Genomic DNA, 144,179 nt, shown 5'->3' with positions numbered 1-144,179 from the left:
TAATGGCAGTCTATGGTATAGGTTGCTAGGGTGCCCAAAATGGTTGCTATGGTAACCTTACACCCCATTGTGGGGGACGTCCTGACAGAGTCTAGCACCCTCTTCAAATTTAGTAACCCACATGTTTCTATGAAATCCTGGCTCGGACCTATGACCCGTCAAAATTTTTGCAATGGTAAGTCTATGGGATTTTGCCCCATTGACTTTTCATTGGGGCACTTTTGGGCACCTCTTACACCCCAGGGGTACAACTTACACCCCATTGTGATCCATGTTCTTACAGAGCCTACCACCCTCTTCAAATGTTGTAACCCACATGTTTCTACAAAATCCTCGAGCGGAGCTATGACTCGTCAAAGTTGGGCGCAATGTTAAGTCAATGGGATTTTTTGGGTGGTTTTTCGCCCCCCTTTCGGAAATCCTGCACCCGATCGCTTATAAAAGTCATAGCACACCTCTCCTCAATAAGCCGGTCGATTTGAGCCCTAATTTATGGGTCTACGACAAAGCGTGCGGGACGAGTTACGCGCCGAAAAAGTGTCCAGAAAAAGAAGAATAATAATAATAACTAGATAGGTACATTTCCTGAAGAAAATGTGAAGTGGTGCTTGCCGTGGCAAATTTCGGGGGACAATATATGATTATACTCCAAGCCAAAAGTAAAACAATTCAACCCACATGTCTCTACGATATTCTGATGCGAAGATATAAGGCTTTGTTTATTCGGTTGCTAGGGTAATGTATTTGGTTGCTAGGGAGAAAATTGGCATCCACTAGTGATTACACTCCGAGTCACGAGTCAAACAGTCAAACCCCCGTGTCTCTACGATGTTCTGATGCGGAGATATAAGGCTTTGTTTACTCTGTTGCTAGGGTACTGTATTTGGTTGCTAGGGAAAAAATTGGCATCCACTAGTGATTACACTCCGAGATACGAGTCAAACGGTCCAACCCCCGTGTCTCTGCGATGTTCTGATGTGGAGATAAAAGGCTTTGTTTACTCTGTTGCTAGGGTAATGTATTTGGTTGCTAGGGAGAAAATTGGCATCCACTAGTGATTACACTCCGAGTCAAGAGTCAAACGGTCCAAACCCCGTGTCTCTACGATGTTCTGATGCGGAGATAAAAGGGTTTGTTTACTCTGTTGCTAGGGTACTGTATTTGGTTGCTAGGGAAAAAAATGGCATCCACTAGTGATTACCCTCCGAGTCACGAGTCAAACGGTCCAAACCCTGTGTCTCTACGATGTTCTGATGCGGAGATATAAGGCTTTGTTTACTCTGTTGCTAGGGTACTGTATTTGGTTGCTAGGGAAAAAAATGGCATCCACTAGTGATTACCCTCCGAGTCACGAGTCAAACGGTCCAAACCCCGTGTCTCTACGATGTTCTGATGCGGAGATATAAGGCTTTGTTTACTCTGTTGCTAGGGTACTGTATTTGGTTGCTAGGGAAAAAATTTCATCCACTAGTGATTACCCTCCGAGTCATGAGTCAAACGGTCCAACCCCCGTGTCTCTACGATGTTCTGATGCGGAGATATAAGGCTTTGTTTACTCTGTTGCTAGGGTACTGTATTTGGTTGCTAGGGAAAAAAATGGCATCCACTAGTGATTACCCTCCGAGTCACGAGTCAAACGGTCCAAACCCCATGTCTCTACGATGTTCTGATGCGGAGATATAAGGCTTTGTTTACTCTGTTGCTAGGGTACTGTATTTGGTTGCTAGGGAAAAAAATGGCATCCACTAGTGATTACCCTCCGAGTCATGAGTCAAACGGTCCAACCCCCATGTCTCTACGATGTTCTGATGTGGAGATATAAGGCTTTGTTTACTCTGTTGCTAGGGTACTGTATTTGGTTGCTAGGGGCGTGGCTTGGGAGTGGCCAATGATGTGCCCAGTGATTACACTCCGAGTCACAAGTAAAACGGTCCAACCCCCGTGTCTCTACGATGTTCTGATGCAGAGATATAAGGCTTTGTTTACTCTGTTGCTAGGGTACTGTATTTGGTTGCTAGGGGCGTGGCTTGGGAGTGGCAAATTATGTGCCCAGTGATTACACTCCGAGTCACAAGTAAAACGGTCCAACCCCCGTGTCTCTACGATGTTCTGATGCGGAGATATAAGGCTTTGTTTACTCTGTTGCTAGGGTACTGTATTTGGTTGCTAGGGGCGTGGCTTGGGAGTGGCCAATGATGTGCCCAGTGATTACACTCCAAGTCACAAGTAAAACGGTCCAAACCCCTTGTCTCTACGATGTTCTGATGCGGAGATATAAGGCTTTGTTTATTCGGTTGCTAGGGTGCTCAAATTTGGTTGCTAGGGGCGTGGCTTGGGAGTGGCCAATGATGTGCCCAATTGTTACACCCCTAGTCACAAGTAAAACGGTCCAACCCCCGTGTCTCTACGATGTTCTGATGCCGAGATATAACTGTTTGTATTTTATGTTGCTAGGGTGCTCAAAAGTGGTTGCTAGGGGCGTGGCTTAGTAAGTCTTTAAGGATCCTGAGAGACTGATTGGATGCCTGAGTAAAATGAGCCCACCCCCATGTCTCTATGACACTGTGGTGCAAAGATATCCATCCGGGCATTTTATAATGGCAGTCTATGGTATAGGTTGCTAGGGTGCCCAAAATGGTTGCTATGGTAACCTTACACCCCATTGTGGGGGACGTCCTGACAGAGTCTAGCAGCCTCTTCAAATTTAGTAACCCATATGTTTCTATGAAATCCTGGCTCGGACCTATGACCCCTCAAAATTTTTGCAATGGTAAGTCTATGGGATTTTGCCCCATTGACTTTTCATTGGGGCATTTTTGGGCACCTCTTACACCCCAGGGGTACAACTTACACCCCATTGTGATCCATGTTCTTACAGAGCCTACCACCCTCTTCAAATGTTGTAACCCACATGTTTCTACAAAATCCTCGAGCGGAGCTATGACTCGTCAAAGTTGGGCGCAATGTTAAGTCAATGGGATTTTTCGGGTGGTTTTTCGCCCCCCTTTCGGAAATCCTGCACCCGATCGCTTATAAAAGTCATAGCACACCTCTCCTCAATAAGCCGGTCGATTTGAGCCCTAATTTATGGGTCTACGACAAAGCGTGCGGGACGAGTTACGCGCCGAAAAAGTGTCCAGAAAAAGAATAATAATAATAATAATAATAATAATAAGTATGCAAGATAGTAATAGTGATGCTTTGCATAAATGCAAGCACCACTAATAATATCTTTGAGGAATAGTAATAGTGATGCTTTGCATAAATGCAAGCACCACTAATAACTAGATAGGTACATTTCCTGAAGAAAATGTGAGTGGTGCTTGCCGTGGCAAGTTTCGGGGACAATTTATGATTATACTCCAAGCCAAAGGTAAAATGGTCCAACCCCCATGTCTCTACGATGTTCTGATGCGAAGATATAAGGCTTTGTTTATTCCGTTGCTAGGGTGTTCATATTTGGTTGCTAGGGGCGTGGCTTAACACCTCTTGGCATTAACTAGTGATTACCCTTCGAGTCACGAGTAAAACGGTCCAACCCCCGTGTCTCTACGATGTTCTGATGCAGAGATATAAGGCTTTGTTTATTCCGTTGCTAGGGTGCTCAAATTTGGTTGCTAGGGGCGTGGCTTGGGAGTGGCCAATGATTTGGCCAGTGATTACACCCCGAGTCACAAGTAATACGGTCCAACCCCCGTGTCTCTACGATGTTCTGATGTGGAGATATAAGGCTTTGTTTATTCCGTTGCTAGGTGTTCATATTTGGTTGCTAGGGGCGTGGCTTAACACCTCTTGGCTTCCACTAGTGATTACCCTTCGAGTCACGAGTAAAACGGTCCAACCCCCGTGTCTCTACGATGTTCTGATGCGACGTTATAAGGCTTTGTTTATTTGGTTGCTAGGGTGTTCATATTTGGTTGCTAGGGGCGTGGCTTAACACCTCTTTGCATTAACTAGTGATTACCCTTCGAGTCACGAGTAAAACGGTCCAACCCCCGTGTCTCTACGATGTTCTGATGCAGAGATATAAGGCTTTGTTTATTCCGTTGCTAGGGTGCTCAAATTTGGTTGCTAGGGGCGTGGCTTGGGAGTGGCCAATGATTTGGCCAGTGATTACACCCCGAGTCACAAGTAATACGGTCCAACCCCCGTGTCTTTACGATGTTCTGATGTGGAGATATAAGGCTTTGTTTATTCCGTTGCTAGGTGTTCATATTTGGTTGCTAGGGGCGTGGCTTAACACCTCTTGGCTTCCACTAGTGATTACCCTACGAGTCACGAGTAAAACGGTCCAACCCCCGTGTCTCTACGATGTTCTGATGCGACGTTAAAAGGCTTTGTTTATTCGGTTGCTAGGGTGTTCATATTTGGTTGCTAGGGGCGTGGCTTAACACCTCTTGGCATTAACTAGTGATTACCCTTCGAGTCACGAGTAAAACGGTCCAACCCCCGTGTCTCTACGATGTTCTGATGCAGAGATATAAGGCTATGTTTATTCCGTTGCTAGGGTGCTCAAATTTGGTTGCTAGGGGCGTGGCTTGGGAGTTGCCAATGATGTGCCCAATTGTTACACCCCTAGTCACAAGTAAACCGGTCCAACCCCCGTGTCTCTACGATGTTCTGATGCCGAGATATAACTGTTTGACCTTTATGTTGCTAGGGTGCTCAAAAGTGGTTGCTAGGGGCGTGGCTTAGTTTGTCTTTAAGGATCCTAAGATACTGATTGGATACCTAAGTAAAATGAGCCCACCCCCATGTCTCTATGACACTGTGCTGCAAAGATATCCACCTGGGCATTTTATAATGGCAGTCTATGGGAGATGTTGCTAGGGTGCCCAAAACGGTTGCTAGGGTAACCTTACACCCCATTGTGGGGGACGTCCTGACAGAGTCTAGCACCCTCTTCAATTTTAGTAACCCACATGTTTCTATGAAATCCTCACTTGGACCTGTGACCTGTCAATTTTTTTTGGCAATGTTAGTCTATGGGATTTTCGCCCCATTGACTTTCCATTAGGGCACTTTTGGGCACCTCTTACACCCCAGGGGTACAACTTACACCCCAATGTGATCCATGTTCTTACAGAGCCTACCACCCTCTTCAAATGCTGTAACCCACATTTTTCTACAAAATCCTAGAGTGGAGCTATGACCTGCCAAAGTTCGACGCAATGTAAAGTCAATGGGACGTTTTCGGGAGGTTTTTCGCGCCCCTTTCGGAAATCCTGCACCCGATCGCTTATAAAAGTCATAGCACACCTCTCCTCAATAATCCGGTCGATTTGAGCCCTCTTTCATGGCACTACGCCAAACCGTGCGAGACGAGTTACGCGCCGAAAAAGTGTCCAGAAAAAGAAGAATAATAATAACTAGATAGGTACATTTCCTGAAGAAAATGTGAAGTGGTGCTTGCCGTGGCAAATTTCGGGGGACAATATATGATTATACTCCAAGCCAAAAGTAAAACAATTCAACCCACATGTCTCTACGATATTCTGATGCGAAGATATAAGGCTTTGTTTATTCGGTTGCTAGGGTAATGTATTTGGTTGCTAGGGAGAAAATTGGCATCCACTAGTGATTACACTCCGAGTCACGAGTCAAACGGTCAAACCCCCGTGTCTCTACGATGTTCTGATGCGGAGATATAAGGCTTTGTTTACTCTGTTGCTAGGGTACTGTATTTGGTTGCTAGGGAAAAAATTGGCATCCACTAGTGATTACACTCCGAGATACGAGTCAAACGGTCCAACCCCCGTGTCTCTGCGATGTTCTGATGTGGAGATAAAAGGCTTTGTTTACTCTGTTGCTAGGGTAATGTATTTGGTTGCTAGGGAGAAAATTGGCATCCACTAGTGATTACACTCCGAGTCAAGAGTCAAACGGTCCAAACCCCGTGTCTCTACGATGTTCTGATGCGGAGATAAAAGGGTTTGTTTACTCTGTTGCTAGGGTACTGTATTTGGTTGCTAGGGAAAAAAATGGCATCCACTAGTGATTACCCTCCGAGTCACGAGTCAAACGGTCCAAACCCTGTGTCTCTACGATGTTCTGATGCGGAGATATAAGGCTTTGTTTACTCTGTTGCTAGGGTACTGTATTTGGTTGCTAGGGAAAAAAATGGCATCCACTAGTGATTACCCTCCGAGTCACGAGTCAAACGGTCCAAACCCCGTGTCTCTACGATGTTCTGATGCGGAGATATAAGGCTTTGTTTACTCTGTTGCTAGGGTACTGTATTTGGTTGCTAGGGAAAAAATTTCATCCACTAGTGATTACCCTCCGAGTCATGAGTCAAACGGTCCAACCCCCGTGTCTCTACGATGTTCTGATGCGGAGATATAAGGCTTTGTTTACTCTGTTGCTAGGGTACTGTATTTGGTTGCTAGGGAAAAAAATGGCATCCACTAGTGATTACCCTCCGAGTCACGAGTCAAACGGTCCAAACCCCATGTCTCTACGATGTTCTGATGCGGAGATATAAGGCTTTGTTTACTCTGTTGCTAGGGTACTGTATTTGGTTGCTAGGGGAAAAAATGGCATCCACTAGTGATTACCCTCCGAGTCATGAGTCAAACGGTCCAACCCCCATGTCTCTACGATGTTCTGATGTGGAGATATAAGGCTTTGTTTACTCTGTTGCTAGGGTACTGTATTTGGTTGCTAGGGGCGTGGCTTGGGAGTGGCCAATGATGTGCCCAGTGATTACACTCCGAGTCACAAGTAAAACGGTCCAACCCCCGTGTCTCTACGATGTTCTGATGCAGAGATATAAGGCTTTGTTTACTCTGTTGCTAGGGTACTGTATTTGGTTGCTAGGGGCGTGGCTTGGGAGTGGCAAATTATGTGCCCAGTGATTACACTCCGAGTCACAAGTAAAACGGTCCAACCCCCGTGTCTCTACGATGTTCTGATGCGGAGATATAAGGCTTTGTTTACTCTGTTGCTAGGGTACTGTATTTGGTTGCTAGGGGCGTGGCTTGGGAGTGGCCAATGATGTGCCCAGTGATTACACTCCAAGTCACAAGTAAAACGGTCCAAACCCCTTGTCTCTACGATGTTCTGATGCGGAGATATAAGGCTTTGTTTATTCGGTTGCTAGGGTGCTCAAATTTGGTTGCTAGGGGCGTGGCTTGGGAGTGGCCAATGATGTGCCCAATTGTTACACCCCTAGTCACAAGTAAAACGGTCCAACCCCCGTGTCTCTACGATGTTCTGATGCCGAGATATAACTGTTTGTATTTTATGTTGCTAGGGTGCTCAAAAGTGGTTGCTAGGGGCGTGGCTTAGTAAGTCTTTAAGGATCCTGAGAGACTGATTGGATGCCTGAGTAAAATGAGCCCACCCCCATGTCTCTATGACACTGTGGTGCAAAGATATCCATCCGGGCATTTTATAATGGCAGTCTATGGTATAGGTTGCTAGGGTGCCCAAAATGGTTGCTATGGTAACCTTACACCCCATTGTGGGGGACGTCCTGACAGAGTCTAGCAGCCTCTTCAAATTTAGTAACCCATATGTTTCTATGAAATCCTGGCTCGGACCTATGACCCCTCAAAATTTTTGCAATGGTAAGTCTATGGGATTTTGCCCCATTGACTTTTCATTGGGGCATTTTTGGGCACCTCTTACACCCCAGGGGTACAACTTACACCCCATTGTGATCCATGTTCTTACAGAGCCTACCACCCTCTTCAAATGTTGTAACCCACATGTTTCTACAAAATCCTCGAGCGGAGCTATGACTCGTCAAAGTTGGGCGCAATGTTAAGTCAATGGGATTTTTCGGGTGGTTTTTCGCCCCCCTTTCGGAAATCCTGCACCCGATCGCTTATAAAAGTCATAGCACACCTCTCCTCAATAAGCCGGTCGATTTGAGCCCTAATTTATGGGTCTACGACAAAGCGTGCGGGACGAGTTACGCGCCGAAAAAGTGTCCAGAAAAAGAAGAATAATAATAATAATAACTAGATATTAAAGTTTGAAGACAAACTTTATGTTGGCTTGAAAAAGCGTAGCCTGAACGTTTAAAACAGATTGACAGAAGTTTAGTTTAGTAGGCTATCTGGCAGTTAGTATGTTTAAGTATGAAGTTAACATGATTAGCATGAAGCTAGCATGAAGCTAACATGATTAGCATGAAGCTAGCATGATGCTAGCATGATTAGCATGAAGCTAGCATGATGCTAGCATGATTAGCATGAAGCTAACATGATGCTAGCATGATTAGCATGAAGCTAGCATGATGCTAGCATGAAGCTAGCATGATTAGCATGAAGCTAGCATGAAGCTAGCATGATGCTAGCATGATTAGCATGAAGCTAGCATGATGCTAGCATGATTAGCATGTAGCTAGCATGATGTTAACATGATTAGCATGTAGCTAAGCATGATGCTAGCATGATTAGCATGAAGCTAGCATGATTAGCATGTAGCTAGCATGATGCTAGCATGATTAGCATGTAGCTAGCATGATGCTAGCATGATTAGCATGAAGCTGGCATGATGCTAGCATGATTAGCATGAAGCTAGCATGATGCTAGCATGATTAGCATGAAGCTAGCATGAAGCTAACATGATGCTAGCATGATTAGCATGAAGCTAGCATGTTGCTAGCATGATTAGCATGAAGCTAGCATGATGCTAGCATGATTAGCATGAAGCTAGCATGAAGCTAGCATGATGCTAGCATGATTAGCATGAATCTAGCATGATGCTAGCATGATTAGCATGAAGCTAGCATGATGCTAGCATGATTAGCATGTAGCTAGCATGAAGCTATCATGAAGCTAGCATGATGCTAGCATGATTAGCATGAAGCTAGCATGATGCTAGCATGATTAGCATGAAGCTAGCATGATTAGCATGAAGCTAGCATGATGCTAGCATGATTAGCATGAAGCTAGCATGATGTTAGCATGATTAGCATGTAGCTAGCATGAAGCTAGCATGATGCTAGCATGATTAGCATGAAGCTAGCATGATTAGCATGAAGCTAGCATGATGCTAGCATGATTAGCATGTAGCTAGCATGATGCTAGCATGATTAGCATGAAGCTAGCATGATGCTAGCATGATTACCATGTAGCTAGCATGATTAGCATGAAGCTAGCATGATGCTAGCATGATTAGCATGTAGCTAGCATGATGCTAGCATGATTAGCATGTAGCTAGCATGATGCTAGCATGATTAGCATGAAGCTAGCATGATGCTAGCATGATTAGCATGTAGCTAGCATGATTAGCATGAAGCTAGCATGATGCTAGCATGATTAGCATGAAGCTAGCATGATGCTAGCATGAATAGCATGAAGCTAGCATAAAGCTAGCATGATTAGCATGAAACTAGCATGATTCTAGTATGATTAGCATGAAACTAGCATGATTCTAGCATGATTAGCATGAAGCTAGCATGATGCTAGCATGATTAGCATGAAGCTAGCATGAAACTAGCAAGATTAACATGAAGCTAGCATGAAGCTAGCACGAGGCTTGCATGATTAACATGAAGTTAGCATGAGAATAGCATGATTAGCATGAAGCTAGCATGATTTAACGTGAAGCTGGCATGATTAGCATGATGCTAGCATGATTAGCATTAAGCTAGCACTATTTAGCGTGCAGCTAACAAGATTTAACATGAAGTTAGCATGATTTAGCATGAAGTTAGCAAGATTTATTATGAAATTAGCATAAAGCTAGCATGAAACTAGCATGAAGCTAGTATGACTTAGCATGGAGCTAGCATGAAGCTAACATGACCCAAAGACCCAACCCCCATGTCTCTATGATGTTCAGATCCAGAGATATAAGGCTTTGTTTATTATGTTGCTAGGGTGCTCAAATTGGTTGCTAGGGGCGTGGTTTAATACCTCAGTAGGAATCCTAAGAGACTGATTGGATGCCTGAGTAAAATGAGCCCACCCCTATGTCTCTATGACACTCTGGTGTAAAGATATCCATCTGGGCTTTTTATAATGGTAGTCTATGGGAGATGTTGCTAGGGTACCCAAAATTGTTGCTAGGGGCGTGGCTAAATAGCTTTGGGGCGATCCTAAGAGACTGATTGGATGACTGAGTAAAATGAGCCCACCCCCATGTCTCTACGACACTCTAAAGTAAAGATATTCCATCTGGGACGCTTTTATTCCCTTATATGGGCATGTTTCCTGCCCCATTATAAGTCAATGGGAAATTTTGGGGGCCTCTTACACCCCAGTGGTATAGCTTACACCCCATTGTGATGTATGTTCTTACAGAGCCTGTCAGCCACCTTAAATGTGGTAAGCCACAAGTTTCTACAAGTTTCTCACTCACAGCTATGACCCGTCAAAGTTTGTCTCAATGTTAAGTCAATGGAAATTTTGGGGTGTTCGAGACCCCCTTTTAGGAATTCGGATGGTCCCATCAGTTAGAAAAGATATAGCACACTAAGTCAGACCAGTCTGAAGGTCTGTGGAAAATTTGGTGCATGTAGCTTGAAAGCCCTAGGACGAGTTAGTTGCCGAAATTTTGGGGGGAGAAAAAGAATAATAATAATAATAAGTTTAATAGCAATAACAATATATTGGCTTTTTCAAAGCCAACATAATAATAATAAGTATGCAAGATAGTAATAGTGATGCTTTGCATAAATGCAAGCACCACTAATAATATCTTTGAGGAATAGTAATAGTGATGCTTTGCATAAATGCAAGCACCACTAATAAGTATGCAAGATAGTAATAGTGATGCTTTGCATAAATGCAAGCACCACTAACTAGATAGGTACATTTCCTGAAGAAAATGTGAGTGGTGCTTGCCGTGGCAAAATTCTGGGGAACGTATATGATTATACTCCAAGCCAAAAGTAAAACAATCCAACTCCCGTGTCTCTACGATGTTCTGATGCGGAGATATAAGGCTGTGTTTATCCGGTTGCTAGGGTACTGTATTTGGTTGCTAGGGAAAAATTTCCATCCACTAGTGATTACATGCCGAGTCACAAGTAAAATGGTCCAACCCCTGTGTCTCTACGATGTTCTGCTGCGGAGATGTAAGGCTTTGTTTACACTGTTGCTAGGGTACTGTATTTGGTTGCTAGGGGGGAAATTGGCATCCCATAGTGATTACACTCCGAGTCACGAGTCAAACGGTCCAACCCCCATGTCTCTACGATGTTCTGATGTGGAGATATAAGGCTTTGTTTACTCTGTTGCTAGGGTACTGTATTTGGTTGCTAGGGAAAAAATTGGCATTCCATAATGATTACACTCCGAGTCACTAGTCAAACGGTCCAACCCCCGTGTCTCTACGATGTTCTGATGTGGAGATATAAGGCTTTGTTTACTCTGTTGCTAGGGTACTGTATTTGGTTGCTAGGGAAAAAATTGGCATCCCATAATGATTTCACTCCGAGTCACTAGTCAAACGGTCCAACCCCCGTGTCTCTACGATCTTCTGATGCGGAGATATAAAGCTTTGTTTACTCTGTTGCTAGGGTACTGTATTTGGTTGCTAGGGAAAAAAATGGCATCCCATAGTGATTACAAGCCGAGTCACGAGTCAAACGGTCCAACCCCCGTGTCTCTACGATGTTCTGATGCGGAGATATAAGGCTTTGTTTACTCTGTTGCTAGGGTACTGTATTTGGTTGCTAGGGAAAAAATTGGCATCCCATAATAATTACACTCCGAGTCACGAGTCAAACGGTCCAACCCCCGTGTCTCTACGATGTTCTGATGCGGAGATATAAGGCTTTGTTTACTCTGTTGCTAGGGTACTGTATTTGGTTGCTAGGTAAAAAATTGGCATCCCATAATAATTACACTCCGAGTCACGAGTCAAACGGTCCAACCCCCGTGTCTCCACGATGTTCTGATGCTGAGATATAAGGCTTTGTTTACTCTGTTGCTAGGGTACTGTATTTGGTTGCTAGGGAAAAAATTTGCATCCCATAATGATTACACGCCGAGTCACTAGTCAAACGGTCCAACCCCCGTGTCTCTACGATGTTCTGATGCTGAGATATAAGGCTTTGTTTACTCTGTTGCTAGGGTACTGTATTTGGTTGCTAGGGAAAAAATTGGCATCCCATAATGATTACACTCCGAGTCACGAGTCAAACGGTCCAACCCCCGTGTCTCTACGATGTTCTGGTGCGGAGATATAAGGCTTTGTTTACTCTGTTGCTAGGGTACCTTATTTGGGTGCTAGGGAAAAAATTGGCATCCCATAATGATTACACTCCGAGTCAGGAGTCAAACGGTCCAACCCCCATGTCTCTACGATGTTCTGATGCGGAGATATAAGGCTTTGTTTACTCTGTTGCTAGGGTACAGTATTTGGTTGCTAGGGAAAAAATTGGCATCCCATAATGATTACACTCCGAGTCACTAGTCAAACGGTCCAACCCCCGTGTCTCTATGATGTTCTGATGCAGAGATATAACTGTTTGAATTTTATGTTGCTAGGGTGCTCAAAAGTGGTTGCTAGGGGCGTGGCTTAAAAGCTTTGGGAATATCCTGATAGACTGATTGGATGTCTGAGTAAAATGAGCCCACCCCCTTGTCTTTACGACATTGTAAAGCAAAGATATCCCATCTGGAACTTTTTTATTCCCTTATATGGGCATGTTTCCTGCCCCATTATAAGTCAATGGGAAAATTCGGGTGCCTCTTACACCCCAGGGGTACAACTTACACCCCATTGTGATCCATGTTCTTACAGAGTCTACCACCCTCTTCAAATAATGTAACGCACATGTTTTTACAAAATCCTCGCCTGTACCTATGACCCGTCAACGTTTTTGCAATGTTAAGTCTATGGGATTTTCCCCCATTGACTTTTCATTGGGGCACTTTTGGGCGCCTCTTACACCCCAGGGGTACAACTTACACCCCAATGTGATGTATGTTCTTACAGAGTCTACCACCCTCTTCAAATGTTGTAACTCACATGTTTCTACAAAATCCTCGAGCGGAGCTATGACTCGTCAAAGTTGGGCGCAATGTTAAGTCAATGGGATTTTTCGGGTGGTTTTTCGCCCCCCTTTCGGAAATCCTGCACCCGATCGCTTATAAAAGTCATAGCACACCTCTCCTCAATAAGCCGGTCGATTTGAGCCCTCTTTCATGGGTCTACGACAAACCGTGCGGGACGAGTTAGGTGCCGAAAAAACGTGCAGATGTAAGAATAAAATATAATAATATCCCTGAGGAATAGTAATAGTGATGCCTTGCATAAATGCAAGCACCACTAACTAGATAGGTACATTTCCTGAAGTAAATGTGAAGTGGTGCTTGCCGTGGCAAATTTCTGGGGATCATGTATGTTTATACTCCAAGCCAAAAGTAAAACAATCCAACTCCCGTGTCTCTACAATGTTCTGATGCGGAGATATAAGGCTGTGTTTATCCGGTTGCTAGGGTACTGTATTTTGTTGCTAGGGATAAAATTTGCACCTACTAGTGATTACACTCCGAGTCACAAGTCAAACGGTCCAACCCCCGTGTCTCTACCATGTTCTGATGCGTAGATATAAGTCTTTGTTTACTCTGTTGCTAGGGTACTGTATGTGGTTGCTAGGGGGAAAATTGGCATCCACTGGTAATTACACTCCAAGTCACAAGTTAAACGGTCCAACCCTCATGTCTTTACGATGTTCTGATGCGGAGATATAACGCTTTGTTTACTCTGTTGCTAGGGTACTGTATTTGGTTGCTAGGGGAAAAATGGCATCCACTGGTGATTACATGCTGAGTCACGAGTAAAATGGTCCAACCCCCGTGTCTCTACGATGTTCTAAGGCAGAGATATAAGGCTTTGTTTACTCTGTTGCTAGGGTAATGTATTTGGTTGCTAGGGGGAAAATTGGCATCCACTGGTGATTACACTCCAAGTCACAAGTCAAACGGTCCAACCCCCGTGTCTCTACGATGTTCTGATGCGGAGATATAAGGCTTTGTTTACTCTGTTGCTAGGGTACTGTATATGGTTGCTAGGGAAAAATTGGCATCCACTAGTGATTACACTTCGAGTCACAAGTCAAACGGTCCAACTCCCGTGTCTCTACGATGTTCTGATGCGGAGATATAAGGCTTTGTTTACTCTGTTGCTAGGGTACTGTATATTGTTGCTAGGGAAAAAATTGGCATCCACTAGTGATTACACTTCGAGTCACAAGTCAAACGGTCCAACCCCCATGTCTCTAAGATGTTCTGATGCGGAGATAAAAAGGTTAGTTTATTCTGTTGCTAGGGTGTTCATATTTGGTTGCTAGGGGCGTGGCCTGGGAGTGGCCAATGATGTGGCTAGTTATTACACTCCGAGTCACAAGTAAAATGGTCCAACTCCCGTGTCTCTACGATGTTCTGATGCAAAGATATAAGGCTTTGTTTATTCTGTTGCTAGGGTGCTCAAATTTGGTTGCTAGGGGCGTGGCTTCGGAGGGACCAATGATGTACTAGTTATTACACTCCGAGTCACAAGTAAAATGGTCCAACCCCCGTGTCTCTACGATGTTCTGATGCGGAGATATAACTGTTTGAATTTTATGTTGCTAGGGTGCTCAAAAGTGGTTGCTAGGGGCGTGGCTTAATAACTCTGAGATGATCCTGAGAGACTGATTGGATGCCCGAGTAAAATGAGCCCACCCACTTATCTCTACGACACTGTAAAGCAAAGATATCCCATCTGGAACAATTTTATTCCCTTATATGGGCATGTTTCCTGCCCCATTATAAGTCAATGGGAAATTTTGGGTGCCTTTTACACCCCAGAGGTAAAACTCACACCCCAATGTAATGTATGTTCTTACAGAGCCTACCACCCTCTTCAAATGTTATAACCCACATGTTTCAACAAAATCCTCGAGCGGTGCTATGACCCGTCAAACTTCGGCCCAATGTTAAGTCAATGGGATTTTTCGGGTGGTTTTTCGCCCCCTTTTCGGAAATCCTGCCCCCGATCTCTTATAAAAGTCATAGCACACCTCTCCTCAATAAACCGGTCAATTTGAGCCCTCTTTCGTGTATCTACGACAAAACGTGCGGGACGAGTTACGCGCCGAAAAAGTGTGCAGACATAAGAATAAGATATAATAAGTATGAGCAATAATAATAGTGATGCCTTGCATAAATGCAAGCACCACTAATAATAATAATAAGTATGCAAGATAGTAATAGTGATGCTTTGCATAAATGCAAGCACCACTAATAAGTATGCAAGATAGTAATAGTGATGCTTTGCATAAATGCAAGCACCACTAATTATAAATAATAAGTATGAGCAATAGTAATAGTGATGCCTTGCATAAATGCAAGCACCACTAATAATAAGTTTAATAGCAATAACAGTATGTTGGCTTTTTCAAGCCAACATAATAATAATAAGTATGCAAGATAGTAATAGTGATGCTTTGCATAAATGCAAGCACCACTAATAATAATATCCCTGAGCAATAGTAATAGTGATGCTTTGCATAAATGCAAGCACCACTAATAATAAGTATGCAAGATAGTAATAGTGATGCTTTGCATAAATGCAAGCACCACTAATAATAAGTATGCAAGATAGTAATAGTGATGCTTTGCATAAATGCAAGCACCACTAACTAGATAGGTACATTTCCTGAAGAAAATGTGAAGTGGTGCTTGCCGTGGCAAATTTCGGGGGACAATATATGATTATACTCCAAGCCAAAAGTAAAACAATTCAACCCACATGTCTCTACGATATTCTGATGCGAAGATATAAGGCTTTGTTTATTCGGTTGCTAGGGTACTGTATTTGGTTGCTAGGAAGAAAATTGGCATCCACTAGTGATTACACTCCGAGTCACGAGTCAAACGGTCAAACCCCCGTGTCTCTACGATGTTCTGATGCGGAGATATAAGGCTTTGTTTACTCTGTTGCTAGGGTACTGTATTTGGTTGCTAGGGAAAAAATTGGCATCCACTAGTGATTACACTCCGAGATACGAGTCAAACGGTCCAACCCCCGTGTCTCTGCGATGTTCTGATGTGGAGATAAAAGGCTTTGTTTACTCTGTTGCTAGGGTAATGTATTTGGTTGCTAGGGAGAAAATTGGCATCCACTAGTGATTACACTCCGAGTCACGAGTCAAACGATCCAAACCTCGTGTCTCTACGATGTTCTGATGCAGAGATATAAGGGTTTGTTTACTCTGTTGCTAGGGTACTGTATTTGGTTGCTAGGGAAAAAATGGCATCCACTAGTGATTACCCTCCGAGTCATGAGTCAAGCGGTCCAACCCCCGTGTCTTTACGATGTTCTGATGCGGAGATATAAGGCTTTGTTAACTCTGTTGCTAGGGTACTGTATTTGGTTGCTAGGGAAAAAATTGGCATCCACTAGTGATTACACTCCGAGATACGAGTCAAACGGTCCAACCCCCGTGCCTCTGCGATGTTCTGATGTGGAGATAAAAGGCTTTGTTTACTCTGTTGCTAGGGTACTGTATTTGGTTGCTAGGGGGAAAATTGGCATCCACTAGTGATAACCCTCCGAGTCACGAGTCAAACGGTCCAACCCCCGTGTCTCTACGATGTTCTGATGCGGAGATATAAGGCTTTGTTTACTCTGTTGCTAGGGTACTGTATTTGGTTGCTAGGGAAAATATTGGCATCCACTAGTGATTACATGCCGAGTCACGAGTAAAACGGTCCAACCCCTGTGTCTCTACGATGTTCTGATGCGGAGATATAAGGCTTTGTTTACACTGTTGCTAGGGTACTGTATTTGGTTGTTAGGGAAAAAAATGGCATCCACTAGTGATTACACGCCGAGTCACGAGTCAAACGGTCCAACCCCCGTGTCTCTACGATGTTCTGATGCGGAGATATAAGGCTTTGTTTACACTGTTGCTAGGGTACTGTATTTGGTTGCTAGGGAAAAATTTGGCATCCCATAGTGATTCCACTCTGAGTCACGAGTCAAACGGTCCAACCCCCGTGTCTCTACGACAGGGGTGTCAAACTCAAGGCCCGCGGGCCAAATCCGGCCCGCCCCCTCATTTCATCTGGCCCGCGAGAGTTTACAAATTATGTTAATTATGTGGCCCGCGAGAGTTTACAGATTATTTTATTGTTATTATAAGTTTTATTTTTGCAGGTTATTTCCTATATAGATTTTTTTTAGCAGCCACCAAAACTAATTTTTGCCCCGCCAAAGTCTTTTTGTAATGTAATTATAGTGATTATGTTGATGATTGCATGAGAGAGAATGAGCAGTGCCCCGCACGCGCGCACTACCAGAATGGGCGTGTCTGAATGCGAACGCTGCAGCGTCCGGAGCTCGCATTTCCAGGCTGCATACGTCATCAAGACTGTCTTGTTTCAGAATATTAACAATTATAAAGTTAAATATTATTCTTTGTTTATAGTAAATAGTTGTAATATGCGTATGACTTGCGAATGTAATGGTCAGTTAACTTAAATAAACCAGGCTTGATGACGCTGCCTATGCGACCTCCGCATATGGAAACGGACAGGATCTGCTCGTTTTTTCTCTCCCTCTCTCGCGCCCGCTCACGCGCATCCAGCGAAAAAATGTTTTCCGACTCGTGTACAGAAATGTTTCGCGATGTCCAGCTGGGATTAGTTTACAACGCGTCTATTTCCGCCGAACTAATGACCCATCTGACTCATTAATAAACGATTGAATCTATTGATCTGTAGCCTACAACAATGAACTCATGAGACGTCAGTCAAACAGTCAGACACTCAAAGCCAGGTAAAAAAAATCACAGCTTTTTTGTAAAGAGGGCAAGAAATGACAAGCGAGGGTAGATGTGTTTTAATAAATGCCTAATTTTGTGGTGGAGATGGTAAAACTCTTTAATAGTATCTAAAATGCCTCTCATTTTCTGACCTGCACAATGAAGGATAACATAACATTTTGAGTGTACTGTACTCACATACAACATGTGTTTTTGTCACCACAATTATTTTTAAAATAATCTGTAGAATAGTTGTACTCTATACACTTTGTCATTATTTGCCTGGGCTTCTACTTTCAAAGCTAGGTATTAATTGAGTTATTAACAAAACCAATAGTAAGCAAATGCAGAGAAAATTATGCAATATACAGTAATAAAAGAGTTGATACATTCATACAGTCATTCAAATACAACCGGCCCTTTGAGATTAACCGTAATGCTGATGTGGCCCGGGATGAAATTGAGTTTGACACCACTGCTCTACGATGTTCCGATGCGGAGATATAATGCTTTGTTTATTCCGTTGCTAGGGTACTGTATTTGGTTGCTAGGGAAAAATTTGGCATCCCATAGTGATTCCACTCTGAGTCATGAGTCAAACGGTCCAACCCCCGTGTCTCTACGATGTTCTGATGCGGAGATATAAGGCTTTGTTTATTCGGTTGCTAGGGTGCTCTTATTTGGTTGCTAGGGGCGGGGCTTGGGAGTGGCCAATGATGTGACCAGTTGTTACACTCCGACTCACAAGTAAAACGGTCCAACCCCCGTGTCTCTACGATGTTCTGATGCCGAGGTATAACTGTTTGAATTTTATGTTGCTAGGGTGCTTAAAAGTGGTTGCTAGGGGCGTGGCTTAATAGCTCTGGGACTATCCTGATAAATTGATTGGATGTCTGAGTAAAATGAGCCCACCTCCATGTCTCTATGACATTGTAAAGCGAAGATATCCCGTCTGGGCATTTTATAATGGCAGTCTATGGGAGATGTTGCTAGGGTGCTCAAAAGTGGTTGCTAGGGGCGTGGCTTAATAGCTCTGAAATGATCCTGAGAGACTGATTGGATGCCCGAGTAAAATGAGCCCACCCACTTATCTCTATGACACTGTAAAGCAAAGATATCCCATCTGGAACGGTTTTATTCCCTTATATGGGCGTGTTCCCTGCCCCATTATAAGTCAATGGGAAATTTCGGGGGCCTCTTACACCCCAGGGATACAACTTACACCCCATTGTGATGTATGTTCTTACAGAGCCTACCACCCTCTTCAAATGTTATTACCCACATGTTTCTACAAAATCCTTGAGCAGAGCTATGACCCGTCAAAGTTGGGCCCAATGTTAAGTCAATGGGATTTTTCGGGTGGTTTTTCGCCCCCCTTTCGGAAATCCTGCACCCGATCCCTTATAAAAGTCATAGCAGACGTGTCCTCAATAAGCCGGTCATTTTGAGCCCTGTTTCATTGGTCTACGACAAACCGTGTGGGACCAGTTACGCGCCGAAAAAGTGTCCAGATATAAGAATGAATAAATAAAGATATAAATAATAAGTATGAGCAATAGTAATAGTGATGCCTTGCATAAATGCAAGCACCACTAATAAGTATGAGCAATAATAATAGTGATGCCTTGCATAAATGCAAGCACCACTAATAAGTATGAGCAATAATAATAGTGATGCCTTGCATAAATGCAAGCACCACTAATAATAATAAGTATGCAAGATAGTAATAGTGATGCTTTGCATAAATGCAAGCACCACTAATAATAACTAGATAGTAAAGTTTGAAGACAAACTTTATGTTGGCTTGAGAAAGCGTAGCCTGAACGTTTAAAACGGTTTGACATAAGTTTAGTTTAGTAGGCTATCGGGCTGTTAGTATATTTAAGTGTGAAGGTAGCATGATTTAACATGAAGCTAGCATGATGTTAGCATGATTAACATGAAGCTAGCTTGATGCTAGCATGATTAGCATGAAGTTAGCATGATGTTAGCATGATTAGCATGAAGCTAGCATGATGCTAGCATGATTAGCATGAAGTTAGCATGATGTTAGCATGATTAGCATGAAGCTAGCATGATGTTAGCATGATTAGCATGAAGCTAGCTTGATGCTAGCATGATTAGCATGAAGCTAGCTTGATGTTAGCATGATTAGCATGAAGCTAGCATGATGCTAGCATGATTAGCATGAAGCTAGCATGATTAGCATGAAGCTAGCATGAAGTTAGCAGGATTAGCATGAAGCTAGCATGATTAGCATGAAGCTAGCATGATGCTAGCATGATTAGCATGAAGCTAGCATGATGCTAGCATGATTAGCATGAAGCTAGCATGATGCTAGCATGATTAGCACGAAGCTAGCATGATACTAGCATGATTAACACGAAGCTAGCATGATTCTAGCATGATTAGCATGAAGCTAGCATGATGTTAGCATGAAGCTAGCATGATGTTAGCATGATTAGCATGAAGCTAGCATGAGGCTAGCATAATTAGCATGAAGTAAGCATAGGTTAGCATGATTAACATGAAGCTAACATGATTTAACGTGAAGTTAACATGATTATCCTGATGCTAGCATGATTAGCATGATGCTAGCATGATTAGCATGAAGCTAGCACTATTTAGTGTGCAGCTAACAAGATTTAACATGAAGTTAGCATGATTTAGCATGAAGTTAGCAAGATTTATCATGAAATTAGCATAAAGCTAGCATGAAACTAGCATGAAGCTAGTATGACATAGCATGGAGCTAGCATGACGCTAACATGACCCAAAGACCCAACCCCCATGTCTCTATGATGTTCAGATCCAGAGATATAAGGCTTTGTTTATTATGTTGCTAGGGTGTTCATATTTTGTTGCTAGGGGCGTGGCTTAATACCTCAATAAGAATCCTAAGAGACTGATTGGATGCCTGAGTAAAATAAGCCCACCCCTATGTCTCTATGACACTCTGGTGCAAAGATATGCATCTGGGCTTTTTACAATGGTAGTCTATGGGAGATGTTGCTAGGGTACCCAAAATTGTTGCTAGGGGCGTGGCTTAATAGCTCTGTGGTGATCCTAAGAGACTGATTGGTTGCCTGAGTAAAATGAGCCCAACCCCATTTCTCTGCGACACTCTAAAGTGAAGATATTCCATCTGGGACGTTTTTATTCCCTTTTATGGGCATGTTTCCTGCCCCATTATAAGTCAATGGGAAATTTTGGGGGCCTCTTACACCCCAGGGGTACAGCTTACACCCCATTGTGAGGTATGTTCTTACACAGCCTGTCAGCCTCCTTAAATATGATAAGCCACAAGTTTCTACAAGTTTCTCACTCACAGCTATGACCCGTCAAAGTTTGTCTCCATGTTAAGTCAATGGAAATTTTGGGGTGTTCGAGCCCCCCGTTTAGGAATTTGGAAGGTCCCATCAGTTAGAAAAGATATAGCACACTAAGTCAGACCAGTCTGAAGGTCTGTGGAAAATTTGGTGCATGTAGCTTGAAAGCCCTAGGACGAGTTAGTGTTTATAATTTGGGGTAGAATAATAAGATATAAGTTTAATAGCAATAACAATATATTGGCTTTTTCAAAGCCAACATAATAAGTTTAAGTGCAACAACAGTATGTTGGCTTTCTCAAGCCAACATAATAAGTTTAAGTGCAACAACGGTATGTTGGCTTTCTCAAGCCAACATAATAAAAAGCCCAGTAAGAACAGTACAGCGCATTTTCAATGCACTGTAATAAAAAGCCCAGTAAGAACAGTACAGCGCATTTTCAATGCACTGTAATAAACTGTGGCCCTGATGTACTGTCACTAACCTGAATGTCACCTCCTCCTGTCCTGTCAGCATCCTTGTCCCACCTCTTTACCTGAAGCAAACACAGCAGATGATTAACAGAAAATAATTTCACAGTATTCCATATTCAAAATATTTGTATTTTTACCATTTTCCTTTGTATATAAACAATGCAATTCGGGTAACTAAATTAATGTTAGGCTATGGTCAGCTCTTACTCACTTAATCAATGAAACCACTGTCCAGCCCTCTGTATTTATCAGCTTTCACTGAAATCACAGAGCAATCTTTTGATATATAAACACAAAGATGCAAACATGGGCCAAAAATATTTAATTTACCTTAATGTGTCTATTGGAATAACACCCCACCATCCTTCTCTTGTCCCACTCCAGAGTCTTCATGTCTTGATGAACAGAGACCTGATACACTTTCACAAAAAAAATTAAACATTACAGAAATACATTTTAAATATATATATATTTTAAATAAATGTTCTTCTAACATCAGGAAGACCAGATAACCAAGTTCGATAACTTCATTATAATATGATCACAGTAATTCTTAACCTTATAGAAAACAGCTAATTTAATATCAATTTATGTCACACGGACAATATAACGCATTACATTACTCCTAAATCACGTAAACGTTTGCATCCCCTTATACGTTTGTTAGACATTTAAACAAAAACTTTTTAAAAAATTTTATGATTGAAAAAGTTTAAATATTTAAGTTCAGGTACTTACTAATTATCTTTCATCCTGCTGCCTTTGAAATCCGTGTCCGTTATGATTGATTGACGCTGTGTAACTGCTTCTCCTGGCGGTAAACCCGCCTATTGGTTCATTTGATTGGTCGCCGCTCGGCTTGCGTTAACAGGAAAGCTCGTCTTCTGTTATGTGATTGGCCAGTGGCACTCGCCTTTTTTGATTGGCCATCTTTTTTTGGTCAATCATTTTTGACAAGGTGTTCGACGTAATGCTGCTTTGGAGGAACTGACAAACGGATGACGTTAAAATACCGCGAGAGCGATTTGAAATCAGACTCCTGCCCATGATCATTGAGTCGCTCTCGCAGTACTTTGATGTCATCCGCGTGTAGGTTCTTGTTGCACTGCATAAATAAACTGCGCATCCTTAACGTAACGCAAAGGTTAACTGGCACAATGATTTGATCTTTTTTAACACTTCGGCAGGCAAAAGCACAGTGAAACATATTGTGTATTTCTAACATCTGATTGTACACAATGATGTAAAACTCAGTCATTGAAGTCAGAAATCTTCAGCAGGAATAAACTCCTGCTACAATGAAAATCGCGCAAAAGCAAGTTTAAATCCAATCGATCCATGGCATGCTTCTCAATGCAACGTTATCAAAAAAATTAAATTCAGAAAAAAATATTCTGGAAGTTCAGGGTCATTTGAACAAAATAATCTTGACCCATGATCTGAAGGCATGTTTATGTTAAAATGTAGACAAACATGTCCAAATATATTAGCTTCTTTTAATACAAAAGTACCAATTCTTTGCAATACATGTAAATGTAATGGATGCTATAAACACATATTGGCAGATACTGTTTGCACCTCAGTATTTTCCTTTACATTAACAGGATGCAAAAAGAAAATAAAATGTGTAAATTATCATATTTATGATTAAACACGCTTTGGAAAACACTTGAATTTTTCTCTTTTATGTACTAAAGACAAAACCCAGTGCTAGAATAGCATTAGGATTAAACAAAAGTATAAATTAATTATATTCAGCATTAAGATTAAATAAAGGAACTTAATATGAGTAAACGAAAAAAATAATAAATTCATGAGACCCTAGACTGCTGGTTAGATGAACCAAAAGCGAATTATATCTCATTTTTGACACTCAGACACACCAGAGCCAGCGGAAATATCAGAGGAGTGGCCGAGAAATGGGCGCCCTCCGTGGGATACATGAGCGCTGTCCCCTGCTGGTCAAACTTGGAACTCAAATCGACATCGTCTGAGCAGACTTTTAATTAAGCGCTATCTTTACTAACTGACCTTAGATATGAAGTTAACACAACAATATTCTCGACTAAACTAGACTTAAAACTAAATTTAGTTTTACAGAAACTAATATTGAGAAGCAGTTATTAGGCTATACGTCTATTGAATCGGCTTGTAAGCTCGCTCGAGCGTAGGGTCACGTGATTTTCCGTGATGGAACAGTACAAAGACCGTTTCTCAATGCAGCCTCCGGAGGTCGCATATGCAGGCTGCATACGTCATCAAGCCTGGTTTGTTTAAGTTAACTGAGCATTACATTCGTAAGTCATAAGCATATTACAACAATTTACGATTAACTTAAAATAATAGTCAACTTTAGAATTCTTAATATTCTGAATTAAGTCTTTATGACGTATGCATCCTACAAATGCGACCTCCGTACAAGAGAGCTGACTGACACGCATCCATATCTACGCATGTGCAATGCTTTTCGACTTTCCCGCCCATATAGTCATCTTTATGGATTTGTCTGCACACAATGGAATATGTTCCAAGGTAAAGTATTACTTTATCAACTTGTGATTTACTTGTTAACTTGTATATTATCATAAACAACTTATATTTACTTTATATTAAACCGTTTGTGTGAACATTTATTTGCTGGAGCATTTGCACTGCACATTTCACTATTAAAGAGGAGTATGAATATTTCTTATTTAACAAAAAATATCAACGTTAAGTAAATATCTTTTAACATAAAAACACGAAGTATAGATAAATTGTAGCATACGTGTAAGTTGATATTAAGTTAACTGTCTGTGTTTCTACCTCAGGTAAACTCAGCAGGCTTTCTAAGTTACTTCAGATGCTGGCGATAAGTCTTGAGGTCTGAACAATTTTACAGGTAAAACTGAGTTACATTTTAAAATATGCTTTAACTTTTAGTGAATTACAAGACTGCCATGGTAATGTTTATTTTGACCCTCAAATTCATAGGACACCACCATCGCTAAAAGCAAAGCGGCTCAATTCTTTATTGGAGGACAGCAGAGATGTAAGGTAACATGTTCGTTTTCATTGTGCTAAATGTAATAATTTGGTAAAACAATGAGCAAGTTTTATCTATTGTCAAGTTTAAAAGTGCAAGACAGACAGTGAGTGGGTCGGCCTGATTTGAATCTTTATACTCTGATGTATTTGTGTTTTTATGTGTCATTTTTATTTCTGGTAAAAGCGAAGTTTGTTTACCTTTCACAGGTTGCACAGTAAGGGCAAGAACGCAGTACAAAGACACAAGAAAGTATGTAAAACTAAAAAAAAAACATTTATTTTTAAAACCGAGCTGACTTAAACCACTATAATTTATGACACTTGCATTACATGTGAACAGCCCCTACGCTCAGAGGTGGAAAAAGTAATAAAATATTGTACTCAAGTAAAAGTAAAGTTACATTTATAATATTTTACTCAAGTAAAAGTAAAGTTACTGGTCTAAAAATCTACTCAAGTAAAAAGTAAATCATTTTAACTTTACTCAGAGTAAAAGTTACTTTTTTTTAAAAAGCGGGGAGAGGTGGAGGATTCTAGTATAGTTCAAAAACGACAAGGGTATATAAATCTCAAACTAGTTGTTTTTAATTGTAGAAACATCTTTACAATTAAAGTGCAATAGCAAAAAGTTATTAAAATAAAAAGCTTTTCTTAAACTAAGAAACATTTATGGAATTGTTTAATGATTTTTACATGTGAGTTATGCACTTTTGAAGGTGGATAGCAGCTGGTAAATACAATCACTATAGTAAGGTTGTAATGAATGTATTGCTGGTAACAATACATTATTTTATTAAACTATATATAGTTTAAATGAGCTTATAATGAGATGAGTGCCATGGCTATATATTTTTGACACGTTTGTCTTCTAGCTTTCCTGACCTGGGTACCTTTTGTCAGACCTTTATTCTTCTTTCTCTCTCTCTCCCTCTCTCTCTCTCTCTCTCTGCAATGTCTAATGACCTGCGCATTCTCGCGGACGTTCTGAAGTTGTGTTTGACTTGACGCGAAGCTACTAGACCTCGGAAGATAATGCGCATGGTATTAAAAACGCGTCGTGCAAATGAGCGGTAAAAAACCCGGTCGTTTCGTACTCAAGAGCATGAATCCTACCTTTCATATGAATGAAACACTCACTTCGCGTCTGTGGAAAGTGGTCGCTTAAATATGGCCAGGGGTTTCTTTCATAAGATTTGAACTGAGGCGGGTCTGCATTAGCGCGCGCCTGTCTCGTCCGTCTCCATGGTTGTTTTTGCGCGTTCCCCCGCCCATCAATCATCCGTTGCGCGTCTTTATCACCTTGCTTTTTTAAAATATTTTTTTACTCAGTAACGAATATGATTTAAAATGTAGCGAAGTACAATACTTTAAACAAAACATACTTAAGTAAAAGTAAAAGTACAGATTTTAAAAACTACTCAAAAAAGTAAAAGTACACAAAAAAACTACTCAATTACAGTAACGTGAGTAAATGTAATTTGTTACTTTCCACCTCTGCCTACGCTAATAGGATTCTGTTTCTCTCTCCCTGTCTCGTCCTCGACACTGAAGACAATGAGACAAACAGACCCAGTTCCTGCTGCTGTGAAGGTCATCACACCACTGATCTACTGACCGTCCTTCTACGAGATGCCCAGCCAATGTCTGACCAGCAACCACCGGCGAAACCAGTTTAATTCACTTACCCATTCACATACCCGATAGTATTTATATATATAAATATATATGTATCTCTCTCAAGTGTTTTTCCCTGGACTAGCCAGGAGGGTTTTTCTCCTAGGGGTTTTTTCATCCCCTGGAGAGTCCACCACCTTTGGCTTAACCTACTACTTTACTGTATATGTTACATTATTACTATGCTCGCTTTTCTATGCTTTTTTTTACATTTATTAATGTAAAGCTGCTTTGAAACAATTGGCAATTGTCAAAAGCGCTATATAAATAAAATTGAATTCAATATTTAATGTTATATTTAATTAGACTGAGTGTATATTTACAAACCATAGTGACATTGAGATGATTTCATGGATTACTGGATGTTGAATTGTTGTATTATTTATGTAAAATTTTATTGCAGTGGATACTGAATATTAAGAAATATTTTATTAAATTGTATGTTGATTTTATGTATTTTTCGAGTAAAGTGTATAATTGAAGTGTAAACTGAAGATTTAAAAGGAATATTTTATTGAATTGTATGTTTCCCACATGTTTATTGCTGAATTGTTGCAGATTTAATAAATTCAATTTGATGTTTGTAGTCACTGTTTATTTTTTGTATTTATTTTGAAAAATATATAGTATACAACTTTTAGTTTTTATCTGCATTGGGATTTTAACATGAAAATGATTTACACCATGGAGTGTTGAACGTTTACACTACTGAGTGTTTGTTAATCAACACAAAGAGTGTTAAAAATTGACACTTTAACAGTGTTTGTTTAAGCAACACTTTGGTAAGTGTTGACTGAACACTATCAAAGATGGACCTGTCTGTTCACCCGGGCAGTGTTAATTTTAACACCCATGGTGTTAAATCTTCCATCATATTTTTGCTGTGTGGTTAGAACCAGAGTATGTGAGCGGAGTGGAGTGGAAAGAATTTGCGCTCCGCGCTCAAAGCATTTCATAATTACTCCGCTCAAGCTCCGCTCTGGGTATACAAATTTCCACTCCTCGCTCACTCCCCGCGCCGTCCTTCCTTAAGTATCGCTCCGTTTTCGCTCTACGGCAAATTTTTATTTTTTAAAAAAAAACAACAACGAATATGCAGTACTAAGAGAAGAACATCATATACTTTATTGGAATTTGAAACAGTAGCTAATATTAGCCGAAATTAGGCTATTATTTAGCTCACTTTTAAACAAAGCAAAACAAAAAATGTGTTGAAATTAAATAAATTATTAAATGAAAAACCTCATATAAAATAAATAATCAAACGAAAAACATTACATTAAATCAAAGAAAGAAATCACAAACTGAAATATTAATTTAAACAAATAGCCAAACGAAAAAAATATAGGGCTACTGCCTTTACTTTATGCCAACTTTTATACAGATGTGGCCTTTAAAAATGCGCGTCTCTGAGAGCAGAATGCCGCGGAGACTTCCGAAATTCTGCGAGATCCCGCAGAAGGGGGGTCGGTGGGGGACGCAGGAAATATAAAAACCTGTAGAGGGCAGGCGTGTTTCATGTAGGCCATACTGACGACAATGTGTGTGCTCGACTTCATGCTGAGCGTATATTGTATGATATTGAAGTAACATGACACGGATTATCGATGTATAGGCGATAGACTTTGATGTCTTACAAATGCATGCTTTTTGGCAAACATTTTGTTGGCGAAGTTTTCTTTTGCCAGTTACATAAACAGTCACATATTCTTCATAAAAATCCGACTCAAACGCGAATCATTTGTCTTATTTTTTCCGTGTACTTACAGTAGAAGAGACGTGATGTATGATAATCGAGTCTTATAACAAAATAATTCGCGAAGACCTTTTAAGAGACCGAGCGCATTTACGCAATATCATTAACTAGTTTATCTAATTTTACATTTAGTTCATTTTTGCATCTGAACGTTTTAATAACTTTAACATGTTGCGCTTTTCTCCATTACTGAACAGTAGGCTACTTTTTATATTATCATGTTTCCCTTTACATGGTATGAAACACGATAAAAAGTATGCAATGGTGTTTAATACATTTCACTGAGAATTTGTATAATAGCCTATGTTATACTTTTGTACTAAGGAAATAAAATCATATTGTGAGTGTAAATATTCATAAATTCGGGGAGATTTTTTGAGGTGTTTGTCATCGGCAAAATGCGCAGTTTCTTTGTTGCTAATTAAAAACCGTTGGCTATGTGATTGTTTAAAATTGACATTTTTTCTACTTATTATTAATTTATTTTTTGCCTACATTTACTCAAATAATATCAATGTGAAAATATAATTAAATCATACTTCAAGTTAGGCGTAAAACTTACACATTTTTGATGTCAAATAGAAATAATAATAATTTGAAATATGCAATTATTACAGTTTTAAAAACTTAAATATATTACTCTGACCTTTTTAAATATATTGACTAAAATAATCTGTAAATGTAATACTTATATACATCAAATAATATATGTACATTTTACACAAAATATCTGTTCTATTTTTAGTAATTTATTTTCCAACTAAACAAATCGCATAACTGCATTAAGAGATTTTATTAAGTTACTTTAATCATTTATTTTAGAGATATTTACAAAGCCACTGAATAATTTTTAACAGTGTGTACATTATGACCTTACGGTAGACTATTATTAAATGCATATAAATAAAAATATGTCAAACTAAATAAAAAAGATATCATACAGGGACTGTATGTAAGCATACGTTTTCTTGTTCGGTGCACGTGGGTTTAAACGCCGTTTTTCTAAAGAAGAATTTTAAAACTTTATTGGTGGTAGTTGAGAAGAATTCCTTTTTCCATTTTTAAATAATTTTGAGCGCAATATAAATATATCATATTGTTATTCTTATTATATAAGAATACGCAATTTGTACAACATTTTTAACATATAGAAAATATACGTTAAGCATGTTGTGTGTATTTCTTAATTACAAGCTTTTGATGAAATTGCACCAAAACTAAACGTGCATAAAAACATAAAAAAGTCATTTAAATAAGCGAAAAATCTTTTTTATGAGCTCAAAATTTTGAATATAATGTGCTATTGCTGAAAATTGCCCATCTCTAAAGGAGAATATTCATCTTTAAAGTTCAAGAAACAAAAAAGTACTGATAAGCATTCTCAAATATATATATATATATATATATATATATATATATATATATATATATATATATATATTCTGCAAGCACTCATTTATCCATAATGATGTAATTTATTTTTTAATAACATATTGTCGCTGTCGGGCAAAGATACTCTCTGGACACCAAGACCATGTCTATGGGTTCAAGAATAACAAAATATTGGCCATTTGAAACTCGAAAGTCATCACTTTATTTTGTCCCATTGTTTTCCATTTTGCGGGTGATAAAATGTTTTTACACTGCACATCGTCTGAGGAAATCCGAAGTTGCGTCGAGGGGAACCAAGCTGACAGCCGTGCAAACAGATGTGCAAATGAGCGTTCTGGACTGGTACGCTAACAGTACGTTCTGGGCGCAGGGAGAGATGGTGGTACGCTCAAGAGCTATATTTGGAAGTGGCGGTACTGAGTACTGGCGCCTACCGGCCCACATTAAAGCACTGGCGGTAGCAAAGGTAGACGGCCCTTTGAAAAGCAAAAGAAAGCTGATAAAAATGAGAAACCTACACTGAAATAAATTGGAGTAGGATTTAGGCTACTTAACAAAATCTAAAAATTTTTCACTCAGAAAATGCTAGTAAATATAAACAAAATTATCAGCAGCTTTAACTTTATTACTTTTTCAATTTTAATTCACTCTTTGTTTCAGCGATGTTTATAAATATACTATATTTCTGCATTTTGATTACAAACTGTTCTACACCGAAAAGAAACTAATGTAATCTTCCTGATTTAATCACGTAAAACACAAGTCTAAACACAAGCACCACTTTTCTGAATGATGATAATCACAAACATCCCAGAGTTTGTAAACCAATTGTTTGTAAAACATATTTAATGCTAACTTTACTTAAAAATTCAGAAAATATTTTTACAGTGTATAAATAAAAAGACATGAAGGAAGTTAATTCCAAAATGTAATTAATTGTACATGGTTTAGCTGCTTGTTTTAGCAGCTACCAGTGACACAGAGTCAAGAAATTAAAAACCACCCACCCCCAGGTCTGCCAATTCTTTGCCAACCCCCAATGCTAATCGATCACCTCATCATCAGTGAATCAAAAGAAAACAGGTTAATCCAGTTTTCACCAGCGTGTTGGGTTTTAATTTCAACCCTTGCAGTTTCTTTGTTAAAATGCAATTTAAGCAAATAGGCCTAATACATACGCTGTATATTATTTTAAATGAATGTTTATAACTTATAAAATTAAGTGGATATCAGGTAACTTAATTTGACATATGTTGATATAACCTAGGCTCTCAAGTCCCACCATGAGACACACGCATTTCTGTCAGTTCACACGCTCACACACCAAACCTTGGAAGCTATTTATCACGCTGAGAAGTAAAATAGAACTTTTCCTGCTATACAATTAATAAAGGAGGTGCTGGTATACAGAGCATTTCTGTCGAGTTTAGCAGTACATTTTTTAGGTGTGGTCAACTTTACGCAGCGCCAAAAGAACCGACAAGCAGATGACATCAGAGTACCGCGAGAAATAAAGCGGAGGAGGTTGGTTTTAAATCGCTCTCGCGGTACTCTGATGTCATCCACTCATGTTTGAGTCTGTATCAGATGAAAATACAGATTTTGAGGAGCAACTTATTGTTTGGAGATTGTTAATGGACGTTTCTGAGTGGTATGTTTGTTTTTTCAGTGTGGACCTGCAAAACGCCAAATGCATAAAAATTAATTAATATTGTAATGTCTTAGCATGATATGTTCTCTAAAATGTTTAAAAATGAACAAATCAGTTGTGCGAAACTACACAGAATTTTTTTTTTTATGAAACATATTCAATGGTTACAGTGCCTCATGGTGGGGTTGAACCCCTGGTTCAGTTTACCCCATCTGGTTCACTTTGCCCCACAGCCACCGTTCTGGGAAACTGCCTAGCTTAGTAATTCAGGCTAATCTTTAGCTAAATAATTCACATGGTTTTATACATTAGCCTATCACCAATATTTATGGTATGAATATTTAGACCTGGATAAATCTACTTTAACATAACAGCCTTTATACCTGGTATATATAAATTTTACTTTGATAGGATAAAAACTGTTTTTTTTTTTAAATCATACTTTAATCATAACTCTTTTTATTTGTCCTTCTCTTTAACATAGCCAAATATAAATTATGGTTGCTACCTGTATTTGTGGTCACACGGCTACAAATCTGTATGGTTGCCTAGATAAAGGGGGTGGGTCAACTTACCCACTGGCTCACTTTGCCCCACTCTCCCCTACTTGGTATTGAGAAACGGGCATTGTTTATCGAAGCCGGAGCGCGAGCTACAAACTACAGAGCGAGTGCGCGGGTGCACAATGGTGAAAGAGCAACACACGATGTAAATAACTAAACCAGTGCTCGCAGTACAGACACTTTATATTTTAGCGTACTGTGTACCTTCACTTTCTTTTGCGTGCCACCACTTCTCATGTTGCTGGTACTTTGCCTTAAAGAGTCAAATGGCGTTTCTATGTGGCGCTGCGCAGACAGTTCGGCAACGAAGACATCAAAGTACCGCGAGAGCAAGTCGAAATGTTACAAATGGTCCGACTTTACCTTTGCTCTCGCGGTACTCTGATGTCATACGCCGACCAGTCAGCGCCGCACCATTTAAAGTCGAACACACAAAGCGTCAAGGCAGGGCCGCTGGAAGTCATTTTGAACAGGGGGTGCTGTGAATTCTTTTAACCAAAAAACCTATGAGCCTATAGGCCTATTTAAAATACAATAATAAAAATAAATACATTGAGATTTACAACTTTATTGTCATATACACTTCAGGGCACACAGCCAGGGTCTGAAACACACAGACATCATCAGTTCTCAGATGAATATGCGCTATTAATCAGAAGCAAAAATACTTATACCAGGGGGAATTACTTTCGTTACAATTTACATACAACATATAATATTATAACAACATATAATATTAATTAAACTTCACAATTTTCAATGTCCATGCGGACGAACATATTTTACTTTCGTTTTTAAGTTAGGATCACACGTCGATTAACAGATGTAAAATATTCTCACATTAACATACCTAGTATATTTTTATATAGATCTTTTTTTTACTAAATAGTACTATTACTGTCTTTTTTAAACTTATTAATAATTCATAATTTGAACAAAAATAATGATGGGTTTAGTTCTGATATTGTATACTTTTATAAAGAAATACATGGTGTATAATTACATTTTTAGAATAGGCTTTATATAAGGTTTGTACTGTAAAAATACTTTATTTGTTACAAACAAAAGATAAAGAATTTACAAACGTGTGGAGAGCCATTTCAGCAGCACTTGGACAGCAAAATGTTTTTTTTTTAAAGCATTACTTAAAAATTTTTCTCATCTCACCATATCTACGTGTGCAGAGTCATTATATACAATAAATCCGTTGGGTAGCATTTAAAAAAAAACATTTAAAAGTAGATCCATTTGTTTAAAGCAAAGCATTTATTTACTTAGCTACAGATGAAGCAGCTCTTTAAGCCTTCTAACGTCTCATAATTGGTCATCATTTATGTCCAAGAGACTCAATAATAATCTGTTACATTTTAATCCTTTTTTCATATTAAAAAGCGTTTTTGTGCTGCTGCGCATCCATGTATGTAATAAACAAACCCGCGTTGTCATTCCGTTAATACGCATATTATCAACACGCTCTTTACTCGAGCAGAAAAAACTCGCGTCGCGCATTGCGCCGGTTGTATAATAGAGATTCCAAAGTCTCTCATGAGCTAGGGGACGAATGTCCAGGGAGTTCAGTATTTCTGTGTGGGCATGCATCAGGGAAAGGTGTGTGAGTCTTTTCTGGGTCATGGTGCTGCGTACCAATGTCCAAAGAAAGTGCGCTCGGATGAGGCCACGGATAGGCACAGACAGTAATACAAATTAAAATCCAAAATACACGTAATAACCTACGTGTGTCAAAAATTATTTCCTAAAATATTCATAAGTAATATATCAATTTTGCAAAATATTTTTACTTAAAAAAATATATATTTCTCGCCTTCCCGCGACCATGCGTCAAGGTCTGGAGGAAAAGGATACCTGCCCGGATCCCACGCACGCATCTGCAGTTATATACATTTTACAAAACCAGTATTCATTAGATTTTAAGAACTTTTTTGCCACTTTTAAAACTGTAAAACTAAATAAAAAAGATATAATATGCCGAATGAGCATGTAAGCATATGTTTTCTTGTTCGCTCCACGCAATACGGGTTTAAACGCGGTTTTTTTCTAAAGAATAATGTTTAAACTTTATTGGTGGTGGTTGAAAATAATTTATATTGCAGAATAATTTTATATTCTTAATATAAAAGAATACTAATATATTTTTACAACATTTTTAACTTTAAAACATACCTATAAAGATGCTTTGTACAATAGCTTTGCTTCTGACAACAATTTTCTGTAATAAATCAGTAAATCAATCACAAAATGTGTTGAAAGTGGCGAAGAAAATGCTTGTCAATTCAAACAAAGGTGTATAAAACCGCTTTAATTAACAATAACTAAACTGTGCTCTTTTGCATACCTCTACTTTTCTCATGTCTTTCTTTCAACCCAAATCTTGCCACTTTTAGAAATAATTTGTTTGCATTTTTTGTATACTGCACACTTTATTTGCATCAACTATACCCATTTTCTACGTTTTTCTTTCAATAAAAATAAACATATTTATTATTGTCTTAACTTAAAACTTTGTTTCTTAATTTATAAATTAGATTTTATATAAATAAGTTTTAAAAGTGTTGACTGCGAACGTCTGAGATAAGATATCTGGAAGGACCTATAATATACGCCTATAATATATGTACATTTTAAATTAAAATGTCTGTTCTATTTCTAGCCATTTATTTTGTTTTGACCAACTAAAAAATACATAAGTGACATTAAGAGATTTTATAAAGTTACTTTAATCCATTATTTTAGTAGTATATTTACAAAGCCACTGAATATTTTTACTGTTATGAATAACGGCTGAAAGGATTAAAAAAAATCATAACACTGACTGCCTATATGCGCAAGAAAGGTATTATTAAAGTTTTAAATATGTAAAACTAAATAAAGATATCATATGCCCACTGTACAGTATGTAAGCATAGGCCCATGTTTTCTTGTTCGCTCTGCGTGGGTTTAAACGCCGTTTTTCTAAAGAATATTTTTTAAACTTTATTGGTGGTGGTTGAGAAGAATTCCTCTTTCCATATGTAAAGCAATTTAGCGCAATATACATGTCATATTATTGTTCTTAATATATTAAGAACAATAATACTTATATATTTTTACAACATTTATAACTTTAAAACATGTATTTTTATACCACATGAATCTCTTTAAAATATTAATACTTTTAGAAAAACTGACATAATTATTAATATTATGAACAAACAATGAAACGGTGTCAAAATTCGACAACACAAATAATTAAGATATTCATTGTAAATAGAGTTAATTGTATTAGGCTCACACTAAATTCTTTGTTGCACTTAGTATAAATGCCCATTGCACGTACAGTCATCTTAATATATGTATGCGCTGTTATGCTGGCAAGAAGGGGTTGACGTCACTTTGCTGTTTTAATAGAAATGTTAAATATTCAGCAATGCCCTTATTAACTTCTGGAAACAACCGCAATGACAACGCATATAAAAATTTAGTTTTTTATGCGCCACCTGGTGGATTTTCTGTGAAGCGAAACACATTAAGGGAAAAGGGAAAGTAGCCCCCCCGAAAACACTTGCAGAATTCTGCGTGACTCCGCGAGACGATTTGGCGAATGCCGCGGGAGAAAACGCGCGTTTTTAAAGGCCACATCTGTAGGCTATTAATTACAGAACTATTCTGAACAAAACAAATGCTGGCTGGTTGAACATATTTTTTATTTTATACGCAGTTATTAACTGAAGAACATCACATACTGAAATAGCTAATATTAGCCCAAATTAAGCTATTATTAAGCTCACTTTTAAACAAAGCAAAACAAAAATGTGTTGAAATTAAATAAATGATTAAATGAAAAACCTCATATAAAATAAATTATCAAACGAAAAACATTACATTAAATAAAAGAAATAAATCACAAACTAAAATATTAATTTAGACAAATAGCCAAACGAAAAAATATAGATAGTCTACTGCCTTCACTTTAAGCCAACTTTTATATTAATACTAGAACTATTCTGAATCTGAACAAAACAAATGCTGGCTGGTTGAACACATTTTTTATTAAAGCTATATCTCCAATGCTGCATTCACTTTAGGAAAAACGAGCTTTTGCCGAGTCGCCGGTGCCAAGCACTTGCGCTGAATTTCTATCCGCTTTGCCCTGAGAGTGTGCACGCAATTTATATCTCTTCAATCACTTCCATGCAATTGTTCTATATTTCCCGAAGTGTGTATGCACTCAGACTGCGTCCTCTTGTGCATTCGCAAATCCATCAGCTCTCGCGCGCTGTCTGGAAGGTGCGCTGATCGCGGGCGCGTCTCAACAAACAGTCTCTGTGCGTTGCGCTTGGTGCAGAGTGCTCATGGGAGTTGTAGTTTCCCAGTGTCGCGTATATAAATGTTTGTGAAAGTACTACAACAATACAAATGCAAACGAATGCAAAATATGTTAAGAAACATTTTAAGTCCCCCTCCGTTTTTTTTCACAGTGGTTTGGTCCGGAGTCTGACGAGTCCTGACTCGTAATTGAGCGATAGTGGAGCGTTTTCGTAGCGAGAGAAAATCACAACGCTCCGACATAAAAAAAACGCTCCTCGCTCCTGGCAAAATTACGCCACTCCACTCCTCGCTCCGCTCCCACTCCGCACCGCTCACATACTCTGGTTAGAACCGGATTGCTGGTGGAGATGGTCGTTTAACGGCAAACAGTAAAACAATGACTCTGTCTTAGAACCTAACGAAAATTTACCTTAAAGCATGGGCGTAGATTTAGGGTGGGACGCTAGGGACATGTCCCTAGCAATATTCAGGGAAGACTGAATTGTCCCTAGCAATAATTTCGACCAAAAATTAATCTGTATTTATACATAACCACTAATGTCCGTCTTATTCTTGTGTTTTATATTTTTTACTTTACTTTTTTAATTATATATTTTTTCAGGAATCATTTAAATGAGATTAAAAATCTTTTGCAATCCCGTTCTGTAAAAATGACGCTCTATGTGGTACACAAACGGTTAACAGCTTTCGTTCTCTGCAATGCCCGCCTCCGTAACTCACATCGCTAATATGATTGGCTTTGCATTTCTTTAGTCCCGCCTCTCTACTCACATTGCTAATATGATTGGATTAGCATTTCTTGAGTCCCGCCGCTTTAAATTACATCACTTATGGACTTGTCTTTACTCGCTACGTGTGATAGGATGGTTTCACTTTGTACAACGCGCCAAAGTTCACTCAACAAGACGCGCGTGATTATTCGGGCTACAGGTAAGTGAGGAAGAAAGTATTATTATACCCACTGTAACTGTTTCATGCACAAAATACGGAACAAGTTGTGTCACATAATGATTCAAGGACAGTGTTTTCAACAATACACGACAATCCCATGTTAACCTGAGGAGTTGCAAACTTTTGTCAACCTTTTATAAATGGGGTAGCAAGGTTATTTAGGGGGTCCCTAATCCATGAAAGAAAATAACCCCAACATGGTAAAAACAGGAAACAGCATGATATACATACCAACTTCAACATTGGGATTTTTTTGGCAAAATTACATTAAGAATTAAATATTAATTGCATATTCTTCATTGTTATAAAGTAAATATGGATTCATATATGTTACAATGTGATTTTCTTTTTTTTGACAAAGACTTAAACACAGGGGCGTCATGCACCAATTTTTTTTAAGGGGGCACAGTGTCAACAGCTCACAGAAATTTGTGCATACACAGACATCAAACGAAATATTATAGAGCTTTCAGTCTTTTCCATGGCACTTACATTTCTAACAATCTGAAAACCCCTGCTTTCATGCAAAAACCTCCAAAATAAAAGTGATGACTACTTTCATATCATATACTATTCAATCGGAATAATGACACATTTGCATCATATTCACATCTGAAACGGCATGTTTTATTTAAGTCTTAATGGCTTGTTTAATTGTGTCATTAATGCATTTTGCACAACAACTACATTATCATATAAAATTAATGTAATTTTAAATCCATAAAGTATATAAACAACGAAAATGACATAAGCTATAGCCACGTGATTGATTTTAATGTTCAATAATGATTTTAAAAAATATGTTTAGATAAAATTATTAGAGGAACGGATTTTTGCATTAAATTTTACCTCATGTGAGCATGTGAGATTCCGCGCCCGCGTGAACTTTGGCGAACTTTGGCGTTGTGCCAAGAAGATGAATCTCTGCTAATATAACGTTGAGACGGTCACATTTAAAACCAGACATTTTCTACACAGAGAAGGTTAACTGCACATTACCGTACTGGGGTTTGGAAATGTTGTGAGCGTTTCTAACACGTTTTAATTCCTCAGATAGCCAAATGCAGCAGCAAGCCAGCAACTTCAGAGCGCTCGTGAGCGCGCCCAGACACTGATGACGTCTGCGACTGCGCTCTGACTGCAGCGCCAGCTGCCGCCAGAATAAAAGTAATGTAACATGATCAAAACACTATCAAAACGGCGAAAATCTCCGAAAAGTGACAAGGATGCAGCACAGAATGTATAATATTGTGCATATTAACAGATTAAAAGTCAAATAACAGATTAATGGACGCTTATTTGATTTTGAGGTTGGATGAAAAATCCATTGGCTCAAAAAAACCAAGGGGGCAGGTGCCCCCTCAGTTTGAATGGGCATGACGCCTCTGCTTAAACAGTTACTGTTTATTAGGCTCTAGGACATAACGAATTGTTATTGTTTATTATAGTACATTCAATTTGGGATGGCACCGGGGGTGGCGAGTCAGATGTCACTGAGTAAAGTGCATACTGAGTTGTCTGTCTGTTTATGTCAAGTAAACGGTGATAAATAAAATGGTCGCATTGCAAAAACTGTTTATGTCCCCACCAATGCCAGAATCAAACCTACGCCCTTGCCTTAAAGCAACAACAACAACAAAACTGGTTTACTACAGATTTTCTGAAACCATAGTTAAGCCTTAATGTAGTAAAATGGTTATTCTTGTTAAATGATAATCCATTATTGCATTATTGTGAAAGAACAGAATTTTACCAGAACAGATAATGGTTCTTCTTCTTCACAAAACATGTCAAACTAAGAAGGTATATGTCGAAGTTCAGTCTGTCTACCTTTTTTCACTCCGTGCTGTTTTCTGTATTTTAAAAATTATAAAAAAAAGATTTGAACAATGTTTTCAACGTAAAAATACATACACTACATATGTAACAGTCAGGGTTTATTTGAACTGTGATGGTCAAAAAAAAAACCTAGGGTAATACAAACCGTAATCAATCTGCCAAAAATATTTATTATGTTTATTATATTTATTGCCATATGAGATGTTTATTGCCGTTGAATACTCTCGTCTATAATATGGAAATAATATATACATAGTAGGAAATATAATGGAGTATATCGCAAAGTTACACTGCTAATTTTTATTTATGATATATGTGGAGATAAATAAACTTTTGCTAATCTGCTGATTTGGTCCATTCATGTCCTGACCACCAGGCTAGAGATTTTAAACATCATTAATCCACACTTACTAGTCTATCAAATAATATCTAAAGTATATTGTTTTGTGAAAAAAAAGGATGATCTGTTATATTGTTTTTGCACTTTTCCGCAGGAAGTGTCAATCACACGATCATTTTATAGGCAAAAGCAGCGGTCAGCAGCTGCAGCGAACTGCAAACAGAGTGTGAAAGCACAACGCGGCTGCTTGACAAATCTAACCGCATACATACTGCAATAAACAGGTGCTTTTACATCAAAGGCCAACAGGATATGCCATTTGGTGAGGGGTCGCTCACTGATCCCCGTATGTTTGTAAATCCTAGACATGGTTGGATCTGCCGAACTGGTTGAGCACTTTTATATTTTTTATATACTGTATTGAGCAGAGAGGCTGCACAGTTCGACCAGCGGGAATCGGCCGCACATCAGGTGGCCAGATTGTGTTGCTAACTCGCAATGTATAACCAAAGATCTTCTTTATACTCTTTGGTATAACTATTATCAGACCGGCGCTCGCAGCCTCAAAACACTGCCGGTTCACCGGGAAAAGTCCCGACTCTCCCGATTGCCACTCCGCTACTGTCTGTAGGCTGCTTGAATGCAAAGGCACGAAAGGCAGCCACAGGACAGTGCGAGGTGAACTAGTGACCAAACAGTTGTCAGCGTCTGATAATGGCCACAATTCGGTGAGAGGACCAAACAATGCTGTAGTTCTGTCACCTACAGACACGTAATAATCTCCATAAACACTAATATTTCTCTGTTTATGCTTCACTTAATCGGTCAGCGAATATAACACTCTCAATCAGCCCTGCTGCCGCCATGTTTCCAACGTGAGAGGCAAGGCAGTGGAAGTTGTTGGCCCGCCTTGACACAGTGATTCACGGGGCGGGGGGGTGGTCAACTCGGAATGCATTTTCAATTGAATTCGTTGCTCTCTATGTAAATGAAAATGCAATCCCAAGTTTCCCACCCGTAAATGTAAATGCATTCAGGGAAAATTACATTTAAATGATCATTTTGCTACAGTTTTTGCTTGACCATGTAAAGCACATCTAATCAATCCAGCTAATACATTTCCAATTTAATTTTGCTACATCCGTTGCGCTCTATGTAAATGAAAATGCAATCCCAAGTTTCCCACCTGTAAATGTATATGCATTTAGGGAGAATTACATTTAAATTATAATTTTGCTACAGTTTTTGCTTGACCATGTGAAACACATTATATCAGTTCGGGTAATACATTTCCATTTTAATTTTGCAACTTCTAAAGCATTAAAATATGTATTTAAAACAGGGCTGTAGAAAATGTAAAATGTAAATTAAAGTATTACATTTTTATTTTGCACCAAGCATTGCACATACAAGCATGGAAAATGTAAACTTAAATACAGAAATGCATTGCCATTTTACATATTACATTCTAAATTGAATTATGCTACCCATATGCTTCCATACAATTCAGCCGATTCATTCGAATTCTGATTCATTCAATAACACCACATGTTGTTTGAGGATGCATTGGCCGTTGTTATGATATTGTCAAATATGTTAATATCTGGAAATAACATATTCTTCCAAAACAAAGTCACTGCAACCAATCTCACCAAATATAGCACATACAAAATGTGGTGTATAAATAAAACCTCTCATAAAACGTTCACAACACAGTTCTAGACTTTTTATTACTATTTGGAGCATTGAGATCTCCAGACCAGTGGTTTTCAATCTTGTCCTAGGGGACCCACTGCTCTGCAAATGTATGGCTGAATCCGAAACCGCATACTGCCATACTATATAGTAGGCAAAAAGCAGTAGGTGAACGAATAGAATGTCCGAAACCTCAGTATACGTAAAAGGGTAGGCAAGAATTAGCGGGATTTTGGACTATTTCTCGCGAGATTCAGAGGCACGTGTACTTAAGTATTGTCCGAAACCGCCTACTTACTGAAAATGTAGTAGGGGAAACAGCACGTGAACAGAGTAGTACATCCGAATCCTCAGTATCCATAAATTCAGTAGGCGAGAAATCCCCGGATGCCCTACTGAGTCCGCCCCGGTTCTGAAGCGTGCATCGGATGGACACTTCTATCCCAGCTTTCCCATGATGCCACGGGAAAGCAAAGCAATCGACTGGAGACCAACCAATCGGGTGATTTTGATACGTTACACAGGACTGTTCCTCAGCACCCTGACTTCTGTTGGACTTTAAGGCGTCCATTGCATTTTCATAATTTAGAGGAAAGGCACAAAATACAAATATCTAAGTTCAAATATTTATTGTTTAGATATGAAAAAGTTTTACAGCGCGCTGGGTCGTCTCAAGCGGCGAACGCACAGCATTTGGGAAAACATTTATTTATAGAGTATGTGATGTCATCCTTCTTCTTAGAATCTCCACCCACAAAGGCTGCTTTTCCTCAAGAATCTGACTCCATCACCACACCCAGTTTCAGCCTGTAGGCGAAGATGGACACACACAGACAAAGAAAAAACAAACTGTTCTCCGCTCATCCCTGAGGGCCATGCAGTCCGTCACTTTCTCCCCAGTACTCCTCCACTTCACATATGATTGACTTCACATAGCACATTATAATGCTTTCTTAAAAACAAATCATTAATAAAACATTCATTTATTCATAAAAAACATAAGCTGTAAGATGAAAGTGATTATTATGTAAAACACATTTCAATATCATGACATCATTTCATTATTCGTAAAATTGGTTATATGAATAAGGCACACATTAACTTCTTTAGATAGATAAACACATATTAAATCTTTTACTGCAATACTACTTCTAAGCAAACACTTTAATCATTATTAAAAACCATCAGTTAGGGAAGAAAACACACACACACACACACACACACACACACACACACACACACACACACACACACAAAGAACAAGCACAGGAGAATCTGTTCTTCAAGGTTGAGCTGCCATGCCCCCATTAGGTTATTCTGTATGCAACCTTTATTTCATTGGTTAATACACATTTATCAGACAACATCTTATATTTATTACATCAATTATTCAATAATTAATACTGATTAAGTAAGAAATACATTGCATATTTTATCCTGTAAATATTAAAACATTGGTTAATAACATGGATGTCTGTTTGTTTTTCTCCCTCAGGCCTCTTTTATCTTGATCATTTCCAGACGTACATTCTTAGGCTAGCTAATCCTCTTTGCAGCTTGTACACAGCACACAAGCTGGTAACTTTTCCACTTTCAAACACAAACACCTCATTTTTACATAATAGCTCAGTGCATATATGAAACACACAGTGTTTGTAGAATAAAATGATTAATTAAAGAAATATAAAATGGAACAAGATTAATTTCCACAATTCCCTCTCTTGACCTCTGAAAGAGATCACACATTCTCTTCGTCCTCCTCATCCAGGTTCTGTAGGCCTAATAGGGGCATGCTATATGGGGGTGGATTATTCTCTTTTCTCTCTATTGCAGACACTATCAGTCTGTTACACAGGGATCTAAGACAGTGAATACAGCAACATCCACAGGTCACCAGGATGGCCACAAATACACCAATGGACGCTACTATAGGTTACTATTGCCCTCCACAGTCTATCATATTGCATAAATCAAAGGTGTATGATATCTTTGAATTTTTATGTAATTTAATTCAATTCCCCCATATCTCTTTAAACACTGATCTTGCGATGTTGTTTTGGACCTTTTGTCACTTTTCAGATTACCTCCATTGTTTATGCCAAATATTATGGTGACTATAATTGCAGTTATAACTCCTAGGGCCCACAGAACCTTCCAATTTCCATATAGCTTCATCTCTGTGGAAAAAATACACTTATGCCTTTTGGCTAATACTCAAATAACAATCGTAAATTCAAAAAGGAAAAGAAAAATGAAATATGAAATTAATACTGTAGAATTGTATAAGAAACGTAAGAAATTCAAAGGTCAAAATTCAAAGGTCAATATGGTATATAGTTACCCAGGTTATAATGAATATATGGTAATTGTGATATTCAGGTCTCTAAACACTTCTGTCAGGATTTCCAGCACTTTGTGGAAATCCAATTTATCCAGGCCACACCCCAGCCGGGGAGTGGATACACTTGTTATGTTTTCTTTCTCACACCACTCTCTCATACATCTGAGGCTGGAGGTAAAATTCTTATATGTTGGTAAATCAGTACAATTTTGTTTTATTATTAAATGAAAAATCAATCTGCCGTCGTCCTCATGGGTAACTGCACATTCACCTGTGTGTTTGTTTTGACTTACAACCTTTTGTGTACCGTACTTCGCTTTGAACTGTACGGCTATACCTGCTCCGTAGGCACAATCTGTGCTCACACAGTGTGCTAGGGGTTCTGTTACTGGGCTGGAAAAAATGTCACCTTTTTTATGCACAATTTTACAGTGTGTTTGTTGACTTTGTTGTTGGTGTTGTGTGAGTGTTACCACTGATGTGTTACCACTGATGTTTCACTTCCTGTTTGTCCTCTCTGTATTCCAGCTGATTCACTTTCACTTTCAACACTCTCCCTCTCTTGGACCTGAGTCCTCAGGTCCACACCTGTGTCTGTTAAAAACCCAATCATCATTTGTAACAGCTGGGTCGTTCTCACAATTTCGTTGTGTGGTAGCCTGGCAGGAAAAATGTTTAATCAGATCAGTTAGTTTGTAGAAATAAACATCATTAGTTAGTGGCAGGATTGGATCCTACACCAAGGCGTTCCGTGGGCCTGGAAACTGTCGAACTGTAAGTAATTCAAAGGTTGTGAAACCAGAAATCCTGTTAAGAGAAGAGCGAATAGACATTAATGCAATTGGTAATGCCTCAAGCCATGTTATTTCTGTCTGTGCACAGATTGTGTCAAGTCAAGTTTTAATGTCAAAGTCAGGTTCACTATTTCAGCTTTGCTCTAACATTGGGGTGATAAGCAGCCCCGAAACTATATTTCAATTCCAGTGCTTGTTTGTCAATTTTGTCAGATCTAACTTTGTCTTGGGAAACCATGGTTTGGGATATAAGTGGTTTATTAGGCAGTTGACAACAGCCACTTCATTAGGTACCTTCACAGCCTGTAGTATGCGTCAGGCTTCGCTAGCATTTATTATAGGCCGGCCTTTCCTGGTTTCAAACCCACCTATCTGCCATATGGCAGTTCCATATATACTGCACCAATCACATATGCAGAGTCACTATAAACAATCACCCTCTCTTGACCAGCGTAGTGCAAGGCTTTAATCACAGCTATCATTTCTGCTCTCTGTGCTGACTGTTTACCTTCCAACCTGCCACTCACTCCTGTTACAAAAGCACCCTCAACTTGCTCCACCGCGGCAAAGCCTGCCTTTAGCGTACCATCTGATGATTTAAAACAACAGTAATCCGTAAATAGGTTAATGGTTGGTGTGGGAGTTGGCAATGGTGCTGTAAACAAAGTATGTCTGATTCAATTGGCCCCTTGTTTGTTTTGTGGTTTTATTTTTCTGAATACAATCATGTGGCATCGCCTCTGTGATCAGGTCAGTCACGTTTACACCCTTATGGACATAATTTTATGTTTGGCTGGCCAGAGTTTTGGTAAGCTTTCTCTAGGACACCATAATATATATTGGTAAATACTTTGTTATGTTTTGTTTGCCGAAGTTTATAGGGCCCAAAAATGACAACATGTCTCTCACAGTTTATGGTCATGGGTCAGACATAAGGCTTTGTCTCTGCCATTCATTTGTGCCCCGTCCATCCGGGAGCACATTACAAGATTGACAGGTCATCGTAATTTCTAGGTCCCTATCAACCATTAACTGGTGCGTTGGAGGAATACAGAAATTCATGTGAAACAGACTGATTAGCAATTGTGGTTGGTAAATGTTTTGTTAATGGCCACTTTTCAATTTCACCAGAGAAACCCATCACACCCACTGTTTTATTACTTAGATCTTTTAGCTGTATGGTGCCTTTAGTAACAGTGGAATATGTAGCTCCAGTGTCCACCAGAGCTTTTAGTGGTGTGTTATACACCACTATGTCCATGAGAGGCTCAGCCATTCCTCTCATGGTGGTTCCCTGTGTGCCTCGTCATTCCTCCGCACCACTACCCTGGCCCCATGTTGGGTGCACAGGCGCCATCCAATCAGGCAGTGATGGGTTGTGTGACGCTGATGGTCCCCTGCCAAAACCACCATTTCCACGTCCGCCACCTCCTCTGTTGGGGCCCCATCCCCTTGCATTTGGTGCGTTAAATGGATGTCTTACACCAGAATAATGAGGCTGTGGGCCGCTACTAGGGCATATTCGCGCCCAATGACCTTCCTGTCCACACAGAAAACATGTATTACCTCCAATGCCTCCATATCCCCCTCTGCCTCTTGGGCCTCACCTATTCTGTTTGTTATATCCCTCCCATGGGTTCCCTCTATAGGTTGGGCTTATGTATTGATCTATCGGATGATTAGGTTATTGGGTGATATCTGGGACATTAGTTGTCATAGGCACTGGTGTTGGTTGGGCCTGCTTGGGCATTTTTTTTTTTTTAAAGTTCTTTATTTCATCAAATTCAACATCTAGTTCACCACTGTGTACTGTTAACACCGGCTGTTGCTTTGAGATTGAGACAGACTTTTCCTCATAAGGAGGAGTTGTTTGCAGTGAGGGGTATAGTGACTTCACTTGAGGAGGAGCCATGGGAGGAGCTGTGGGCGTCACACTTGAGTCTGGCTGACTGTTTCCTTGTTCAACTTCCTTTTGCTTTGCAGCTGCACCACTGTCAACTTCCCCTTTTATATTTGATTCAATAGCCTGCATGGCAGCAGCAACCAGAGCCAATCTCGTCCAAATTCTCAACTCTTTCTCTAAGCTTGTCACATTTGGCACTTTACCAAACCACTTTTTCCTTCTTCTTTTATAATCTTAATTTTGTTTACCAGTCTATGTTCCATGGCAAAAACAATAGGCGTGAGAGGAACTCTCTTTTTCTCCTCTGCCTCCCAACAGTTTTCTTCTCTCAATGTGTTCCACGCTAATGCAACCTCTTTTTGTCTTTTCTTAACATCTTTAGGATCAGTTTGGGCCATCATTAATTTAATTATTTTTTGCCATTGCACATACATTGGTGGACACCCATATTCATCACACACTTTCTGAAATTCAGCCATGATCTATCTCAATTCCAACCCGCAATACAAACACAATACAACTTTCACAGAAATGTCACGAAAATAACAGCAATATATCAACAATTCAATCCACATTAAGACGTCACTTCTCTTTTCCAGTATTGGTGGACCTTTCATCCACGGGCCTTTCACCCCCTACGGCTACAACCGAGTCGGTATTTTATAATACCTAATGTATTAAAGGACTCCTCAACCTTTTTAATTAATTCTGTTAACTGTTGGACTTTAATCGTCCTGCATGTTCTTAATGAGGAGATCAGACACGTAACTCAAATCAAATTATTTTTAATAAGTATCTCAAATGAAATATTACAGAGCTCTGGGTCAAAACTGTCCCTGTCTTTACACAACACCAATGCAGAAACAAATCCCCCGAGGAGCGGTTGATCTGATCTGCCTCTCCCTCTGACCCAAAAAATATATATGTGCAGTTGGGTGGGGGCCTGTTCGATGGAAAGTTTTACTTCTTTCTTAAAGGTTCACCAGACCCGTTCGATGGAAAGTTGTACTTCTGTTTTAGAAGTTCATCCTGCTATAAATAACTATGACCGTTATTTCACCCTGTCGCCCCGACATCCTGTTTTTCTCCCCAGGTGTTTCTGCAAAGCAAAAGTTAAAAAACACACATACATACATACCGCAAAAACTCCAAGCCTGCTAAATTTGCACATGACATTTAAAAGTCAACTATCAAAACCCATATACAATGGAATCATATCTCTAAGCCTGCTACACTATTCTAACTTTAGTACTATATGCTAAAGGTTAATACTCAAAGCTATTCTTAAAATCTTTATGATTAAAGACAATGCAATCATTAATAATGCAATAATAAAATCATGATTATTCAAAGCAAGGTTAATATTCATATTTCAAGGATATGCGGATGTGGGGATGTTCTAATTTTCCTTCATAACTTACACCGCCATTAACAGTATTCGTGGACCTTTCATCCACGGGCCTTCCACCCCCTACGGCTACAACCGAGTCGGTATTTTATAATACCTAATGTATTAACCTCTTGAAAAGCACCCCCATTCTGGCCCGAAACCATGAAAATACCTACTTTCACTAAAAGGGCTGTTTTTACTAAACCATTTATAGTATAAGCATAACTGTGGTATCATTAGATAGAAGACACTTTGAGCTTCGTTTTCCATGTTTCAAAATTATTTTAAGATTAAAAAAAAAAAAGTTAGAGAGGCTGAAGTACATTGTAATAAATTTTTTTTTGCATAACATCTTTTTTAAAACTAAAAATCTTAATGATAAATATATGTGTGAAACCTATAAATGCAATGAGGCCAAAGCCACAAGTCTAAAGAAGTTATATTTCACGTTTGAAGTCAATAGACCCAGAAATGAGGTTCTTGCAAGAGTTTTTGTAAGACTAGTGCCTTTTCTAAGTGCCAGTCAGCCACAAAATAAAAGTCTTTTGTTTACATGCATACACGTTCGTTCTTTTTATTGTTTATCCTTATATAAGCGTATAAAATGCCGTATCCACACCAGGAAATAAAGCTTCACACAAAGATCGTTGAATTCGTGTTCTAATTGGCTACACGTTCTGTCTATCTATATTTTCCATGAAGTCATTGGAGGAACGCGCGAGTCAGATGACGTCACGATATTAGACAGCGCTGTTTGGATATTATGTATTATACTCCCGCCTACTTGTACAATCAAGTTTGAGCGCTGGTTTTGAACGCGAGTGTGCTCTCATATACAAGTGTTACGATGTAAATAATCCTCAGATTGTATATTATAATCTATTACAAGACGTGCATGTGAAATCTGATGTAAACAATGGAAAATTTATCCATATTTCACGGATTATACGCATTTGTTGACAAAAATGGTCATTGGATGTACTTTGTTGGAGAGTTTTTATGGGTTATTCACACATCTGAAACAGACTGGATTCGATTCGCGTTCCTTATACCAGCACAAAGGTAAGGAGTCAGTTTATATTATGCATGTTGTTATCTGGACTTCTGTAATAAAATACTATATTTATGATACTAGAGCAATTTAATCTCAAAACGGACACCATACACTGATGCTAAACCCTTAGACCTTTTATATGATGTATAGTAGTGTTATTATTATTGTTGTTTGTACACAGTAGGCTATATATATATTGTTAGCAGCATTAAAAAAAACTGACGTCCTTCCGTCCGCGAGCTAGTGCGCGTCGAGAGGTTAAAGGACTCCTCAAACTTTTTTAATTAATAACAAAATTCAATGATTTCAAAAAGTTTTTCACTCTGATCAATTCTTATTATTTAAATAATTAATTTCAGTTCGGAGCTCCTTATCAACACAAGTAATTTGGTATATTCAAATAGCAGAATTCGATAAAACAGGTTTCTGCTTACCTTATTTTAATAGAGCGCTCTTTTTGTGTTGAAATTGAGCCCTCCCTTACTCTGGTTTCTTCAATGTGAAACCCTCCTTCCTCTCACTCTCTCCTTTCCCTCCACAAAACGTCGGCGGTCACCAATTGTTGGACTTTAAGGCGTCCATTGCATGTTCATAATTTAGAGGAAAGGCACAAAATACAAATATCTAAGTTCAAATATTTATTGATCAGATATGAAAAAGTTTTACAGCGCACTGGGTCGTCTCAAGCGGCGAACGCACAGCATTTGGGAAAACATTTATTTATAGAGTATGTGACGTCGTCCTTCTTCTTAGAATCTCCACCCACAAAGGCTGCTTTTCCTCGTGAATCTGACTCCATCACCACACCCAGTTTCAGCCTGTAGGCGAAGATGGACACACAAAGACAAAGAAAAAACAAACTGTTCTCCGCTCATCCCTGAGGGCCATGCAGTCCGTCACTTTCTCCCCAGTACTCCTCCACTTCACATATGATTGACTTCACATAGCATATTATAATGCTTTCTTAAAAACAAATCATTAATAAAACATTCATTTATTCATAAAAAACATAAGCTGTAAGATGAAAGTGATTTATGTAAAACACATTTCAATATCATGACATCATTTCATTATTCGTAAAATTGGTTATATGAATAAGGCACACATTAACTTCTTTAGATAGATAAACACATATTAAATCTTTTACTGCAATACTACTTCTAAGCAAACACTTTAATCATTATTAAAAACCATCAGTTAGGGAAGAAACACACACACACACACACACACACACACAAAGAACAAGCACAGGAGATTCTGTTCTTCAAGGTTGAGCTGCCATGCCCCCATTAGGTTATTCTGTATGCAACCTTTATTTCATTGGTTAATACACATTTATCAGACAACATCTTATATTTATTACATCAATTATTCAATAATTAATACTGATTAAGTAAGAAATACATTGCATATTTTATCCTGTAAATATTAAAACATTGGTTTATAACATGGATGTCTGTTTGTTTTTCTCCCTCAGGCCTCTTTTATCTTGATCATTTCCAGACGTACATTCCTAGGCTAGCTAATCCTCTTTGCAGCTTGTACACAGCTCACAAGCTGGTAACTTTTCCACTTTCAAACACAAACACCTCATTTTTACATAATAGCTCAGTGCATATATGAAACACACAGTGTTTGTAGAATAAAATGATTAATTAAAGAAATATAAAATGGAACAAAATTAATTTCCACACTTCACGCACAGACCCAGAATATACCACAAAGTGCTCAGCTGATTCATGAAAATAAAGCTGTAGAATTGTCACAGCTGTGTTGAGCTGACAGTAAATATGTGATGATTTGTTAGAAAAATACATTTGAATAAAGTTTGGTTTCATATGGGATTCACTTCAATACGTTTTCATTTATTGTGATGGTTTTATTCATTCATTTTTTATTCATGTTTCCTGTCATTTTAAGTAAATACAAGAGATTGCTTCACTAAAATGTATATAATCACATTGCCTGCATTGTCTAGTTTGTATTCAAGCACAGCTGTCATCTGACAATAGATATTAAATTACAATCTGCTTGTTTTACTTATTTTGTCCCCTACAAAATAATGTGTAATATATCTGTAACACTGTTACAGATTAAGTTACTGATGCAATCAGGTGTTAGTGCACCTGTCCCTCATACACACACATACGTTTTCATGTCTGTTATTAGGTTTGTTCGAGTTTATGCACCGCTGTAAGAACCAACAGCTGGATGACATCAAAGTACCGGGAGAGCGATTCCAGAAATCATACGGAGTTGTCTGATTTCGAGTTGCTCTCGCGGTATTGTGATGTCAATCTCCTGTCGGTTCTTGTGGTTCCGCATGAACTCGAACAAGTCTACTACGTCATATGTCACATGATAACGTCAACATGGCGAATGCTGTACATACTTTTTTTTTTTTTTTGGCCCGCCACCACCCCCCCTCTTCGGAGGACAACTTTTTTTTTTTTTAAAGTAAATTATTTTACAGTACAGAAAATAGAAATACTTATTTACAGTGCACATAAGGGGAGGGGGATTAAGCACCACGTAAAAGTGTAACACATAACATACATAAAACAAAATAACAGACAGATTACAAAAGGACAATACAGTTGCAGTGAGAACTTATTTTTGCTGGTTGAATAGAATGATCTTGAGGTTCACGTTCATTAGTTTACAGTTAGAGTATTTAAGCGGAAATGGGTTTAAAAAGGGTTGGGAAAACATGTTATGCATGAGTTTAAATAGTGTGTGCCTATAGAGATAAAATAAATGAACTTACATAATAGAAGAGGGAGATGTGTGACTGGTATTGTACACAGCTTGTAGCTATATTTTTGTGTTAAGAAATGATAGAAATGGGGACCAGATGTCTTCAAAGGCTGATGTCTGCTTCCATCTGTGTGCATTGTATTTCTCTATTGAAATGTGTTCAGAAATTAAATTTATCCAATGATTGATGTTGCAAGATTTCTTTGATTTCCAGTTTTGGAGAACTACTTTCTTACCGACAGCTAGAGAGACGAGCAACGGATTCCTGTATTTTTGGGGGATATGGATTTTAGAAATGTCGCCAATGAGACAGGGTGTTGGAGATAATGGGATTCTGTGACTCAGGATGGTGGATAATGTCTCAGTGACTCCCAGATAGCACACGTACGTCGCGGAGATGTCTGCGCGATGTCTTCTTTTTCGTCTGGAAGACGTATTATATAGAGCGTTTGCTCATCTGGAAGGCGTCGCCGAGATGTCCGACCCAGCTGTTTGCAAGACACCCAGCAGATCTTTACAAGATGTATGTTATTCAGAACGATGGCGAGCCGCCGTTTCCCAGATCTTTACAAGATGTTAGAACAGCAAGCCGCTCTTTCACAGATCTTTAGAAGAGCTTTAAAAGATGCCGAGCCACTCTTTTCCAGATGTTTAGAAGAGCTTTAAAAGATGCCGAGCCGCTCTTTCCCAGATCTTTAGAAGAGCTTAGAAAGACGGTAAGCCGCTCTTTCCCAGATGTTTGTAAGATTAAAAGATCCCTCATTAACAAATTGAATTGCCCTAAACTACAGCAAATTATTTCTACACACATCTACACATGCATGCTGTGTCGTCGATATTAAGTAATTAAAACACAATTTTCAATTGATCTTAAAACAGGCAGTTGTTGATTTTATAAAACACATTTATTCAAATTAAACAATGAAAACTTTCATAAATTTTTCCTTAAAGATGCATTTTACACGACAGTATGCGAAAACAACAACATATAAACATAACATATTTAAAATAATCAAAACCTTTCCGCGTCTGCTTTATTAATCTCCATTCTAAAATAAAACATTACAAAAAATTACCAGGAAATAATCGTGAAAGGCTGTTCTTTCTTCATAGCGTTAATTAGGATCTAGAAGATAAAATTACCCGAAAGTGTTGTCATTGTTAAATAAATTACGAATGTGCGTCTTTGCGTCAAGGTCATGATTCTACATAACAACATCCGCTTGACCTCGCAATGCCAAGAAGAAGAAAGGCGTGGAACATTTGCTTAAGGTATGTAGTAATAATGCATTTAAATAATAAACTGTTTGCTGTCGGATCATTTAAATAATACCTCGAAATTGGGTTGATAACAGTTATTCATGCTTTAATATTGATCTTTCGCCCACCTGTCTGACGTTAATTTATTTTGATCGTTCATGTAACTGAGTCTTGTGTAAGATTCTAGAAAGATATAGTGGCTTACTTTTTTAAAACGATCAGTATTATGGTTGATATTTGTATTACACTTGTTAATATTTGTTTTTGCCCCCATTTTTCATTTCATGAATATTTTCTATGTCCCCAAAAGGCCTATTTCTCTCAAATGTTATTCACAAATCAGTCTAAATCTGTGTTAGGGTTGCGTTTATAATTGTGGTTAGTGTGTGTGAAAACCCAGCCAAAGTCTTTTTTGTGATGTACTGTTTTCTACATAAAATCATCCTAAACAATGAAAAGAACATTTTGTAAAAATATCTTATCTTTAATATTGGCTGAGTAAGATTCTTTGTATAAACCCTCAGTCTGTTAATTTTGTCTCCAGCCTGTCAAGAAATTCAGCAGATGTTTGAGCAAAAAGTCATCATCCTCTTCGTCACTCTTCATCCGTATTTGGGGTAACAAGCAACTGCTTCCCACAAGAGACTGGACCGCTGAAGTCAGGTGGTTAGTCTTTATTTGCATTCATCCTAGTACCGTCAAGACTGCTATTGCAGCTGCAAAAAGGCAAAGATAAATGAATTAGGAGTGTAGCTTTTAAAATGCTTTTACTATTAAATGCATTATTTTGATTTATTTAAACTTAAGAATCAAATAGGTGTGTAGTTTAGGTAAAATTCTTATAACTGCATTTGTCTGTTTTACAACAGATAAACAGTAACCAAGTATAAATTTACTGTTTTTTTTATGTTGGATGGATCATCAGACCTGCACCTTCCTTGAACATGTTGGTAAGGTAACACTTCATGCGAGTTAATGATGATGCTTTTTTATAAGAACTTTTTATAAATAAATATTATTATTGTTTTTATTTAGGTATCTTACTCTGTATTTGTTCACGGTGGTCACCCCAGGGTCTCAGGACTCAAATTGAGTGCTCTACGGATTAAACAGAAAATGCAGTATAAACAAGTTTTATGTTGTCTTGAACATGTTGGTAAGGTAACACTTCATGCGAGTTAATGATGATGCTTTTTAATAAGAACTTTTTATAAATAAATATTATTATTGTTTTTATTTAGGTATCTTACTCTGTATTTGTTCACGGTGGTCACCCCAGGGTCTCAGGACTCAAATTGAGTGCTCTATGGATTAAACAGAAAATGCAGTATAAACAAGTGTTATGTTGTCTTGAACATGTTGGTAAGGTAACACTTCATGCGAGTTAATGATGATGCTTTTTCATGAGAACTTTTTATAAATAAATATTTTTATTGTTTTTTTAGGTAACTTACTCTGTATTTGTTCACGGTGGTCACCCCAGGGTCTCAGGACTCAAAACGAGTGCTCTATGGATTGAATATAAAATTTAGTATAAACAAGTGTTATGTTTTTAAATGCCACTAATAATGTGTTTCTGTTTTCTTTCTCATTATGCTAACAAACACTCTTTTACCCCTCATGTTAGGTAGATCAACACTCCAACCATCTGCATTAGGGACTGAATAAAGGATGCCCTCTGTAGCTGGGAATGTTAGATCAGGTAATTTGCATTTGATATATTTTTAAAGACACACACACTAATGCTGCTTTTACACCGCCAGCGACTAGCAACACAATCTCGTTCATTCCAATGAAAGCTTTGCCCCATTAAGCAACATGAGCAACTGTGACCATTGACAACAGGAAGTGGGCATGTCCAGCTATGCCACAACTTTGAGTAAAGTTCAACTTAATGAAGGACTTTTGGGAGCAACTACCAATGAGAGTGAAGCAGTGAAGTTCATGTCATCCGTCTTTTGTCATTTACTGAGAGGATTGTTACTCATTTGTTTATAGTATTTACTAGTGTCAGGGTATTACATATTGTGTTATGTGTTACAACATCCACCCGCTAGGGGGCCTCAGAGAGTCATGGAGGGCAGAGTAAATCCAGCTGAGTAAGAGGGTGTTTTCAGACTGAGCACATGTACAGTGTTGTGTTATTTCTGTGTTCTACATGTAACGATAGAACACGCTGGAAGCAGATGCAGGAAAATAACACAGGTTTATTTATAAAATGTAGACAAACACAAGGATTAAAGCAAACACAATGTCCAGATGATGGTAATGGTGCACGAAGGACTACGGTGGTAAAGCGGGTGATGGTGGTTGTGGTGGTCGTTGGTGGTGTAGGTCTGAAGTGGAAAATAATCCTGAATGGAGACCGGAACATCCAACACGAAGACGACACGAAACAAACCACACGCGCTGTACAAACAATCCAAAGACACGGAGGCCAAACAAAGAGTGAGGATCTGACGAGGAACAGAGGGCAGAGTGAGTTTATATGGAGAGTCTGTAATGATGAGCAGCTGGAGTGAGACAATCAACACAGGTGAAGGGAATCGGGATAACGAGCACATGACATCACAGGTGAGTAAACACCATACACGAGACACAGAGAGAGCAGTGTATTTACCCACCGTGACAGTACCCCCTCCCCTAGGACGTAACCTGACGTTCCTAGCCTGCTGTACCTGTTGATGGTAATCATCAATAAGGGAGTGATCCAGTATGTCCCGAGCAGGCACCCAACTTCTCTCCTCCGGACCGTAACCTTCCCAGTCCACCAAGTACTGAAATCCGCGTCCCCTCCGCCTAGAGTCCAGAATACGATTCACCGAATAGGTGGGTTCCCCTGCTACGAGACGAGGCGGGGGGGGAACCGGGACTGGCGCGTTAAGTCGTGAACGAAAAACTGGTTTAATCTTAGAAATGTGAAACGCAGGATGAATTCTCCTGTACGCAGGAGGGAGGTTAAGGCGAACTGTTACCGGGTTAATAATCTTGGCAACAGCGAATGGGCCAATAAATTTGGGAGCAAGTTTGTTCGAGACGGAACGCATCGGAATGTTCTGAGTAGAAAGCCACACTTTTTGACCGACGACGTATACGGGAGGCTTAGACCGGTGGCGATCGGCTTTAGCCTTGGTGCGCGCCCCCACCCGGAGTAGAGCCTCACGAGCTCTAGTCCAGGTGCGGTGACACCTCTGGACATAGGCGTGAGCGGAGGGAACCGCAATCTCGGATTCCATACTGGGAAAATTAGGTGGCTGGTAACCTAGACTACATTCAAACGGAGATAGGCCCGTAGATGACACTGGCAACGAATTGTGTGCGTACTCCACCATAGAGAGATGTTGGCTCCAGGACGAAGGATTCTTGGAGGCCAAACATCGTAACACTCTTTCAACATCTTGGTTGGCTCGCTCGGTCTGACCATTGCTCTGGGGATGAAACCCGGAGGACAGACTAACAGTCGCTCCTAACAACTTACAAAATTCTCTCCAAAATTTTGACACAAATTGGGGACCCCTGTCGGAGACCACGTCTGTCGGAAGGCCATGTAACCGGAAGACGTGGTCTACGACAGTAACCGCTGTCTCCTTGGCTGATGGTAATTTGGGCAAGGGGATGAAATGAGTCGCCTTCGAGAATCGGTCCACTACGGTTAAAATCACCGTATTCCCCTGGGAGGGTGGGAGGGCGGTAATAAAATCTAGCGCAATGTGGGACCAGGGTCTCGAAGGGACTGGCAGCGGTAAAAGTAACCCGTCAGGAGGGCGATTGGAAGTCTTACCAGTGGCGCAGACCGAGCAAGCCAAAACAAAATCGTGAATGTCACGAGCCATCCCTGGCCACCAGAATCGTTGTTTGACTAAGAACTTAGTGCGACTCACCCCTGGATGACAAGCTACCTTGGAACAATGACCCCACTGGATTACGTTGGACCGTAACTCCTCCGGCACAAATAAGCGGTTCGGTGGGCAACGAGACGGGGGCGTTACCCCGTCTAAGGCTGTCAAAACCTTCGATTCGACCTCCCATGTGAGCGCGGAGATGAATAGAGTCTCCGGTAAAATACGCTCGGGAGTAGAAGTGCGATCGGAACGCTCAAAAAGTCGAGACAAAGCATCGGGTTTGATGTTTTTGGAACCCGGACGGTATGAAAGAGTAAAATCGAAACGTCCGAAAAATAAAGCCCACCGAGCCTGCCTGGAGTTAAGTCTTTTGGCAGTTTTAATGTATTCGAGGTTCTTGTGGTCGGTCCAAACGATAAAAGGTACACCCGAACCTTCTAACCAGTGGCGCCATTCCTCCAAAGCCAGTTTGACTGCCAATAACTCTCTGTTACCAATGTCATAATTACTTTCCGCCGGAGATAACCGATGAGACAAAAACGCGCAGGGATGAACCTTTCCGTCTGAGGGTGTGCGCTGGGAAAGCACTGCTCCTACCCCCACCTCTGATGCATCGACCTCCACTATGAACTGACGTGTGCGATCAGGGGACACGAGAATGGGAGCTGAAACAAAGCAGCTCTTGATTTTGGCAAACGCAGCCTCGGCTGCGTCTGACCACCTGAACGCAGTACTAGGGGAGGTCAAGGCAGTCAGAGGAGCGGCTAGTTGGCTGAAATTGCGAATGAAACGCCTATAGAAATTGGCGAACCCCAGAAATCTCTGCAGGGTCTTGCGAGAATCTGCGGATGGCCAATTCACCACAGCCTTAACCTTATCAGGATCCATGCGGACACCCTCAGTCGAAATGATGTGCCCTAGAAAAGAAACAGACTGTGCATGAAAAACGCATTTCTCCGCCTTGACAAAAAGCCCATTCTCTAGCAACCGCAGAAGCACTCGTCGTACGTGTTGCACATGTTCCTGGAGAGACGACGAAAAAATCAATATGTCATCCAGGTAGACATATATGAACTGATCTATCATGTCTCGCAACACGTCATTAGCGAGTGCTTGGAAGACCGCTGGCGAGTTCGTCAATCCGAAAGGCATGACACAGTACTCAAAATGGCCACGAGGGGTGTTAAAAGCAGTCTTCCATTCATCCCCCTCCCTGATGCGGACCAAATGATAAGCATTACGTAAGTCCAATTTAGTGAAGACGGACGCTCCTTGCAACCTCTCGAAAGCTGAAGACATTAACGGCAAAGGATACGTATTCTTTACCGTAATTTTGTTCAACCCTCGGTAATCAATACAAGGTCGCAAGGATCCATCCTTCTTCCCCACAAAAAAGAACCCCGCCCCCGCTGGAGAAGAGGAAGGACGAATGAACCCCGTTGCTAGAGAATCAGAAATATATTTCTCCATGGCCTTCATCTCAGGAACAGATAAAGAGTATAACTTGCCTTTAGGTGGAAAAGTACCGGGAAGTAACTCTATAGCACAGTCATAGGGACGGTGAGGAGGTAGAGAATCAGCCCGCGACTTACTGAACACCTCCTTCAGGTCATGGTACTCTGCGGGCACGTTAGATAAATCCACTGCTTCCCCCTGAAACACAGACTCAGAAACAGTTAGACACGCAGACAATAGACAAGACTTGTGACACCCCTCACTCCAGCTGATAACAGTCCCAAGACGCCAGTCGATCTTCGGATTATGTTGATGAAGCCAGGTGTGTCCGAGAACAATGGGTGAGAGAGGGGAGTCAGTGACGTAGAAAGAAATGTTCTCATGGTGATTGCCCGATGTGATGAGGGAGACCGGTTCCGTGATGTGGGTGATGGTAGGAAGCTTGTGTCCATTAAGTGCAAACGGTGCAATCTGGTGAGTAAGCTGAGTGAGTGGTATCTGAAGCTTACGTGCAGTGGCGTGATCGATGAAACTCCCCTCAGCTCCTGAATCCAAAAGTGCGTGACAGTCGTGAGAATGAGTGCCCCACCGTAGTTTCACCGGGAGAAGCGTAGATGTTGATGAGGTCTTCATGGAGGAGATCCCGCCCGATAGTAGCCTCGGATTTACTATCGGGCTTGGTCTTTTACCGGGCACTGATGGATCTGATGCCCGGCTTTACCGCAGTATAAGCACAGTCCAAGGGACCTCCGCCGGAGCTTCTCCTCCCGGGAAAGCCGAGCTCGACCCACCTGCATGGGCTCGAGATCGTTGAAGGGGCTGACCGCACCGCTCTGGCTGGTTTGGAGAAGATCCAGTCTTACGGGTAACGGCGTGGTAGCTTTCCGGCGTGCTGCTTGGCAGAGTCGGGCGTCGACCCTGATGGCCAGGTCGATGAGAGCATTCAGGGACGTGGGTAAGTCCACCACATGGATCTCTTGCTGGATGCGGTCAGTCAGCCCATGCAGGAAATGGTCCCACTGCGCTTCTTCGTTCCACCTACACTCCGCCGCCAGGGTGCGAAACTCGATCGCGTAATCCGACACAGTCTTATCCTCCTGACGGAGCTCTGAGAGGCGTCTCGCGGCTTCCTTCCCGGCGACGGAGCGATCAAAAACCCTCTTCATCTCGTCAGATAGGGCGGAGAACGAAGAACAGCAGTTGTCACGGTTCTCCCACACCGCCGTCCCCCAGAGGGCAGCCTCCCCAGTCAGGAGAGAGAGCACGAACGCCACCTTGGTTTGCTCGCTGGAAAAGGTTCTGGGTTGTAAAGCAAAGTGGAGAGAGCAGTGAGACAAAAATGTGCGGCAAAAACTCGGCTCACCCGCGTATTTATCCGGAATGGGAAGTCTGGGCTCCGACTGGGAGGCGCCCTCTGGTGAAGAAGATGTAGCTTGGGGTGTGGGAGGCGCAGTGGGAGGTAGTTGTTGTTGTTGTTGTTGTTGTAGGGTCAGCTCGGACACCTTCGTCACCATTACTTGGACTGCTCGACCCATCTCCTCTATAACCTTATCCTGACGGTCCATCCTCTGAACCGCCCGCTGGAGAAACTCCTCGAGAGGAGATGGGGAGTGATTTCCCGCTGCTTCCATTTCTGGTCAGATCCTTCTGTAACGATAGAACACGCTGGAAGCAGATGCAGGAAAATAACACAGGTTTATTTATAAAATGTAGACAAACACAAGGATTAAAGCAAACACAATGTCCAGATGATGGTAATGGTGCACGAAGGACTACGGTGGTAAAGCGGGTGATGGTGGTTGTGGTGGTCGTTGGTGGTGTAGGTCTGAAGTGGAAAATAATCCTGAATGGAGACCGGAACATCCAACACGAAGACGACACGAAACAAACCACACGCGCTGTACAAACAATCCAAAGACACGGAGGCCAAACAAAGAGTGAGGATCTGACGAGGAACAGAGGGCAGAGTGAGTTTATATGGAGAGTCTGTAATGATGAGCAGCTGGAGTGAGACAATCAACACAGGTGAAGGGAATCGGGATAACGAGCACATGACATCACAGGTGAGTAAACACCATACACGAGACACAGAGAGAGCAGTGTATTTACCCACCGTGACACTACAAGCCTCAATAAATACACCGAACTGGTTAATGCCTCCGCGTGAATAGACGCAAGACATGGTGTCAGAAGTAAACAGATAAGAAAGGAAAGATGGCAAAGTTTAATCCGCCTGAAAACTTCAGCTTTGATCGTCCAGAAGAATGGCCAGCGTGGCGACAGAGATTCTCACGCTACAGGACCGCTACAAAATTGAGTAAAGAGGATAAAGAGGTTCAGATAAGTACTCTAATATATGCTATGGGCATTGAAGCGGAGAATATTTTAAAATCGTTTACATTTGCGGCGGGAGAAAGTGCTGAGGATTACGAGACTGTTCTTGGAAAGTTTGATGAATATTTTACACCAAAAAGAAATATCATACACGAACAGGCTTGTTTCCACCAAAGAGTACAAAAGCCGGGGGAAAATGCCGAGTGCTACATCAGAGCGCTATATGAGCTTAGTGAGTACTGCGAATTTGGTGCAACCCGAAACGAACACATAAGAGACAGACTCGTAGTTGGAATCAAGGATAAAGCATTGTCTAGAAAAATGCAGCTAATGACAGCACTTACCCTGGAAACAGCGGTGCAGATGACACGGCAGGCCGAGGATGTTGCAAAGCAAATCAGCCAGCAGGAGGGTGAGTCAATGAGCAGCGTGCACGAAGTGACTTCCAGACAGTCAACAAAGGCAGCAAATAGGCCCTGGACGAGAGAGAAATACAAAAGAGGTAGTGAGAACAGAAAAGAAGATACAGAGTGTGGCCGTTGTGGTAAAACAGGGCACAAAGATATTAGAAAATGTCCAGCAGCAAGCTCAGAATGCAGAAAGTGCAAAAGAAAAGGACAATGGGAAAGAATGTGTAAATCAAAAACTGTGAGACAAGTGACAGCAAAAGATGAGAGCGATGAGAGCTTTTACCTGTGCGCAGTAAGTAACAAAAATGAAACTGCAGAAGCTAAATGGACTGTGTTGCTTAAGATAGGCGATACACAGGTTAGTTTTAAAATAGACACTGGGGCTGATGTTAATGTAATAAATACAGATACATTTAAACAGCTTCAGCCAAGCATTCAGCTCCAGTGCTCAAACATAATACTAGATAGCCCAGGGGGACCACTGAAGTGCAAAGGACAGTTTACATCAAAAGCTGAACACAAAGGCAGAAAGTTTGACATTACGGTGTACGTGATCGCAGGAGATACTGTCGGTAACCTTCTGAGTAGAGAAACTGCTGCTGAAATGAATCTAGTTAAAAGAATAAAGCAAATAAGCACAGTTTTTGAGGGAGGCAGCACTATGAAAACCGAGCCTGTGAAAATTCACGTGAAAGAAGGGGCAGAGCCATATGCAATACACACTGCAAGTAGGGTGCCATTACCCCTAATGCCTAAAGTTAAAGCAGAACTAAAGAGGATGGAGGAACAAGGTGTAGTGGAGAGAGTCACACAGCCTACAGACTGGTGTGCACCCATGGTTCCAGTTATGAAACCCAACGGGGCGGTAAGAATTTGCGTTGGACTGAACAAACTGAATGACAACATAAAAAGAGAGAGATACATTCTTCCCACAACAGAAGAAATTCTAGCTAAATTAGCAGGAGCAAGCGTCTTTACGTCCTTAGATGCAGCGTCTGGATTTTGGGAGATTCCATTAAGTAATGAAAGCAGCCTGTTGACTACATTCATCACCCCTATGGGGCGCTACTGTTTTAAAAGACTCCCGTTTGGAATTAGCATAGCTCCAGAAATCTTTCAAAGAAAAATAAGTGAGCTCCTGGGAGACCTAAATGGAGTGGCTGTGTATATGGACGACGTTATTGTGTATGGGAAGGATGAAACAGAGCATGACAAACATCTAAAAGAAGTGTTGAAAAGAATGGAAAGTGTGGATCTCAAACTTAATAAGGAAAAATGTGTGTTCAGGAAAGCAGAGTTGAGTTTTCTGGGGCACATAGTGGATGCACAGGGTGTCAGGGCGGACCCTGAAAAGGTACGTGCAATAAGAGACTTGCAAGAGCCTAAAAATGTAAATGAACTGAGGAGAGCGTTAGGCCTTATAAACTATATGGGCAAATACATTCCAAACCTGGCAACGGAAGGGGGTCCCTTGTATGAACTTCTCAAGAAAAGTAGTGCATGGACATGGGATCAAGCACAGAAAAGCGCATTCAGCAACCTCAAGAACGCACTCATTAAAGCTCCAGTTCTAGCACACTATGATCCTGGAAAAGAAACAGTGGTATCAGCAGATGCTAGCAGTTATGGGGTCGGCGGCGTGTTACTGCAAAAGGACAATAACGACTGGAAACCAGTTGCATATTGTTCGAGAAGACTCACAAGTTCAGAAACGAGGTATGCCCAAATTGAGAAGGAATGCCTTGCGGGTGTTTGGGCGTGCGAAAAGTTCTACAAATACCTAGTAGGTAAGGACACATTCAAACTGATCACTGATCATAAGCCGCTAATACCACTAATCAATAGTAAAGACTTGGACACAGTACCTGTGAGATGTCAAAGGCTTTTGATGAGACTCATGAGGTTTAATGTAAAAGCAAAGTATGCACCTGGCAAAACCTTGGTCATTGCGGACGCACTATCACGCAGTCCATTAAATGTCACAGAGGACTTCTTGACAGCCGACGTGAATTGTCATGTGAATGCAGTCATCGGAGGTTTGCCGGTATCACAGCGGAAGCTGACAGAAATAAAAACACAGAGACACAAAAGGATGAACAGTTACTGATTGTGGAGATTTGTTAAAGGAGGATGGCCAGAATATACAAAAGGCATCCCTAACAGCATACAATGTTTTTACAAATGGAAAGACTTCTTATCAGTGAGTGATGGACTGTTAGTGCTTGGGAATCGCATAGTCATCCCTAAAGTAATGAGACATGAGGTTCTTAATAAAATTCACGAGGGACACCAAGGACTATCGAAGTGTAGGGCAAGGGCCAAAGAGACTGTGTGGTGGCCTGGGATTTCTGAAGATCTCAGGAAAAGGATAGAAACGTGCAAATTCTGCATTGAGAATAAACGTACACAACACAAAGAACCACTACAGCCTACACCACTGCCAGAAAGGCCATGGCAGCGAATAGCCATAGACTTATGTATGCATCAAGGAAAACAATACCTGGTGGTGTCTGATTATTATTCACGTTATTTAGAAATCCTTCTGTTACATACCACAACATCAGAACACGTTGTACAGAAACTTAAAGCTTTGTTTGCGAGGTTTGGCATATCCGAACAAATCGTAAGTGACAATGGACCACAGTTCATCAGTGAAGTTTGGAGAAACTTTTGTGTTTTGTATGACATCCAGCACATTACATCGAGTCCACACAATCCACAAGGAAACGGACATGCGGAACGGGCTGTACAGACAGCAAAGCGCATACTAAAGCAGGATGATCCGCTATTAGCACTAATGACTTTTCGAGCTACCCCTGCCACATCTACAGGTGTTAGCCCAGCAGAATTGCTAATGGGAAGAAAAATCCGCACAACTCTACCTACTCCACAGAAAAACCTAAAACCAAAGTGGCCAAACAACAGAAAGGTAAAAGAGAATGACAAAATTGCAAAAGAAAAACAAGCATTCTATTTTAACAGAAGACACGGCGTGAAGGACTTGTTTTGAATCCTGGAGATTCTGTGATGTTAAAGATGATGAATCTAAATGGAAAGGACTAGCAACAGTTGTGGGAGAAAGCACCACTCCGAGATCTTACGTGGTCTTTAATGAGAAAGAGGGAGTGAAAAGGAGAAACCGCAGGCATATTCAATTATTGCCTAAAGATGTTGCAGAAAAGACTACAACAATGTCAATTTCAGAACAACCAGAACAGAAAGAGCCTTACCATATAGACTCAGAGTTACCTGTAGAAACTGTGGAAACAAAAACTTTTGTCACTAGGTCAGGCAGGGTAAGCAAACCTGCTGTTCGTCTTGACTTGTAATAAAGTCAAAAGGGTTTAACAAATGTTCTTAATGGACAATGTTGCCATGTGTTGAATGTTTAATTTTGCAAAGTGAGTTATAATATAACTATGCTAAGACATGTCTGAGTTTTGATGTGTAGCTACAAACAGTATCAGCTACTGTTATGGTAATGTAATTTATGGTTTAAAACAAACAAGTTCTGAGTTGGTTATAAACAACTATGGTGTTGTAAAGTAAAAGAATGTGACTTATGTTAGGTTCATATTGTTTACAGAAATGTGTCCCTGAAGTATTTGACTAAAAGGGGGAGGTGTCAGGGTATTACATATTGTGTTATGTGTTACAACATCCACCCGCTAGGGGGCCTCAGAGAGTCATGGAGGGCAGAGTAAATCCAGCTGAGTAAGAGGGTGTTTTCAGACTGAGCACATGTACAGTGTTGTGTTATTTCTGTGTTCTACAAGCCTCAATAAATACACCGAACTGGTTAATGCCTCCGCGTGAATAGACGCAAGACAACTAGGACAACCAGAATTGGGAACGCCTTCTAATAAATGCAGCATAAGGCCTTAACTGTCTGTGGCAAATATTTTTAGCACCCAAAATAAATAGGGGTGCTGCTTTTAAAGGAAAACACCACAGTTTTTCAATATTTTACTATGTTCTTACCTCAACTTAGATCAATTAATACATCCTTATCTTTCATCAATGCATGCACTTAATATTTGTACAGCACGTCGTGAATGTGTTAGCATTTAGCCTAGCCCCATTCATTCCTCGGCGCGCAGTAACATCATCACTCCTGACTACCTCCCCTCTTTTGAGTTTGAGCGAGAGGTGGAGTAATCAGGAGTGATGATGTTACTGCGCGCCGAGGTCGAAGTGCTGCAAACTTAGTGCTCTTTTGCCATACAATATAGTTCTCATTTTCATCCGCTTAAAAAATATTTTTATTTTGTGCCACCATACTTACTCGTGTAACTACTCATGTAACAGTCTTTAAATAGGGAAAACATGAAAGGGTTGGGTGGCTTCTAAATTCATCCCTGTTTGGATCCTAAGGAATGAATGGGGCTAGGCTAAATGCTAACACATTCACAATGCACTGTACAAAGATTAAGTGCACGCATTGAAAAAAGATAGGGATGTATTAATTAGTCTAAGGTAAAAACATAGTAACATTTTGGAAAGCGGTGGTGTTTTCCATTTAAAGGGATAGTTCACCCAAAAATGAAAATAATGTAATTAATGACACACCCTCATGTTGTTCCAAACTTGTAAGACCTCCGTTCATCTTTGGAACACAGTTTAAGATGTTTTAGATTTAGTCCGAGAGCTTTCTGACCCTCCAAAAAATGTATGTGCTGTATACTGTCTCATTTCCAGAAAGTTAATTAAAACATCATCAAAGTAGTCCATGTGACATCAGTGGGTCAGTTAGAATTAGTTGAAGCATCATAAATACATTTTGGTCCAAAAATAATGATTTGTTCAGCATTGTCTTCTCTTCCGGGACTGTTGCGAATGCGCGTGCACAATGGCGCTGCTGACGTACGACGCTGCTGACGTGTTATCCTCAGACATGTTTGGTCATTGTTTTGTTTACAGCGTCTCTCTCAGACTGTAAACGGAAAAAAAAGCTTGGGTGCACCAGATAACAAGCCAGCAGCATCGTACGGAAGCAGTGTCATGCACACGGTTCACAACAGACCCGGAAGACAATGCCGAATAAAGTCGTAATTTTTGGACCTAAATGTATTTTTGCCGTTTCAACAAATTCTAACTGACCCACTGATGTCACAAGAACTATTTTGATGATGTTTTTATTACCTTTCTGGACATGAACAGTATACCGTACATACATTTTTAATGGAGGGTCAGCAAGCTCTCGGACTACATCTAAAATATCTAAATGGTTACTAAAATTGAGGTCAGATTTTTGAAAACGTGGTCATCCAAAGTTCTCGGTACAGAAAATCTGTTTTGTATGGATCAGAGTTAGACATGGTCATGTAATATATAACAATGTAATTGCAGGTGTTATGTTGTTTTTGAAAATGCTCTGAAAATGAAAAAAGCTTTGTTTATCCACTATGCTATTAAATGCTCTTTTACCTTGCATGTTAGGCGGATCAACATTCCATCCATCTGCATTAGGATCTACCTTAGAGACACTCACTGGAGCTGTAAATGGGAAGCAGGTAAGTTGCACAACAGGTTTCTTGTAGCATTCTTAGACTAGCAATTTTTATGTGAGAACTTTAACATGATAGAAATTGTTAAACTACAAATATGGTCTTTATTGTCTGAGAGAAATTCTTACTCAAGAATCTGCATATTGCTGTAGATATGCAGAGTACTTATCTCGAAACAGTCGTAAAAGATTAATGTTTTTGTTTTGTAGGTCACTTACTTTGCATTCGTCCTTGGTGGTCACCCCAGGGTCTCTAGAGTGAAAATTACTCAATCTATGGATTAAACAGAAAATGTAGTTGTATGAAGTGGTATGTTGTCTTTAAATGCCATTAAAAATGTGTTTCTGTTTTCTGTCTCATATTAAGAAATACTCTTTAACCTGCCCACTGGAGCTGGGAATGGTTAGCTGCATTTTTTACATTTACAAATAAACAAACAGAGTTAGATAAGTCCATACATACCATTCTCATCTCCGTGTGTGCTGTAACTCTGTCTGACGCAGCCCCTGCTAGCTAAGCTTAGAACAAAAGACTGGTAGTGAATTTATACAAATCACAACACATAAATTGGAAAATGTCCACGTTACTTTGTCACTTATTGGAAGCAGTATGCTAGCTGGAGCCATTCACTTCCAGTCTTTGTGCTAAGCTAAGCTAGCGGGGGCTGCATCAGACAGAGTTACAGCACGCACAGGGATGAGAAAGGTATGTATGGACTTATCTAACTCTGGGGGATACAGTGAATAAGCTAAATTCCCAAAATGTGGGCGTGTTCCTTTAAGGATTTAGGGGTATTTTGAAGTTAAATGAAGCCGTTTTACTTTTTAAACTGTCTCTTTTATACGGACTTACTGAATTTCTTTTTGCAGCAATTTGGGACATTCTTTCAGTTGTCTGCAACTTTGTGAAAAAGGCTGGAAACTTGAATGCAGGTACTGTTTCATTCTTTTGTTTTTTTACAGCTATGAAAAATAATGTGTTATTAATTGTACTGTCTATTAATTAATTATTTTATACAGTTTAACTGATTCTGCTTACCCGACTCATGCAGTATTCTGGCCTGGTGTTTGGTCTGTGCTGTCTTTGGCTCTTGCATCTCCATCATCCTGACCCTCTTCAGCAGCCTGTCCATGTATTTATTTGGAGGCCACCATGAGCACCCATCTGCATAATATGACTTTGTTACTCAGATGTCCATGCGCTCCTACAAATTCTACATTTTTTGTAAAGCTGCAACAAGTTTAAACCCTATAATTATTAACGTTTGATTTTGAACTATGTAATTCAAATACATGAATAAGTAACAAAAGCAGAAATCTATTAAGATATTACCTTTTTGTTGCTTGTTTACTGATCTATCAATCCTTTTGCATTTTCATAATTGTTCATCATAACTTGGTATACAGTGGATGTGTGGCTGCAGATAACTTTCTGAAGTCAATTTAAAAAGACAAAAGTTAATAAATGCTGAATTGGTTAAATATACATTATTGTATTTTCACCATTTTGATGTTTAGGCATTTCATAACTTGAGGGTTAATTCACGTTAAGTGATGTTTCAAATAAAAGATTAATTTATTAATGACAGCTAATCATTTTATAAAGATTTTTATTACAATATTTATTTATATAATATCAATTTAATACATTTAATTCGTTACACCTACATCACTAAGTGCAAGGGAGTGCAGCCAACAAATACATTCAGGTGTGTTCGACTTAACACCGAGATGCGCAGACAGCACGTGGTATGACATCAAAGTACCGCGAGAGTTTGGGAAAGCCCCGGAAAAGGTTTGAACTCGCGGTACTTGATGTCACGATCGGTTTGCGTGTAGATCAGCATGAAGTCGAACAAATCTGAAAGATGTGTGGGCTGCCTGCACTCAACGTTGCGATAATTCAGTAGAGTGTAACCTCAATCGGTTTTTGCAGCTTCTGGGTGTCGTGTCGAACGATCGCAGAACGATTTTTTGCTCTTTTCCAACTCGATTTTTAACTCCCTAAACTAGTAGGATGTTCCAACGGGTGAAGCAACAGTGCTGACGGCAGAGTTTCAGTATCAATGTAAGTTAACCATTTTAACAGAAAATATGTTGTTATGCAGGCATGTAAGTTAGTCGATCTACAGAATGATCGTCGTATATTAATGTTCTATACGCGATTAAAAGCGTATTAACGTTTATCAATGCACTGCTATTCAGGCCGCTGCAAATTCCCGAAGCCACGTTGTAACGTTAACTTCACATGTTACGCACTGGTGGGGATAAACCAGCCATTTTAATAGAGTTATTAAATGTCTCAAACCTTTCCCGCCTTTTAACGTTGCGTTAAAATGGCCCTTATACGGATAACGTTACTGTCAGTCAGACCTTTTCCTAGAAACCACTCAAAACCGTTAACGTTGTTCTATTGGAGTGGTTTGATAATTGTATTTATTAATTGTTTCAGTTATATTAGTTATATCTGTTCTTTAATTCGTATTTCTAACAATTAAACCCCAGGAATGACAAGCTATACTTACCAAGATTTTGACGATCAAACTGACAGAAAAACTAACTTAAAGCCGACTATTAAGCCAAAAAACATACTATTACAAAGTGAAGAGGAACGTAATGTGTACAAAATTTATTATTTTCAGGTTATTAATAATGTTATTTGCGACAAAAAAGTTGAGGGTACTCGAGCAAATAACGGTCTTCTGGTAAATATTGTGGTCACGTGATGGCCTCGCGACATATAAGTCGTTTCTGGTCGTTTCTTAAACGCACAGCTGCGTCCTTTTAAAATTATTTTTAATATTTTTTTTAAATAATAAGAAATACAAAGGGGGACATTATACATACATAAAATAAAAATAAATAAGGCTGTGTCCTTTTTTTTTTTTTTTTTTTAAATAAGGCTCCGTCCTAGAAGGCTGCATGTCTCGGCTGCCACGTCATCAAGCATCGTCGAAGGACATCTCAATCTGCTTGTTTTCTATTTTGTTGTTTTAATTTAATTACAAAATGTTTAACTGTCCATGTTGTAAAGACAGTTGATACATGACTTTTATTCACTGTACTACATTATTGGATTTTTTTGGTGATGCATTGCTTATTTTCAACTTCTCTCTTTAAAGTTTTCATGCCATGATCACTGGGGCGGAATCATTATGACGTTGCCTTGGACATCAAACTAAACCATTGTAAGGTTTTGTCTTGTGTTTATCTTGTATTCTGTGTATTTTTGTATTTTGGACTTTTATTTTGACATCCTGTTCTGTTCTGGCTTTTATTTTGATATACATCCTGCCATGTTTCACTTCACACTTCCTGTTTGTTCTTGTATATAAGTCACATCCCGTTCACCTGCTCCTGGCTGATTATTACATCGCCACATCCTGTTTGTATCTGCCTGTTTTCTGAATCTGTTTTCTGTATCTGTTTTATCTGTTACCTGGATCTGCCTGTATTTTTGACCTGTGCCTGTTTTTGGATATCTTGCCTGTTTGCCGCCTGCCCTGTTATATTTTGCCTGTCTTTGGATTACGATTACTGGATTTACCTTTGGATTTGTTTGCTGGCCCTTATTGGGATTTTACAATAAACACCTTTTGCACATGGATTCACGTTTTCATCGCTTTCATTAAAGCAACCCGTTACAGAATAATCAGCCATAACCCGGAATCCAGCGAAGGTCAGTAACTTCCCACCAGCAACATGAAACCTGTTTTTGCACTACTTGCACTCCGCCAAAACCACCGTGCCATCGAGGATTACGTGAGTGACTTTCTGGAATTGTCTAATCGAGTGCATTATGATGAGGACGCTTTGAAACCGATTTTTTATAATGCCTTAGATGAATGGTTGCGCTTGTGTATGCCACGTGATATGTCTGTCTGGTCACTGGAGCAATATATTGACTTTGCGTTGCTGTTGTGTGGTTCCCCCTTCACTGTGGGTGTTGCGGATACACCTTCAGAGGCTATTCCCAACACGCCACGCCATGTCCTGCCTGTTATGCCCACACCTGTACCAGTTATGCCTGTTCTGTCCACGCCTGTTCACAAAATGGCCGCCACCCTGCCTGTTCCCAAGATGGCCGCCATCATGCCTGTCCCTAAAATGGCCGCCACCCTGCCTGTTCCCAAAATGGCCACCATCCTGCCTGTCTCTGCACCTGCACCTGTCTTCAAGAAAACCACCACCATCCTGCCTGTCCCGAAAACTGCCACCATCTTGCCTGTTTCTGCACCTGTTCTCGAGAGAGCTACCATCATTCCTGCACCTGTATTTCAGAGGGCCATCGTCACCACCACACCTGCACTCATGAGGGCTACTACCCACCCAGCACCTGACGTCCAGATGGCCACCCTGCCTGAACCGACGACCACAGAGGTATGTCTCATGGACTCTGTTATTTCTGAATTTGCCATAGCCCTGTGGTGCGTCTGGTCTGCCTGCTGCTCGTTTGTCCCCTGTATTTCTCAAGGCCCTGAACTCGAACCCCTGGACTCATTTGATCTGCTTGATTCATCCGACCCATCTGATTCATCCGATCCATCTGATTCATCCGGCTCATCTGATTCATTCGATTCATCCGACTACTCTGATTTCATCGACTCCTATGATTCATCTGATCTGCCCGTCTCATCTGATCTGCCCGTCTCATCTGATCTGCCCGACTCATCTGATCTGCCCGACTCATCTGATCTGCCCGACTCATCTGATCTGCCCGACTCATCTGATCTGCCCGACTCATCTGATTCGTCTGTCCCGTCTGGTTCGTCTGGCTTACCTGGCTCACCTGTCCCGTCTGATTCACTTGGCTCACCTGGCTCGTCTGATTCGTCGGCTCCACCATCTGGAATATCGTCACCCTGGTCTGTGGAAGCTCTTCCAAGTTTTTTTTGGGGGGGGTAGTACCCGGACACAGGAGGGAGGCAGAGGACACCGAGGCGGAGGCCGAAGTGTACTCTGATCCTCCCTTTCCTTGTGATCTGGGTCTATTCCTACCCCATGACCCAGGTCCCAGCCTGCCCCATGACCCAGGTCCCAGCCTGCCCCATGACCCAGGTCCCAGCCTGCCCCATGACCCAGGTCCCAGCCTGCCCCATGACCCAGGTCCCAGCCTGCCCCATGACCCAGGTCCCAGCCTGCCCCATGACCCGGGCCCACGCTGCCCCATGATCCGGGACCATGCTGGCCCCACGACCCTGGACCATCCTGGCCTCATGACCCAGGACCTCCTCTGAACTGCCCTGCCTTGCCAAGAGGTCCTGGCCCGCCCGCCCACCCTCTATTTGGACTTTGTTATTTGTATGTTGGGCTCCGGGAGTCGCCCTTTAGAGGGGGGATTCTGTAAGGTTTTGTCTTGTGTTTATCTTGTATTCTGTGTATTTTTGTATTTTGGACTTTTATTTTGACATCCTGTTCTGTTCTGGCTTTTATTTTGATATACATCCTGCCATGTTTCACTTCACACTTCCTGTTTGTTCTTGTATATAAGTCACATCCCGTTCACCTGCTCCTGGCTGATTATTACATCGCCACATCCTGTTTGTATCTGCCTGTTTTCTGAATCTGTTTTCTGTATCTGTTTTATCTGTTACCTGGATCTGCCTGTATTTTTGACCTGTGCCTGTTTTTGGATATCTTGCCTGTTTGCCGCCTGCCCTGTTATATTTTGCCTGTCTTTGGATTACGATTACTGGATTTACCTTTGGATTTGTTTGCTGGCCCTTATTGGGATTTTACAATAAACACCTTTTGCACATGGATTCACGTTTTCATCGCTTTCATTAAAGCAACCCGTTACAACCATCTCATTCTGGCTTTTTTCTAACATCGAAATCTCAGAAGGCCAGGACTAAGATGGACGCAGCCTCCACATGCAACCTTGCATTTGAGGAACACCCATAGAACGGTCAACTTACCCCATACTCTAACCTGAATGCAGGGATCATAAAACTTTATCTTTTACCTTAATTGTTAGATGGGTGTTGATACCAAACTTTTTTGTCTCGTCTACCCAGGAGAAAGTCATGGGTTCTGCTGCTGAGGTTGTCATAAAGCATGCTTTTTCCATTTGTTGCATTGGGCAATATTATCAAAAGATTCTGAAAGAAATAAGATAATTTTCAAAGCATTAACATGAATATGAAAGCATTAAGTCATTAATGACCATCTTTTATTATTGTTTATTTATAGTGTAGTGGAGGACTTTTATTATGCTTTTATTTTCATATTATTATGTTTTATTTTTCATCCTATTTTTCATTTTTTAATAACAATCTGAAGCTCACAAATTGTGATTCATATGGAGATCATGTTTTTCTGCTAACGTACAGAATTATGCTCTTTCTGTCTTTTCAGCAAGTACAATAGTGATGGGCAATCCGGCTCTTTTCATAGATTCGGCTCTTCTGGCTCGGCTCCCTTAGAAGAGCCGGCTCTTACGGCTCCAGCTCTTTATTAATTTTTAGTATCTGGGAGACTTCTTTTTAAAGCCAAATGTAGCAATTGTGAATGGTTTGTGTATTGGTATGCAATTTTTGTATCAATTGTTTTTATAAAAGCTGTATTTTTATGATTTTTTTCGTCAAAAAATACATAGTTATAATTAACATTATAATAAAACTTTAATTAAACAATTTAACAATGAACACAGAACCACAGCAAACCAAATAAATAGTCAAAATTAGTCTTTAGTGCAGGTTAGCATATATAAATATTAAATGCCTCAGCTTGCCTCAACTTTCTTCTTCTTTTTGGTAAATGCCTTAACTTCCTCCCAAGTCCCAACGCGCTTACATTATACTGGCCTGTTACTGTACCACTTCACTGGCTTTTTGCAGCATATATCCCCCATTATTCTTTCACATAACAGTATAATCCTAGTCTGTCTTCACATTTGATTGGATGCATTTTGTGCCACATACAAATAGGTCCCGCCCCTGCCTGCGGCTGAAGATTCGGCTCTCGTTGACGGGAGTCGGCTCTTTTTGTTCACTACAAAGAATCGGCTCTTAGAGCCGGCTCGTTCGCGAACGACCCATCACTAAAGTACAATGTCCAAGGAAGGACTTAAACATCATGTACCAGCATGTACTGTCCTTTATGATTATGTTTAACGGTTTTTGCTCTTAATCACTGACAACTGAAGGCTATCTTCTAAATGACGTAGAAACGGATGATTGTACGTGTTTCAGCATCTTACTATAAATGTGTCTTCAACCTTGTGATCGGGGCTCTTAGGTTTTTAAACTTCTAGCACCATGGGGGTGAGAGCCTATTCTGCAGAATATATAAAATTCAGACAAAGAAAATTCTGTCGACAGTGTGTCTGTGTGATCCTTGACTTTGACTCTTAGTGAGTATTATTTGATGCGGCTAAAATTCCACGACAATAATGGCGACGAGGATGCGGATTCCACAGCTGTAGACTCCAGGTTTGGGAGAGACTGACTGATCACCCCTGAGACAAGAGGTCTCGGGCTCCGTACCCCAGGCCCAAGGGAAGGGAGAGTCTCAACCAGTTCTGAAGTCAAGGCTGACGGAATCTGGAAAAGAACCGTTGTGGTGGCATCTGAATAGATAATATGGTAAGCGTTATTTCGTTCGTGACCATGGGTCAGGGTAATTCGAAAGGGAGTACAAAGTCAATGGATCTGGAAAATGGCGTGTATGCTCGAGTGATCAAATCAAAGGGCACGGGGGCGTTGGAAAGCGTAAAATCTGGGAGAAAAGGTATGATTTTTCTCCTAAAGGAACACTGAGTGTAAAAGCACTCATTTTATTAAGGGAAAAATCATTGCGGATGGCAGAGAAATGAGAGCACAGAGTAAGATAAAGACCAAGGACGAACTGACTCAGACTAAGTCAGAGCTAAACATTAAGCAAATGTTTTTCCTACATCAGATTCATTACATGATGAACCTAACTTTCTTTTTTTTTCCCTCCTCCCTATGCACCTGCACGTACCCCACCTGGGGTACATTTCCAATTCACAAGGGTACCGCTTCTGGACGATGACCTCCAACCCCCTCCACAACGTCGCCCTCCACCACCACCTGCTCAACAAATCGCACAGATACAACAACCAGCTCAACAAGCCACACAGATACAACAGCCAGCACGACAAGCACCACTTTCTGCACCCCCGCCACCGCCGATGCAAGAACTGCCACGTGGACCAGAATCAGAGATCATCCACATCCTTGACAGCACTTTTGAAGAGGACAAAGATGATGTTCAGATAAAGACGGAACGGGAGGCAAGGCCTAAGGAAACAGCAGAGAAGCCGTTCACCAGAGAAACAGCTATCTTAAGCTTTTGCCAAGATAGGAGAATGGGCACAGCCACAACATAACAACGCAATTTCTCTTCGCAAGGACAACGCTCCCGAGAGAACGGGCAGCAGAGAGAATGAGAGAAGAGGAGAGGAGATCCGAAAGAAAATGTTTGCTGGTATTGCGGACAGAAAGGACATTTGAAAAACCAATGTTTCCATTTCCTGAAAACTAAAGGGACACCGGAATCCCAAGGGAGCGCGGGAAACCTGCTGTGTGTAAAGAAAGGGGCGACTGAAGCCAGGAGGGGGAAGGGGAGCATCGTACGGAGGCGGGTAAGTCCAATCTTGTTTTTTCTGCGGTTCAAATGCCATATTATCTGCTTGCTAATTCTGTTTTTTTCTAATGTGTGTGAAAGGGAAAGAAACACTCTATGGAATGAAGAACTTGCTTTGCTTGATGTTGAACGAGAGGCATACTCTAAACTGCCTCTCGAAGAAATAATGGTTGAGGGACAGGCTCTGTTGTTTATGGTGGACTCTGGCACGACTAACTCTGTCATACGCAAAGATGAATTCCCATTTGTCACCTTGAGTGGGCAGTTTAACTCATCTATGAGTGCTACGGGGCATATAGTGAGGGAAGAATTTACTGCTCCACTCTGTTGTATGCATGACGGTAACAAGTTTATGCATATGTTCCTTTTATCTGACGCGTGTCCGGTAAACCTCATGGGGAGGGATTTGATGTGTAAAATTAATGCTAGCATCTTATGTAACAACCAAGGCCTGAATATTTCTTGTTGGGATCCCAGAATGTCATCTATGTGTATGTCTCTGTCTGTATATGTGTATGAATGGGCCTTTCTGAATGAAGAGTTGCATGCTGAAGGGAAGATAAGATTGCCACAAGCCAGCGAGGTCATTCCAGCTGAAAACATGCATTGCACAAGCTCATGTTGTTGACATAACACAAAGAGAGTGGCAAGAGAGATGGTTTTCTGTAAAGACAGAGGGTTTTGACTTTAACCCATATATGCTGGAATGACTCATGGTGTGTGGCACTCGTTCAAATTGACAGAAAAGCAAGAACAAATTTTTGATGTTGAAAATTCGTTACCCCATGTTTCCATTGCAAAAAATACCAGTCAGCCATGGGAAAAAGCAGGTGAATTTGCAAAGGCCTGTAGCGAGGCTGTTGATTGGGAAATGTTGTCAGAGAACGTGCAGTTCTCAGAGCAGATAACAGCACACAGGAGAAGTTGTGTTTCTTTTTTTCATTGCTGAGAGAGAGAGAGTTATAATACAGAAAGCTGTTTCTGCAGATTCGAATTTACAAAACATTTGGCCAGCACACATGACGTGTGCTAGTATTGATTTACCGCAAAAAGTTCTTGACAATGTACCTGATTACCTGTGGGCTAAAGACAAGTATGATGTGGGCTTGATTAAAGGGTGTGAACCAGTAACTATCACCCCAAAGAGTGATTATAGACCATGTAAACCCCAATATCCTCTGAAAAGGGAGGCGCTTGAGGGGATAAGGCCAGTATTTTAGGCATTATTGGGATAATTATTCCCTGCCCACACTCACCTGTGAGAACACCCATTTTTCCTGTACAAAAGGTCAGGGATGCAGGTCAGCCCACAGAGTGGAGGTTTGTTCAAGATCTCCAAGCAGGAAATGCTGTGGTACAAGCAAGAGCACCTCACGTGCCAAACCCTTACACAATTCTCTCACAGATACCAGCTGATGGCCAGTGGTTTTCAGTGTAGTGGATATTTCAAGTGCATTTTTCAGAGTTCCTGTCCATTCTGATAGCCAGTTTTGGTTTGATTTAACATTTAAGGGGTATAGCGAGAGCTGCACTATTTACAAACTCTGCATTGCATTGTTCATTACAGAAACTTGTGTTGGATGATGATGTTGCTTTATTGCAGTACGTGGATGACCTCTTGGTGCCAGCACCGACTCAGCAATCGTACACAGACAACACCATACGGCTGCTTACTCATCTAGCTAAGGAAGGTCATAAGGTCAACCCCAAAAAGGTACAGTGCTCTGTCCAGAAAGTAACCTTTCTAGGACACGAAATTACACCTATGGGTAAGTCTCTCTCTCCAAAGAGAATAGAGGCAATAGCTAACATACCAAAACCCATTACAAAGAAACAGGTGATGTCATTCTTGGGTATGACATCTTATTGCAGGACTTTTATTGCTAACTATTCTGAGATGCAACAACCATTGCATGATATGATTTATGAGAAACCTTTGGCACCATCAGAGAAGGTAGAATGGACAGAGAAGGCTGAAAAGGCATTTGTGGAACTAAAACAGACACTACAGCAGGCACCCACTTTAGGTTTGCCAGACCCGAAAAAAAGCCTTTTGTTCAAACTGTGGATGAAGGAAATGGCTGTATGACATCTGTTTTGTTACAAGAACATGGTGACAAGTTGAGACCAGTTGCATATTTTTCAGGACGCCTTGATGCGGTGGCCAGGGGCCTACCAGGATGTCTCAGGGCTTGAACAGCGCACATCTCACTTGTCTGCAGCAAGATGGCTGCGTTATTCCTGTGCATTGTTTCAGATGTCTAATGTCACAGTTGAAAGATGTACAGTGCTAAACCCGGCGACATTGTTACCTACACCTGGTGAAGGTACACCACATTGTTGTTTGTCTGCCCTACGGGAAGTATGCACACCAAGGCCTGACCTTGCTGACACACCCATACCTAAATGCACCCTCACATATTATGTGGATGGGTCCTCTTCCAGAGACGACAGAGGTATAAACAGGGTGGGGTGGGCGGTCGTGTCTGACTTTGAAGTAGTGAAATCCGGATGCTTACCACCTCATAAATCTGCGCAAGTGGCTGAACTGCATGCACTAACACAAGCTTGTATTTTAGCTACTAACCAGTCTGTAACGATCTACACAGACTCTGCCTACGCTTTTGGGGTCTGCCAAGATTTTGGGGCACTGTGGAAACACAGGAACTTTTTAAGGGCGGATGGAAAACTTATCCGCAATGGGGACGAGGTAGCCGCTCTTTTAGAAGCAATTTTACTCCCTTCTCAGATAGCTGTGTGCAAATGCAAGGCACACACCAAGGAACAGGACGTGGTATCCAGAGGCAATGCACGCGCGGACGCGGCTGCAAAAGAAGCATCTCTCATTTCTACTAACATAGACTTTTCTCTCACACAGATTTCCCAGGAAAAGGAAGCTGAAACACCACAGGAGTCACTAATAAGCATGCAAACATTTTCTCTCCCAACAGAAATAGCTCTATGGAAATCGTGTGGAGCTACCAAAACTCCTGAAGAAATTTTAATGGGTCCAAATCAAAAACCCTGCTTCCCTAAACACTTTTATTCCCATTTTGCTAGGTTGACACATGGCTTAGACCACGTGTCCAAAGGAGGAATGCTGACAGCCATGGCACAAAATTGTTTCACAAAGGGTTTTTCTCCTGTAGCACAGAGACATTGTGAAAACTGTCATATATGTCTAGGTAATAATGTTGCAAGAGGGGTAAAAACCGCACCTGTGGGGCATCCCATTCCTGAGGGACCATTCACACATGTAATGATGGATTGCATTGAATTGACACCAGCAGAAGGTAAACGTTACTGTTTGGTGATGACAGACATATTTTCGAAGTGGACTGAAGCCACGCCCACCAAACAAGCAGACAGTGCTGGGGTGACAAAAATGTTGTTGAAAGACATTATTCCTAGATGGGGAATCCCAAACAAAATTTCCAGTGATTTTGGAGCACACTTCACTGCTCAGGTGGTGAAAGATGTGGGTAAATTTTTGCAAATCAATTTGACCAATCACTGCGCCTACCACCCACAAAGTAGAGGTGCAGTGGAAAAAGAGAATGGCACCATCAAGGCAAAACTAAGCAAAATGTGTGAAGAAACAAAATTGAATTGGGTTCAGTGCTTACCATTGGTACTCATGTACATGAGAATGAGGGTCAGAGAGTATTTTTTTAAATACTTTTTGGAAGACCTCCACATATGGGGTGGGAACCACACAGGGTGACAGGTGATACCCTTCGAAATGAAAATGACATGTTGCAGTATTGTATTTCTATGCCTTCTATCCTTCAAAATATCTCAAAACAGGTTAAAGCAGCACTACCACGTCCAGTAGAAGAACCATTACACAACATCAAACCAGGGGATTACGTGGTGGTAAAGAACCTCAGGAGGAAATCCTGGAAAGCCAGACGGTGGGAGGGGCCATTTCAGGTTCTGCTGACGACTCACACCGCTGTGAAGGTCGCGGAGTGTGCCACCTGGGTGCACGTTGCCCATTGCCGGAGGGTTGGTCCTGGACTGCAAGGTGTAAACCAAAGGGAGGACGGCTAGTCGACTGCTACGGACCACTTTTTCGTATTGGTGGGAACCACAGATACCTGTATACTGCAAGTTTATACGAAGAACGACACGAGAGAACTGCAACAGCTCACAAAGTATTGGAGGACGACTCCAGTATTCTGGGTTTGGTTTGGACACACGCACACGACATCTTGAATGTGGGTAATCGACACGACGCTTGCAGCTTAATAACTGTAATTACAACACCAGCTTTGAGACCCCACATTAATTTAGACACTAAGATAATTTCATTCGAACAAGAAAGCAGGATAGCTTGGCACGACTGCACCGTGTGGTCCTACCAAACCCGAACCTACAAAGGAAATTAATCAACAAGGGCTCACGACCCCAACTCTAACTGTGCTCAGGGCTCACGACCCCAACTCTAACTGTGCTCCGGGCTCACGACCCCAACTCTAACTGTGCTCAATCCGGAATCATCAAGGGCTCACGACCCCAACTCTAACTGTGCTCAATTTCTTCAAGAAAACGAACTATTTTTCTTCTTTCAAAAATGAGATTCATGATCATACTATGTGTGTGTGCATTTTTACTTTTGCAACTGCACAGAACTATATGTACACTATGGTTAAGGGTAATAACCAGAGCTACGCAACGATGACAGTAAATGAAGTTATGAATAAATCATAAAAAGGGAGGAGTGTAGTGGAGGACTTTTATTATGCTTTTATTTTCATATTATTATGTTTTATTTTTCATCCTATTTTTCATTTTTTAATAACAATCTGAAGCTCACAAATTGTGATTCATATGGAGATCATGTTTTTCTGCTAACGTACAGAATTATGCTCTTTCTGTCTTTTCAGCAAGTACAATGTCCAAGGAAGGACTTAAACATCATGTACCAGCATGTACTGTCCTTTATGATTATGTTTAACGGTTTTTGCTCTTAATCACTGACAACTGAAGGCTATCTTCTAAATGACGTAGAAACGGATGATTGTACGTGTTTCAGCATCTTACTATAAATGTGTCTTCAACCTTGTGATCGGGGCTCTTAGGTTTTTAAACTTCTAGCACCATGGGGGTGAGAGCCTATTCTGCAGAATATATAAAATTCAGACAAAGAAAATTCTGTCGACAGTGTGTCTGTGTGATCCTTGACTTTGACTCTTAGTGAGTATTATTTGATGCGGCTAAAATTCCACGACAATAGTGTCTTATATTCTGCTTACCTGACTCATGCAGAATTCTGGCTTGATGTTTGGTCCACCTGTTAGCTGGCTCTGGTGCTTGGTAGTCTTCTCAAACCTCTGAATCAAGGCCGCCATGAGATGCCTTCTGAAGACCATCATTAAGCTTCAGATCCAGTTGTCTTAACTATGAGGTAAATCTTTTTTAACTGCAACATTGAGCGTTATGTGCGCTGTTTAGGCGCACTGAGCACCTTGAATTTTTGCCCTCTACTGCAACATGCATTTTTGAAGGAGCGCTAAGAGCGGAAAACCAACGTCATTTGTGTCTTTCCATTGTCCAATTGAATATGGGGAGAGGCGGGCCTTTCGTTGTAGGGACCGATGTTTACAGTTAGTTGAAACAACCGTACTTCAGTCACTTACTGTCTCCTGTGTGTTTATGCACCTCTCACCTTCGATCAAAGTCAGTGCAAGCGTCCTCTTTTTAAAGTTTCTGCTTATTTGACAGTTAACAGCAAAAGAGCGCTCACTTTGTCTATCCATGTCACGGTAGGATAAGTCCATCGTGACTTTCTGTGTTGTGTTGTCGTATGACTGGAGTATGCGTGTGTGTGTCTGATCACTAATGATCTGAGTGAGTGCAGGTGCGCGTGATTGCTTTGCTCCAGCTGGTGGTAGTTACTGAGACGGCATATATACTCACTCATTCTCTCTTCTCACTGCCAGATGATTACGCTACATGTCTCGCTTGTGTTCTCGTGTTCGTGTGTTCCTGTGGTCTCGTCTTCGTGTGAAGGTCTGCCTGTTTGTGTATCCGGTTTCATCCGTTCACCTGACTTCACCCACGAGCACCAGGATTCGTCACCGCAGCCTTTGTCTGTCCCACCATATCATCTGTATCATCTGTGTCATTTTCTTAATAAACTGTGTTTCATTTATTCCTGCATTTACTTCCTGCTTTTCATATACAGTCATCACAATCCAGACCTCAAGGTTAGAGTTCGCACAGATTCAGATAGTTGTTTTTGTTCATTTTCTAAGTATTTTCTTGATATTTTAGTCCTAATTGATTATGACAGATTTGTTACAGCCTTATCTGTCAAAATGACAGGTAATAAGAAAGTTTAATTCAACCTCTGGTTGTAAAGCAGATTTTGAACCAGTCTTCTTCAATTGTGTCACTAGCCTACCACAATCCCTGTGCACCAGCTATGGAAAGTGCAGACCAAACTTCTACCTCCACCTGTGAGTCTCTTCCCACATTTAGTAAAGTAATGAATGCGGTTTTACAAATGAAAGTTTTTTTTAGGGTACATTATTTTAATTACCAAATGATTTCTCGGATGAATTGGATAAAAAGACAATATTTTATTTTTCATTTATGAAAACTGCTTGTTGCTGCATGAACTCAAGCACATTTATTTCAAACACATCATCGCAACGTCATTGCTATAAACCAATGCAGCTATTTTGGATAAAAGATAATGCACATCAGGTCACACAAATCAAACACGAAGAGTTGTCATACACAGTGTGTACAGCCAGTCATTCAAATTGGATATACACAAAAATCAGATTTAAAGGGTCCATGGCATGAAAATCTGACTTTTTCCATGTTTAAGTGCTATGATTGGGTCCCCAGTGCTTCTATCAACCTAGAAATTTTTAAAAACATCAACCCAATAACTTAGTTTTGGTAAACCATTCTCTACAAGCACATGAAAAAATAGGTCGTTGAAATTTGGCTCTCCTTATGATGTCATAAGGAGCTCTTATTATAATAATACCACCCCTTAATCTGCACTATCAAACCACAACACTGCCATTTAGTGCAGAGAAGAGCACAATTGAGTTTTAATTGCAACAAACCACCATCATTGTGATCAGTGTTTGAATTTCATCAGCTCATTTTGCATTTTAAAGGACACACCCAAAACGGCACATTTTTGAACACACCTATAAAGTGGCAATTTTAACATGCTATAATAAATTATTTATATGGTATTTTGAGCTAAAACTTCACATATGTGCTCTGGGGACACCAAAGATTTATTTGACATCTTAAAAAAGTCTTGTGCTATGGCCCCTTTAAACTGACAGTGTAAACATAGTCTATTTGATCAATGAGGGGTCAATAGATCTAGTCCAATCAACACCCTCACCATGCTCTCCCAGCTTTAGGTGCTTAGACCTGTTTTTCTAATCAAACAATACAAGGACAGATGTTTCGGCGTTATTGCCTTCATGTCTTTTATTTGTTGGTTTACATCACTGTCCTTAAAAAACCGAAATCAGTTGCAGGGCATTGTAAAGGTATGTTCGAAAATTATGGGTGTTCCCCTAAGAAGCCTTGCTTCCTATTATGAACAGCAAGTGCTGAGGATGGCACATACAATATTAGGAGATTGTACCCATCCGTTGAATCAAGACTTTGAGTGGATGGCCTCACAGCGGCGTTTAAGAGCAATTAAATGCTCCACAAATCGATATAAATTTACTTTTGTACCTGAAGCAATAAGGTTATATAACAAATGTAAGTTATTTGTAATTGGTGTTTTTTTTTTTTACTAGATGTTTAGTATATGTGTAAGTGTTTGTGTGGGGCACTATGTACGTAAGCTTAAACTAATTACCCCTCGGGGATTAATAAAGCTTTAAACTGAAACTGAACTGAACTGAAAGATTAAAATCTCATTTAAACCCAAAGGGGATATGATCTTTAAATAAAATTGCCTGTCATTTTATTGATTACAACCATAATACTGAACAACTTTAAAAGGTCCCGTTTTTCCTGTGTTTTTGAAGCTTTGATTGTGTTTACAGTGCACAATATAACATGTGTTCATGTTTCACATGTGGTATTTTTCACACAATCTACTTATCTATATAGTGCTTTCACTGTCCTAAAAACGGCTGATGTCTTCTTTGTCCTATGAAGTCCCTCCTTCAGAAATACGCAGTGGTGGGCTGTCAGGGCCATCAGGGCCTTCTCTGCTGGCCCTGTCAAAATAAAAAATATATTTCATAATTAATTAATCACAATTATAATTAAATTAATGTGTCTAAAAATTACCTTCACTTTTTCAACAATTACTTTTTTAGTACTTTACAATTAAATTTCCAGAAAAAATATGGTTATTTTTTTCTGAGTAGAAGGATTTTCCATGTCATCTAAACGCATCAGTGGACCAGCACTAGTAGCATTGCTAGCCTTTCATTGAAGCTGCCATTTCCTATTTGATTATAACTTTGACTGACGTGTGTCATCAGCCAATTAAAATTTTGATGTGTAATGATAGAACGCCCTAGGGGCCAGCGGTGTGTAGTCGCTACCCCCCACTGATGTCATGAACAATTTTTTTATTGCTCCGTCATCATCGACGTTTGAACATTTTAGCGGGTTGTGAGTGAATCAGGAGTGAACTATGGCCGCCGCCTTCACACCTCCTAACGATCTTGTTTCCGATCTCCTTCATGTGCCTTTTTCAAGGCGATCGTTTGGACAGAAGACTGAAATAATTTTAAGAGGAAGACCCACACCTACGCTGGATGGCCTGACCAAGGCTGGCAAAGGATTTGTGCGACACTTCGCTAAGAGTAACTACGACCGCTATGACTGGCTTACAGTGAGCACCGGGCGGAACAGGTTATTTTGCTGGCCGTGTTTGCTTTTCAATACTAGTGAGGGAACATGGAACACCGCAGGTTTCAACAGCCTTAATAGCTTTACCAAGGCAGCTATTAAACATCAGGCATCCGAGCGACACCTCACAGCGGTTGTACATTTGAAGACTTTTGGTGAGTCCAGGGTGGATTTGCAACTGGATGAGCAGCGGAGGCGAGAGACCAGCCTTCACAACGAGAGAGTGAGAAAAAACCGGGAAATACTGAAGCGCCTCGTTGATTGTGTCATCTTTTTGGGACAACAAGAATTGTCTTTCAGGGGACATGACGAGGGGAAACAGTCCCTGAATCGAGGTAATTATTTGGAGTTATTATCTCTGCTATCAGAATATGATGCTGACCTGCGACAACACCTTGCCACGGCCACTGTTTTTACGGGAACATCTGGGAAAATTCAAAATGATCTCATAAATGCTGTTGCTGATGTGCTAAATGATGCCATAAAAAAAAGAGATTAACAACACCAAGTTTGTCGCAGTTATGGTGGATGAGACCACAGATTTCAGCAACACTGCACAGCTGTCATTTGTACTTCGGTACGTTACTGACACCGGAGTAAAGGAGAGATTTTTAAAGTTTGAGGATGTCACAGAAAGAAAACAAGCTCATGATCTAGCAGCTTCGGTACTTGAAGTGTTGGGCAGCTACGATTGCAAAACAAAGTTAGTGGCACAGTGTTATGACGGAGCCGCTGTAATGGCGTCGGGACTTAATGGCGTACAGGCGCGCGTCAAAGAAGAAATCCCTCAGGCTCTGTTTGTGCACTGTTATGCACACACATTAAATCTCGTGATGTCTCAGGGAGCATCAAAAATAAAAGAATGCAAGATTTTTTTTGCGAATCTGGGAGGATTGTCTGCATTTTTTACACGTTCTCCTAAGCGAACAAAACTGCTGGATGAATTTTGCGAAAGGCGGCTGCCGCGGGTTTCTCAGGTGAGATGGAACTTTAACTCCAGATTGGTGGGCACGGTCCACGACAAAAGAGCTGAGCTGGTCGAGCTTTTCCAGCACATCCTCGATCATGCGGAGGATTTTGACAATGAAACGGTACATTGTGCATCGGGACACTTGTCACAGTTGAAAAGCTTTGAGTTCTGTTTTTTTCTCTTTGCTTTCATCTGCATTTTTGACTATGCTGATGTGCTCTTCGGAATACTGCAAAATACGAGTTTAGACGTGCAGTTCAGTTTGGCCAGAATTGGGGATTTTTGCCAGAGTCTTGAAGGTGAGCGTGGAAAATTTGATGCTATCTATGAGAGGACCGGGGAGGCCGCGGGACAGCCAAGCGCAGCGAGAGGCCGAACAGACCCGCGCGCGCACTACAGACAGTTACACACAGCGCTAATCGACAGCATCATCACACAAATCAGGAATCGATTTGAGGATCACAAGCGACTACTGTTTGTTTCATTGCTGGACGCACAGCTGTTTACTAAGTTCAATCAGACATTTCCAGAAACAGAGCTGAGGAGCCTGGATGAGGGCTACGGCGCATATTTTGATCTGGGCAGACTCAGAGCAGAGCTCAAAGTGATGTACAGCATGACAAACTTTCAGGGAAAGAGTCCAAGTGACCTACTGACATTTCTGAGGAGCACAGGGCTTGCAGTCAGCATGTCACAGCTTTATGCCCTCACATGCTTGATCATGACAATACCAGTGTCCACCGCATCAGTTGAGCGATCTTTCTCAGCTCTCAAACGCATCAAAACGTATTCACGCAATGCAACTGGACAAACACGACTCTCTGCACTGGCATCTATTGCCATAGAGAAGGAGCTGCTCATTCATCTTAAGCAGTACGCGCAACTGCATGAGGAGGTAATTGAACGTTTCATCAGAAAGGATCGGAGGATGGATTTCATTTACAAGTAATGGGTAAGTGTTACTTCTCACTGTTTAGGAGAGATACAGTTATTGCCGTATTTTATTGTAGAGTTGATGTGTGTTGATGTGCCTACAGCGGTTCAATGTGCAGTGGTGTGCGTGTGCGGTTGTTGTTGTTTTTTACCGAGTGGGGGGGGGGGCTGGTCGTTACAGAAGGCCCTGACTGAAAGCCCACGGTACGCCACTGGAAATACGTAATGAGTTCCGATTGTGTAGTTTGTTATTAGTGTGTTGTGATTTGACAGCAGCTTAGCTTAGCCAGGGTGGACTTTAGTCAAACACACTTGCTTTGACGTCATTCAACCGGGAAGTAGAGGGCTGTAGTCCAAACCGGCCGTTCGCTGTATTGAAAGGGGAATGAAAGGGGAGTGAACTTTGAGCTTTATCATTTACAGGTATTATTTATGCTATTACATACAGCAACATTACACACTGACTAAAGTTTGAAATAGGGGATCAGGAAAAACGTGACCTTTAATGTTTAAGTATTGAGAAAAGAATGAATTCTTACTGTGGTGGAGATATTGAAAACTCTTACAAAGAGAGTCATTTTGGGTGTTTTATTTAAAGACCATGTCCCCTTTTAGCCTGACTACGTCAGACTTTGTACTTCCGCTCAAGCAAAGTAGCAGAGAATGGTATTACTAGGCTGGTCCCCTTTCGTCTTAAATTAAGATTTTGATCTTTCATGTTTTTAATATTTTGGTTTTTCTTTGGGTGCAATTTATATAAATGAAATACTTTGTCTGATGTGATGATGTTCTCATTGTGTTCTGTTGTTACAGATAGAACTGAACTTGAGTCTGTGAACTAATGCTGTGTTCGAGACAACTGGAACAGCAAACAAAGTTGAGTATCCGACCTCTCAACTTGGGACAGATCGATCAGCACCAACCTCAACGAGATGCATCATTTGACATTGCAGACAAGGTGGTGGCTAGCCTTTCACAGCCTTACATGAACCGCAAACAAACTTTAAACTATTTTTACAGCACATAATATTTATGAATATGAATGTTAAATTATCCAGTAACCGTTTTCTGCCATAATTGGCACAAGAGCACAAACTTCTCCTGGCGTCTCATTATGTGGTAAACACGCAAATGTGATATGTGATTGACTGGAATGCATTGAGGTCGGTGGTAGGATATTTAATGACATAACATCCGAAATTCGAGTTGTCTGTAACACTGCACAATATTTCACATAATTGTCACCACCTGATTATCCTCCCATGTTTTTAACACAACCATTGATTGGTCACACGGAAGCAGAGACTTTGTCCTTTGTATCTCTCAAAAAAAAGAAAAAAAAAAGAATTCTATATTTAATGTTAAAAAACACTTACAGTAGACTGTGTTAGATAACTGTGCTTTTGGAAGTCATTTCTGATAACCACACACCTAACTTGTCGAATGTCTTAAAAATAGGCACCAGAGCAATGTTTGTGGTAACAGTGGTATAAGAGGAATAATTGACTCCGGTCCTTTGAATTATTTGAAAATAAAGCACACCCGCGATGTAACGGCACTCTGCTTCGCGTCGTGCCGCATTGTACCTTGGGTGTGCATTATTTTCTTATAATTCAATGGCCTGTCGTCAATTATTCCTTACATATTGAAGGTTGACAGGTTTGTTTGCATGTAATTGCATTATTATTAATTTGGGGTTGATAGTCCAATGTTGATTTGAGAGAAAAAAAAATTCTTTTTAGATCCTTTCTCTTTTTAATGCAGCACTTAAGGATGAACCACCCTGATCTACTAAGATGCACAGATTCAACTCTGGCCCAGCATCATCCCCACACCTCATCTGCCATCAGTTTAATTTAATGTCTGTCAATTGCAAATGCTATTTATTTCAGTTATATTACAACTTAATGCTAACTTTAATTGAGACTAGTATTGTGTAAAGCTGGGGTTTCCAAACTTTTCATTTCAAAACCTATTAGACAAGTGTAATCTATTCTAGACCCACAAAAATATTTTTACATATACATTTTTTTAATGGGGTAAAACACATTTGTTCTCTTTCAGTGGAGTCATTTTATTTTCATAATATTTCATAATGTAAAGCAGTGGTTCTTAACGTTATTCCTCGAGGCCCATTGCTCTGCACATTTTGTATGTCTCTTTTATCTGACAGACTCAGTTCAGTTCATTGAGATCTCTTCTAATGAGCTGATGATTTGAATCAGGTGTGTTAAATAAGGGAGACATACAAAATGTGCAGGGCAGTGGGCCTCGAGGAATAACATTAAGAACCACTGATGTAAAGTAAATACAAGTTTATTTGCAATACCAAATATTTTATGGTATATTCTTTCAAAACCATTGTCATTGTTAATTATTAATTTGGCCAAACTGTTGTTGCATCATTAAGGTGTGCAACACACCTTAACCTACTGTGTGACCGACAAGTGGGTCCTCCTGACCCACAGTTTAAAATCCCCTGGTGTACTGAATGTATTGTAATTAAAGTCGCATCTAAGTCTTGTGTAACAGTCTCCATTATTTAAATTGTTATTATATTCACAGTGTCACATGGTACTTTCAGCACTTACTACATCACAGTGTTTTTAATGCTTTAATTTTTAGGTTTATTATAAATTCATTCATTTTTAAAGAATTCTTTCTTTATGTAGAACATGCAAAGTCTAAAATTTAAAGTGTCATGATCAGCTCTGGGTCTTGTGCAGTGATTAAATGAACATAGTAAATGTCATAGCTTTGCAGTATATTGGGTAAGCTCTGGATGTAATGAACATTCAGAACATATGTTTCATAAATTAAATTTGGTAAACAAACTTGTCAGAACAATTCATGCTGTGATGCTGGATAATACCTGGTCAAATTAATACATGTATAATGTGTTTCGACATTGTATAAGGTTTCTTCATCTATACAGACATCTGTTAGAGAACGGTGCAGAGACTGCTGTCCATTATTGGTTACAGTATATTTGTTAAAATGTTGCCAGTAAGATTATTTCCGTGTACAAGGTACTTTCTTTGAGAACCTTTAAGTGTTTTATTCTGCACTTAAAGCATAAACGCAATTTAAATGCAGGAGTCCCCTCGTCCTTACTGCCAAATATGCAAGTGAAACTGGACTAAACGCATACAGTATACATACGGGTATGATTTCATGTTTCTATATTACACGTGATACGAGGTAGGGTATATAAAAATAATATTTTATGAATGCTAAATAAATTCAAACTCTTAAAAAACTGGCAAATTATATGCAGCTGGGTTTTTTTATCTTTTGTTTGTGTTTAATACAATTAAACAAGAAATAAGTGTAAACAATGAAATGAGTTGAGCATTGAGGTCAGCTGATTCGTCTGCGTTTGCTCGGATTCAAGATCTCCAGAAGATGCATGCAGCTCGTAAAAATTTCGAATGTTTCAAGACATCGCCAAGACGTCTTGCAGAGATATTGCAGACGTCTTACTTTTCAATGTTCGCAGCCGATCTACAGAAGATGAAGCGATATTTAGCAGACGTCTCCGCGACGTACGTGTGCTATCTGGGCTGTAACCCAAAATGATTGAACTGGTTGGCATTGCCACATGGCGTGTAAATAATCATCTATCCTACCTAAAGTGCATTGTGAACAAATATTGGTGTTGTGTAGGCCCATTTTTAACATTTTACTTTGGGTGATGTGAGTTCTGTGAATGACTTTATATTGTATAAGCTGCAGGTTTGTGTTATTGGTCATGAAAAATGTGTTCCTACAGATTTGTTCCCAGTACTCAGGGTTGGAAGAGAAGGCCAAATCAGCTTCCCATTTGGTTGTTAGGAGTGTTATTGTTGTGTTTTGGTGGGAAATCATAGTGTATAGTTGGGAGGTTAAAGGATAATTCCGGTATTTAACACTTTGAGTCTCATTTCTGGTTTGTTTTGGATGAACTACAGTGATGGACACAGAAATTTTGACAATGGGTCGTGTCTTGAGTTTTTGACTCATTTAGAAGCGTCTCTTGACTGCTTCAGAATGGAAGTCAATGACCATGCACAAACATGTCATTAAAACAACACTTAACGTTCATTTTCAAAACTGTACTACTCACCGAGTGGTTCGTGGTGTTCGTTGATGATTAAAAACAAATATATTGGCGCTATTTATGATTTCAATCCGTGTTATTTGCTATAATGGAACAATTTTTTCAGATACCTCACAACCGCGTATATACTTCCGCTCTATATTTGAGTCTGAAGCGTTACCACACTCCCGACCACTTGATGGCGACAACCACAACAGCCATACAAGTACGCTCGGTGTCTAGCGTATAGACAGTCACAATCGAGCTCAACTTCAAACCTAAATAATCAAATATGTAGGGCTGTTCCTAATAACATTTTTTGAGCTGCGAAGCTCTAGTAGAAATCAAATTGAATATTTGAAGCTTCGGAAGGAGGGGCTGAACATATTTTTCTCTTTAATAAAGGCAGGAATCTCTGTGTGTGTCTGTCTACAGTTTTATTATGTGGCGGATGTGTTGCTGCGGACCTAAGGGAGTGTAGTGCCTTTTTTTCGTGCAATATGGACATGCGACACGTTTAGAATTAATAAACTTTAAAAATACTACAGAACAGCGCAAGCCGGAAGCGGCGTGCCTGTCACGTGTCCTGCGTGAACAGCATTAGTGAAACAAAACACAAGAGCAATACTTTTAATAAGGTAGCCTAACATTTTTCTAACAAACAAACATTCCCGTATCAGAAATAAGCAGCACAGTAATTACTGACAACGTAAAGGGTAGGCTATTTCAATAAAACAACGAAAATAAATTAACGAAGTTCAACAAACTGTAATAAAATGGTAGCATACTTTCAAAATCAAGTTTATTTATAACACTTACAATATCCAATATGTCTTTTTCATCAGCAGAACAATAAAGAAGATATTTTGCAGAAACCCCAGTGCTCCGTCATGCAAGTCAACCGATCCGCACACTTTAAGAGCTAAAGCATATATATCCAATACAACAGTAATCCCCCATAACTCTGTGTGACATATTGAAGTCTTGTGAAGCAAATCAATCAGTTTTTGCAAGAAACCGAACGTTATTTACAACACTATAAGCATGAATGCCACTGTCCGAGGCGATCTCTTCCACTGCCCAGGTAGCCAAAACAGTTTGGCCCAATAATGGCCCAAATCCGGCAGGCCAGAAAAAAAACCACGGCCCAGTTCCGGCTGCCAGAAAAGGGCCAACTCTGGGATGAATGACGCCCCAGAATCGGCCCAAGTACACTGGCCCATGTCCGGGTGCCTAAAGTGAGCCGGCACTGCCAGCACAGTGCCAGAATCACGCCAGCTAAAACTGTACACTCAGCCAAAACTGTCCAATGTCCGGGTGCTTAAAGTCAGCCGACACTGCCAGCAAAGTGCCAGAATCATGCCAGGTTAAACTGTACACTCAGACGAAACTAGCCCAAATTTTTTTTAAAGTGTTTTTTCCACAAAACAATACTTTATAACCTTAGCCCTTAAGATGGCATGTACTTATCCCTTCTTAAAAAAACTTTTATTATATTTAGTTAAAAAAAGTTAAACTGCACATTAGAAGTTCTATCCTCAATGTTTGTGATGCTTTTAATGTGTTAAGTGTCACACTTTACTGTAGGTGTTTAAAAAAGAAAGAAAAATATACAGTATGTTTACATGTTTATTTGAAACATAACATTACATTAATAAAACATTAATAAACATCTGGACACTCCTCAAGTGTACCCTAAAAGAAGGAAAGACTGAGAGAAAAGAGATAAGAGGGGGAACAGAAAATGACTCATGGTTACTTCATCAGATAGACTGAAGGCATTAATGTTAAATTGGGTAAATGTTAAAGGAATAGTTCACCCTAAAATAAAAATTCTGTCATCATTTACTCATCCTCATGTTGTTTTAAAGGTAGGGTAACAGATTTGATCCTGAAAGATTTTTAGTTATGCTGGTTAAGAGGCTGTTTACACTTGGTATTAAGATGCGTGTTCACGTGCGCTCACCTCCTGTCTGTAAACAGCAAGAAAAGCAAACTTTTCTGCTGAATTGACAACCTGTACAGGAGCCACAAAACGAAAGGCATCTTTTATAACAACAACAGCAAAAACTGCCTGGATCAGCAAGAGCAAAAACCCAAATTAACATCTGTAACTTTACTGCTTTAACACGAGATGCAAACAGCTGCAGGAGGCAAAGGGTCTGAAAGGGTCGTTGTTTATTTTGGTAAGGTAGGTACGCGATATGTTTGTATTGAGATGGATTCAGATATTCTACTTTGATGAAACATTGTGTTGCTTATGAAATTTGTGTTCGTTAACGGATTAGCATAACGATATAGTTACTACGTCTACACAACTGAACGTGTGCTTAAACTAATTCTGATATAAACCAGTTGTTTATGTTGGTTATTTTGGAAGTGTTATTCACTTTGTACTGCAAAGTTTTCTCACTGGTGAATGAGACATGAAATGTGACCGTCTGATCTGTGCATGTTCATGTGTTTTGAAAGAGGCGTGACTTTGGATGGCGATTTGACTTATGCCTGGCTCACACTACAGGATTTTTTAAATCCTGGCAGATTATGAAATCTGGTTGCAGCACACACATAAGGAGAATCTTGTCAGATATTCTTCTCTCAAATCTTAAACATGCTCACACTACAGGAATTTAAATTCCTAGTGCATCACACACTAAAGGATATTATTAGGATTATCTTGCCAGAGCAAGCACTTCACGTCACCTCAGGAGAAGAGTATATAAAGGAATGAAGATTATGATACATTTATTATGATTTCTTTTTAAATATTTACAAAGTAGCAGCTTTCATTTTGAAACCTAGGCGATTTCTCCTCCTCAGCTAGGGGCGTCGCTAGACCCCTTTTACTGGGGCACGTGCCCCAGTGTAAATATTTGGTGCCCCGGTGTAAATCTCAAGTTTAAATTTTAGAAATTAAGTGTATTCCTTTACAAAGACAATCGCGGCAAAAACGGATCTTTATGCAAAGTAGTTACACAATTTAGGTTTGTAAAAGCGACGAAACAGTCGCATTGACGCGTGCACGCACGTATCCATGGACGCGCGCGTTTGCATTCACCGCGCACAACCGCATTCAAAAGGTGACGCCACGCGAGTGCTTATGAAAGCATAACGAAACTAAAGTAAGTTTCTTAATATTAATGCTAATCTTATTTTGACTCGATCAGTATTGGCTTCTGTAGATGTACATCAGAAATTTTTTGTGCAAAGAAGGGAAAGGGAAGAAGAAAGGAGAGATGACGAGTTTAAGGGATGTAAGACAAACTACATCCTCACCCTGTCAGGTCTCAAACAGAGGAAAAATCTCAGGAAAACCTCTTGTCAAGTCTATAGAATTGCATTGTTGCGGAGAAAATCAACAGATGTATGTGTTATACTGTTCTATATTTTGAGATATGAAATTAATATTTAGTTTACTAATATTTAACTCTAGGACACTAACTTACATAACAGCAGTAACTATGACTGAGATTATTTAGTATAGCAGTCATAAAATGAATGGTTTCTTAAAATATTATTGTAAAAATAAGTTAATAATCATTGCTATCATTGTATAATGTAGAAAATATTTCTCTGCTGTCATTATTTTCAAACATTTTATGCCATTTATGCTTTCAAACATGTTAATAATGTTAGGTATGATGAAGATTACACTTTTATATATGTATCTTTTGCAGTAACTGTTGCACTAGAATAGTGGGTTAAGCAAATGACATTGTATAAAAGTGTTACACACTTCTTGCACACAGCAGGCTTTAAAAAAAAATCAGCAAAAAATTGGGGGCCTGTGCCCCAGTAGAGCTTTATGTCTAGCAACGCCCCTGTCCTCAGCTCTTGTTTATGGCAATGATCATGATATGTTTTAAGGATGTGTTATGCAGGCAGGGATTGAATGCATACTGTAGATGTGTGCACAATCTAGCACCAACTCAGGTCTAGTCCTTATGCAAGATTTATTTAAATTTAAACATCTATTTAAAAACATATTTTAAATATAATTGGCTAGCCTATATATCACTTTTTTTTTTTGCACATTTAGGAGTTACTATTAAGTGATGTATGCTATTTCTATCAATGCTCTGTTTTCCTGTTTCTTCCTAACAGGAATATTATTGTAGGTTTATAAGCATTGCTGCTAAATGACTTATGCTTGGTTAAACTCTATTTTGCACTGTTGTTTGCATTATTTAATTCCACTGTATATATACTGCTCTGCAGTGATATTATTTTTAGCTATATACTATGTAAATTCTATTTTTCTTGTTTATTCTTCTGAGGGTACTGGTCTTTGAGACCTTCTAAACAAATTTCATTATAGTTTTATTATGACAGTAAAGTTTCAATTTTATTCTAATCTATTCTATCTTGCAGTGTAATGTCTAGTGTTCAATTCAGTATTTACATTACCAATGGTTCTCTGGACAAATATGTAATTTAATGTGAAACGTTGTAAGTCTGGATATGAGGCGCATCAGATTCACAAGTGTGCGGTGTTTCAGCAATCAGTTTCTGTGCGTTTGTGGAGCACGTCACAAAAACGAACTGAAAATCGTCATATCAATTTAAATTCGTTTTGTTAATATGCTAATTATTTAAGTGCAACATATTTCGTGTATGCCTATTTATTTTATTAAATTTCCTCTATACACAGAATAGCTGCAGGTGCGTGATGTGACTGACCATCATCATGTTCTGTTGTTTTTAAGATATTTTAGATAATGTTTATAAAAGAGTGAACAACGTGAATCAAGCGAGGAATTCATTTTGATATTTTAAATCGCCTGTCTGCCCCAACGAGCTGCAGTTGTGGCGGAATGAAAGTAGAATGAAACATTAACTTCCACAAACTATTTCTCCGGCTGCGCTGTCGACCTGTACTGCAGCTTGTTTCGCGGTCCCGAAAGCTGTCAATCATCTCCGTCTCTCATTGATTATTGTGAAAGTACTGACGTAATTATGCGGATTTAAAATCCTAAATATCAAACATGTTTGATAAGATCGGGGCGGCCCCGATTTGCTTGAGAGCATATCGCAAGGTGTAAGTTTAGACTTTTAAACGTCTCACATTACAGGATAATCTGGGCCGAACTTCGGAGCCGATCAAGGTCCATTGCCCGATTTTCCCTCGGATTCTCGGGAGGGGAAAATCGGGGTAAATTCGGCCCGATTATCCTGTGGTGTGAGCCAGGCATTAAGGGTGGGATCGTGATTTCATTACTAGGCGGCTACCGTTAGCATTTTTCAAAATGTGTTACCCTACCTTTAAACCTGTATGAATTTTTTCTGATGAACACAAAAGAAGATATTTAGAGTAATGATGGTAAACACACAGCAGATTGTAACCATTGACTTCCATAGAAGGAATAAAAAATATGATGGAATTTAATGGGTACCGTCACCTGTGTGCTAACCATCATTTATCACAATACTTTCAAAATACTTTTTCCTACTATGGAAGTCAATGGTTACAATGTGCTGTGTTTTTACCATCATTACGCAAAACATCTTAATTTGTGTTCATCAGAAAAAATCATGCAGATTTAGACAACATGAGGATGAGTAAATGATGAAAGAATATCTATTGAACTATCCCTTTAACAACAATTGAAATACCTTGAATTTGCTTGTTTTCAGGCCCGCTCTCTTATTCTTTTTGCATCTCTGTCAGATGCAAGCTGCAGAAGTTTTTACGAACTTTTCTACTTCACCATCTGGTGCACGAACAGTAGTTGAATTTCTTCTGACAGATTCTTGAAAAGAAACAAAATTATTTAATTAGGTAAATGCAAGCATGTTAGTTTAACCCTGGAGAACCCAAGAACCCTTCTCTTAGAATCAATTAACATTGGCCACATTTGACCCGTGGGTTCTCCAGGGTTAAATGTTACCTACAAGCTATTCTGCTTCAAAAACAATGACAGGTACTTTAGGTTGGAAGACTTATAGCTTCATAGATTAACATTGTAATGGCTTTATATACAGTGGCAAGAAAAAGTATGTGAATTTCACAGTTTTCTGAACAAATTTGTCATAAAATGCGATCTAAACTTTATCTAAGTCAAGGGCATTGATAAACATAATGGGGCGGTTTCCCGGACCAGGATTAGCTTAATCCAGAACTAGGCCTTAGTTTAATTAGGAAATATAATTAGTTTTAACAAACATTCCTTACTAAAAACATTACCTGTGTGCATTTTGAGGTAAAACAAAGGGCACTGATGCATTTTAAGATATGTAAGTGCAAGTTGTTTTCAGTTTGGAGAGCTCTTAAAACTGTTTAAGTCTAGGACTAGTCTAATCCCTGTCCGGGAAACCGCCCCAATGTGTCTAAAAATAATTACACAAAAACATTCTGATCTTTCATGTCTTTATTGAGAACTACCAAAAAACATCTTAGTGCTTGTGAAAAAAATGTGAACCCTTTATTGAATGACCTCAAAAAAGCCAATTGGAGTCAGGTTTTAGCACAGCTATGGCCCTATTGTTTTTTCCCCAGATTCAGTTAAATTTTTTCTTAAATTCCGTGTTTTTCGTTTTATTCTGGATTCTGGTTAAATTAAATTTCAGTAATCAAAAAGCACATCTTATCAACTGAAAACATAACAGAAAATTAGCAGATCCACCATTTCAGTGAATATACTGTACTGTATGAGTGTGCGACTATGCGTTTCCACAAGGTGACGTGCCTGTTTACCAGCATGTATAGCTCGTATATGGTTCTCAGACACGAGGGCTCACTAAGTTTTCTTTCTTGTTTAAAGGGCGGCTCCAGGATTTAGTATTAAGCTTTGTATCAGTAGAAAACCAGTAGTATGTTTGAATTTACCTTGCTTCTCCCCATTATGTTGCCCGAGATGAGAGCTGTGTGTATTTTTAGGCTGAAAAAAATACGCCGATGACGCAAAAATCGTCATTTTGCGTCATCGGCGGATTTTTCAGCCAGAGGCTTAAGACTACAGCCAGAATAGCAGCTAGTTCCGCATGTTTTAACCACGCCCATATGGGGTGGGATCTCACTCACAGAATGTAAAGATAGTGTCAGCCATCTTTAGAAGCTAAGCTAACATGCTATTGCTCCGTGGAGAAAGTTTTGATAACAATGGCGGAAGGTTTTGAGGTCGAAGTTGCAGAAGTGGATTTTGAAGAGCTGTTGAGAGAGTCGGATGTTCGCGGCTACCTGTACGAGCCGCAATACAGCAACGAACAGTTGCGGATGATGGAGGAACAAGAGGCGGTCGAGGCAGCTGCTGCACCCGATGAGCAAGACCTGCTTGGCGGTCAGGAGGAAGAGCCCGAGCAGGCTCGAGTTGGGTCGGACTGGTGGTGTCAGTGCACTTGCTGTGCGCCTATGGAAACTGAAAAAGAGTCTTTATGCTGTTACGAATTCCACCGATGCCAATTTCTTTTGGAAGAGATGGCGGATTCAGCTCATCAAACGGCACCGCTAGCATGCGTAACCCAGCACCCCAGTTTCGAACCACACATGGACATGGGGGTCCTGGAAACCTATTTCAGGACCCCGAAGATAAACTGGAAACGCCAACCAAAGCCCGCAGGGAGAAACGGACGTCTTAGTGTAAAGTGAGTATTTTGTTTGTTTGTTTTTGTTACTAAAAAACAGAGTTTTGGAAACCCGGCATTATCACAACATGCTTCCCACCTAGTCAGCTGAGCTATTATTATTATTATTTACACCCATGGTAGCATACTGTATGTGCAAATAGTTTGCATTGCTAAAATTGTGTTTACTATTTTGTATACAATATCGTCTAACATGCATTACTAACGTTGTGTTTACTATTTTGTATACTGTACAATATCGTCTAATATGCATTGCTAACGTTGTGTTTACTATTTTGTATACAATATTGTCTAACATGCATTGCTAACGTCGTGTTTACTATTTTGTATACAATATCGTCTAACATGCATTGCTAACGTTGTGTTTACTGTTTTGTATACTGTACAATATCGTCTAACATGCATTGCTAACGTTGTGTTTACTGTTTTGTATAAAATATCGGCTAAAATGCATTGCTAACCTTGTGTTTATTGTTTCGTAGACAATATCGTCTAACAGCATACAGACACTTTATGGAATGGGTCCTGCAAGGCGAGAGACTGGGGAAAGGCTATCGTCTTGTTTTGCCTACGTGTGTGGTTCAATACATCAGACGCAGATTTCCAGCTCCTGATGGGCAATATTGTGGATATAAAGAGACTGCTGAAGCTCTTGAACAGCTATGAGTGTTAAAGTGTTTATTATTATTATTATTATTTAATAAAAAGTTAAAAACTTACATTTGTTGTGGTTCTTGTTAAAAACCATTAGTATTGCTACATTATAGTATGTGTGAAAACTAATATACATGGTTATGCCTTGCATCATCTTTATAATTTGAAAGTCTACATTAGGCTCATATTTTTTAACCCTAAATAAATTCCATCAATGGAAAGAATACAGGTAGTTTGTGTACAGTAAGTAATTACTGCAAACTCATTGACAGTAACCATTCACCCTACATCTACAAGTCAATATTTTAGAAATTAATGTACACAGAAGTGTAAGAAAATTTGTTTTAATAATATTCACACACAAAAATTATTCTGCCACCATAGTCAAAAGGTACATGTTAAAAATAAATAAGATAGACATTTTGGGTTCTCCATCTTAGAAGCGGCTTTGGAAAGAACTTATGGCAGCCTCCTTTGGTGGTTTGGGCACGGGTGCAATATTGGGTGGCAGTGAAGGCTGTGGCAGGGCAAGTGAGGAGGTTGGCATGGTAAACTGAACGTTTGGGTTGCGTCTTCTATCCATGACCTTATTGATGAGTGTGTCTATAAACTCTGTGGTGTGTGGTGTGAAGACTTTCTTCAAGACCCACTGTTTGGATCTCTTACAGTAGACTTGATTAAACCGTGGTTGTCCTGTTAATGATAGGAAATATAACAATATAAAAATCTGAACTTATATTTGACTTTGTCCTGTCTGATCACTTTACTGTAGCTGTAAACATTCTAAGTTTTCATATTATACTACTCAGACAACACATGACGACATACCTGTCTTGGTTGTATCCTGCTTCCTCTTGACAATATTCTCATTATGCTCTAGGATGGCAAGGTGACATCGCTCCCTCATTCCCTGAAATGAGAATGCCTGGCGTTTAGGTAGGTATTTTAGAAGTGCACTGTGGAAGACTTCAAGTGGGCCTGTGTGCAATTAAAAAGAGAAAGGGACACAACAAATTAAAACATTATCATTATGATTTTTAAAGATAATGAAATGTACAATGGCAACTATAATCACCTGTATGTTTGAACAGTGCCATCTTGTCCATGTCCTTCAGAAGCCTTTTGTCAAGGACCAGAGATGACAGGTTCTGAAATGCCAGAGAATCTTTTTTCATCCACATGCGCTTCTTTTGCTCCTGGGTTGTTAGAGGAGCATGGTCACACCGATGCTGTTCTCCGTTTTCATCTGTCCACTCATGCACGTTACATACGTGGTGTGTAATGGACTTCCACCGGCATTTCAATGCCTGTATGAAAAAAAGATTTGTTTTAAATAAGTGTCGAATCCCCCCTAAAAGTATAATAAAATTAGAAACAAATGTCTTACATTGACGTCACCCATACTTGTCGCACAGGCAAACCACATATGGTTTACGACAGACCTATAAAAGATAATACAATTAGTAATTTTGAACCTTGCAAACCAATGTAAAGTCTACTAGATTACAAACCAAACACTGACCTGGTCCATGCATGGATGATTTCATTGGCCTTTTTCTTCCCCTTACTTTGCATCTTCTTCCGGAAACCTGTGAGTAAATGCAGTACACGTTTTAATAAACACTAACTTCTTTTATTTGTACTTGCCCAAATTCACACCTTTAGTCTCTCACACTTGCCCCTTACATAGCTTTTCAGACTTACTGCACTGGGCTAGTGTAGAAGTCTGATTTGTTCATGGCTTTCTTGAATGAACAATTTACACTAATACACTGGCTGAGTGCAATATGGCTGCAAAAGTCTGTGAGAGGAGTAAAAATTGTGAGACCATGAGGTGTCAGTCGGGGTACATCGGGAGAAGTGTGGTGGTTTGTGTGTGTATACGGGGTTGACTAAAGAAATACATACCTTTTGCTGTGTGCCAGATGTCAAACTGATGTTGGACATTAGGAAATTCTTCCCTCATTATTTTTTGAATAGATGTTGAGCGATCTGTGGCCATCACCTCCACGTCAAGGCCCTGGTCCATCAGCTCATTCATGCCTTTTTTGAAACCTAGTGGTTCCATGGTAACAGAGCTGGTGGCCTCAGTAACCTAAAGAGTCAAGTTAGAATCTTAATCATAATTTAACAAATAGCATCTGTATTAATTTTCATTGTGATTAATTGTAATTAGTTTACCTGAACCAGTTCTGTGTGGAGTATCTCCTTTGTGTCATCCAACATAAACGTGTAGTGGCAGTATTTTGCGCTGAAACCCGGCGTATCACATCGGCCATCACCGGTCAAATGTAACCTCTTTCCATCCTCCTGTTCTAAATACACTCTTGCCAAGAGTTCAGCTCTTTTTTGACAATACAGTTCCTCAATAACAGGGTGCAAATATATCTTCTGGATGTTATAAAATGTTGTATGTCCAATCATTTGGACACCCATGGTCTTGCACCAGTCTGAGAGTTCTGTGTATGTGCCCCCTCTGAACAGAACAGCTGCTGCTGCAAGGAGGTTCACCTCTGGCATTCCCCTAACGTCACGTGAAGATTTCCAGGTCCCAGCATGGCCCCCAAGGCATATCCACTCCACCTTCCTCTGTGCACCAACATCAACAATAGTCTTGGATGAAATTGGTTTCCCGCACATCTGGCAAAATTTGAATAATGACATGAGGCTGGACTCGTTGACAATTAGCTTCTTTTCACGCCAGTCCCTTTCACCTTCATCTGATGATGATGATGATGATGTTGATGTGAAGGTGATGGTTGACTCGGGTTGATAGCTTTCATCATCACCTATAGCTTCAATGCTGCTGATGGTGGTATTGAGGCCCCCAGGTGTACTTGGGCATGGTGACTTTAAAACAAAAGATTAAAAATAGTGTCATACAGTTGCTTTAAATTTCATTTAGAAAGAATATGCCATGAAGTATGTTGGTTCGTCAGAAACTTACAAATTGTTCATGGACGGAGGTATTAATTTTGACCGGTGTTGAGGTCAGCAGCAATTTTCCTTCATCAACCGACGACACTAACGCAGCAGATGCAATTGGAGGCTGAAATGACAAGTTCAATAAAGTTACATAATATTTCAAGGAACTGAGGTTATTCTAAAGTGAAAACAATGCAGTTTTTTTGTTGCCAAATGCAAAGGCGATACCTCTAACATATGTGCGTTTGAGGTTACTCTCGGACATTGATCAAAGATTTTAGCAAAAGTGGATGTTTTTTCAATGTGTGCACCTAATCTATGTACAGCACCTTATGAATGTTTTATCATTTAAACTAGCACCATTCATTCCTTAGAATCCAAACAGGGATGAATTTAGAAGCCAACAAACACTTCCATGTTTTCCCTATGTAAAGACTGTTACACGAGTAATTACACCAGTAAGTGTGGTGGCACAAAATAAAACTTTTGTTTGGAGCCATAGGAATGAATGGGCTTGGCTAAATCCTAACACATTCACAAAGCGCTGTACAATTAAAAGTGCACATATTGAAAAAAGATAAGTTTGTAGTAAGTCAGTTTTACACAACATTGGCTTTACTTTGATAATAGGTGTGCGTGATAATTTGCATGCTGTAGTCGTGCATCTCGTCATTGAATTCGGTTCCCTGGTTATAAGTAAATCGCCATGGTTCTTTTCAGATGGAGCAGCATTTACACAAAGCCGTAGTTTACGTTCAAGCGAAGTATAGGTAATCGCAGGCCTATTATAAGTTAACTACAGCTTTGTGCAGTAAATGCACCCAACATATACAACTTAAATGTTATTGTCTATCGAACATTACTTTGCTGTTTTACTGCTAACAACTACAACACTACATATATATGATCAGAAATAGAGTCGAGTATTAGCGAGTCTTACCTCTAAGCGAATGCGTTTAATGCCCGATGGCCCAGGCTGTTCGTCATCCGGGAAGGTAAAAATAGATGGAATTGCCGTGTCTTTCAGAGTGGTTCTCTTCATGCCAAGAACATTCGGTTCGTAATCTTCCTCCTTGAAATGGCGACTGCAAATTCTACGCGTTTTCAGGTTTCCCATATCTGTGTCCTCTCCAAACTTCGGGTGGTTGATAGCCCGCAGCCACTTCTTACATCGCTCCAAATCTTTAATCGGGAAATGATGGAAACTTACTTGTAGTCCTTTCCTGGATTTGGTTGTACATCCCTGTACAACACAATTTTGCACCATTTTGATGGAAATGAATTTACTAACACACGATTTACGAAATTCACGAGTCAAGATGTAACAAAGCAAGTCTAGCCGATCTTTCAGATTCTGCCGTCTATAACTTGTGGGCGTGCTTTGGGAGTGGCCTCGTAAGGGCAGCAAAGCAAGTGCATTCTGGGAGTTGTTGTCTTTCATCCACATGAGTCAAAAATACATGTACTGACTTTTCTCAGTCTAGGAAGCCCCAAATTCAAATATTATTTCACATTTCAACTACACAAATGACACATTTAACATACACATTCATCTTTTAAGCCCTGGAGCCGCCCTTTAAGTGAACATAAACAGCTGTATGTTTATTAGTATATTGAAGCAGTGCCGTCTTAAAGCTGTCTTGGGTGTTCAAAGCTGTCTTGAGTGTTCAATGTTCATTATACAAAAAAAAAATGAAAACCCCTCACTACTATTAACTGAATAAATTTCGCAGCTGCACATTTAATCCATACAGTGAGGACTGTGCAGTGTTTTATTTGTATTTATTGCTAAGGTTCATGTTAAAATCATGTTGACAGACAATTTCATAACTAATATATTTACATTTAATACAGATGCCTGAAAAGTAAAACAAGATGAGTATAGTATTATGATTAAGAGGAAATATAAAAAATTTGGTTGCTTTTCAGTAGCATTGTTGTAGTGACAGCCATAGCAGTGTTGTAGTGACAGCCAAAATACATTGGCCTATATGTAATACACATGAGTAGTAAAAGTCCATTTCCTACTTTGCAAACTCGACACAACACCAAAAAAACTAAACAAAAATGAGTGGAAGTGGCAACGAATATCCAAAGATGATAAATTGTGGACAAAAAGGTAGCACGAATTCCTTTATATGGAAGTGGTTTGGCTAGCTAAAAAACTGACGAGGCGCAGATTAAAATATAAATGAACCCTCTTATTTTTGTGGCTTCAGTCATTGTTGGCATACTGTTTTAAAGCTGGAAGCATTAACAACTTACATCGAAATATATATCATTATCGTTCAATATGGATTTTTGCCATATTGCCCAGCCCTAGGCCGATGTATTTTGGCTGTCACTACAACAATGCTACTGACAAACAACCAAATCTTTTGTTTTTTTTATCATAACACTATACTCATCTTGTTTTACTTTTCAGACATCTGTATTAAATGTAAAAATATTAGTTATTAGAATCTATGATTTAACATTAGCAATAAATACACACAAAACACTGCACAGTCCTCACTGTATGAATTAAATGTGCAGCTGCAAAAGTTGTTCAGTTAAGAAAAGTGATTGATTTTCATTTTTGGGTGGAAAGAACATTTCTGACACAGAAAGCAGTAGGCTACTGTCACTTTAAGACCCAGAACAGCTTTAAGACTGCACTGCTTTAATATACTGATACTGACACATCTAGCTGTTTATGTTCACTTAAACAAGAAAGAAAACTTAGTTTAGTGATCACGCATGTGTTGACTGCGCGCTGTGTGCGTGCTTCGCGAGCCCTCATGTCTGAGGAACAGATGTCAAGCGTGCGCGTTGTGGGAACGCTGAGTTGCACACTCATACAGAACAGTATATTCAATGCAGTGGTGGAGCTGCTACTTTTCTTAATTTTTTCTAAATTTGTGAATGTCCTGTAAATAATATATACTTTTTAAAGCGGTACGGATGTGTGCGTGGGCAAGGCGGACATGGAAAGAAAGTATACTGTACCTTTTCTGTCTGTTCTGTTCCAGCCTTTATTGGAACCTGCTAGTGCTCTGAAAAACACATGAAAGATCTGAATTTCTTGTGTAATAATTTTTAGACACATTATGTTATTTATGTATATTTATTCAGAAAACCATTACATTTACTTGCTAATGTATATATACATAAACATACAATACATATATAATATTGATGGCTCTTGCTTCGTTCTGAAACCCTAGATGGCAGTTTTCTTATCCTCGAACAAACTGTCATCACAAGGGCCATGTTTACATGCACAAAATTTTGTCAATCCAACTGAATTTAATCCGATGAAAGGTTACAACAATACAGTTCACATGCACCCTAAACATGTTTAAATGTTTGCACCTCAAAATGTTTGTTTTCATGTACATTTTATATAAACCGAACATCTGTGCAAGCGCACAGCCAGGGTTGGCAGCTTCACATATCAAAATCATCCCCATGGACATTCAAAATTAGCCCAAAAGCATCCCAATGACTTATCACAGCCCAAATACCAATAACTAATGAACAAAATCCTTTCATATCTGACCCGCAGAAAAATCAACTCGCAGAGACAGTTTAAACAGTAGCCCAAATCTGAACGAAAAAAAGAGAGGACTTGGCAATGCCACCCCAAAGCCAAACCAAAGCAAATAAGAGGTAAATATAAGACGTGAACTTGAGCACAAATTTTCTGTGCACATGCACAATGTATTTTTGCATCCGACAAAATACTTCGATTCACGCATTTACATGCATACTTTTCTCCTGCTGATCGGATCACAGATTGGACTACACCACCCCTTTCAATACGATTCAAATTTGCATCCAATCTACCTCAATCGTATTGATTAAGGTTTTTACATGACGACTTTTTAATACGATTGAGCCATCAATACGATTACAAACTGATTACAGTTTTTTACAATCACTTTGCTACTATTTTCAGAACCTTGATGTCATTTTTCACAACTCTAGATACAAAACTCAAAACGGTAATCACTTGTAACACAGGCTGTCTAGTGTTCAAAACATTGCATTGTGCATTCACATCTTTAAAGACATCTTGCACTTGCACAATCATTGTTTCAAAACACAAATTTACTGTGAAATACCATGGAAACATAACTATAGATCACCCACACACAAGCAACTGATAGTTTCACTAAGTCATTGTTTGTACAATCATTAAGTATTGTAGAACAAAATTGGTGATACAGATTTCATTATGGTACATGTAGAGCAAATACATATCTGTAAAAGTTCTGCAGTAGTAGAGAGAATACGACAGACACATTGGAATCATTGAACAAAGTTTGTAATGTATTGATGAAAACACTACAGTACAATCACAACATAGGTCACATCATTTCACAATCTGCACTCAATCATCAGTAACAAGTTGGCAGAATTGGACAAGCAATTACAAGGGCCTGCATCTATACAGTACAGTGATAATTGGTTCATGCTCCATGCTTATTGGTTACAATGAACCTCATTATCTTGAAACTTTGATGACTATTACGAATAATGCAACAGTTACTTATCATTTTGGGCAGTTGTATTGATTGATAGTTAGATCATTGTAAGAAAATGAATAGACGCTTATTTGAAATGTGATGTGTGAATAGGCTTTTGAAACAGTAGTACTTTGATGTTAAGTTGTGTCATATTGAACATGTGATTTTGGTTGAAAGAACAAATGATCCAAGTTTTATGTGTATTGTATCCAAGCAATTGAGAAAAGAGTTAAGAGTTTTGAAAAATGTGCATTTTGATCTTTGGTTGTGAGTTTTGTGTCTAGAGTTGTGAAAAATAACATCAAGGTTCTGAAAATAGTAGCAAAGTGATTGTAAAAAACTGTAATTGGTTGCATGTAAACATAGCTACTAGAAACATAAGTACTAGAATAAGGGCACACCACTAAGGTAAAAAAAACGGTTACATGCCCAATTGTGCCAGTGTTGTATTATCGAGAAAGTTCATTATTATTTTTATACCTTTTTAAGCCTTGCCTATTTAAAATTGTAATATTTGCAAGATGCAGCAAAAGAGAACTCAATTTGGTTTTTAAGGGTTGTTTTGAGATTTTCAATTATATAAAAAAGTAAGTTTTCCTTACTCTTAATCACACACATCCACAGATAATTGTGTTTTCTCTACCATTATATTTATATTTCAAAATGACTGCAAATGCCAAATCCATAAACTGGAATTGTGATCTAATAAAATATCTTGTTATTATAGTTTACATACGTTTACATATCAAAGTTTAGTTTAGACTACTTAATGTAAAGACTTTTTAAAGACTTGTTATTTGTAATATATATTTGTAGCCCTAAACAAATCCCTATCATACTTCAGGCCCCAATTGACCCCTCAGACAGTCCTGACATTAACAATGCAACAAAACTGATTCCCAAGAAATATCCATGCCCCGTCCAATATTGTACTTTTACTTACATTAATTCTTCAAATGAATTCTGTCCAAACTGATGATCTTGAGAAATCTAAATGTGACAAAAACAATCACAATAAGTTGTTAAGTTGTATAACAGACAGACAGATCATAGATACAAAATGTTGAGTAATAATTACATAATTAAGGTTCACTCATTTTCTACAAAGTATCTTTCAATAGATGAAATCGGTTATAATGTTGTGCAACAGTGAGGTGGAAATATTTTTACTGCAGGTGCACTTTAAGTAAAGAAGTTTAACTACCAGCTGTGTTCTGTAGCTGCAATGCTCTCTATTCTGTGAAATTTAAACGTTTTCTGTACCAGACAAAGTTATCCCTTGGTAAAAAAATTACCTCAGCTGTATAATAGCGGAACTGGCTGAGGTGGCTACGAGTGTTTAGCAGAATAGCTTCACGATCCCTCAGTTACTCCCGCCTGCTGCATAGACTGCTGAGGCAAATCCTCAGACCAGTTTTATGAGTTGCGAAATATTATTTGTTTGTTTTGCTAAACGAAATATTACTGTTTAAGTAAGTTCATTAAACTGAGCAGAGTTCATTTCTTATGTCCGAATTCTCCTTGTCAGATAAATTATAAAAATCGATTTTCTACTCAAATTTATCTAGAAAGACTTCAGTATTTTAATAATAAATTCAAATGCTAATTTACATATTTGTTGAAGGCAAGGCAAGGCAAGGCAAGGCAAGGCAAGTTTATTTGTATAGCACATTTCATACACAGAGGTCATTCAAAGTGCTTTACACAGAAATGAGAAAACAATATATAAAAAAGAAAAAGAAAATGTAAAAATAAGATTTACACGATAAGATCACAATAAAGACAAAGATACATGAGAATTTAAAATAACAATTAAAGAAAATAAATGTGATTTTAATAAAACAGTTTAAAAAGTTAAAAAGAATAAAACAGGAGTAAAAGTGACTTGAGTTAAAGGTGCAGTCAGTGTGAAGCAGCACAGTGCTCATTCAGTAAATGCAGAGTTAAACAGATGTGTTTTTAATCTAGATTTAAAAGTGTTTACTGTTAAAGCACATCTGATCTCTTCTGAAGCGGGATTGTGGTCATTTAAAAAATTACGTATACTATATCAGTCACACCAGTTTGTCCTTCTTTTAAATGAAGTTTACATATATCTAATATGTGCAGAGTATAAATATTTTATGCATTAAAATTATGTTAAAAAACTTCCAAAAAGTCTTACCTCAGAGAAATTGCAGCAGACTTCATGCAGCAACAACCGTTAAAGCCCGGTAAATGTCGTCACTAGATGTCGCAGCTAGTGCGCATGTCTTGAAACAGCAGCAGTTCTTTTTCCAAAATAAAAGTTCCTTTAACCAGCTTTAATTGTCTAAAAATTGTAATCGATAAATTATAAATAGATCAATCTTTATGATCAAATTAGTTCAAATTCTGGAAAAGGGCTGAAAAATTGTAGTTGTAATAAAGTAAACAAATTGACAAGCTTTACAGCTAATTACATTTTTTTTTATAAAATCTCAATTTACTATTTGACCATTAATTAATACAATATGTGCTTGTTGAAATATTACATACATAGAAAATATTTCAGTATAAACTTAATAGCCCAGATACTTACATTCAATAGGCTAATGGCACTTTATGCCTCTATTCTTAACATTAAAATATGCTTCTCCCCTTCCCTTATTTTATTAGGGAAAAATGTCTAAGCTTAACTTTTCCTCACACTACTTTTCACTTATTGACATAGGCTACCATTAATCAGGAAAACTAAAAACAATTATCAAAACATTAAATAGAAACAATTATATGCATATCAATTGTTAAATTAATATATTTTCATTAAAACAAACGTGAAATGTGAAAGCCAATATGTGGAAAATATGCCATTTGTCAGCCAAAATCGGACCAAATCCGCATATCCACAGCCTAGCCGAATCTGGCAACTTTTGCTGGGCCAGTGCTGGCTTAATGCTGGTAAGCCGCAGCCAGAACACAGCCGTGTGCGCCGACACTCAGCCGGATCTGGCCCGAATGCACTGGCTACCCGGGTGGTGGCGTTTGGTGGCTGTTGGCTATGGATGTTGGTCTCTCTGCGCCACCTATCGTGCGGGGGCGTGAAGCGCACTTCCTGTTTGGCAAAAGCTCTGCATTAACGCTGTATATTTATATATATATTCGAATCTCAAAACTGAAAATCGAATGTCAACCCACGTAACGAATATTTGAATATTCTGGTCCAGCCCTAAAAATATGGGAAAAATTTCTTCTAAGAGAAATCGAGCGAAAAAACTACAACCACATATAAACAGACCCATTTCTGTTTCCCGGCGGCGGAGTGATATATCAGCGAGCAATGAGTCTTCCAAGAAAAGTCAATGGAATTTTACAAAATGCCAAATAAAACACGACAGAAACTGTATTTCGCTACACAACTTGTTTTCAATCATCAACGAACACCACGAACCACTCGGTGAGTAGCACAGTTTTGAAAATGAACGTTAAGTGTTGTTTTAATGACATGTTTGTGCATGGCCATTGACTTCCATTCTAAAGCAGTCAAGAGACGCTTCTAAATGAGTCAAAAACTCAAGACACGACCCATTGTCAAAATTTCTGTGTCCATCACTGTAGTTCATCCAAAACAAACCAGAAATGAGACCCAAAGTGTTAAATACCGGAATTATCCTTTAATTTTTTGAAGGTATTAATTTTCATAAGTTCTTCTATAAGTTGAGATGGTTGTAATGTATTATTTATAAGTCTGGTTGTGTGTTTAATTCTAAGTCTAAGTTGTTGATATTGAAGAAATTGTTCTTTCCCAACCCCATATTTCTGTGTGAGTGTGTCAAATGACATGAAGTGGTGCTTCTCAAATACATGGTGAAGATGTGTGATTCCTTTTTGTGCCCATGTCGGGAAAAAAAGAGGTTTATTTTGAATCTTGAATTCTGGGTTGTGCCAAAGTGGGGTAAACTTATTTAATTCTAGTGATGATTTTGTGATTTGATTTGTTTTCCACCAGGCTGTCAGAGTTGATTGTATAGTAATGCTTTGGAAGAGGTTGGATTTCTTAATTGATTGTGGGAGGAAGGGGAGATCTGAAATTGGGATATTTATGCATTGATTTTGTTCCAATTCTAGCCATGGGTAATTGTACTTGTGTATATTGATCCATTTAACTAAATACTGATTTGCCAGGAAGTAATGATGGAAGTTTGGAGCCTCAAGCCCCCCATGTGATTTTTAATTTTGTAGTGTTGAGAGTGAAATTCTGGGTTTTTTATTTTTCCAATAAAATTGTGTTGTTAAAGAATTAAGAGTTTTGAACCATTTATCTGTGGGAGTGACGGGGATCATAGAAAAAAGGTAGTTAATTTGAGGTAGGGTTTTCATTTTAACAGCGGCTATTCTTCCGATTAATGTAAGTGGATGTTTAGACCAGGGTTTATATTCGTCTTCAATTTTCTTAAGGAGAGGAGTGTAGTTGAGAGTGAAAAGCGAATGCTGTACATACTTAACGCGAACGTACATACTGCCTTAGCGCACGTTAAGTAGGTACCCAATGAAATTCAGTACCTACACAGTAAGTATGCGATTTCGGATTTAGCCCATGTCTCCCTTAACTGACACACCCAGTTCTGTTCATGTATCTCCCCCTTAAAGGACAAGTTCGGTATTTTTGACTTAAAGCCCTGTTTTCAGATTGTTTATGATGAAATAGAATGGTTTTGACTGAAATTAGAAAATATGACGCTGTCCCGAGCATTTTCAGTTTCTGTGGTAGCACCCCCAAACCAACACAATGGCTTCATAGGTGCACTGGAACAATCCTTACTAAAATGCATTAAACATTCATTTACAAAGACGTGAAACTCACCGAGTGGTCAGGGGTGTTCACTGATATGCTCACACAAAAATCGCTGCAAAAGACGCTTTCCAACAGGTTTTATCGTAGTTTTGTCCAACTCCATTAACTTGTATTAGATGTGCTGTGAAGTACGGTATTACTCCGCCGCCGGAAACGGAAACGGCCGCATTTGTAGTCTTTTTGTAGTTTTTTTTTACAGTCGTGGTATCATAGGCTCGCTATCCAAACATTTTGAAAAGATCGGTTATCTGTGTCAACTTGGAAATGGATTCCGAGACATTTGAATGGCAGGATGAGGGTTTTGAGGTCGATTTTGATGGACTCGGTTACAGGTTTGAACCTGAATATTGAAGTAGTTTATTTTAATCTTTAAATGTGCATCATGAGTTTACCATTATAATCCAACTATGCCTTATAGTATGAAGTAGTTTACCATGCCTTATAGTATGAAGTAGTTTACTATGCCTTATAAAAGCCATCTGTGTGGTGCCTTATGTGTTAGAAGTTTTAAAAGCCATCTGTGTGGATTTAAGAACAGCTGTCTGTATTCATGTTTCAGGGCACAAAGGGTTTTAGTATTAGCAAATAGCCAAGGGTCAAATAGGTCAAGGAAAGGGGACACTGGTCTGAGGGATGCAGTGTTTCCTCTAGGATTTTTTTCAGCTGTGGCGGCAGGGGGCGCCCATGATGATTATAAATGTAAAAAAAAAATTATGTAGAATATAGGCTACAGTAAACTAACATGTATTTTTTTTAAATAATTTTCACCAGTGGTGGACAGTAACGAAGTAAATGTTATTCGTTACTGTACTTAAGTAGTTTTTTGGCGTATCTGACCTTTACTCAAGTACTTTTATTTTGGGAGACTTTTACTTTTACTTTACTACATTTTAAAGTCAAATATCTTACTTTTTACTCTACTACATTTTGAAAATTCGGTCGTTCCTTTTTATTTATCAGTGGATAAAAAACTGAACTGGATAAAATAAAGCTGCAAAAAAAAAAAAAAAACGCACACGTGATGCGTCAAACCACCAATCAGGGTACAGCATGCGCTTTTGAACTTGTTTTGGTTGCCGCGCTGGTTCACGAAAGCTAAGCGAGTGCAGCAGCCAGCCAGTGTATCGTTTGGAGAATAAAACTGCATTTAAAAACAACAGAGGAAATGACTTGACCCGCCACATCAACAATGGCCTTATTTACGCGAGTTTTTTAAGTCCTTGAAATAGAAGAACGAGTCCTTTCGTGTCTTCTCAGCCTGCCTCGAAACTGTGCTATTTCTTTTTACAAGAATACTCCTTCAAATCTAAGGAAACGCGTAGAGGTAAGCAATTTTTATTCTGGTTATATTTTTAAAGGAGCAATCTTAACAGTAGCTTGCAGAAAACTGTTTCATTGTGTAGTTAAAATATATACGATGTTATCATGAATGAATTTTAAGTAAGTTAGCTATGCAGGCTGGAGCTATTTTTAGCCGTATAGTTAGTGCTGTGTTATTGTGAAATGACAATCAATCGCTATCAACACTTGTAAAATATAAATGACATTTTGACTAGCCATGCAGTGTATTTTGCTTAAACAGGCAGGTGGATTGGAGTGGTCCTTATACTACATATTGTAACTAATATTTTCAAAAGTTTTCCAAATATATTAATACATTTATTTATGTATTACAATATACATATTGTCACGGTCTTGTCAGACCTTCTGTACTAGATTAAGGTCTGAGTACATCTGACAGGACCGTGACAGTATTATGTTCTGTGTAGGGACACGTGGAGCAAGGCCGCCTTAATGCACGGGCTTACCTGGGCTGAAGCCCAGGGGCCTCCCAAGTTCAGGGGCCTCCCAAGTTCACGTTCATATTGTTTTGTAACTTGTCAGGTTATCTGTCAATCACTCTAACTGCACGTTACATGGCTGCTGATTGGTCCGTGGTAACTTAACGTGAAATAAAATATCAGACGGAACAGATTTTTCTATTCCGCGTAATGTAATTAAGTGCGCGTTGTCAACTTGGCATTCCTGCATGTTAGACTGAGTGTGACAGAGAAACGGGAAATAATCCACCAACAAATGAAAGAGTGATTTCTGAAATTTCATAATAAGCACTGAGGTGCAGGTCTCTCTCTCTCTTTCGCGCGCGCGCTCGCTCTCTCTGTGCTCCTACAGCTGCGTCTCTGGCATTCAGAAGTCTCTCAGACTGTGCGCATGATACTGTGCCGCCAAATAAAGAAAGGAGTTCCCGCACATAATGCTGTTAGTTGTTATAAAGTTTAAGTTTACTCGCGTTTATATCAGTGACGCGTGCGCAGCTGGAGCGCTGTAGTTTGACGCGACGTTAGCTCACAGTACACACATCTGTTGGTTTAGAAAGATGACGAAACGGTAAATGTGCAAGTCAAAGCGCGACAAGACCATCTCAAATGATCATCCCCTGATCGCACCATTCATATTTATTATCTCCTTATCTAAAGATCTTATATACATGTATGTTCCCTGTCTGTTTTGTGCATATTCATACGTGTTCGTTTTACATGCGTAGTATGCATAAATACTAAATACAATTCATACTATATCTTCAATAGCCTACAAAATAAATAACTGATTAAAAAACAAGATTCTGTTTATAAAGACTTATCTTTTGTTAACATTAATGCATTTTCAATTTAAAACTAACTTAAAATTCTTATATATTTAAAACTGTGCTGAGCATTTAATTAGTGAGTGGCAATTTTCTGCAAATTTGTATATTCCAAAAACTATATAAACATAAAGCTTATAAACATATATACTCTCACACATTTTTGTTTTATTTTCAACACAAGTTGCTGTGTATGGTTGTTAAATAAAGTGTCTTGTGTTTATGCTCAAGTGGGCTCAGTGATATGTTAATAAACATATATGGATATTATGGTGTTTTCTGGGTCAAAGAGGGAAAACTCACTGTTTTATGTATTGAAAGAAACTTATGCATTATTTGATGTAGATTACCTAGATATTACACTTTTTTTTTAATTAGACTATAAATTGAGGGTATGGGGGGCCTCCAAAACCTCTCAGCCCCAGGGCCTCACATTAGGTTAAGGCGGCCCTGACGTGGAGTCATATTGTGTATGTGGCTTCCACGTGTTCCCACTGTCTTGTCGCTGTCATGGTCTTGCCAGACCTTTGTGTAGATTCAGGTCTTATTTCAGAGGGCAAGATTATGGCAGCATTGTGTTCGGTGTGGGAACACGTGTTTCACATTATGTATTTGGGTCACGTGTTCCCAGTGTCTCGTCACTTTTACCTTACTCCCTTATGTGCTCGTGTCTTACGTAATTAATTATGTTCACCTGTTCCCCATTGATGTCGTGTCTTTATATTGCCCTCTCGTTCTCTGTCGTGTGCGCGTTCATTGTCGAAGGTCAGAGTTCCATGTATTCCGTGTTTCTGACTTCTGTTTCTATGTTCCAGTGCTTTTGTTCCTGCTCCGTGTTTGTTTCCCTGTTTTACCCCCACGTGGGTTTTTGTGTTTAATAAACCTTCAGTTTATTATTATTTCAGTCGTGTCTGCATTTGGGTTCTCTTTTGTGTATACCAGTCGTGACACATATGACATGCTAAAGCACATTAAATGTTTCTTAAATTATATTCTGTAAGGCTTATTGTATTTGCCAAAGGAAGGGAGACTGGTTTCTAGATATGTATTTAATGTCTGAATCTTTTCTTTTGCAGAGAAAGCATGGTAGCCAACATTAAAAGGTATGTTACTGTAACATCATCAAGGAAAAGAAACCTGGAAAGTGAGGAGGCTCCATCAACCTCCAGATACTAAAAGAAAACTCCTGTGAACCTGTGCTTAATTCAAGTTTTTATTACACTTAAACTGTTAAATTATTTAACAAATAAATCTTGAAATGAGACTTACTGCTCTCAAAACCTGTTATTTCATTTGGTGCTAAAGGAATTGTTTGGCTTTAAGGTTTTAGGCTTATGATAATTTTTAAAGACATCAGTGTCTGAATAATTAATGTCCTTCTATTAATAGATTAGTGAGCCAAGAGAGTTTTTTCACATAATTTGAGTTTCGTGACAATTTGATACAGACATAATAAATCACAGTACTTTTGTACTTAAGTACATTTTAAGGCAGATACTTTTGTACTTTTACTCAAGTAAAAATTTTAAGCAAGTACTTCTACTATAACTTGAGTAAAATTTTACCCTGGGTATCTTTACTTTTACTCAAGTACATGATTTGTGTAATTCGTCCACCACTGATTTTCACGCTGTCATTTACTTTTCCTTATATTTATAGCATATTGCTTTTCTATGTTTGATCTAAACTGTATTTTCTTAAAAAAAAAAAACGTTACACAGCTACGTACGTAGTTCGTTGTAGTTTTAATGTAGTGTGCATTGCAAGTTCGTCCTCGTGTTTAGCGTACAGAGCTGTTACAAAGTCATGCAGTCCTGTTTGATAATCCGCACCGCTGTGATTGACAGAACAACCGACCAGTTATCCGACATCAGCAGCAATTTTATTTCACACCCGTACCATTTGACATAAAGACTGTGACCCCGAGCCGGTCACACCGCAAATCGCGCAGTTTAATATAAACCTTTACCGGTCTTCAGACAGATCTTAAACACAAATAAGCACGGGACATTTAAAAACGAGTCGAATTTTGGTCTTGGATGTTAGACCCGCATTTTACTCTTGTCTATTGAGTCCCGACCTGCATCTACAACACAAATGACACGCGAATAGCCTATTACACCCGTTAGATCAAATATGATGCGGTTCACCCGCATCTATCTGAAAACAGATAAAACAGTCTCACCGTCTGCCTCAAGTTTCTATTACCAACGTTCTTCTCTTCCACGGGAATAATGTAAGTTTCCTTACAAACAGATTCGACTATTAATGTCTTGCAGTCGCATATAAGTAGTATTCAGTATTTAGCCTTTTGTTTTTGGACAAATATCTTATCATTAAATGTGAAACTTTGTGAGTGTCGATCTAAAGCACAGACGATTGACTGACAGCTGAGCGGTCAGCAGCGCGCTGCGCTTATAGCCTATACTGAATAACTAATGGCCAGATAAGTTGATAATATGAGTACAGTGATTCCAAATGAATGTCCAAAAAACTCGTAATATGTTAAATCAAAAGTTTAATAATGTCTTTTTTCGCAGCCCTGCGCTGTGTTGGTGTAGATACGCGCCGGTGAACATCATATGCGTGATGACCTTGCAGCTTAAATTACCCTAAATTTATTGTCATAAAGATAAAAGTAAAACAACATTCGAAACTTCAAATGATGTATTTTTATTTGTGTAAACTCACAATAAGGAGAAAACCTTGTGCTTATTTATAATCATTAAAAACATGACGTGCTTTCTGCTGGTTTGGTTTTTAGAGCGCGTCACAAAAAAGAACAGAAACTCAAATACTTTTTTATTCGTTTTGTCAATTTAATAATTATTTAAGTGCAACATATTTCGTATAGGCTTATTTATTTTATTATTATTTCTCAAAACAGAAACGTAGCTTAATAATCCTCTGTTGATTTAAATATTTGTGCATGAAACTAAACCCATGGAGGAAATTATGTTATTTTAGGAGATTTATTTATAAATGAGTGAACAACGCAAATCCAGAAAGGAATTTATTTCTAGACAGCCAGTCTCGCAGAGCGGACATTTCGGTAGCTTTTTTGCGAGCTGCCGCTGTGGGTTTTGTCTAGAAGGGATACAGCAAATGCCGAAAAGTTAAGGATTAGATTTGGAGGTAGGATTATTAGGATGAAAACAGCGGTTCTGGCTAAATTAGATACAAATACATCCTACAATCGTGTGAAATTTTGTGTTTAGAGTTAAGTTTGGTTAAAGGATTAGGATAAAACAGTGCTCATCCAACGAGATTTCGTTTGCTGTATGCCTTCTATCCACAACCGCAGGCGTGGCGGGGATGTTTTAGGAGTGGCGGGCCGCCACGGTTGAATGTATATAGCGGAAACACTGGGGATGTCATGTGGGTCTTGCCTGAAAAGAAACATATTGTTGTAACCATGAGGGGAGGGAACAAAGACCATATATATTTACCAAGCCTGGCTCAGAGGTTCAGACTGATTTGGAGAATCCTCCCAGAACTTCACTCTGGTTCTGGGGGGATTCACCAGGGCGGCCTCGGCTTCTTATTTTGTCCGGAAAATAAAAGTCTATCTCTTGAAATCAAAACCTAAGACTGAAGATTGTTTCAATTGAGGAAAAGGAAAACCACAACAATATTCAGAGGAGGAATTCCTGCAAAGAAAGGCAGAGTTTGAGCTGCAGTTGTCCACGGAGTCCAGTGTTACGCCTGTGGCCGAAGCTGCTGTTGTCTCAAGGCTTACAGGCACTTGGTGGTGTTCCTGTCGAAAGTGTAAACAAATGCCTACAGAAGAGGAGAGTTTGTGCTGCACCGAATGGGACTTACTAGTTACAGAGGGGATGGAGAATCTAAACGTATCCGTTGACGAAACCGAGGTCTCGCCGACTTGTGTCACAGAACGTGATGTTCGGGATTTGCTCCAGAGACCGGTTATAGAGACATTATTTTATGTCCCGAAACCTAATTGGAAAAAGCGTTCTAGACCAGAGGGGTTGAATGGCCAGTTATCAGATCGGTAAGTAAACTTAGAATAATTCTTGATCAGTAAATCTGTTATCTAGAGTAACTTATTGCTATTGTATATCCTACTTACGATTTGCTGATGAATTACGTAATTTCCACATTACTGTCAGACAGTTACGACTGGTGTCATACAGAGTGGTTCTGGAGTGGGCCCTAATGGGTCAACAACTGGGACGTGGCAATCGAGTCGTTCTGCCCAGCTGTGTTGTGTGGGCCGTGAGAGATGCGTTCCCATCCCCCACTGAACAGTACACAGGATTCAAAGAAGGGGAGATAGAGGCTGTTTTTTGAACTCAATTAGGTATTTCATTGCACTAGCCTAGTCCAAGTTCACGGTGTCAAAATAGTTAGCCTAATTACTTACAGACATTTTTCTCTTCAGCAATTGTACTATTCAGGTCATTGCTACCCCCTGTTCTTCATCTGCTTCATGAACATCGCAAGAAGGGGAGATGTCCTGAACACATCAGTAAGGTATGTGAGAGCATGTCCCACCTTTTCAATTATGTCTTATGAAATTGGTAATTTAGTTACTAAACACACATTTCTTGTCTTCAACAGATTTACCATCCAGTTTCCACATAACCCCCTGTTCTGAATGTAGTGTATAAACCACAAAACACAGTATGTTGAACTAAAAGTTCTTGTTTTTTATAAAAAAAGTTTTGCATTTCTTAAAAATATGCACAGTTTGTTAAAATAAAAGTTTTTTTATACAACACTTACAGTATTTCTTATGAAAAATATGAACACTTCACAGTTAGCCAACTCTTTAACTATTTACATAATTTTGCTGACAATTACAAATACCCTGCACAATTGCCCTCAGTGTAGATCCTGCAGATTTTAACTGTCAGACTGTTAAGGAAATCTACTTTGGTGCTTCTGAATGGCATCCTCTTTACGGGGGTCTCGGCTTAGAAGCAATATTTGGAGGCTGCTGAAAATGTGGTCGGTCATCAGCTGTTTGGTTCTGCCTTCTCTCCAACACACGTTCCACAAGGCTGTTGGTGAAGGTCTGACTGGTTGGCTCATAGATTTTCCTGACTATCCAGTCCTTGCTCTGTTTTTTAAATGAAAGACTGTATCTTGGAGTTCCTATAGTGTCAAACATTACACCTAGTTATTACAAAAACGCATTTACAAAAATGTTCAAATAAGCTGTGCATTTTCCTACTATACCTTGAGCAGTCACTGCTTGCTCTCTGCCAACGTTGAAGTTGTTGTCCATGATGGCCAGTTTTGTTCGAGCAACCATCGTCTCGTATGCAAAATGCAGTCTTTTGGGCAAGTATTTCAGCATGGCATTGTGAAACACCTCCAGAGTCCCTGTAAAGAAATGCCATCATGGTAATCTTATAGACATCTGTATTACCCAGGACGGACCTATCAAAACATCCATAATGACATAGGTGTGCATTTTTCCTTAGATATGTCATAAGGCAACTTACCAGTATGTGTAAACTGTGTTAACTGCTGTAGATCTTTCAAAAGTCTTTTGTCCTCGACAATTGCCTGTAGACCCTTGAAAACCTGGGACTGTGGTTGGAGCCAGCGTTTCCTCAGTTGCTCATCTAGGCTTAGTGGGGCGTGGAAACATGTCTTTTTTTCACCATCTTCATCCCATTCATGCTCCCCACAGACGTGATTGAGAAGTGAAGTCCACCATTGTGTCAGTTGCTACAAAACAAATTATATTGTAACACAGATATTGGAATGCTAGACGGTCATAACAGTATGTTCACACTTGTATATAATCATTACATGTCTTTCTTGTAATCAAGATGTTGGGGGGATTACCTCTGCACTCCCACCGCAAGTGCCGCATGAAAACCAAAAATGGTTTATTATCGAGCGTATCCAGCCCTGTAGATCACAGTTGTCCTTTTTGTTTGAAAGCGGCACAAGGTTTTTCTTTATGCCTGTGTTTATGTGCAATCAGAACAAAGAACAGATTTTAGATGCATATTCATTCACAGTATAACGTGGTGGTAGTGGCAAAGTCTCAGTTGCTGTAAGTGAAAGAGACACTGAAAATAAATGTTATTAGTCTCGTACTGACGATGCTACTTGTGTCAGCCTCAATAGACAATGTTTTGTGAGAACAACTACCTTTAGCTACATGCCAAGGATCAAACTCGTGGTGGATCTGGTGAAATTCCTCTCGCATAATTTTTCTTACTGATGGGGACCGGTCTGTGGCGATGAGGTCAATGTCCAGTCCCTCCTTATACAGCAGCTCATTGAGACCACTCCTTAAACCTTCAGACTCCATGGCAACCAAACTGCTGGCTTCAGTCACCTGCACAGTGACAGGAGAGATACAGATAAATAAATTAATGAGTCACTATTAGATTTACACAAAACTTTGTGTACATGACAGTGCTCCGTCAATGCCCTGTGGGTAAAATATGTATAATCATACATGTATAATACATATGTTTAATAATCCAATCTTGTTTTTTCACCACGGAATCCTTGATTAGATTGTAAAACCTACCTGTAGTAATTCAAAATGAATAATCTCAGCAGTGGAGAGAAGCTGGAACGAGTATGTGGAGTATTTGCAACTGTGGCATGTAAAATTAAACAATATTCTGTGTAAGCCATCAAACATTTCTCAGCCAATCAGAATAAAACATTCAACAGGCCAGTGGTATAAAAAAACATTAATTTATAAATCTGCATGATTAATTGGTAACCCCAGGTAAATTGTGAAGTGTCATGCAAGATAACCCAGGATTAAACTGACCTAGGGTTTTGAGTGACTGAATGTTTCATATTACTTTCATATTTCACTTGAGTGGCATGTAAAATTTGCCATAATATATGCCACTGCAGCACTCACACACAGACCAAGTTTGCACAAGTGAGAAATTCATTACATACGAAACGTTGTCCGTTGATGGCAAGAAGTATTTGAGTCATCGAACTGATTAATATCCACCTGTCGGTCAAAAAACACGTGTAACTTAATATGCAAGCTGAAATGCAGCAAACAAGTATTACGTAAACAAACTAACAGTTAGGCTAATACGTTAAATATAAACTTATACGTGATGCACATGGCTAAAATGTGGTTAATATTTAGCGAGCCAGCCTTATATTTTTAAATATAACGTCAATAAATTGGTTTTTTATTAGAGTATCTTTATCTGTTCTTACCTGTATTTACTCAGTCGCACGTGGTAACCTCTGGATGCATGCACATGCGCACAAGCGGCTCTTCCTTCTTCTTCTTCTTCTTCTTTCAATTTTATGGCGGGTTACACCTACTGTTGCATACCGCCACCGCGGCTCTTCCTGCAGACACATGCGTACTACGTTGTATTGACCCAGTGGCGCAAAAAAAAACTGCGTAGATTCTTGTAGATTTTTTTAGCACTTAATACCACTTTATTTCACAGAACAATCAAACATTAAAATAAATTAAATAAACTTGGGGGTTAATGTAAAACGCTTGCACTGGGTGGAAGACAAACTAGTAATTTCAACTAACTTATATTAGTGAGGACACTAAAGAGATGCTGACTTTCTTTTGGTTTTACTACTTCAGGTTAACCCTTCAATGTCACCTCGGATCTTTGACTTCAATTCTTTTGGGCATCATTCACTAGGCAACAATGTGATCTCTCAGTGAACCCTTACGAAAAATAGCCATGGTTTTATTGTGGTAAAAGTGTAGTAACCATAGTTTTTTTGTGTATTGATTACTATCAGCAAAACCATGGTTTTACTACACTAAACGGCTACACTAACCATGGTTTAACTGTGGTTTTAGAAAAACATGGTTGTCAAAACCATGGTTATTTTGTGGTTACCATGGTTTTACTACAGTAACCATGCTTTTTTGGTTTTAACTGTAGTAAAACCATGGTTAATTTTCGTAAGGAAACTCACCTTGAGCTCACAAGATACTCACTGTGTGGGTCATAGTGATCTTAATGTGTAAGCACGCTGCACACTCAATGTGTGCTCATATGAAGGTCACAATATGAGATCACTTCACACTCACTGTACTACCCCATAAAGCCCACCATATGCAAGTACCAGATGTTGTCCTGCTAAAAACAGCATACCAGCAAGACCAGCATATGTTGTGTTTTGGTGCTGGTTTGCTGGTGAATACCAGCTAAACCAGCATTAGCACCAGCATTAGCACCAGCTAAACCAGCACCAAACCAGCATTAGCACCAGCATCCCATGCTGGCCATACCAGCATGACCAGCATATGTTGTGTTTTGGTGCTGGTATGCTGGTGATCACCAGCTAAACCGGTATAGACCAGCATTCCCATGCTGGTTCATGTTGGTTTGATGCTGTTTTATTTTCAGCAGGGTGCTCAGAGAGCTAATATGCTAGCTTTTGCTATTGGAAACATGTCACTATTTAATTGCAACTGATATCGGGCAAAATAAAATAAAAAGTAAAAAAGACATGAATTTCTCTGCATTTAACCCATCCACTGCAAATCATGAACACACAAAAACCACACACACACATATGCACACCCCACACACAGGGCAACTATCACTGCAGCACCCCAACACTTCAATAACTTGCTAGCTGTGGGATTGAACAAATAATCTCTGGGTTACAAACAAGTCTGACTCGCTAACCAGTAGGCCACAAAGTTAGTTTACATTGTAACAATAGTATGAGTGACCTCACATTGGTCACGATGTGAGTTCATGCTACAACTGTGCTCTCATTGCATGGTCATAATAATGTAAGGTCACGGCACACTCACTTTGTCATAGCAGGACAACACACATATGTCTGGAAAACGTAGGCCCAAGAGAAGAACGTCACCCTTCTTACCTATAATTTTAAGAAATATAGGAATGATCATAGGCTCAAAATTTAGGACACTTTCTACTGAAGGAAAATTAGAACATTCCCACATCCGCATATCCTTGAAATATGAATATTAACCGTGCTTTGAATAATCATGATTTTATTATTGCATTATTAATGATTGCATTGCCTTTAATCATAAAGATTTTAAGAATAGCTTTGAGTATTAACCTTTAGCATATAGTACTAAAGTTAGAATAGTCTAGCAGACTTAGAGATATGATTCCATTGTATATGGGTTTTGATAGTTGACTTTTAAATGTCATGTGCAAATTTAGCAGGCTTGGAGTTTTTGCGGTATGTATGTATGTGTGTTTTTTAACTTTTGCTTTGCAGAAACACCTGGGGAGAAAAACAGGATGTCGGGGCGACAGGGTGAAATAACGGTCATAGTTATTTATAACAGGATGAACTTCTAAAACAGAAGTACAACTTTCCATCGAACGGGTCTGGTGAACCTTTAAGAAAGAAGTAAAACTTTCCATCGAACAGGCCCCCACCCAACTGCACATATATATATTTTGGGTCAGAGGGAGAGGCAGATCAGATCAACCGCTCCTCGGGGGATCTGTCTCTGCATTGGTGTTGTGTAAAGACAGGGACAACGTTGACCCAGAGCTCTGTAATATTTCATTTGAGATACTTATTAAAAATAATTTGATTTGAGTTACGTGTCTATTCTCCTCATTCAAAGAACATGCAGGACAATTAAAGTCCAACAATTGGTGACCCCATCGACGTGATGAGGAGGACTGGACATCATTGATTTTTCTTCTCGACATTCCACTTGCGCAAAATAGGAAAGGTAAGCAGATACCTGTTATATCAAAATTCTGCTTTATTTAAATGTCGTGAAGAATAATTAATGATACAATGATTATTGTCATTTTTATCTAAATTGTATATCTCAAATGAACTATTAAATGTGTCAATTAAATAAAAAGGGAAGTAACAATAATACGATTAAAATAAAATAAAAGAAAAATAGTAAAATAAAAGAAAAATAAGAATAAAAAAAACAATACAAGGAATTAATAACTGGTCCGGGACCAGGCGCGTTTGGAACGCGGAGAACGCAGAGTTGGAAACCCGGCACTGACGAGTGTCCTTAACCTCCGGGTTTAAATTCCCTGGAAAATGGTTCATTCCAGAAACTGAGGATCCGGGATCCGGACGTGGTCACGTACCACGTTTTTTAGCGTAGTAAAATTGGACGCGTGTTCCGGGAACACGTAGCGGTTTTTATTGTTTCCGCAGGATAAAATTACATTAGATTAGGATAGTGTTCTGGGAACACGTTGCGGTTGGACCGCGGGAATAAAATACAGTAGAATAGGACTTAGTGTTCTGGGAACACGTTGCGGTTGGACCGCGGGAATAAAATACAGTAGAATAGGACTTAGTGTTCTGGGAACACGTTGCGGTTGGACCGCGGGAATAGAATACAGTAGAATAAGACTTAGTGTTCTGGGAACACGTTGCGGTTGGACCGCGGGAATAGAATACAGTAGAATAGGATTTAGTGTTCTGGGACAGAGCGGTTGGACCGCGATACATAGAGATTGAAGTGGGTTTCATACCCGAGAAAGTGGTCAGGGACCACGGGCAACGCAGCGGTTGGACCGCATAAAGAGAAAGCGAAAGTGGTAAGAAAGCCACGAAATAGTCGAAAATACGAAGAGAATATTGGTAGGCCTATTTGAAAAAGTTTTATTGTAAGCAATATTGTAAAGTTGTGCTAAAGAATAGGAATTTGAAACTTGCTGAAGATTATACGAAATGGCTGCTTATTTTTAAATGTGCTGTTTATTTGCGCTGTTTGCTACCGGTATATTATCAGCTTTACTGTGAGTATATTTTAATTCAACTTCTTCTTTGGATAAATATTTTTATTGATTTTTGCTGCCAGTGAATTGCAATTCAGTGTTATCTTTTTACGAGATATTTTTGCTATTATTCAATTCCACGATTAGTACATTTTTATTCAATTTTCTATTTTTCCTATTAACAAGTTTTTACTTAATCTTATATCTTAGGTTTTAATTAAATTTTCTATTTTTCTTATTCAATTTTATTGTCATTGATTTTTACTTAATTGTATATCTTAAATTTTGATTCAATTTTCTATTTTTACGAAGACATTTTATTTTGAGTCAGATTTATGATCAGTAAATTTTAATTTAGCATCCTAAAATCTGAGTATTGTCTAGATTTATTATAAGTAAAATCGTAATTCAGTTTTTATGTGTTCAATTACTAATCGTTTTACTGTAAGTGCAGTTGGAATAAAATTTCTAGTTTTAAAAAGCCGTCGGATTCCGTCTTTAAAAATTTTATTGTGGTTGCAATTTACTGTCAGCAAATTTTAACTCAATTTGTAGAAAAGCATATTTTATATCCTGTGTATATTGTATTTTACTATTGTGTGTATTTGGGGGATTTTGTTTAGTATCATTTCATTTACACGGTACAAGCGTAGACGGATCCAGGCGAAAAAGGCGTACGGAAGAGAAATAAACCCAGTCCGAGAGAGATAATAGACGAAAAGTGTAGAAGTAGAGAGATTCAAACGATTACTGATATTTAATAGTTTCGATTGCAGTAGTGGAACAGGGTGTAATAAAACTCAGCCGACTTTGTCTGAAACTAAGCCGTGGTTATCATAAAAGCATATGGTGCCTGTGAATTGATTGAGGCTCAAAAATTTGATGCATTGTTTCGAGCCGTAATAAGAATATTGTTACTTTCAGGAAAACGTTAGAAAATTAGTGAGATCAGCAAGAGATTTGAGAAGTGCTGGTTGTTTTATGGAAATTGACATTTGAACGAGTGATAAGAAATAGATGTTATTGATGTGAACTTTAATTTCAATTTTGACAAGTATTGAAGGCCCTTACATTTTTAATTTTGGCAAAGCTTATTTGTAGTTTCTAATTTTAACAAGTATTACATATTATTACATTTTATTTTTGATACATTTTGTTTTTTACTTTAACCAGCATTGCATATTCTTACATTTTAATTTTGATAAATTTTATTTTTAACTTTAACCAGTATGACATATTGTTACATTTTTTTAACTTTGATAGATGTTGTTTTTTAATAAGTCCTAAATATCATTACATTTTTGAGATTTTAAATTTCTAATTTGACAAGTTTTATATAGTGAATGTAGTTTGAATTCTGACAGAAGTTACATATTGCCAGATTAAATTTGATTTAAGTTTTGACAACATCTTGAATCCTTTTTAACCGTCATCAAGCAAGAGTTGAATACTATTACATTTTCATTTCAAGAAGAATTAACAATACTGAATTTTATTGTCTGGCTATAGTATTAAAGTGAACTTTAATTTTAATAGGAAGAGGTGATTGTTGTTCGTTTGACTAAGAAAACACAGAAAATAATTTTGTGAGAATTTTTGTGTATTTACAGAAGGACTGACAGCAAATAACATTGAGAGGAAGAATAAACGAGATATTCAGGGTAAGACATATTTTAGTGGAAGATAACATGAAGACTCTTAAAGAGCAATGGGAGGCAGCCGTAGAACAGCTTTTGAGCGGGTTAGAAGAAAGAGAAAGGCTCAAAAAATTCAGGAATTTAAAGAAATATATGAGGATTGGAAGCAAACGAAAGGATATGAAGACAAAAAAGTTAAGTCTGAAAAGAAGTTAGAATACAGGAAGCAGATGCAAACTTCAACTTTCTGAGAAAGAATGTACAGGAAGTAGGGTTTTTGTGTAAGAAGAAACATGAGAGGAAATGAAGAGATGCGAAGCTAAGGAGAAAGAGAGAGAGAGAGCTGAGCTGATGAGACAATATAAAGAGCTGGCTGTGCAGGCAGAACAGGTGAAAGCAGCACTGGAGAAAGAAATAAGGGAACAATGGAACAGCGTAGTACAGGAAAAGACATTTCAGCCAAAAACACCCCAGGAGAAACATTGAGAAGCAGATTTATAACAGTGGACGAGACTGGGAGTCAGATACAGGTTGAAAATCAGGGAACATATCCAGTTGAAATCAGAGGAGAAATGAGGATGGGTAAGAGGATGAGAGAGATGAGCAGGTATGACTCCCTTATAAAGACACCAAAGAAAGAACAGGAAAGAGATGAACAGGAATGTAGGGAGCTACATCTCATTCGTAGGGTACCAAATATCTGCCCACTGGTGGAGACAAGTGGAAAGGTAGAATACAAACCATGGTCATTCACAGACATGGGAGCAATCCTTGCAAAGCTACCTTCGCAAGGTCATACGTTGGCGATCGGAGACCTGAGGGCCCTATTGGGACAGGTACTGACTGTAGGACAGATCACGGAAATTGAGCAAGAGGCGGGAACGGTTGGGATATATGATGACCACCCATATTGTCAAGTGGCATCAGTCTGGGGAAAGGCCCTGCGAAAGCTGTACCCAGCGCCAGCAGGCACTCTTTATAATATAAAATTTTCTCCAAAAGGGGAAGAAACAGCAGCAGCATACCTGAGTCGATGCAAATGAGAATGGGAAGAGCACACTGGGGCTCATCCACATGCAGACAAAATACAGGAACATATGTTCAGAGCTGCTGTATTGGAAGGGACTCCTAAATCTGTACAAGATGAAATAAAAGCCAACCCCGATTTACCAGGTGCTGTATGTGAGGTTTGGGAACGACATTTCCTTCATCACATGTCTAGGGCGAACGAAAAAGAAGAAGTAGGGGAAGTCAAAGAATTGAAAAAACAGTTGCTAAAATTACAGTTGCATGAGGCCAGATCTAAAATAAATGAAGAAAAAGGGAAAAAGAAGGATAAACAAATGGTAGTTCAGGGAATGAAAAACCCCTCCAAGATATAACAAAGAACAGGAAGTTGACCCATCAAATGTTAAATGGGAAAGAACCACCCAAAGACCAATGTATTACTCCAATAGAGGTAGGGGTGGGGATTACAATAGGGGGAGGGGAAGAGCGCAGTATCAGGACGGGTGTTTCCGCTGTGGTCGTCCGGGACACTTCTTTCGTGAGTGTCGGCAACCTGTTAACGGAGCCCAACAGAGATCATATTGGGGCAGAGGCCATAACACACACATGGCCCCTAATGTGGAGAAAGCACCACGACCACACTCCCAGTACCCTTTGTCCACTGGAGGGGAAGGGGAGTGGTACTGAGACAGCCCACGGAACGACCTTGGCAGGGTTAGGGCGGAACCCTTGCTGACTTTGGAGGTGAACACACGTCCTGTTGAATTCCTGGTGGATACTGGGGCAACATACTCCACACTGAACTTTGAACTTCCAAAAAATCTTATTTCAGACGAAACCACTGAAGTAAGGGGGTTTTCCGGGGCTATAACTAGACTGCCATTCTCCAAAGAACTCACAGTGCAGTGCATGAAAAAACAATCACTGACTCACTCTTTTCTGCTGTCATATTCCTCACCGACAAATTTGTTGGGAAGAGACTTGCTAGTGAAACTTGGAGCTGAAATCCTATGCAGCCCGGAGGGGATTATAGTAACTATGAAAAATGGTATCACCATGAACTGTTCCATCATGACCACAATGAGAACGCATGGACAATGGTTACTTTCTGCAAACACCTCTCCACAGGGAGCTGACATTTACTGGGGGAGGGTGGTTCTGGGGGACACAGGGGACACCCTGAACGATCTGTACTCTCAATGGGAACCTTGGATATTATCATTAGCGCCATACACCCAGCTAATAGATCCACTGCATGTCACTCTGTTTTATGATAGAACACAAGAGTACTGGTACCAAGAACAATTTGATAACATTGCAGGAGAACAGTGGGAAATTTTTGGGGCAGGAATATTGATAGGCAAAGAGGGAGTGGCAGGTATTGTAGAACTTACCCCCGAACAGGAACAATGGTACAAAATGAGGGAAGAGGCATCACCCCATATATCATTGTTAGTACACCCCCAACACCAAGCTAAAGATCTGGGACCAATGGTAAAGAAGGGAATAAACTTAACAGATTGGAGGGAAACCCAACTTCCTGGTGTAAAATATTCACCTAGCTCAGGGTATTGTTTAATCACACAGGAAACAAAAGACACTGTAGTGTTGGAACACGAATGGCTCACAAGATGGCATGGTAGGGAGAAAAGTGATCATGAAGATGCTGAAACAGTGTTGAAAAGTTTGCCCGACCAGTTATGGACTCAGAGTCCCACAGATGTAGGGTTTTGTAAAAATTACCGAGAAATTTTGTTCGAGCTGACATGTGATGATCCAATTTGGAGGCCTCAATATAAGCACAAACCAAAGGCAGAGGAAGGTATCAAAGATACCATTGAAGGTTTGTTAACCGCAGGGGTTTTAGAATATGATGATTCCAATTGAAACACACCCATTCTGCCTGTGGAAAGACAAAACACAGGAAAATTCAGAATGGCACATGATTTGAGAACAATCAATCAAATCATGAAAACTCCAACTTTACCTGTTCCAAACCCATACACTTCTCTGAATGAAATCACTCAAAATCAATCATGGTATACTTGCATCGATCTCGCTAATGCTTTCTTCTGTTTACCCCTTGCAGAGCATGTGAGAAACATTGTTTGACCGTACTCACCGGACAATCTGTGGTAGCTTTTGTGAATTCGTCATCATTTACATTTTCCACTCTGAGACAAAGAAAGTTGGAAAACTGTCTCGCACAACCAAATTTGGTTTTCACGCATGAGGGCATAAACATGGCCTCATATTGGACAGAAGGAGAACCCCATGACTGTTGTATGACCGTGGAAAGGGAAGAGAAAATTAGACCAGATTTGTTGACACACATTATTCCGCAGGGAGTTATGGTGTTTTCAGATGGATGTTGTTTCAGAGATTCGAGTGGAACACTGAGGTCAGGGATAGGTATTGCAGCACTGCCAGAGGAAGACATTGAGATATTGATAGAAGAACCTTTACAGGGACATCAGTCAGTTCAGAGAGCAGAAATTGTGGCAATGACAAAGGCTCTGGTGTGGGGAGAAGGAAAAATAGTTAACCTTTTTAGTGACTCTACCTATGCAGTGGGTGCAGTTGTAACAGAATTGCCTAAGTGGAAAAGATGTGGTTTTATGGCAGCTAACAACAAACCTATTAAACATCAGGCAGACATCATAGCATTAGCAACAGCTATTATGAAACCCAAGCAGGTGGCGATCATAAAATGTAAAGGTCATGATACCAGTAACTGAGATGCGGCACAAGGTAACCGGATAGGACATGGCGGCAAAGCAAGGTGCAGGGTACATTACACAAATGGTGTTACAAGATGCGGAACAGGAAGGTACCAATAACATTTTACCTGACCCAGACATAGCAGTAGAACAACGCAAAGCCTCACCTGAGGAAAAGTCTATGTGGCTTCACAAAGGGGCGGTACATTTAAACAATGGCTGGGTGGGACCTGACGTAAACTAGTTATTCCACCTAGTATGATAAAACCCCTTATCACTCAAGCACACCCCCCCTAACATGTTGGAATCAAACAAACCATTTCCAATCTTAACCAGTGGTGGCACCAATACCTGGCTGCTACAGTTAAAGAATTTATCGCTAACTGCAGGGTGTGCTCCATACACAATGTACGTGCTGGAGTGAAATGTGCCGCAGGAGTCTTCCCGCCACGGGGACCTGGTGAGGAAGTGGTTATCGATTACACAGACCTGGGGGAGAGAGTGGAAGGTAAACGTTATCTTTTAGTTTTCATGAATGTGTTTTCAGGTTGGCCAAAGGAGTGGCCCACGGGGAAGGAAGATTCGATTTCGGTGATTAAGTGTTTGATTAACCAATAAATTCCGCGTTACGGTTTTCTGCGAATAAATCGCTCAGACAACGGTACACATTTTAAGAATGCGGATTTACAAAAGGTTGAGAGTGCACTGGGATTGCGTTTCCGTTTCGGGACTGTATACCATCCTAAATGACAGGGAAAAGTTAAACGTATGAATCTTAACCGCATGACCTCATTTAAACCATTTGAACTTCTGACGGGTCGTTCATTTCCTGGTCTGTTCAACCCAGTGCACCCTGAACAAATAAAAATCTTGATCACAGAACATAATTAACCAAACTGAATGATATTGTTTCAAGTTTTTCCAAACAGAAAACCATCGCTAATGCACATCTCTCCAGATGCAGAAATCACTCAATTGGCGGATTGGGTGCTCCTACGGGATATGGTAAGATTGGACCTGCAGGAACTGCAGGACCAAAAGGGGGAATCCAACACAGGGGAACAACAACAGGTTGACATTTCACAACAGCAGGTTGACATTTCTCAAAAGAACACAAAAGTAACACACAAAGAACTAAAGGGGGACTTATTAAACAGTCCAGAACATGAACTCAAAAAACACTGTGAAGAACAAAGGGTAAAAAAACTAAAGGGGGACTTATTAAACAGTCCAGAACATGAACTCAAAAAACACTGTGAAGAACAAAGGGTAAAAAAAGTTGGCTATACCTAGGATTGGGTGTGGTTTGGACAGACTAGAGTGGGAAAAAGTAAGGGATTTATTCAAAGAAGAGGTCCAAAACACAGAAATAATCATTACTGTGTATGTAAGGGAATAATAAGTGAAAAAAGGGGATTGGGATTGTGAAGTATTTTACTATTTTTCAAATATTTTACATGTTATCATTTTACGATTTTTAAATATTTTACATTTTTATTTTGATATTTTTCAGATATTTTCCATTTTTCCATTTTGAGAGTTTTTAAATATTTTACGTTTTTCTATTTCATGATTTTCAAATATTTGACACTTTTCTATTTTCAGATTTTAAGATTTCACATTTCAATATTTTACAACTTCCAAGTATTTTACAATTTACTATTTTTGGTGATTTTTAAAGGTGTTACATTTTATCATTTTCATGAGTTTCAAGTATTTTACACGTGACTGTTTTTGAGCATTTCAAAAATTTTAAATTTTTCTACATATTGTGATTTTTCAAGGGTTTTGCATTTTACAATATTTTATGATTTTCAAAGGACTTACATTTTAATATATCCTTTTGTGAGCATTGTTGAAAATATTTGATGACATATATTCTTTCAGGGGTATTTTCGGAGACATCATAACATCGTTTTGCATTTTTTTTATAGATTCTTTTACAAGGACATTTTGAAGATATTTTACAATTATTTTGAATTAACATAGATTCTTTTGCTATAGAGTTGTGTTTGACAGTTTTACTTTTAACGTGTGTGTTTTGAAATTATTTCACATCCAGTTTGACTATATTTTACAGCCTTCATCTATATTTTTACAAATGTTTCATAATTCTTTTATTTCTGGGATATTTTACATTTTTACTAATTGACAGTTTTAGAGGAATATTTACTATGTTTTGGTTATATTTGAGTGTGTGGAGGATAAACTTTTGCTATATTTTACAGGACGTTTATAGTACATGTTCACCAAATATTTCACAGTTCTTTTATGATAATCTATAAGGTTTAATAATAAGAGGTGCACGAAGATAATGTATATTGTATAAGGTTTGTGCCTATCTTCTTAAAATATTTTCAAGCAGAGATAAGATTTACAAGAAATCATATATTTGCGGTAGTGCCTGTTTAAAATAAATAAACAAATAACTAATCTGACAAAAATTCAGGAATCGATAACCCATTCAATAGCTGGATGACAAAATGGTTTGGGCAATACAGTGCGCTGATCACTTCATTATTAATGTCCATCGCAGTGGCCGCGGCGATACTTGTAACCTGCGGGTGTTGTTGTATTCCATGTATCAGATCTTTGTGTAACAGGTGGATCGTGAAGACGGTGGAGGGAAAGGATTCTCCACCGTATCAGATGCCACTGCTGGGAGCAGTAGGGCTAAACGAGGAAGAACCAAAGGAGGAGGAGTCAGAGGTTGATCTCCTGTAAAGGAGATCAAAAGGGGGAATGAAGGAAAATTAGAACATTCCCACATCCGCATATCCTTGAAATATGAATATTAACCGTGCTTTGAATAATCATGATTTTATTATTGCATTATTAATGATTGCATTGCCTTTAATCATAAAGATTTTAAGAATAGCTTTGAGTATTAACCTTTAGCATATAGTACTAAAGTTAGAATAGTCTAGCAGACTTAGAGATATGATTCCATTGTATATGGGTTTTGATAGTTGACTTTTAAATGTCATGTGCAAATTTAGCAGGCTTGGAGTTTTTGCGGTATGTATGTATGTGTGTTTTTTAACTTTTGCTTTGCAGAAACACCTGGGGAGAAAAACAGGATGTCGGGGCGACAGGGTGAAATAACGGTCATAGTTATTTATAACAGGATGAACTTCTAAAACAGAAGTACAACTTTCCATCGAACGGGTCTGGTGAACCTTTAAGAAAGAAGTAAAACTTTCCATCGAACAGGCACCCACCCAACTGCACATATATATATTTTGGGTCAGAGGGAGAGGCAGATCAGATCAACCGCTCCTCGGGGGATCTGTCTCTGCATTGGTGTTGTGTAAAGACAGGGACAACGTTGACCCAGAGCTCTGTAATATTTCATTTGAGATACTTATAAAAAAAATAATTTGATTTGAGTTACGTGTCTATTCTCCTCATTCAAAGAACATGCAGGACAATTAAAGTCCAACACTACACAACATTTTAGCTGTGCATGGTGTGTATATACCATATAAAATGTCAACAACAAGGTTATGGCATCAAGAAGCCTACAAATAAAGATTCTAGAAAGCACAGATTTTAAGTAAAAGTTACCGGGATTGACAGATATGTGTTTAAGCATTGTGGCCTAGTGGTTAGAGAATCAGACTTGTTTGTAACCCAGAGGATGTTGGTTTGATTTCCACAGCTGGAAGGAAGTGATTGCAGTGTTTTGGTGATGCAGTGATACTTGCTCTGTGCATGTATGTGTTCATGACTTGTTATGGGTTCACTGTATGATTTGCAAATAAATGTTGACATCTCAGTGACCTGTTTTTCAAATAGCAAATGCTAGCATATTAGCTCTCTGAGCAACATCTTGATGGTACTTTGTAAATTGTGCCTGCTCACAGTGAGTGTGTCATGATCTCACATTGTGAACATAACATAGTAGTTACGGCCAGTGACTTCTTTTATTTGAGGGCGCACGATGCAAAGTTTGTCACATGTATGCAGCCGTCATGTGTGTGGCTCGTCATTTCAAAATATGTGTTTGGCGCGTCATGTAAACTTGTGTGCATCACGCGGGATGTCAAAATACAAGCCTGCTGCAGATGCTTCGAATTAAGGGGTTTATAATAAAAGACACTCGCGTTTGTCAGATACTCACTTAATCTCATGTGTAATCAGAGTTTACTGTTAAGTTAGTGTCTTGTGAGTATTTTGTGAACGTGAGCGTCTCCTTTATCATAAAAACTTTCGATGCATGTGCAGCAGGCATGTATTTTGGCAAGACACGTGATGCACATGGTTCACATGATGCAATGTACACATATTTTGAAATGATAAGCACACACATGACACTCCGAATACATATTTTGAATTTATGCACATCGGAAGAGAGGTCAGTGTACTGTGAGTGCACCAATGTAAGGTCACTCAGGCTATTGTCACAATTTGAGGTTACCGCACACTCACTGTGCGCTCATACTATGGCCCTGATGTGAGGTCACAGCACACTCAGTGTGCGCTCATAATATGGTCACGATGTGAGGTCACGACACACTCACTGTGTGCTCAAATCATATTACGACACACTTGCTGTGCTCATACTATGATCACGATGTGGGGTCACGGCACATCCGCTGTGTGCTCAAATTATGGTCAGGATGTGAGTTCACCGTACTCTCACAGTGATCTCATACTATGGTCACTATGTGAGGTCATGGCACGCTCATTGTGCACTGATACATGTTACCCCTAGGAGACATTATCAGGAAACATAACATAAGTTTTCACTGCTATGCGGATGATACCCAGCTTTACATCTCCTCGCATCCCAGCGAAACACACACGTTTTCTAAGCTAAAAGACTGCATTAGCGATGTTAGTGACTGGATGGCACATAACTTTCTTAAGCTCAACTCCAATAAGACAGAGGTACTTATTATTGAACCAAATCGCTACAAACATAATATGTCAGATTACAAATTGCACATAGATGGCTGTACTGTGGTGCCATCTTCCACGGTTAGGAACTTAGGTGTGATGTTCGACAGCAACTTATCCTTTGATAGTCATATCGCCAACGTCTGCCGCACAGCATTCTTCCATCTTAGAAATATCTCAAAAATACGCCATATACTGTCTACATCTGACGCAGAGAAGCTTATTCATGCTTTTATGACCTCCAGAATAGACTATTGTAACTCGCTACTCGGGGGATGCCATTCAAATCAGGTCAACAAGCTTCAGCTAGTTCAAAACGCTTCTGCAACGGTACTTACTCGATCTAAGAAGTATGACCACATAAGCCCAATTCTGGCATCTTTACACTGGCTACCAGTTAAATATCGCATCCAATTTAAAATATCACTAATCACCTACAAAGCTTTAAATGGCTTAGCACCCTCATATCTTAGAGAATTACTATCAGAATACAATCCATCACGCACACTACGGTCGCAAAATTCTGGCCTATTGATTATCCCTAGACTATCAAAAGTGTCTAAAAGTGGAAGATCCTTTTCCTACTTAGCCCCTAAGCTCTGGAATGATTTACCAACCGATGTCCGAGAATCAGACACAGTCGATCATTTTAAATCTAGACTTAAAACTTTTCTCTTCAACAAAGCATTCGCATAATTTGTCTAGTAAAGGTTCTTAACTCGCAATAGTTATTTTCACGGAACAAAGCACTCACGGTCATAACACAGACCAACCAAATAAATAAATAAAAACCTTTTCTGCATGAACACTTAAAATAAATTGCATTAAATAGTTTGCCACCGTTTGCCACTGAACCTGCATTAACGACGACAGTGGGGCCTCCAGCCTTAGTCAAACGGGTTGGCACGTATGGTCGGGTTGCGATTTTGGTGCTATCGTAAGTCTTATGAATAGTATGCCATACAGACCCGTTTGCCACTGAACCTGCATTAACGACGACAGTGGGGCCTCCAGCCTTAGTCAAACGGGTTGGTATGTATGGTCGGGTTGCGTTTTTCGCGCTTTCGTGTGTCTTGTGAATAGTATGCCATACAGACCCGTTTGCCACTGAACCTGCATTAACGACGACAGTGGGGCCTCCAGCCTTAGTCAAACGGGTTGGCACGTATGGTCGGGTTGCGATTTTGGCGCTATCGTAAGTCTTATGAATAGTATGCCATATAGACCCGTTTGCCACTGAACCTGCATTAACGACGACAGTGGGGCCTCCAGCCTTAGTCAAACGGGTTGGTATGTATGGTCGGGTTGCGTTTTTCGCGCTTTCGTGTGTCTTGTGAATAGTATGCCATACATACCCGTTTGCCACTGAACCTGCATTAACGACGACAGTGGGGCCTCCAGCCTTAGTCAAACGGGTTGGCACGTATGGGCGGGTTGCGATTTTGGCGCTATCGTAAGTCTTATGAATAGTATGCCATACAGACCCGTTTGCCACTGAACCTGCATTAACGACGACAGTGGGGCCTCCAGCCTTAGTCAAACGGGTTGGTATGTATGGTCGGGTTGCGTTTTTCGCGCTTTCGTGTGTCTTGTGAATAGTATGCCATACAGACCCGTTTGCCACTGAACCTGCATTAACGACGACAGTGGGGCCTCCAGCCTTAGTCAAACGGGTTGGCACGTATGGTCGGGTTGCGATTTTGGCGCTTTCGTGTGTCTTGTGAATAGTATGCCATACAGACCCGTTTGCCACTGAACCTGCATTAACGACGACAGTGGGGCTTCCGGCCTTAGTCAAACGGGTTAACACGTATGGTCGGGTTGCGATGTTTTTGGCGTTTTCTCCTGGTCCTGTAAATGGTATACAATATAGACCCGTTTGCCACTGAACCTGCATTAACAACGACAGTGGGGCTTTAGGTCTTAGTCAAACGGGTCGTCAGGTTTCATTTTCTCTTAAAGATCGGAAGGTGACCCTTATTTACCATATATACCCTTGCATTGGGCCCCCAATTTGCTAAATCCTCAACTGTGGATAACATAATTATGCCGCAATATTTAGTCTGTCTGGAACTAAGCTGAGTTAAACCACATCACTGTGTGACACTTCAATACATATGAACGGCCGCTACGCTAATACGATTTTGTTTTTCTCTCCCTGTCTCGTCCTCGACCCGAGGACGAGACAAAAAGACCCAGTCCCGGTAGATGTGAAAGTCGGCACACCTCTGATCTACTGGCTGTCCTTCAACGTTATGCCCAGCTGATACCTGACCAACGATCACCGGCAGAACCGCTTAATCTCCGCTAAATCTCCATTTCCGTTCTCCCAAGGGTTTTTCCCTCCTAGGACTTATTTTTCCTCGGATAAAAGCCCGGGGTTTTTTTTCTCCTAGGGGGTTTTTCACCCCGGGAAGGCAGCCTTTTTGGGCTTTACCTAGCTTCCTCTTCTATACGTTGCTTTAGTAATACGTGCAATTATAATATTGAGTCATAGCCGCAGCAAATTGAACTGCTCATGCTATCATGTATTTTGTTGTGCTATCTGTCGTTTTCTGTGCTTTTCACTGCTTCTATTTATGTAAAGCTGCTTTGAAACAATTGACTTTTGTGAAAAGCGCTATATAAATAAAATTGAATTGAATTGAATTGAATACCATGAACTCAACATTCACAAAGAGCTTGCACATAACTCACAAGATGAGAATGTCACAGTATGAAAATGGTGTGATTTTACTGTGATCATCGCGTGATCTCACATGTTGACTCACAGTACAGTGTTTAAATCACTATGTCTATAGTGCGAGGTATCTCGCATGTTTGTGCCTTTACAAAAATCAACCATGGTTACTGTAGTTAAACCATGGTTAGTGTAGTTTTGCTAATAGTATATACCAAAAAAACATGAATACTACACTTTTAAAACAAAAAACATTGTTAATTTTCATAAGGTGGTGTGTGCATCTGTACAGTAGGGAAAGAAGTGAGAGTTTTACTGTAGTGTTTGTGCATGGTGCATGTTCCTCTCACATAACATGTTTACAGTTCAGCCTCTGTCCAAGCCACATTCATTATTATTCAACTTTCATTTATGGACAGTAGACAGCAGTGATTTGTCCGTTAGCAATTATTTCAGTTACTGATGTAAGCAGAGCATCTGTTTTTATATTTCTGACAACTTTCACTTCTACTCCATTTCATAAATAAAATATTAACTTTTACTACGATAAATTTCCCACAAATTGTTTGTTACAACAAAATAAAAGGGTACATACAAAACAGAGACTGACACAATGCGCATGTTCAAACAAGTACTCTCACAAACACGGGCATATAGAATGCTACTCGATTATTTGGTACAGTTCATGAAATGGTGGCGGAACCTCCAACTCCGCTGGTATATGACAGTTGTAATGAGGACAAACCCCCTATCACCAAGAAATGTTCCCCTTCGTTGGAATAATAGACTTTTCATACTGCATGATCTGCCTCTTATGCTGTTGTATTAGGCCTATGTTAAATCTGTACATTTTTGCCACATGTACATTACTGTGAAAATCATTACAATACTTCCTAAATAACTACAATAGGCCTATAACATTGACACCCATTTCTGAAAAAAGAATCTGTTAGATTAGTACTTTGATAAAGGTCTACTGACAAATATATTATTTAAGAAATGTTGTACATCGGGGAAACCAATTGAATAAAGTAAAACCAAAACAGCTGTCAGATAATCTGAAACAACACAACAGACTTTCCAATTTGTTTAAAAACAAAGGCATGATCAGACTCCACAGATAAACATACCAAAGTACATCATTAATTCTAAATATACTAACTGAAGATGTGATATGCATTGTTTCAAAATGGTAATAGAAGTCACACAATATCTTGCAAGAATAAATGTGGTTACGTATGAAAGAATTTGTTTATTAATGGGCATTTCTAAACCCTACTGAAAAATTCAGCTAAGACCAGCAATAAGCTGGTGAGCTGGTTTTAGCTGGTCTCCCAGCTTGGTTTTAGCTGGTATTGCTGGTGTAGCAAACTGGTCTAGTTGTGTTTTGGTCACTTTTTAAGCTGGTCTAGCAGTGTTTTAGTCACTTTTAAGCTGGTCTTGCTATGTTTTGGTCACTTTTTAAGCTGGTCTAGCAGTGTTTTAGTCACTTTTAAGCTGGTCTTGCTATGTTTTGGTCACTTTTTAAGCTGGTCTAGCTTGACTTAGCTGCTCAGGCTAGAAGACCAGCTCACCCACCAGCTTGACCAGTTTTGCCAGGCTGGGAGGATCAGCTTAGACCAGCTTTCAGCTGGTGCCTTTCAGCATGTCATATGAAAATAATTTCATGGGTTTTATTTTTTCAAACGCCAAGAGATCGCATAGTTCACATTTACAAGCCAGTTGTAACTGTGGTCGCTTGGTTAAAGTTTTTCTAAAAAAAAGAGCCTTAAAGGGGAATCGAACCCGGATCACCCGTGTCGTAAGTCTGTGATGCTACCATCGCGCCACAGTGTCACAGGAAACCTGGTAGCCTCCAGTAAAATTCACTTTACAATAGTGTTTGGGCGCTAGACAGGACTTATGTATGAATCAAGTATATGTATGAATCAAGAATATAGATATATTTTAATCTTTGGTGCGGATCATTACATTGTTTATCTTATATTGTGTCATTTTACACGACACATATACTAGTCAACATTTGAAGTGGATCAAAAAAGTTTATTAAAGTTGTCCTAAGACAAGAACGGGTATTAGGGATTGGTTTTATGTAAACTTTTATGAATAGTTTTGATCCACTTCGAATGTTGACTAGTGTTGTCATGGTTCTGCCATCTTGTCCTTTGTTTAATCTAGTCTTGTGGCAGAATCATGACAGACCCATGTTTTGTGTGGGTTCACGTGGTCTTAGTATTGGTTTACTGGACCACGTGTTCCCTGTGTCTTGTCTCTTTTACCCCGCTCCCTTGTTAGTCTCCTCATTGTTTGATTCTTATCACCTGCTCCCCTCTTGATTTGTTCCCGGTCAGGGGATCTCTGGATAATCCGTAATTCGTTTGTAATTATTAAACGAAAATACCGCTTTTCTGTTTTTTGTTTCAAAACGAAAAACCAAATAACCGTTTTTGGTGTCAGAATCAAAAAATGAAAAACCAATTAAAAACGTCCCGTTTTTCGTTTTTTTTGGCGTTCATTTTATCGTTATTCCTTTTTGAACAAAAAATGAAGAGTGTCTTTGAACTTCAGTCAATTCGTTTTTCGTTTATTGCAAGTGGTGCCCGCTGCAGAGCCAGATGGGCGGAGCTGGAGCTCTAGCGAGGCGGGGCACCCTCGCTGGATCTAGTGGGCGTGGCAGCATCAAGTGCGCAGGCGCAGATAGAGTTTGTTTAAACTTCCCGTACAGGCTGTATCAAGTACTCCGGAGTATTGCACGGTAAGAAAACGGTAATTTAAAGATAAACTGAGCTTTAATATGTATATTAAATCTTAATCTTACAATTATCGCTGTCTCGGCGTGATTTTCGGGAGTATGTTGAGTTTCGCGTTAAACACTCGATGTGCTAACATTCTCCCGTCCACCACAAGTGGCACGTAGTGTTTTTATTGTAGTTTTTATTTTTTGTATTTAAATATTTGTTGAACCTGCACAGGTGCACCAGACAATACTTTTGCGAGGACATGATCTTCTGCTGTCTATATCACGGTGCCTCTGTAAATAAGCATTTACAAGAGCTCTGAAATCATGCAGTTCAACAAAAAGGTATATGTGTGTGAATTAAATATTTTAATTATTCTGTGTGTGATAAACATCATGTTTGTTGAACCTTTCTGTTTGTGCATGTCATAGTAATTTCTTTCTTGCATTTAAAACTAAAAATATATTGTTCATTTAATATTTTCTTGTGTTGTGAAACCTTTGGGATGTCTGAATTTAAACGACTTTATTTCAGTTGTTATAATAGTTTTTCTGCGTTACATTACTTATGACAAGTAAAAAACATGTATATAAATACTCTTTATGTTGTGCTCTTGAGCAAGGTGATTCATCACAAAAGCTGTTTATATGCAATGCACTGTACAAAACATGTAAACAAGACAATGATGCTAATTTATTCTTTCTATGTTTTAGATTTTATCATCAAGCATGGTCTCAAGTGCAGACGATCCCACACTTTCACTGCTGTTACTGTACATCAACATTTTAAAATGTGTAAAAATCTAGCCTCTGGACAACATACAGCTTTTTAACTTCTTGCTGCTTGTAAACTTGTTTAAATATCTTTAGTGGAGTATTAAGAAAGAACAAAGTACACAGTTGTCACAAATAACCCACTGAGGGTCAGTTAAGTAAACCAAGTTCACATTTTTAACAAAACTGTAAACAAACAGAAAGACTTAACTTAAAAAAACAATCCCTAGATGTGAAAGCTATATACTGTATTAATTTTATATAGTCTAATTGTATTGTCTATAATTAACAGGGTGGCCCTCTACAGCTAGGAGGAATTGATTGTGGGGTATTTATGTTGATGGTAAGGGGTCTTTTATTTGCTGTACACCTGTCTCTGTGTACTAAACACAGCATTGGTTAATATTGTTTTGTTTTTTCTATGCACTCTATGTTATGACTGTGAGAAAGCATAAAAAGAACGATTAAGATTTTCGATTGCTATCTTTTACCAGTCTGACACACCAATAATCATGAAGTGGTGGTGCTCAGTTAATTTAGACATTTCCTCTGACAAAGTATGATATTAATAACTCCATTCTGTGCATTTCCAGTATGCAGACAATATATATAAATAAAGCAATGCATGCCTAAAAACATTCTAATGTTTGTCTCTTCTTACAGTCAAGTCCCACTACTACTCACCCAGAAAGTAACATATGCAGATAACATGAAATTCACTCCACCTGAGTCAGATGTCATGGAGATCATCCAGACACCAGAAGTAGATGTATGTAGCGGGAATGTTTATGTACTGATTGACTTGTTTAACTTGTTAATGTGTGTATTAACCTTTCCTGTTTCATGAATTTGTTTATGAGCAGCACATCATTATTAATTATATTATTATTGGAATTCTTATATAGCACACAGGACTCAGCGGTGATGAGAAACATTCAGCTGACCTGTGAGTGGGTAAAGGAGACCACTTGCTGGGAAGATGAGCTGCAAAAGATCTAAAGGATGATGGCCTGTTGGCTATAACAATGTGGGACTTGTTTATAAACACCATGTTTTATGAGGGTGAAAGGAATGAAGAAGAAATTTCGACTCCCTTACCTTTTATATTTTAGAGAAGAGCAGGAGATATATGAGACAAAAGAGTTGAAGAGTTTGGTTCCAAAACGCAATAAATCCATTTTGACAAATTTTGGTAAAAACCTGTTTTCTATACCAAGAAAGTGACAAGATGAAAACCACTATTTTCTGTTACAAACTTTCACATAGCATCTTTAGGTTATAAAAACATAAAAAATTCAAATCCATAACTTGATTTTCAAAGATTTATTATAAAAACTGATTATTTTTTCCACAAAATGCAATAAATCCATGACAAGTTTTTATTCAAAGTGCTATAAATCTATTGAATCAATAGCCTATATAAATGTGCATTCATCTTTGCCATGTTATATTCATTTAGTTGACTAGTTGTACACACTAATTAAAAATATAAACATTAATGTCATTAATCAAAACACTTACTTTGTCATATTAAGAACACTGTCATTGCTGCGGTTATACTTGACGTCGTGGCTTAACGTTTTTCACAGCGATCAGCTGTAAAATGTTTTGGTCCTGCTCGATTTTCGTTGACTTTGAGTAAAATTATGGAAAGTTTTTCATAAGATCCCCTGGGGTCAAAGTGTTAGCATGACAGAAGCTTGATGCTGTCGGCCCGGGCAAACAAGCACCCGTCTCTTGCGTAAATTATTAGATGTTGATGGCTTACGTTTCTTTCCCGTCACAGAAAACCATCACAGGTTTATCAATGCCATTAAAGTATTATTTTGTTTTTGTTTGTTTGTTCACGAAGTACATAGTAGATGAGGATAACTAGGATTCCGTGTACTCAATCTGTGCGCTGCAATCTGTGGAGTGGATTTATGGCATTCTGTAGAAAAGGGGGAGTGGCGTTTATTGCATTTTGGAAAAAAAGGGAGAAAAGATGACAGAATAACACGGCGGATAATGGATTTTGCGTAAAATTAAGAATTTACTTTTTAATACTGACCTGATATAATACTGATTCTGGCAGGAACTCATTTTTTTCAAAAATGGCGTTTATTGCGTTTTGGAACCAAACTCTTCAGTTATTCGTGGGTTTTGTTTACACAAAAAAACCCTGTCTTGTGAATCTACTAGTGGGGATAGACTAATGTAAAAATTGTTTTTTTTTATTGGTTTTGTAAAATACCATTAAACGTTTGTGTGAACTGTAAAGTGATGTGTTCTTGAAATAAATGTATAATATTTATTATTGTATCTTATTATACCATTAAAGTGTCGTGTTCTTGAAATATTCATGATATTATTTTATATCTTCTTATTATAACATTTTATATAGATTTATTTTATGTTAGATGCATATTTTGCTTAATTTGGGTTAATAGAAACCAATAAATCCACAGGACAGTGGAGTACAACACTTGTACACCTGAGTATGTGACTATTAAATTATATTTATCTTCTACAAAAATGTAGTTGAATCGAATGCTTCACTAATGTCAAAGCACATCGTATATCCTCTACTGTGGGAAGTCACATGGTTGATTTTAGACTACTTGTCTGCTTATTCATTAAAAATAGCATAATGCATAGCCTATCACATAAAGGTTTAATATTTTCAAAGTTACAGTCAATATTCCATTTAAATTTGCAATATCATTTTACACCATATGCTTTCACATTTACATACAATAAGGGCAGATTAGGTAACCTAGTCTTATTTATTATTATTATTATATGTATTTATTTATTGAATTAATCAGATGATTTCGTAATACAACAAGGTCGTATGAAACATTAGTAAATGCATTAACATGAAAAATAATTAACAATATAGCTTTTCAGCAAGTATTAATTCTTGTTAATGTTAGTTAATGTCAATACAGTTAATTAGTTCATGCATTAACTAATGTTAACAGTTACAACGCTTGATTTTATAAATGTATTAGTAAATGCTGAAATTAACATGAACTAAGATTCATAAATGCTGTAGAAGTATTGTTATTTGATAGTTCATGTTAGCTAATGCATTAACTAATCTAAACGAATACAACCTTGTAAAGTGTTATCGATCATTTAGATTAGTTCACAACCCACACGTTGCGGTGGACACAAATAAAGAGGGGTGCACAGATAGTAAGCTTTCACTGGCAAAGCAGCACACAGCTCTTTCCTCCATAAAAGGGCCTTGTTGTCACTTTCAGATATTTACATCATGGTTTATGGTAAGCCACATTTTTGAATTGTGTTACTACTTTGTGGAATTGGATGATGTCAAATGATGTCTTTAAATACAAATGTACAACAGTACAGTGAAGCAGGGCTCTGCATTGCAACTCTTTCACTTGCATATATGCCCTTAAATGATTTACAAGCATAGTGGATGAGTGAAGACTAAAACCTTCTGTAAATGTTATAATGTTAAGGTCATATTATACTTTTATACATTTATACTAGTTCCTGTGGCTTACCATAAACCATGATGTAAATATCTGAAAGTGACAACAAGGCCATTAATGCATTTACTAATGTTTCATACGACCTTGTTGTATTACGAAATCATCTGATTAATTCAATAAATAAATACATATAATAATAATAAAAAATAAGACTAGGTTACCTAATCTGCCCTTATTGTATGTAAATGTGAAAGCATATGGTGTAAAAATGATATGTGACCCGTCACGGAAACCAGGGACTCAAGTCGGCAGCACAAGTTTCGAGAAAATGAGAAACAAAGTTTTTTTTTCGAAATTTGTGATTTTCGTTTTATTGCAGAATCTGTTAGTTGAGATCACGAAGAAGCCTCTCCATGTTTGAGATAGCAGTTTTTGTATATTTAAAAGCGTACATTTTGCGGTTAAAATAGGCTTGTTTTTCCGGAGATTCTAGCGTGCAGCGGGGGGCGTCATTGTCTGTGTGTATATTTACATACTGTATAAGCTTTTGTTTTCGCCTCCGCCCCCAAAGGGAACAGCGTGACTACTGAATAAGGATAGTTCGCCCAAAAATGAAAATAATGTAATTAATGAGTCAACCTTATGTCGTTCTAAACTCGGAAGACCTCCGTTCATCTTCGGAACACAGTTTAAGATGTTTTATCGTTAGATTTAGTCCGAGAGCTTTCCCCTTCATTGAAAATCTATGTATGGTTTCCATGTCCAGAAAGTTAATAAAACTGAAGCGGGAGCACATCCAAACACTAGCAGGTGCCGGAATCCAAAAATAGAACTAAATAAGAAAAAAAGGGGCATCCGCACACTGAACTCACAAAAAAATATATAGATTTATTAAATTGAAGTAACGTTCCGAGCTACCGCCCTTCTTCAGACTTTAACAATCAAACATTTGCACTCATACATATACCCACTAAGGGTCACCTGACTAGTCACATGACAGAGGTAATTAACAAACACGTTTGACATACAAAAATATCTGTCAAAAAAATATATATCAAAAGTATACACACATTTCTCTGTATCTACATCCACATACAACAATCAAAATCGAAGTAGTGCCATCATGACACTGTATACAGTGATTAAAAACTACTACTCGATCACCACAGCAATACTCCACTCTTACAAACCTGCTAAATCGAAGCAACCACA

The 144,179-nt window shown here is 39.3% G+C and overlaps 1 protein-coding gene and 9 long non-coding RNA genes across 14 annotated transcripts; 6 read left to right on the top strand and 4 right to left on the bottom strand.

The window, feature by feature from the left end:
* Positions 1-21,514: 21,514 nt before the first annotated feature.
* On the bottom strand, positions 21,515-21,941 carry LOC135739981 (uncharacterized). Its single transcript, XR_010529096.2, has 3 exons — positions 21,853-21,941; positions 21,734-21,780; positions 21,515-21,584 (listed from the first exon to the last, which is right to left on the bottom strand). It is a non-coding gene; the product is annotated as an uncharacterized lncRNA (long non-coding RNA).
* A 1,405-nt stretch (positions 21,942-23,346) lies between these two features.
* LOC135739997 (uncharacterized) lies at positions 23,347-24,886 on the top strand. Its single transcript, XR_010529106.2, has 3 exons — positions 23,347-24,403; positions 24,496-24,553; positions 24,757-24,886. It is a non-coding gene; the product is annotated as an uncharacterized lncRNA (long non-coding RNA).
* Positions 24,887-52,663: 27,777 nt separating this feature from the next.
* Positions 52,664-79,668, bottom strand: LOC135739975 (uncharacterized). 3 transcript variants are annotated; one of them, XR_012337245.1, is made up of 7 exons: positions 79,651-79,668; positions 66,002-66,056; positions 65,704-65,772; positions 53,851-53,919; positions 53,690-53,743; positions 53,280-53,333; positions 52,664-52,951 (listed from the first exon to the last, which is right to left on the bottom strand). It is a non-coding gene; the product is annotated as an uncharacterized lncRNA (long non-coding RNA). The 3 variants fall into 3 exon arrangements; XR_010529089.2 differs by lacking the exon at positions 53,851-53,919; XR_010529090.2 differs by lacking the exons at positions 65,704-65,772; positions 66,002-66,056; positions 79,651-79,668 and having other exon boundaries at positions 53,851-54,175.
* LOC135739976 (uncharacterized) lies at positions 53,285-66,092 on the top strand. The gene is made up of 5 exons (XR_010529092.2): positions 53,285-53,391; positions 53,477-53,597; positions 53,681-53,937; positions 65,716-65,789; positions 65,993-66,092. It is a non-coding gene; the product is annotated as an uncharacterized lncRNA (long non-coding RNA).
* Positions 66,835-68,354, bottom strand: LOC135739996 (uncharacterized). Of its 2 annotated transcripts, none has more exons than XR_012337243.1 (3): positions 68,308-68,354; positions 67,116-67,214; positions 66,835-67,013 (listed from the first exon to the last, which is right to left on the bottom strand). It is a non-coding gene; the product is annotated as an uncharacterized lncRNA (long non-coding RNA). The 2 variants fall into 2 exon arrangements; XR_012337244.1 differs by having other exon boundaries at positions 66,835-66,947.
* Position 79,669: 1 nt separating the features above from the next.
* LOC135739995 (uncharacterized) lies at positions 79,670-87,681 on the top strand. Its single transcript, XR_010529103.2, has 3 exons — positions 79,670-79,802; positions 85,971-86,115; positions 86,900-87,681. It is a non-coding gene; the product is annotated as an uncharacterized lncRNA (long non-coding RNA).
* Positions 87,682-90,707: 3,026 nt separating this feature from the next.
* On the bottom strand, positions 90,708-107,274 carry LOC135721881 (uncharacterized). 2 transcript variants are annotated; one of them, XR_012337242.1, is made up of 5 exons: positions 107,071-107,274; positions 105,850-105,896; positions 103,384-103,430; positions 94,849-94,985; positions 90,708-90,930 (listed from the first exon to the last, which is right to left on the bottom strand). It is a non-coding gene; the product is annotated as an uncharacterized lncRNA (long non-coding RNA). The 2 variants fall into 2 exon arrangements; XR_010521641.2 differs by having other exon boundaries at positions 90,718-90,946; positions 107,071-107,263.
* On the top strand, positions 96,199-97,535 carry LOC135727411 (uncharacterized). Its single transcript, XM_065245210.2, has 2 exons — positions 96,199-96,816; positions 97,299-97,535. The coding sequence occupies exons 1-2, from the start codon at positions 96,335-96,337 to the stop codon at positions 97,480-97,482; spliced, it is 666 nt and encodes a 221-aa protein (XP_065101282.2). The 5' UTR covers positions 96,199-96,334; the 3' UTR covers positions 97,483-97,535.
* Positions 107,275-138,367: 31,093 nt separating the features above from the next.
* Positions 138,368-139,554, top strand: LOC135739971 (uncharacterized). Its single transcript, XR_010529084.2, has 3 exons — positions 138,368-138,768; positions 138,986-139,095; positions 139,465-139,554. It is a non-coding gene; the product is annotated as an uncharacterized lncRNA (long non-coding RNA).
* A 267-nt stretch (positions 139,555-139,821) lies between these two features.
* Positions 139,822-140,663, top strand: LOC135739993 (uncharacterized). The gene is made up of 3 exons (XR_010529101.2): positions 139,822-139,867; positions 140,188-140,293; positions 140,430-140,663. It is a non-coding gene; the product is annotated as an uncharacterized lncRNA (long non-coding RNA).
* The last annotated feature ends 3,516 nt before the right edge of the window (positions 140,664-144,179 follow it).

The sequence above is a fragment of the Paramisgurnus dabryanus genome, chromosome 9, assembly GCF_030506205.2.
Source record: "Paramisgurnus dabryanus chromosome 9, PD_genome_1.1, whole genome shotgun sequence".
NCBI lineage: Eukaryota > Metazoa > Chordata > Actinopteri > Cypriniformes > Cobitidae > Paramisgurnus > Paramisgurnus dabryanus.
The sequence above is the reverse complement of the archived record's forward strand: the minus strand, read 5'-3'. Positions and strand labels throughout refer to the sequence as shown.

What these genes read in the sequence shown, in the direction of transcription:
- LOC135727411 (XM_065245210.2), top strand. Translation starts at nt 96,335, where the DNA reads ATGGCGGAAGGTTTTGAGGTCGAAGTTGCAGAAGTGGATTTTGAAGAG. An exon ending in AACGGACGTCTTAGTGTAAA is followed by an intron (nt 96,817 to 97,298) that starts GTGAGTATTTTG and finishes ATTGTTTCGTAG; the next exon opens with ACAATATCGTCTAACAGCAT.